Source organism: Balaenoptera musculus, chromosome 16 (assembly GCF_009873245.2).
Source record: "Balaenoptera musculus isolate JJ_BM4_2016_0621 chromosome 16, mBalMus1.pri.v3, whole genome shotgun sequence".
Taxonomy (NCBI): domain Eukaryota; kingdom Metazoa; phylum Chordata; class Mammalia; order Artiodactyla; family Balaenopteridae; genus Balaenoptera; species Balaenoptera musculus.
Genome location: NC_045800.1, coordinates 79,173,691 through 79,293,500, shown reverse-complemented (window position 1 = coordinate 79,293,500; position 119,810 = coordinate 79,173,691). Strand labels below are relative to the sequence as shown.

At 39.0% G+C, this 119,810-nt stretch overlaps 1 protein-coding gene across 1 annotated transcript; it reads right to left on the bottom strand.

Annotated features, from left to right (window-relative positions):
• Positions 1-4,340: 4,340 nt before the first annotated feature.
• Positions 4,341-67,053, bottom strand: ERO1B (endoplasmic reticulum oxidoreductase 1 beta). Its single transcript, XM_036828752.1, is given in 17 exon segments — positions 4,341-6,259; positions 11,038-11,171; positions 12,182-12,268; positions 14,479-14,548; positions 15,370-15,616; positions 15,729-15,821; positions 19,375-19,401; positions 21,339-21,350; positions 28,580-28,626; positions 28,764-28,884; positions 34,945-35,018; positions 40,637-40,719; positions 42,302-42,343; positions 47,049-47,060; positions 47,062-47,133; positions 54,711-54,830; positions 66,728-67,053. Coding segments are annotated over 17 exon segments (1,404 nt in total). The 5' UTR covers positions 66,830-67,053; the 3' UTR covers positions 4,341-6,198.
• Between the last annotated feature and the right edge of the window lie 52,757 nt (positions 67,054-119,810).

Below are 119,810 nucleotides of genomic sequence, written 5' to 3'. Positions count from 1 at the left end.
TATTCTTCCTCTAGGTGCATTCTCGCTATCAACTAGATACAACCTAGTGAGGTTATAGAATTCATAAGTTACGCGATGGCAGGGATATCTGTCTGTTTTGTTCGCTGCTGTATGCCCAGCTCCTAGAGCAGTGAGTGAATACTCAAATCCTGTTTCTTCTGGTAGATATCGCCGGGGCTTTTTAAAGGTGACTTCTTGCACTTGCACTTTTATCCACTGCATATTAATTTTAGAAGATTAATACTCATTTAAGGGCCCCTGCCTGTTTTGTTATGAATCTTTGACAGACATCCAACTTTTGGACAAAGGATCCATAATGGAGTAAAAGAGGAAATAAGGATTATATAGCAAGATAGCTTCTAAGAATGATTTGAGAACTAAGTCTTAAAACAGAAGCACTGAGATGAAATTCTGTCTACACAGGCACCTCACGTTCTGTCTCTTTGCTCTCACCTGTTTGGGCGCTGGCAACTAGAGTACTGAAATGATTAACAACAGATAATAAAAAGTAGATTTTTATCAGGTGAAGTATCAAATTAAAAGAACAGTGACACATTATGTGGTTAAAAGGGCAACCCTCCAGAGAAGACGCTGAGGTGGGCAGAGTTTTTAGCATGATTCATTTGTTAAAGGATTTTTTCTTAAAGCTCCTATGGAACAAACAAGAACAGCTAAAAAAATCATTTTAAAATTTTGAAAGGGGGCAGGGGAGGTAAGAGGGGGCCAATGTACCAGGTATTAAAACATCGGCCCTGAGTAGTTAAAACTGTGGTACAGGTACAGGACTGAACAGATCCATGAAATAGAGAAGCCAGGATCTGAGATGAGATACACGCAGCATCTCAGACTAATGAGGAAAGAAGATGAGCTGCTCGATAAATGGTACTGGAGTCAATGGGTCGTCGTCTGGGAAGAAATCAGCCTGGGTCCTGAACTTGCACTTTATGCCGGGGTACACTCCAAGGGGTCACAATTTAGATCTAAAAAAATAAAGTCATAAAAGTTCTAGAAGAAAATATAGGTGAATTATTGCTGTGGAGTGAAGAGGGCCTTCTTAATTATCACTTAAAGTCCAGAAGCCACTAAAACATTAATACATTAAACTGCATAAAGACAAACCTCCATGGCTAAACCACCATGAGCAAAGTCAAAAGACAGACTGGAGGGCTTCCCTGGTGGCGCAGTGGTTACGAATCTGCCTGCCAATGCAGGGGACACGGGTTCGAGCCCTGGTCTGGGAAGATCCCACATGCCACAGAGCAGCTAGGCCCCTGAGCCACAGTTACTGAGCCTGCGCGTCTGGAGCCTGTGCTCCGCAACAAGAGAAGCCGTGATAGTGAGAGGCCCGCGCACCGCGATGAAGAGTGGCCCCCGCTTGCTGCAACTAGAGAAAGCCCCCACACAGAAACGAAGACCCAGCACAGCCATAAATAAATAAATAAATAAAAATAAATAATTAAAAAAAAAAAGAGACTGGAAAAAAAAAAAGTACAGCTTATTACAGTCAAAGTATGAACATCTCTAATAAATAAAGCACTCCTAGAAATTGATAAGATCAACAGTGCAGTAGAAAGATGGGTAAAAGTTATGAACACAAAAGGAAATATGGCTCTTGAGCATATTAAAGGTAGTCAGCCTTACTCATGGTAAGAAAAATACAAACTAAAATACATTGATACATAATTTTGCACCTTATCAGAATAGCAAAAATCCAGCTTTTTAATAACACCGGTAGGGGCTTCCCTGGTGGCGCAGTGGTTAAGAATCCGCCTGCCGATGCAGGGGACACGGGTTCGAGCCCTGGTCAGGGAAGATCCTACATGCCGCGGAGCAACTAAGCCCATGAGCCACAACTACTGAGCCTGCGCTCTAGAGCCCGTGAGCCACAACTACTGAGCCCACGTGCTACAACTACTGAAGCCCGCGCACCTAGATCCCGTGCTCTGCAACAAGAGAAGCCACCGCAATGAGAACCTCGCGCACCGCAACAAAGAGTAGCCCCCTCTCGCAACTAGAGAAAGCCCGCGTGCAGCAACAAAGACCCAATGCAGCCAAAAAATAAGATAAATAAAATAAGTATATATATGTATATATATATATATATTTTTTTTTTTAGTATATTTTTAAAAAAACAAAAAACACCGGTATTGGTTAAGGCTGTGGAGGAGCAGATACTGCCTTCAACTGAAGGTGGGCGTGTGAATTGGCAGCCGTCCCCTGTGGAGAGCAATATTCTAATATCTTTCAAAATTATGAATGCACATGGTCTTTGACCCAAAAATTCCATTTGGGGGAATTTAGACTACAAGAATGGCATAAATACAATGTCTGGAAACAATCCAAATGCCCATTAATAGGAGATTGGCTAATTAAACGATTGCATAGTCATATAATGGGATACCAAGCAGTTACTAAAAAAAAAAAAAAAAAAAGTGATTAAGCTATCTATTAACATGGGAAGACTGCCAAGAAAAACTAAGTGGGGGGAAAAAAAAGCAAACAGTATGTATATGATGCCACTCTTTGGGTAAAAATGAGAGAAAAAATAAGACCTTTTTTATTTGTTGGTATATGCCTTAAAGATGTATGGACGGAAACATAAGAAACCAAGCGCAGAGGTTACTGATGGTGAGGGCAGGGGAAGGATGCCCAGTACAGAAAGTTGGGCCCAAGAAGGATGACGTTCCATTGTAGAGCTTTGTATATTTTTTGGTTTTTGAACCATATGAATGTCATTACCTTTTCAAAAAATAAAATATATTTAAAAAGCTTTATGACTCAATACCAATCAAAAGATGCTAAAAGTCCCCAGTTTTTAGTTGAATGGTAATAAGCCAATTTATAAACTAACACAAATACACCACCTTCTGAGCCGAGACTCTATAGAGCCAGGCTTTCTAGTTTCAAATTCTAGTCCCACAACCTAGAATTTGTGACTATGGATAAGTTACTTAGCCTCTCTTATCCTCAGTTTTCGTATTTAAAAACAGAGAAGTAATTGTACTTACCTGCTAGGGTTGCTGAGAAGATAAATAATCCATGCAAAGCCCTTCAACAGTGGCTGCCAATGAGTGCAATGATGATTTTAAAAAGAAACAACCACAGACTACTTAGTTTCTCCCTTCGCCACAAATTATAACCAAGTTTTCATCTCGTAAGAGGAAACATTTAAAAGGGGGTTAAAGAAAAAAAAGAACAAGATAGGAAGATGGCAGAAACATTTAATTCACATTTTCTATAATCTGGTGGGTACAACAGCAAATTATTTGGAATTCTGTTCAAAATCAAAGCTGCACCTGTAGATGTTACTTAAAATAGAGTACACATAAATTTGGTGTGTGTCTATGTTGTTTTGTTTTACCAAATAATTTCCATGGTTCCATGCACCCAGTCTGTATTTTGGTGGATAGCTATGGTTTCTGCAGGTACTTCAGTGTGCAAACTGCTGAGAGGTTTACTGTGAACTGTTCCCAAATTTCCAGATGAAGGCAATGCTGACAGAGATCAAAAGAGCTGTCCCTTCTTATATACAGTGGCGCCTAGATAGAGCTGGAAAACATGGCACAGTGTTCCACATACGTACAGAGATCACAAGTATTGAGTAATTCACAATGTTAAAATGTCAAGATAAAACGTTGGATTTATCGGATTTCAAAACTGTAAAAACCATTACTAATATTCTGTCTGATCCTCCTCATAATCTAAGAATCAACACAAGAGAAACATTTAAATTTACCAGTTTTAATATACAGTATTTCTAACTTACATAGATGCCACTTAAGAAAAAAAAAATAAACTCATGCCATTGAAGGAAGGAATATTTTCCTTTTCTGCATTTTCATTACTTTATCAGCTGGTACAATCATTTCTGTCAAGTTATATTATCAAGTGTTGGACTTTTAAATTAGGTGATGAGATAAAGACAAAATGCCAAGAGGTATTATTGCCAGGCAAGCATTTTCACAATGCAGTCGGTACTCAAGTATCACTTGACAACAAAAAGGTATGTGAGTTGGAAAAAAGTTTATATCACAAGGACCATAAAACATCACCAGGCTCACAAAACAAAGATTCCTATCACTTACACATTCATTTAAAAAGCACACACATACACGAAAATGTAGGCTGCCCATCACAATCTAATTTATGGTAAAATAAAGTTAATCAAATAGATTTCAGCTTAAGAATACTTCATTTGTTTATTTTCTTGGTAGTGAAAGATCTGTTAAAACCTTTAAAAGAAATTTTTACCCTAACTAGATCTTTTAATTCCTAGAACTCACTCTAATACACAATTTTAACTAAGCTTGAAACAAATCACAGTAAAGGAAAGAAGCAAGAAATGGAAACGACCAAAGATTTTCTCCAGGAAATAGAGCTTAAATAATAGCCTTTATCTTTAACTGAGGGAACGGTGAAGTAACACTACCAAAAAGATTTTTAAACTTACAGTAATAATAGACAAAGTGCAAAACATTCACATTTTCTTAGACTCTGAAAAACACTAAGAATAATTCTTATTAATTTACCAGCCAGATTACTTAGATATTCACTTTTTAGACAAATTTACCTGAAGGTCCCCCTCTCCCACCAGACAATACTTGCATCCCTAAAAATGAAAAGAAAAAGTGGAGGAGTCTCCAACCAAGTCAGCCTGTTTTATTCAACTTAAAAAAAATACCACCACTATCAACAAGAACATGAAAACTCTAGGTCTATAAAGGTTAGAAACGGGGTAAGAAAATAATTAAATAGTGAGATCTTACTCCCTCAAACCATAGCCCTCCAAGGGACAGCTAAGTATTTTTAAAAGAGGGATAAGCCAACTAAATACAAGTTAAAATATGCCACTAAAAATCATCAATGAACACGTTCAGACTTTGGCAGGATAAGATATGGGTTTAAGAGCACTTATTTACTTCATGAAAGACTGATACCCGCATTACTTCTGCACAGATGCAACCTTCCAAATTAATCACATTATATATACTAACACCTTTTAAAGTAATCAATATTTTAAATATTAAGGATATTTAAATCCCAGGTTTAGAAAATGACAGTTTAGGACTTATGAAGTCATCTGTTGGTACAAGTCACATGAAGTACCATTTATATACAAAGAACTAAGAAAGAAAAGGTGGGGAAAGGGGAAGCTTAGAGAAGGTATGAACTAATTTATCTACTTAAATACCCTACCAAAGAAAATCAGATTGAGAGAAGATTGCATAGACTGTATTCTGAAATAAAATCCTTTAAAAATGCTTACTTTAAAATAGTAAGTTTTGTGTATATAATGTTTTCATTTGGTGTTATAAATCCATATAATTCCATTCAAATTTTATAAGATGGAAACTGTTAAATAAGTATTTATGCAATTTTTTTTTTGGTTTGTTTTCTTAAACAAAAATTTCTAAAATTGGAGCAGGGGCAAAGAAACACGCAATCAATAGAGACTGATTTACGCGTCCTAAGTAAAGAATCCTCTTGAGCCAGTCCACTGCAGGCGCGTGAGATCTGGCTGGGTAGCACAGGGGATATCACTTATTCACCTTTGCCGAAGCAGGTCCTTTAGACCAAAGCAAAGCACGACAACAACAACCTAAAATCTTCAATAAAAACCAATGAAACTGAAGCCTTGGGGATTCTTAAGTAACTACTATAACTATACATTGAAAGGGTCATTGATCACGCTGACACTTCCATATTACAGAAGGTGACACACAGAACTAGGCAAGGCTAAAAATACATTTAAAAATCACTGACAAATTTTTGTCACTGATACCTGCCCTAAGCAACATTTGCTCCCTAGTTCTCCTTTTCCATAACAGACTAGTTAACAGTATTATTCAGATGGAGACATAGTCATTTTAAGTTTGACAGCTGGAAATAAAGAACAGAATAAGCACAAAGCCAATTCTAAACAAATGGAAGAGCAGAATATTCAACAGATGGAAACACGTGGAATTAAATACAGAATTAGTGCAGTTTACATGTTTTAAAAGTATATTTCATTTACAAATATCTCTAATTGATAATCTATTAAGAAGCATAAATATTCAAGTGAACATTTGAATTTTCTCTTTAAGAGTTCAGAATTCTTGAAGTCTGAAGATTAGTCTCCTTCTGCTGAAATGTCCAAGACTAAAAAGGCTTCACACAGTCACTTTATGTCTCTAATTAGACATATAAAAGCCTCTATTACCTACTGTGTTGTAATAAGACTTTGAAATTCTGTAACTCTTTTATACTTGTAGAAAGCCTACAAGAGAGAAAAAAAAAAGCATATTAGCACAGCTAATATGATGTGTACACATTTCAAATTATTGATGCTGTTATATGGGCTACAATTTGAAAGCAAAATCGAAAAAAACATGACGTAAACAACACTGGGCAGTGAAGCTTCCATTTTTAAATGTGTATGCTATAATGATTAAAGACTGACAAAACACAGAGCTGTAGTTCGTTAGTCTTGGTTTAGAAGGGGCAAAGGAAGCCAGTTACTTCGTATTATCAACAGATTCTAGATTAATGATGGGAACAGTGGTATGATAATTCATTGCAATAAAGAATCTCAAATCATTTACATTTGGCCTTATAAATTCATTTTGCACACTACTCTCCAAATCCGCTTCTTTCTTGTTGTTCCCCAAACATGGATTTGTTTTAACCCAAACACTAATTTGTTTTAACACAAAGATACAGATTCTATTTATTCTGTCTATTGATGAATCCCTGTGCCCGCCCCATCCACCCATATTTATAGTGTTCAATAAATTATTATTGAGTGAATAAATGAATGAAATGCTTCTGAGCCCAGACCCAGAAGTAAAACTCTAGAATGGAAATCATAAAAAAAAAATTCTGTAAGCTCAATTATCCTTAGGTACAATTCAGGGTTGATACAATAAAAATCTAATGTTTTTCTTTCTATAGCTTAAGATAATGTAGAATGCAGTACTGAGCCCATTTCTTTAAGAACTTAAGAGCTTTTCTTATATTGAGAGCTTAATGTATGGTAGGCAATGTTCTAAGCTCATCACAGATATAATCTCATTAATTGTTTAAAAAAAATTCCACAAGGTAGATAAAATTAACCCTGATTTTACATTTTAGGAAAACTGAGGCTCAAATAAATCAAGTAATTTTCCCAGGGTTGCTCAGCTAGTAGAGTAGGTGGGTTCTAACCAGATCATCAGATCCCAAGACCATATGTCCTCTCAAAAAAATCTATGTCCTTTATGGTCTCAAAAACATTTTCTTTATATTCTTACAAGTTGTAGGATTAACAGAAAATGAATTCTTACTCTAATCCTCAGAATATTAGAGGACTGAAACAGTGTTTACTTATTACGAAAAAACAATATGATTATTAAACAAAATGTGTAAAATCATATGCTGTACCTCAAAGTACCTGTTTTAAAAAAAAACCTATCAAAATACATAGGAAGATACAGTAGAAACCAAGGTCCATAACTAAAGAAGAGAGAGCTTCGTAAAGAGCAGCGGCTGAAAAAACCAATGAAAAAAGTACGCTCAAAGTCTGATTCAGATACAAAATGGAGAGGGTCAGAAAACTCGAAGGTTATCATACAAACTAACTGTAGGTTACCTTTTACGCGGGGAGTACAAACTCGCCAGCACTATATGGGACCAGAGTCTCTGTGAAGATGCATTCCAGACCTCACAATTTATTACACGAGAGATTTTCCACATTCCCTATTATTATTCTCAGACAGACACAGGAAGGCACAGAGCGTACCTGCATTTACCTACTGCTTTACCAGTACTTTTAGAGGGATACTAAAATATATTTTAATAGCCAACAAACAGGTATATTAATTTGTTCCCTGGAAAATAAGCCATTTGATATAAATGTTGAAACTATCAAAAAATGGCTGTTAGTGTAGGAAAGACATTTGCAGAGTATTCAAGATAACGAAACCACATTTCCCAGCCTTCCTTGGCCAGAACCAAGACGACGCTCACTGTATGTCTCCGCCCACTAGCATCACATGACGAAGCAATGCTGTCCTGGCTGCCCTAACTGAGGCAGACTTGTATTATATAGGTTGTCAGACCAAGAAAACTACCAATTCACTTAACACGAACGAATGCACAAACCCTCCCAAAGTGCAACACGATAATTTTGTGTGTTAGTGCAACCAAAATCATTTACTATTTAAATGGACTGATAATCAGGTGGAAGATACAATGAACAGATCTCATTAACAATTATTAAGAACAACTGTAATATTTTTTAAGGAAAAAGTAAGAAATGTATAGAATACATATGAAGGAAACAGTTAAACTCGACTAAGAAATAAAAGAATGACTAAATTGTGCTATGTCCATGTAATAGAATATTGGCCTATATTAAAAATAGTGCTTATGTATTTAAAAGTTGCTAAAAGAGTAAATCTCAAAAGTTCTCATCACAAGAAGAAAAACTCTGTAACTACGTGTGGTGATGGATGCTACCTGCATCCATGGTGATCATTTTGCAACATATACAAATATTGAGTCATGACGTTGGACACCTGAAACTAATGCAATGCTGTATGTCAATTATACCTCAATAAAAAAGAAAAAAATAACTTATGAAAAAAATTTTAATAATATTGGGAAATGATTACAATGTAATGCCAAGTAAAACAGGATAAGAAAGCATACAAAATGTATGGTTTCAACTCTGTAAATATGTACACACACACACACAGGTACGTAAATTTTTTACGTATAAGTAGTGGGAAAATACACATTAAAAATACGCCAAATGTTGAAATCGTCCTAGGTGGTAGGGATATGAGCGATTTTTAAATTTATTTTCTAAATTACACTTTCACATGTTTTTCCAGATTTTCTATAATGACCATGAATTACTTTAATAATTAGGGGGAAAGAAAGATGAATATTTTAAAAGAGATTTTAAAAGCAGATGGCTGCTATTTGTTTTCCGTGGGGAGGAAAAGGGAGATTAAATTAGGCTGTACCTTGTTTGTGTAACCATCCCACCCTGAGTGTCATTACCCTTAAGAAAAGAAAGGTTTCTCACATCTAGTCTAGCCATAAAAACAATAAGACAATTTTTTAAGTACTGAAAATATTAGGGCACTAAACACCCAATGGTGTTTGTAAATCACCATCCCCACGCCCACCATTGCCATGGACTTCAGGTAGCATCTTGTGATTTAAAAGTGTCACACAGGACCTCTTTTATCTTCATGTTAACTCTGTGAGAAAGGTTTTTACTCCTCTTCATTATACAGAGAAAGGAAACAAGCTGGGAGAAAGGAGTGATGTACCTGAGCTCATGCTGCCAGTAAATGGCAGGGCCAGGATTCCAGAACGCTAGGACCTGATTCTGAGTCCAGTACTCTCTAGAGAGCAATAAAAGGTAATAGCAGGCTCTAGCTAGAGAACTGAGCTGGAAGGGTTGCATTTGTGAATAATTCCTTGTGAGACACAGAGAAATTTTGAGGAAGTTAACATCTGCTTCTTTCTCAATTTAATTTTATTTAGATTTAAATATGTTTTAAGAAGCAGATTCCCAGATATAGAGAACTAGTGGTTACCACTGGGGAGAGGCAACATAGGGGTAGGGGGGTTAAGAGGTACAAACTACTATGTATAAAATAAGCTACAAGGATACATTGTACAACACAGGGGATATAGCCAACATTTTATAATAACTATAAAAGGGGTATAACCTTTAAAAACTGTGAATCAGGGCTTCCCTGGTGGCGCAGTGGTTGAGAATCTGCCTGCCAATGCAGGGGACACTGGTTCGAGCCCTGGTCTGGGAAGATCCCACATGCCGCGGAGCAGCTGGACCCGTGAGCCACAACTACTGAGCCTGCGCATCTGGAGACTGTGCTCCGCAACAAGAGAGGCCGCGACAGTGAGAGGCCCGCGCACCGCGATGAAGAGTGGCCCCCACTTGCCGCAACTAGAGAAAGCCCTCGCGCAGAAACGAAGACCCAATACAGCCAATAAATAAATAAATAAATAAATAAATAAAAACTGTGAATCACTATACTGTACACCTGTAACATATACACCAACCATTCTTCAATTAAAAGTGTTTAAATTGATTAAAATCTTGTTTCATTTAAATTTCAAATAATTTAAATTTAATTCAGCTTCTCCTATTTTATCTTACTACAGGCCTCATAAGTGGGTGGACTGAATTTTTCATGAAATACCAATTACCAGTGGACATTCTATGTCTATCTTGTGTTTGAAATCTCAACCTACATGGTCATCTTTAAATACAGGGGAGCAACAGATGAAATCTTTGCTATTAAGATGGGGAAGGGGCAATTAATTTATTTTTAATTTAACTGCCTCTTTTTAACTTAAAAATGCATGTTAAGAAAACATAAGAATCTCTGTATTACTTTGTTCTTTATTTATTATTATTTTTTAAATTCTTCCTTGATTTGACTTTGCCTTTTTTCCCAGGGCAGTATAGTATTGTTTTCTCTGACTTTCTCTGATTCTTTTCCTTCTCTTCTGTATTCTTCACTTAGTTGGTACTGCATGTATCTCTATAGGCAAATTCAAATTATTTTTGAAACCATCTGTGGTATAAACAAAAAGCAAACTGTATGTATGTACACAGAAAACAACGGGGGAAAAATGAGTGAAAGAAAAATGCCTCCTCAGATTAAGACACAGAGCAGCTGAAAGGTTTAATGTCTTTTTCTTTCCTCACCTTCTGAGCCAAACTCTCCTTACTCCTGCTATTGTACTCGAACAAGTTAAAACCAGCTAAAGAGAATTTTATTAGGAGAATATTTCCCCACAAAATTGAGAAGGCAAACTAGGAAATGCTGGCAATTTGAAACTATTACTTTTTCCTGTAACCTGTAGAGAAACCGGCTTGTGAGTGCAGGTGTGATGCTATATGACAATAATGCCCCCCCCTTTGTCAACAAAACAAAACAAAACGGACTACTTTAGCAAAGAAGATGATCTTTACAGTTTGTTGAAACCAGCAGGGGAATCAAAAGTCTTCACTATGAAAACAGTTCTTACCTTCCAAAAGCATTTAAAAGAGCAACTATTTCCTGTCGAGTGAGTTGGAAGCCTTTAGATGGGCTGTTCTCTGGAAGCTTTTGGATTTCTTTTTCTGAGAATAATATCTTCAGGGCAGTTCCTAAACCCTGAGTCTAAAGAAAATAGTGATAAACTTTCAATTAAATTCATATAATAATAACTGCTATAAAGGTTTAAAGGAATACTCAGTCACTGTGATGAGAAGTCAGGAAATTCATATGAACTGAACTTTTCACCAAAATGTTCAACTATGTAAAATACAGTTTCTACTTCCTCACAGACTATGCATATGATAAATTTATCTAAGCTGTTAAGGAAATCTGAATAGTTTAACACTTTTTGGATACATATCCTACTATTCCAAATTACTAAAATGCCTTTTTTTTTTTTAATGTAGACAATATCACATTAGGATTACAATGTTCAATATGTAACTTTGAAAGCATTCTTTACAGCCCATAGCAATTCAAAACTTAGAAATCAGCATAAGTTTATAGGTATAGTGATACCTACACTTAATAATTTCTCAATTATTAGCAACAGAGAAAAAGAAAAATCTGATTTCATTGTATCCTCCATTAAAAAAATTCTGTCTCTTGACTTTCTATGACTTAATATCATCTTTGTAAAAAGATAAGAGAAAATAATCACACAATCCTTTTTACACTGAAATATTTAGGGAAATGGGCCTGCTGGGCAGAACTTTCCTATTTTGTGACTAGGGGGCCTCCTTCTTTTGATCATTGATACAAATTCAGTGACCAAAATTTGATAATTAAATTTCTTATATAATTATATTTTACCTTTTATATAGGTATATAAAATATCAATACACTCTATTTGTAACCAGCAACTTCAAAAATGAATCTGAGATTGTACCTACAGAAACAGATACAATAAACCTAAGATCATTAACCTACAATAATAGGAAAAACATCCTAATACATACACATATAACACAGAGTCTAATATTAATTGTTTTTATAAATAAAATAGAAAAACCACACTTTGGATCTCTAATTCAATGAACAATGAGGACATTTTAGTAAATAAAAACTTTCAACTTCTCAGTGGAGAAACTTAAGGTTAGTAACAGTTTCAAAACAGAAGACAACACACAAACCTGTAATTTCCCCCATAACCTGCATTTGTCACATCCAACACAGTCCATTATACGGGAGATATTCTTGAAATGTAACCGGAATTCCTCCTAACAAGCAGAAAATATGTTCATTCTAATTAGACATTTAAAATTAAACTGCATTTGTCTGAATTATAATAAAAGTTTTGAAGCTTATTAATGAATGAGTTGTGTTTTTCAACAATGAAGAAGAGAAGTATTTGAATTTGTATAGCACAACATGGCACATAAAACAGCTAACATTAATGACAGTTTATAAAATTCATTCTACATATTAATTCAACAAACTTTTGATTCAGGGGCCACTCCACGCAAAGCACCAACACGTACCCTACAGGGGACACCAAAGTAAATAATACACGGTTTTTACTTTGAAGGAGCTTAACTGCTGCTTCCATTTGATATCTGTGTACAACCAGTGGTAAATACAACTATATTATGTTTCATTTATTTTTGATGCATTGCTTTGTGTGAGTCTAAATCAGAAAGCTGGTCCTAGAACAATAATCAGTGTCCATCTCCCTCCTTAGGACCACACCATGTTTATAGCATATACTCCATCAGCACCAATGATCACAGGGCTATACAAGGGGTCTGTGATCTCACAGTCCCCCACATTTGCTAAGGCAACTTCTCCAGGGATGCTTGCTTACTGGATCCTCGACTTTTGCTGTATTAGCTTCCCACACAGTTAAGATGGGCATCTGTGCATGGGTTTCTGTGACTCTAAGGTGAGTCTCACCTTCTCTGAGGACAAAACTAGCTAAGAGAAAGTTCCCTCATCTTTTTCACAGGGCAAACATAGAAAATAAAAATCATTTTATTGCACCGAGGTAAACAGTTTATTGCAAAGAGCTGGAGTGAGTCACCTGAAAACTTAAAGCGTTTGGAGGAATCAATACCTTGGCCAAAAGAAAGACAACATAAATAGAACACAAAAACTCCTTTGCTCTCCATTCTCATGTAATTCATGTTCTTTGGAGCAGATGGAAAAACGGACTTATATTCTCCTTTCTACACCTTTGAAAAATAGGAAACCAAATTTCCAGCATTTTATAACTTGAAAGCTAGCTGTGAAACCTTACTCTGTTCTCAGTCTTACCTTCCTCATCTATAAAAAGATACGTAATTATAGTTGTCTTGATCAGAAGTATAATATTTGTATAAACACTAAGAAAATAGGAAGCATTACAAAAATGAATTAGCATGATGTTAAATACTGTAATACTAATATACCTCTAAAACAACCATAAAACAAAACAACCTTCCAAAACTAAAATATAGTTGTGGCTAAATTACTTCATTTCAGAAATACCAAGGAACTCTTACTAATGTATTCATTCTTGCAGCATATCCACATCTAAAACATCTCGGGGCCAAATGTGTTTCAGAATTCAGAAGTTTTGAGATTTTAGTAACGTAGTACATAACACTACGTATTATGAAACACCCCACCAGAGTGTATGGCAACACCCTGTAATCAAATACATGATTGTTTTTGCAACAAAATGTAAGAATATTCATACAAAGCAGAATTTTTTAAAAAACACTACAAATATCCTTACACCAGTTCAGGTTAGGTTTTGCTAATAAATTAATTTGTACCAAACATAAGAAAAATGTTCCAGTTTTTGGGGCTTTTTGGATTTCAGAATCGCATATAAAAAATTGTGGAGCTGTGGTAGAAGACTATTTGCCAGTCAATTTCAAATACTTTTATGAACACTGTAAGGGTACAGTGTATTCCTTAATTACTGCAAGCAAATGAAAACCAAGTGCTTGTAACATGAAGTTGCATAATGTTCCTAAAATATAGTCTCCTTCTGACATCACAGGTCAACAGGTAATTTTTGCCTTATATGTTAGTCCATTAGGACAAAAACATACTAGTTTCAAAACTGTAACATTTTGTAAAATAAACATTAGAAAATATACTATTTACTGCCTTCAAAGTGTCTAACAGTGCATGATTTTTTTTAAGACGCATCAAAACAGCAATAAGTAAATGAAAGAAAAGAAAGTAAGAAAACTTTCAAAATGATGCCTTTTGAAAAGACATTTACAAAGGTGTCATTAGAGGTATGACTGAGGATTCACTAAGCAGTTGGGCAAACTAGAAAGGAGAAAAGGAATTGAGAAAGAGCTTTCTGTATCATTTATAGTAAAATCCAATCAGACCAACAAGATGGAGAACTGAGAAAGAAAGTTTAGATGAACAGGATTAAAACACAACCAGTAAACTGTTCCCCACCCGGTCCCCCCAGTCAAGAACTTTTTACCTTTAACGATTTGGCCCCCTTTTTGTCACCTGCAAACATGGATTTCTCGTCAAAGTGCATGGGAAAGGACCTGATGAAATGAAAATATTATAAGCTACAGATGGAAAATTCAAGCTCTGGTAGAATTTTCTATCCCTACAAATATTTAAAATTCAGAATTTACTCATGTGTAAGGTTTGGTAATGTGGGAAGGTGGCAAACAGTTTAAACTATTCAATCAAAGAGTAAAGCAAGATAAAGAGGGCTTTGTAATTTATGAGCGCGTAATGTTTTGAAGAAATTACGTGACAAAAATAACCTAAAAAATTAACTAAAAACAATTTGTGTGAAAAAATGTACAAAACTCTAAACATTTTAAAACATTTTTAAAAACTTAATGCATAAGTTACCTTAGACATTTCTTAACCCAACTCTCCTCTGTGCTCATTTTTAACAATCAGTAAAGTGCAGTTTTATACACCCAGGATGTTTTTTTTAGGGTTATATTGTAGAATGTAAGGCTAATGTCCTCTTAGGTAATCTATCCTTATGCTAGCACATATTACCATCTGAATTTAAGTAGCAACTGGAAGAATACAAAATTGGTAGAAAGAACATTAAAGTAGCATTAAATTTTGGTACTACATAAAATTTAAAGTTATATTTAAAAATACAGCCTATTCTCAAGTGTGAAAGTTTACGCAACAAAGCTTTATAGACGCTTTTCAGTCAACATTTTTAGAAATATTTTCAAAACACTGCCATTCTATGGAACACTTTCCTTCTCAGTTCTAATTCTCCCTTTTCCTAACTAACTTTCAGGAGTCAGTTTTTGTTGTATCATTATTTCAAGAACTACCTCAATCAGCTACAGAGTGGAGAATTTCAGATCACTGACAATTCAATTCTTACTTTGTATCTTGAAAGATATTCAGTAGAAGGGTTTTTGTGTCGGCATCCTCTTTTACATTTCCAGTGTAAAGATCGACAATTGAGCGCTCAAAGTACGGGGCCACCTTTGATAAAGCTCGAAGCTCAATTAAATATAAAAAGTACAGATTCTTTAGCCTTCTTGGGCCTTCTCCCTTGGTTTCCACAGGGTCGAAGCGGCGTTTAAATTCTTTCATATTAGGTCCCCAGGTAGGTTTACCCCAGGTTTCTAAAGAGAAAGAGAAATATATTATACCCTCTTAATAAACAGGATTTTTGCTCTATAGAGAATATGTATTTTTCCCCAACAATTTTTATACTAATAGAAAAAATCTGATTACCTTCCAAAAGATAATTTGCGCATAGATGTAAATTGATACTAGCATGAAGTCCCGATATAAGCTTATAGAAGACTCTTTTCTCCAAACACAAACCTATTCAGAAAAATAGTGAAAAAGAAATCACATCCATTTAGATAACAAAAATACTGAATCAAGAGGATTAGGTACACGGGCTTATTTTTAAAGTTAAGATTCGAGGACATTAAAAACAAATCAAGGACTAATATAAAATAATTAGATTGAGATACTGTCACTAGAAGATAAAATAAGATTCTGACTTCAGAATGGAGTTAACTGAGTATGATAACTTAGTGCAGAGTAAGATATAAATGTCTGGGCTACTGGAGGTCCAAACACTATGGATGCACTTGGAAAAGTCCTCATGTTACCCAGAAGGCAACAGCACAGATTTTTTGTGGTTTAGGCTAAACTAAAGCAGATATAAAGTCACTGCTTTGGTGTAACAATAGCTGTTTCTCCTTTTCCCTTCCCTATAGATGTTCTTTATTTCAACCTACTTGTTAGTGGAGGAAGAAGAGACTGAATTCTATTTCTCTCCTTCCTCCAGATTCTTTAGTGTGTCTTACTAATCCTTTGCCCTGGAATTCCCTAATTCTACTTAACTGTATGTTCCACAGGTAAGGAGCCAAAACTTGGAAAAACCATATCAAGATGGAGTTCAGGAATATGATGGAAATTTATTTTATGTAGCCTTCTTAAGCCATACAGGCTTTTGCTCAAAACAGAGGTCAAGATAATTTCGCCATCCTATCCAACCCCCGCCTCCATTTAAAAATATTTTCTCTTATTATAAGAGTAATACACATTGTGAATGAACTTAATGCTATTAAATAAATTTTGAAATGCTTAAGAGGGTAAATTTTATACTGTGTATATTTTACCACAGTGAAAAAAGAGAAACATTTTTAGAAAATATTCTTTATAGAAAAATTTAAAAATAAATAAAAATGCAAAAAGTTTTAAGAATCCACACTAGATGCAGAACAATTAGCTTTTCCCCTTTCCTACCACCCAACAGAGTTTGTTTTTGTCTTTTTTGCTTTTCGGTTTTTTTACTTTTTTACTCTATGGGGAAAAATGGGCTTCAACAGTGGAAACTAAGAAATAATCTCATTTATATGCTGAAGGATTTTTAAAATGTTAAGAGTATGTATGTGGCTTACTTTGCATCCTTTCAGGATCTTTTAGATCTTCAACTTACTCTCCCTTTATGTTCTACCATAGATGGCTCTGAAGCAAGTAGCTTCTAATAGGAAAAAATAATTATTTTGAGATCTCATTCCCTAATTCAGAATTTTCCCTAGAATATTCTCATCATCATGGATAGAGACCAAAAGGCAGAAATTCAGTTCTACTTTGTGGCTTCTTCATAAAAGTATATGGCCAAATTTGAATGTTTATGGTAACAAGGAATATAAACAATATGAATAACTTTGATAGAACATTAGGTATTAACTTCTCTAGTAAAACTTTTAATCAAATCTGTTATCAAGTACTAAAATGATCAGATTTGAAGTTCACTTTCTCTTCCTTCCAACCTACTTCTCTAAGCAGTGAGATATCTAAAGACAAGAGAAGGGAAAATAGGCAAAGCAAAGCTCATGAAAATTCATATGCCTAAAAATGAGAACATGAAAACTAGGAGGGAATTCTAATTTGCAAAGCCCACAAAGCCCCTTACCTGAAAGGGAATGGGTGGTAAGAGGGAAGGAAGGAGTAGATATGTACTCCTGTAAACTGTGAAAATTCGGTAACTTCAAGCAAAATCTTAATAATAAAAGATGAGCCAAGTGAATGCACCAAGAAGACACACAACACTCTTAGCAGAAAGTGCTGGAGAGGTGCTCCCCGCCTGCGGTCTGCTGCCAGCCCTAATGCCTGGCAAATCCAACTATTCAATTTAGAAAGTGGTTCTCCTCTTCCTCTTTTGGATTCAATTTCATTCAAATTCATTTTCATCAACTGAACTACAGGACACCAATATATAACTTTTTCTCTCAGGAAAGGGCTAGATACACTGTAACACTGTTATCTGGCATTTGTGCATTGCTTAGTGATTTTCAAAGCAGTTTTCACAGGCGTCATCTACACTCACAGTGTAGGTAAGCTGGATGGCCAGTGCCACTCTCGTGCCCCAGATCAGGAAACTCAATCTCAGAAAAGTTGAGCCAGTTGCCTATAAATAGGAGTGCTCGCTGGACCATCTATCAGTATTCAGGGACTCCCATCAATAGGATACTAGGAGAGTGGTTGATATAGTATACCCTAGAATCCGGTACTGCCCATAAATTCCATTCTCATCCTCCATTATCAATACGCAGAGTCTCTGACCACCTCTTTTAACCTAAATACTACTTTTCACAATTTGTGCTCTTAAAATAAAGCTAATTAAACAAAGATGATCATCTCTTCCCACACTGGCCATTTATCAATATAATTCCTAGCAGTATTTGCACATCAAAAATAGTTCATTGGGCTTCCCTGGTGGCGCAGTAGGTAAGAATCTGCCTGCCAATGCGGGGGACACAGGTTCGATCCCTGGTCTGGGAAAATCCCACATGTCACGGAGCAACTAAGCCCACGTGCCACAACTACTGAGCCTGAGCTCTAGAGCCCGCGAGCCGCAACTACTGAGCCTGCGTGCACAACTACTGAAGCCTGCATGCCTAGAGCCCGTGCTCCACAAGAGAAGCCACCGCAATGAGAAGCCCGCGCACCGCAACGAAGAGTAGCCCCTGCTCGCCACAACTAGAGAAAGCCCGTGTGCAGCAACGAAGGCCCAACACAGCCAAAAAAAAAAAAAAAAAACAAAAAAAGTTCATTAAAAAATAAAGAGAAATCACATTCATAAGTTAACACGACTGATTAACAAAGATAAAATGGAATTAAGTGCTTAGTTTAACTCAGTAGAGTTCCTATAAGGTTATGGCTATGAAATATCCATTTTCCAGTGTCATTCAACTTGCTTATCTTTCATTAATATATTTGAACTTTTGGTTTCATAAATTAATAGCAATTTGCTAAATTTTTTAAAAGCATCATATATCCAGTTATTAACCAAAGTTGTTAAAATCCTAGAATGTTTCAGCTTTCCATTAATAACGTTTCATAACTTCAACACTAGAAAATATAAGAATGTGAAGGTATCTGATATATTGGGATCTATATTACTTTATCCTTTAGTTAGACAAGTTTAGACTACATGTGTAAACATGTTTAAAATCTTCTGAATTCAAATTCATCTTCCCTTAATTTCATATATAAAAAAAAGTACTTCCTTCCAAAAAAAATGCCTCTACTTAAAAAAACAGACCTGCATAGTGGTTACTAGAAAAGTAGTTTGGATGAGTATTACATACAGAATGGAAATAAGACTGGGAACCAGTTCTGGAACCCTGATGACCGCATCTGCCCTGTATATGTCCATAACACTGGTTTTTAGTTGACCAATAGCCTCAAAATTTTCAAATAATTTTATCCTCAACTATAATAACCTAAAACATGTTATTTTCTTTCAAACACTGTCAAGATTTAATGAATCCTAAAACTTACAAATATATATTAAATAAATCAATTCATTTTTTGCAAGATGCCAATAAATTTAAAATGCAGACATTAAATTTACCTTCTAGCCACGTGTAGAACGATTCTCCTAAAAAACAAAACAAAAACAATCAAAATTATACACACACACAGAATTGGGTTAAAATGTTTAAATGGTCATTCATAAATAAGAATAAATTTAGTCTATAAAATATTTCTCATGACAGATTAAGGAATATGTCCACTGCTCATGTGTAATGGAAAAACAGGCATATGGTTCTAGAAAATAAAGTCCAAAAGTAACTGAAGTAGTTTTAGGAAGAAGTTCTTACAAATGACATTTTGACTTGTAAAATTTTTGAGAAAACTTCCAGTCAAAATATTATGTAAACCTTATTCACTTGAAGGCTTAAATAGCCATAAGTATGAGGAGAAACAATCTTAAATTTGCTTTTGATGATAACCATAGCATTATTCAAAACTTCCAGGAAAAAAGTGAATTATAATTAATATGAAAATCAAATTAATTCCATTTTTCCCGAGCAATAAACCTAAGTATATTTCCTCAATTATTTAAAACTACTAAGTTTTAAGAGATAATAAAAAAGTTCCCTAATTTTCAAAATAATTCTTCAGAAAAGTTAACGACCAGAATATGAAGGGGCCTTCCTTGTGTACTATGCTAAAAGAACTATTTCTAGCCCAATATTGTTCTGAGTGAAAAGAAAAATGGCAGTCAATAAAGATAAAAACAGTTAACATACTTCCTAATTTACTCATCCTTATTTTATTTTAATTGCAAAAAGCAAAGCATGATGATAAAAACTCAACACATAGGCGAGCTGAGCAAGGAGTCTAGGGGATAAATTAAATGGTGGAGAAGTACTTTGCCTCCTGAGAGTCTTCACCCTTAGTAAAACAACACAAACATCTTCCTAGAGAATCATTCATTCAACATACTCTTACTGAGATGATACTCTTACACAAAACATCATTATCTCACTTGTTCACTCAAAAAGCCCCAAATGCTAACAGGAAAAGTCTAGCTCCTAAGGTCCTCAATAATCTGGCCTCTACTCATCTTTCTAATTTTAAATTACCCCATATATGAAGTCTTTCCTACTCTCCCCTAACATGCCTTGTTTTTCCTTTCTCAACCCCTTGGTCCATGCTGTCATCCAAGTAGCACACACTATCCAATTCTACTGGCTTTTTTTTTTTTTTTTTTTTTTTTTTTTAAATTCTACTGGCTTTAAATCAGTCCATCATTCAAGTCCATCTCAAATGCCACCTCCTCCAGTAAATTTTCCCAGTGAGGCAGGATCTGTTCTACCTCTGAAGAGCTACACCACCTACTGTTGTATTATGTATGTAATACTTCTTTATTATCACTTAAGTACAGTGCTTATCATTCCTACTATACATATTTTTAGCTCCTAGAGGGAAGGCATGTTTTATACATCTTTCTATCCTTTACAATGCCCATCACAGTGCCCTTGACACATAGGGTAACTTTATTTATTTTTTAAAATAAATTTATTTATTTATTTATTTATTTTTGACTGTGTTGGGTCTTGGTTGCTGTGTGCGGGCTTTCTCTAGTTGCAGCGAGCGGAGGCTACTCTTTGTTGCGGTGCACGGGCTTCTCATTGCGGTGGCTTCTCGTTGTGGAGCACGGGATCCAGGCACGCGGGCTTCAGTAGCTGTGCCTTGTGGGCTCTAGAGCACGGGCTCAGTAGTTGTGGTGCGGGCTTGGTTGCTCCACGGCATGTGGGATCTTCGCGGACCAGGGATCGAACCCGTGTCCCCTGCACTGGCAGGCAGATTCTTAACCACTGTGCCACCAGGGAAGTCCTTAACATAGGGTAACTTTAAATTATAAAAAACACTCTTATTTTTTTGGTCACCATTGATTGGTAGCTATTTTCTGAAAAAAAAAAAAAGGATACTTTCTTTTGAATTAAAAACAGGAAAAAATCCAATTTTGATCATTAAAGGCATTTCTTCTACATTTGAATCAAACATAAAATGAGACTTTTAACTTACCATCATCTTCTCCTAAAAGAGAAAATAATAGACAGGATTTTAGAAAATATCTTACACAGTTCAGATTCCAATCCTATTTATTTATGGGATTAAAACTTACTATGTGTTAAACTATTAATTATACCATGAACCTTGCTCAGTGTGTAGTTACCCTGCAAATAAGACTTCTTAATCAGAATATAGGCCAAAGAGTAAAAGATTTTCACACATGTTTTATGCAATAAATAGTATCAGAGAGTAACTAAACAATCATAAAGACCACTAGTTTCAATAATTAACAAATATACAGTCACTCCTTTAGTCATTATGCACACTTCTCTCTGAACATGTGTTTCCAGACTGGAGTACTTTTCTTTTTTAAGTTACTGCTCCTCAGCACATATTCACCTTAATAAAAGCACTTCCCAAACTCTAGTCAGTGCAAGCATCCCCGCAGGGGCTATAGGGCTGCCTAGACGTGGGGAAGAGTCCAGAAGGCTGGGCTTTCAGGCTCCACAGCAGCCCTGTCTTGATTAGCTTTACATGTGGAATACTGACAGAAAATTTCATTTTTGGAAAAAAGATGTTGGAAAGCTAGCTGTGGAAGCCAGGAATAGTGTGGAAGAAACACAGTTAAGAATATTAACCACCAAACCAGCTCTACAACAAATGCTAAAGGAACTTCTCTAAGTGGGAAACACAGAGGAGAAAAGGACCTACAAAAACAAACCCAAAACAATTAAGAAAATGGTACTAGGAACATACATATTGATAATTACCTTAAACGTGAATGGATTAAATGTTCCAACCAAAAGACACAGGCTTGCTGAATGGACACAAAAACGAGACCCATATACATGCTGTCTACAAGAGACCCACTTCAGACCTAGGGACACATACAGACTGAAAGTGAGGGGATAGAAAAAGATATTCCATGCAAATGGAAATCAAAAGAAAGCTGAAGTAGCAATACTCAGATAAAACAGACTTTAAAATAAAGAATGTTACAAGAGACAAGGAAGGACATTACATAATGATCAAGGCATCAATCCAAGAAGAAGATATAACAATTGTAAATATTTGTGCAGCCAACACAGGAGCACCTCAATACATAAGGCAACTGCTAACAGCTATAAAAGAGGAAATGGACAGTAACACAATAATAGTGGGGGACTTTAACACCTCACTTACACCAATGGACAGATCATCCAAACAGAAAATTAATAAGGAAACACAAGCTTTAAATGACACAATAGACCAGATAGATTTAATTGATATTTATAGGACATTCCATCCAAAAACAGCAGATTACACTTTCTTCTCAAGTGCGTATAGAACATTCTCCAGGATAGATCACATCATGGGTCACAAATCAAGCCTCAGTAAATTTAAGAAAATTGAAATCATATCAAGCGTCTTTTCTGACCACAACGCTATGAGATTAGAAATGAATTACAGGGAAAAAAATGTAAAAAACACAAACACATGGAGGCTAAACAATATGTTACTAAATAACCAAGAGATCATTGAAGAAATCAAAGAGGAAATCAAAAACTACCTAGAGACAAACGACAATGAAAACACGATGATCCAAAACCTATGGGATGCAGCAAAAGCAGTTCTAAGAGGGAAGTTTATAGCTATACAAGCCTACCTCAAGAGACAAGAAAAATCTCCAATAAACAATCTAAACTTACACCTAAAGGAACTAGAGAAAGAAGAACAAACAAAACCCTAAGTTAGCAGAAGGAAAGAAATCATAAAGATCAGAGCGGAAATCAATGAAATAGAAAACAAAGAAAACAATAGCAAAGATCAATAAAACTAAAAGCTGGTTCTTTGAGAAGATAAACAAAATTGATAAACCATTAGCCAGACTCAACAAGAAAAAGAGGGAGAGGACTCAAATCAATAAAATTAGAAAAGAAAAAGGAGAAGTTACAACAGACACTGCAGAAATACAAAGCATCCTAAGAGACTACTACAAGCAACTCTATGCCAGTAAAATGGACAACCTGGAAGAAACGGACAAATTCTTAGAAAGGTATAACCTTCCAAGACTGAACCAAGAAGAAACAGAAAATATGAACAGACCCATCACAAGTAATGAAATTGAAACTGTGATTAAGAATCTTCCAACAAACAAAAGCCCAGGACCAGATGGCTTCACAGGTGAATTCTATCAAACATTTAGAGAAGAGCTAACACCCATCCTTCTCAAACACTTCCAAAAATTGCAGAGGAAGGAACACTCCCAAACTCATCCTATGAGGCCACCATCACCCTGATACCAAAACCAGACAAAGATACTACAAAAAAAGAAAATTACAGACCAATATCACTGATGAATATAGATGCAAAAATCCTCAACAAAAATAACAGAATCCAACAACAAATTAAAAGGATCATACACCTTGATCAAGTGGGATTTATCCCAGGGATGCAAGGATTCTTCAATATACACAAATCAATCAATGTGATACACCATATTAACAAACTGAAGAAGAAAAACCATATGATCATCTCAATAGATGCAGAACAAGCTTCTGACAAAATTCAACACCCTTTTATGATAAAAAATCTCCAGAAAGTGAGAATAGAGGGAACCTACCTCAACATAATAAAGGCCATATACAACAAACCCACAGCAAACATCATTCTCAACAGTGAAAACCTGAAAGCATTTCCTCTAAGATCAGGAACGAGACAAGGATGTCCACTCTCACCACTATTATTCAACAAAGTTTTGGAAGTCCTAGCCACAGCTATCAGAGAAGAAACAGAAATAAAAGGAATACAAATTGGAAAAGAAGAAGTAAAACTGTCACTGTGTGCAGATGACATGATACTACACATAGAGAATCCTAAAGATGCCACCAGAAAACTACTAGAGCTAATCAATGAATTTGGTAAAGTTGCACGATACAAAATTAATGCACAGAAATCTCTTGCATTCCTATATGCTAATGATGAAAAATCTGAAAGAGGAATTAAGGAAACACTCCCATTTACCACTGCAACAAAAAGAATACCTAGGAATAAACCTACCTAGGGAGACAAAAGACCTGTATGCAGAAAACTATAAGACACTGATGAAAGAAGTTAAAGATGATACAAACAGATGGAAAGATATACCATGTTCTCGGATTGGAAGAATCAATGTTGTGAAAATGACTATGCTACCCAAAGCAATCTACAGATTCAAGGCAATCCCTATCAAATTACCAACGGCATTTTGTATAGAACCAGAACAAAAAGTCTTAAAATTTGTATGGAGACACAAAAGACCCCGAATAGCCAAAGCAGTCTTGAGGGAAATAAGTGGAGCTGGAGGAATCAGACTCCCTGACTTCAGACTATACTACAAAGCTACAATAATCAAGACAATATGGTACCGGCACAAAAACAGAAATATAGATCAATGGAACAAGATAGAAAGCCCAGAGATAAACCCACACACCTATGGTCAACTAATCTATGACAAAGGAGGCAACGATATACAATGGAGAAAAGACAGTCTCTTCAATAAGTGGTGCTGGGAAAACTGGACAGCTACATGTAAAAGAATGAAATTAGAACACTCCTTAACACCATATACAAAAGTAAACTCAAAATGGATTAGAGACCTAAATGTAAGACCGGACACGATAAAACTCTTAGAGGAGAACACAGGAATAACACTCTTTGACATAAATCACAGCAAGATCTTTTTTGATCCACCTCCTAGAGTAATGGAAATAAAAACAAAAACAAACAAATGGGACCTAATGAAACTTAAAACCTTCTGCACAGCAAAGGAAACCATAAACAAGACAAAAAGACAACCCTCAGAATGGGAGAAAATATTTGCAAACGAATCAACGGACAAAGGATTAATCTCCCAAATATATAAACAGCTCATGCAGCTCAATATTAAAAAAACCAACAACCCAATCCAAAAATGGGCAGAAGACCTAAATAGACATTTCTCCAAAGAAGACATACAGATGGCCAAGAAGCACATTAAAGCTGCTCAACATCACTAATTATTAGAGAAATGCAAATCAAAACTAAAATGAAGTATCACCTCATACCAGTCAGAATGGGCATCATCAAAAAATCTACAAACAACAAATGCTGGAGAGGGTGTGAAGAAAAGGGAACCCTCTTGCACTGTTGGTGGGAATGTAAATTGATACAGCCACTATGGAGAACAGTATGGAGGTTCCTTAAAAAACTAAAAATAGAATCACCATATGACCCAGCAATCTCACTACTGGGCATATACCCAGAGAAAACCGTAATTCAAAAAGACACATGCAGCCCAATGTTCACTGCAGCACTATTTACAATAGCCAGGTCATGGAAGCAACCTAAATGCCCGTCGACAGACGAATGGATAAAGAAGTTGTGGTACATATATACAATGGAATATTACTCAGCCATAAAAAGGAACGAAATTGGGTCATTTGTAAAGACGTGGATGGATCTAGAGACTGTCATACAGAGTGAAGTAAGTCAGAAAGAAAAAAACAAATATCATATATTAACGCATATATGTGGAACCTAGAAAAATGGTACAGATGAACCAGTTTGCAGGGCAGAAAGTGAGACACAGATGTAGAGAAAAAACGTATGGACACCAAGGGGGGAAAGTGGTGGCGGGTGGTGGTGGTGGTGTGCTGAACTGGGAGATTGGGATTGACATGCATACACTGATGTGTATAAAATGGATGACTAATAAGAACCTGCTGTATAAAAAAATAAAATTCAAAAATTCAAAAAAAAATAGTAAACAGCCATTAATCGACAATTGGCAGTTTCAGTGGAGAAAGCATATAAACAGCATTAGCGAGAGCTACTGCATTACTTCCTGGGGTACCCACTTATCACCCAGGACCCCTTCTCTCCCTTACCTAGTCTTTTGTCTCCCTCTTCTACACTTGTTTTTTCTCTGCTCCTCTTTCCTCCCTCTATCCTTTTCTCTATTCACTTTCCTTCCTCTCTTCATCTTTCCTACAGCCTCATGTCTCTAGTTTATCATAACATTGGAAGTGAAGTATTTCTTAGGATTTGATGCTTTTATTCAATGAACAATTATATTTTCTGCTTTAAGAGTAAGTGATCCATATATATGGAATCTAAAAGAAAAAAAAAAGGTCCTGTCCCAGGGGCAGGACAGGAATAGAGACGCAGAAGTAGAGAATGGACTTGAGGCCATGGGGAGGGGGAAGGGTAAGCTGGGACGAAGTGAGAGAGTAGCCTGGACATATATACACTACCAAATGTAAAATAGATAGCTAGTGGGAAGCAGCCGCATAGCACAGGGAGATCAGCTCAGTGCTTTGTGACCACCTAAAGGGGTGGGATAGGGAGGGTGGGAGGGAGACGCAAGAGGGAGGGGATATGGGGAGATATAGTATACGTATAGATGATTCACTTTGTTATACAGTAGAAACTAACACAACATTGTAAAGCAATTATACTCCAATAAAGATGTTAAAAAAAAAGGTCTTCCCTAGTGACGCAGTGGTTAGGAATCCACCTGCCAATGCAGGGGACACGGGTTCGAGCCCTGGTCGGGAAGATCCCACATGCCGCGGAGCAACAAAGCCCGTGCGCCACAACTATTGAGCCTGCGCTCTAGAACCCGCGAGCCACAACTACTGAAGCCTGCACGTCTAGAGCCCGTGCTCCGCAACAAGAGGCCACCACAGTGAGAAGCCCGCACACCGCAACGAACAGTAGCCCCCATTCGCCACAACTAGAGAAAGCCCACGCACAGTAATGATGACCCAGCACAGCCAAAAAAAAGATGTTAAAAAAAAAAAAAAAAGAGTAAGTGATCATAGAAAAGGTCTGAAAGGATACCTTCCAAACTCTGTACTACGGAAAAGAAAAAGTGTGTGGGGGCAGGTAGGGGTGGGGGAAGCGTTCCCTTTTTACTTTATGTAACTTTTGCATTGTTTCAATTTTTATAACATCTTGTATAATAAAAACATTTAAGTTGAAAATGGAAAAGTTATGAGGTAAAAGTAGTAAAAGAGGCAAAGGGTAAGAAGCCATGCACACCTTCTTCACACCCCGATTATCTTGCCCAAGCCGTTTCAGGATGAATTTGGGAGGACTATCGGCCATACTGTGAGTGCACATCTGAGAGCAGCCCACTCATTCAAACTTCCTAAGTCTCTCCGGTTCTGAGAAATGCCTAAAGAGACGGCTCTAGACCAGGAAATTCAAGTTCCTAAATCAATCCTGGTCTAAAGAAAGCATTAGAATGGCACGTCAATCACAGGGCTGCTCCCAGGCTTTGAGTCCTCATTGAGAATCGATTGAGGATATGCCTAATAATTTTATATTGAATAACCTCCAACTATGTACGACAATGCTGTCCCGTAGAACTATAACAACAGCCATGTATGTAATTAAAATTTTTTTCTAATAAAAATTTGTAATGTCTTCTAATATCCACATTTTAAAAAGTAAAAGGTATACATGCACTGCAGTACATCAACAATTTGTTTTGTGATGCAAGGGTTAAAGTAGTTCTACCAAAACAATCAGGTTCTCTTTAACGGCAAAAATATTTTATACTGCTTCAGTTTTTAAATTGAAATGAACTAAAACGACATAAAATGTAAAATTTAGTTTCACACCAGCCACATTTCATGCGCTCAACAGTCTGACGTGGCAAAGTGGCAACCTAACTTTCTGGTACTTCTCTGCCGCCTTCTGAATCGGAGCGCCATGCATCCATCAGCACTTGGGCATCACCTGGGAAGTCCCACCCACGACTTACAGAATCAGAACCTGCATTTAACAAGGCTCCTAGGCGATTTGTATGCGTATTGAAGTCGGAGAAGCACACTATGAGCCACTGGTTCTGAAAGTGGCTGCATACTGGAATCATCTGGAGAGCTTAAAAAAAAACCAACGCCTGGGTCCGAATTCCAAAGACTGTGACAACTGGTATGGGACAGGGCCTGGGCATTCAGATTTTTACCAGTTCCCCAGGAACCTCTAATATATATGGATTGCTCATATATTCTAATTTATTTTGTATATAGCTCCTAGTTTAGGGCCTGGCACATATCAGGCAGTCAATAAATGACAGTAATTATATAAAACGTGGAAATCTTGAGACCTAACTATGAACTAATCTTATACTTTTGATCATTCAAATTAAGCAAAAATATAAAATAGTTGAAAATTTTCTCAACATATAATTACAAAGGTATCTTGTAAACAATTTCTAAAAGCATGAAAATGTACCAAAAACCCACCTCGGCTGGGTGCCAGAGGATTTAAAGGACGATAAACAGATCGAGGCCTGAAAAAGAAAATACAAAACTCAAACATAAAATGGTTTGACATTTTGATGTCATTTTTTCCAAGAGAAACAAGTATTCCCCTTCTTCCACCCTCCCTCTAGTCAATCCTCCTCCTTCCCCTACCCCCTCCAGTTACTTGAAACAGTTTTCTTCGTAGATGCTGTTCCACACTCTCCACGCAGAGGACCCTTTATAGCCAGTGTAACGCTCAGGGTTCAACAAAAGGTCTACATACTGAGCAGCTGGAGATCTCTCATCTGAACAAGAAACAATTCATAAAACCATCCACATTTCACTATTTATCTAAAATTTACCATTACAAAGCAAACAGGACTATCCAAAGGTTAGAGAAATGCTACGCTTTCAAGTCATCTCCAACTTAAATGGTAGAGTGGTTAGCACACTTGTGACTGTCCTTGACCCAGGACTTATAATAACTTGAACTTGAGAGAGGAAAAATAACTGCTCCCTTTCTTTTGGACGCTCAGTGCCCTCTTACGTAATGTAACAGGCTTTACCCTTATTAGAGGCATTAATCATTTCTTAAGTTTTAACCACTAGGACTGAAAAGACCTAACAGAATCATAACCTGTTCTTAATATTTTACATGATTGCCCCCCTAAGTATATATCTACCTAAACACATACTTGAAACATTTATTTTGTTTGCATATATTGTATCTAAAAAAAAAAAAAAAAAAAAAGATTTCCCTGATACTTTCTGCTTGGACTTAGGAAGTAAATGGTGCAGTAATTTTGTGATTCAAATTCGATCATTCATAGAGTTACACAATGTTGTAGTAAAAAAAAAAAAAAGCTACAAATTTATTTTTACCAATGTTAATATATTGGTTAACATATTAATTGGTTAACATATTGGTGAGTAGGCACAACTTCAAGAATTTATTAACACATTTAAAATTAAATAACCATTTTCTGTGTTGAAACTCAAATTAGTATTTACTAGATCTCCACTATTTGGACAACATTTTGATAGAGATCTCTGCGGGATACAAAAGATAAAGAAAAGTGGTCTTAATGGTCACATTCTGGGTAGAAAAGGGAAGCACACGCTTTGCTATCTACAGAAAAATTATAATGACTATGCTTCACAAATCTATGCTAATACCACCTATAAGCTGAAATGCTATGTATGTTGGCATGGATGTATTCTTTTATGTAAATGTTTCCTAATTTTTGGTGTCACGGTATTAAATCAATGGTATATAGACACCTGACTTGAAACAGAGACAAACATGGTCATTAAAATATGGCCCCTCTCGCTTTCATTACCTCTCAGTCAAAAATATTCATTGGCCGTTCAGTGACCATAGGTTGAGATGACCCATAATCTTAAGGGAAAAAAAACCAGCATCCTGATCCATGCCTTTCAAAAACTACCCGATAGGGCTTCCCTGGTGGCGCAGTGGTTGAGAATCTGCCTGCCGATGCAGGGGACACGGGTTCGAGCCCTGGTCTGGGAGGATCCCACATGCCACGGAGCAACTGGGCCCGTGAGCCACAACTACTGAGCCTGTGCGTCTGGAGCCTGTGCTCCGCAACAAAAGAGGCCGCGATAGTGAGAGGCCCGCGCACCGCAATGAAGAGTGGCCCCCGCCTGCCGCAACTAGAGAAAGCCCTCGCACAGAAACGAAGACCCAACACAGCCATAAATAAATAAATAAATAAATTTGAGAAAAATATAAAATAAAATAAACATTTAAAAAAAAAAACAAAAAAAAACTACCCGATACTTTTGTGATGTATAAAGAGTACAAAGATAATCATAACTTATCATTACTAAATGAGTGGTATCTAACTTACAGACAATGAAAAGATGATTTTGAAGAATCCTGGCTCTATTTCCAGCACTAACATTATTACATAGATATTCCACTAAGTAAGTTAAAGCACAGAAAACGTTAACTTACAGATGGATGAACAGAAACTGTCGAAGGACATTTATTGATCAGGACTTAAAACAATAATTTAAAAAATCTTAATTGAAAAATAAAAATTCAAATCATTTAGTTAATAAAATATGGATTTTACAGTAAAATTTTAAGTTTTACAGTTCACTAACTTCTGTTATATATTTTAAATTTCTTTGAGTTGTTCTCAATTAAGTTCACTGGCAAAATTGACTCAGTTATGTATATAAGCTTTAGAAATACTAATTAAATATGTACCCAGACATATACATGTATATACACGTGTATAAAGAACGTGTGTGCACGCACATAAGCCTACACTTACATACAGTCATTTATGAATGTGAAGACTGAATTAGTACCAACCTCTTCGCCCAATTAAACTAAACAACCAACAAAGAAAAAAAAAAAACCCTGGATTCAAATATTCAAGTACATGGATTTAAAATATACTCTAAGGGAGTAGAAAGTCACATGAGTAAAATCAATTATATCAGTTTTTAAAGTACTTAAGTAAACTTACATTCTTAATGTTCTTAGTGTGTATTCCCTTAATTCCCAAATCAAGTTGTTTTAAAAATTTTTATACTTTTTCAAATCATGAAAAAGGTGTTTTGTTAACCTACAGAACGTTATCAGCAAACTATGGCCCACAGGCCAAGTCTGGTCTGCTGTGTACTTTTGTAAAGAAAGTTTTATGGGAACACAAGTCATGTTCATTTGCTTATGTGCCACTTTCACATTATTACGGCAGAGTTGAGTAGTTGCAAGAGAGACCATATGGTTCACAAAGCCTAAAATATTTACTGTCTGCCCATTTACAGAAGAAAAAGTTTGTCAACCCCTGACCTATACTGACAAGAATTTCATGACACCCACAGTGAGGAACGTATGTGGGAGAAAGCATACACAGCCTGAGGTTCCCTATAAACACACACACCCATCCTTAGTCCCAGGGCCACCTGTGACATGATCATAATTAAATTGTTCCCAAACGATAACTTCTTTCCATTTGTACAGCTGTATCATACGTTCAGGTAATGCTCTTGGATCCCTACACTAAGTCCTTCCCTCAAAAAGTTTTCTCTTTTTCCTCCCTCTACAAACCTGCTCCAAAGTTATTCTTTCTTTTTGACCATGCTAACCAACACCTAAGGATTCAAAGAATTTCTACTGAATCAAAATACCTAATTCTGGGAATTCCAACTTGAACCAGTATTTTTTCCTCCTCCTCAAGTACAAAAAAGTACCTTTTTTCCCTAGTTGAATTTTCTTTTCACTGTCCTAATTTAGTGTTAGTGTTACGAGGCCACACTGCATGCTCTACGGTGCCAGGCATCCTTCCCACCTTCTAACCCATATATCTCTTAATACGTAATGGTTGCATAGGACAACTTAGCGTGCAAGCTTTTTGCTTATGGACACAGACAAAAAATATTAGGTTACGGACTCAGGATTGAGTCTACAAGCTTCCATCTCCAACTGCTACCCCAAACTGCTACTAACTCACTATTAAAACATAATTTCCTCAGTCAAGGAGAATCTATAGTTTATAAAGTATCCAAGTAATTCTGATACACAGCCAGATTTAGAAACTTAGTGTTTTAAGCAATATTTTTAATGTATTAATGAACCTGTTTTAAGGGGAAAAATAAAAGTAAAAATCTATCACACTGTTCAGGTTATTTATGAACTAACTACTTCATTGAGCAAATATTTACTGGGCATGAACCATGGCCAGGCAGTGTTCTAGGTACTAGGGATACAGTTGTGAAGAAAAAGACATGGTCCTTGCTCTCAAGTCGCTCACAATCTAGATGAAGACAGACAACACACAGATAAACTAAATAATGTTTCTCACATAGTTCTTAGTACTCTGGGAGCAGGCAGCAGTGCAAAGAGATAGAGCGTGAAAGTGGTTACTCTTTTATGACAGCAGGCTTCTCTGAGGAGGTGACATTTGAGCAGAAACCTGAAGCAAAGGAAGCAGCAAGCCAAGCATAACAACAATATCAAAAAAATTAAAAATAGAGGTAGGGAGAGCAGCTTACCTTAAACCACTGAATTATTTAAAAACCTATTATTTGATCTATGAGGATCATCTTCCTTTCAAATGACAAAACCAAAAACAAAACAGCAGAGAGCAGGGGTGTTTGACTATATTCCAATAAACTGGGGTGAATATTCTTTAGATTTTTTGTTTTAAGCTAATGATTTTATTTTATTTTTAAATATTTATTTATTTATTTAGCTGCGTCGGGTCTTAGTTGCAGCATGCGGGATCTAGTTCCCTGACCAGTGATCGAACCCAGGCCCCCTGCACTGGGAGCACAGAGTCCTAGCCACTGGACCACCAGGGAAGTCCCTAATCTAATGATTTTAGAATACTGAAATAACTAAACAATGACTCCAAAGCTACTCTGATAGTATTTTTTTTAAACTGTAGGTAAAAATCTTTGGGACACACATGAACATTACTACCCAGGAGAATCGTGGTAATCCAACTAGTAGCATGGTTTCACGTGTTTAAGAATTACATAAAATATAAAAACAGGGGCTCCCCTCGTGGCGCAGCAGTTAGTAATCCACCTGCCAGTGCAGGGGACACGGGTTCGAGCCCTGGTCCAGGAAGATCTCACATGCCGCGGAGCAACTAGGCCCGTGCGCCACAACTACTGAGCCTGCGCTCTACAGCCCACGAGCCACAACTACTGAGCCCACGTGCCACAACTACTGAAGCCCGTGCGCCTAGAGCCCATGCTCCGCAACAAGAGAAGCCACCACAGTGAGAAGCCTGCACACCACAACAAAGAGTAGCCCCCGCTCACCACAACTAGAGAAAGCCCGCACGCAGCAACGAAGACCCAATGCAGCCAAAAATTAATTAATTAATTTTAAAAATATAAAAACAACTAGTTATTTTAATATGTAATCCTAAAAATTTTAAAGGATGATTTTACGGAAATTTTTATAGGACACCTCTTCCACTTTTACGATTTAAGAAGCTACTATTGAAAAATTAATTAAGACTATTTATACTGATGACAGGTAATAGAACACCTCAATTTAATCATAGCAAGTAAACTCTACAATTGAGTAGTATTTTTTACTCAATACCTAAAGAGAAATATATATTCACAGAAATGATTTTTTAATCTGAAAACCTGTTAAATAAGCACTATCCAGAATATTTTAATAAAAGAATACATAAGAATTTGGAAAGAAGTGACTATGAGTGTTAAACACTGAAATATAATTAGATTGACAACCAAAAAGCAAATGAAAGAGCAGTCAGCCATGTGAGTGCTTACCCAGGTACAACGGCTTGCTCTGAAAAAACCGCTGCCAATTCTAAATACCATAATAGGGGTATTTATGAATTGCCCATTATCATATCGAAAAAAACTTTGTTCAGATGTCTTAACAATTTCCTTGCTGAAACCATATAAAACACGGTAATAACACTCCCTCTCCCAGCATCTTCTCAATTTACCATACTATTGTAGAAGCGACCTGTAATTTATTCCATTACAGACTGCATTAAAAACACAATTCTACATAAGAATCTTTTAAAAATCTTTAGAAAGCAAACCACGCTAGATGCTTTAAAAATTCAGAAGAACTTCTGCTTCCTGTTTTCAGTTATGCATGGTTGAACCCCAAATTCTTTTCTACCATCACAAAATAACAATACCAAGGTAAAAGGTAGAGAGAGGCCAAATGAATGACTTAAGCCTACTCAACACAATTACTGGGAGTATTCTCCTATAGATAAAAAATTTTGAGTCACGTCAATTATCTTCTGTTAAAAGAAGTGGTAGTTATTACTGAACTACCATTTGTTCCATTTCAGGGGACTCTTGGAGAGAGGGCTGTGGGGAAGTCAAATTAGAGTCCTCCACGATATCGGAAGATGTCTTTATGTTAGTTTGTTGAGACCTCCAACTAACTCGAGTGTGAACATTTCTATAACATGGTCACAGACCTATAACTAAGTGGCTTGAATTAGAGGTCCATAGGAGGTGGGGTGTCACAATGGAAAGAAGACAGGTTTGGGATTCAGTCAGATCTGGGACTGAATCCTGTCTCAGCCTCTTGCTACTGTGCGATCTTGGGCAAGTTACTTTGTCTATTTGAGACTCAGTTTCCCCAGATATAAAATAATACACACCTATTAGGGTAGTTGTAAAGCTAAGAAATAATGTACTTAAGGCACTTAGCACAGGGCCTGGAACATCGGTTCTCAATAAACACCATTATGAATAATAAGATCCACATACAACATCCTGTGTCTTTAAGCTATAACTCTGACTGTAACTTCACTGATTTAAGGGTCTTAAAAGGGTTAAAGTTAAAATAATGTAATTACAATAGTTTCTTTTATTACCATCAAGTTCACAAAAGTGATCCTGTGAATCATCATATCTTGCCCAGTCAATGAAAGCTTCTCTGCTTTGATTACTATGGGAAGGAGGAATAAAAAAGAAAAAGGATTAAATCTGGAGTTGAAAACTTTAACACTGTATTCTAGTGTACTAAAAATAGATAATCTGAGATCACGTCTTTATTAATTAGATGGTGTTACAAATTCAGTTAGCAGTCACATGAAGGAATGATTAAAACAAGTTATACAAAAGACAGATATTTATTTCTGTGAGTGATTTATATTTCTTAACTATATTAAAACTATTTTAGCCCTAGTTCAATGATAACTACTTTGACCAGAAAACTAATTTACAAATATATATAAGATGTAGTTAAACACGAAATTCAGGCTGGTCTTTTTAGTTGACTTAGAAATTGCAGTTAACTATGTATTATTTTTTCCTAAAGTAGGAATTAAGTTTACTTTCATAATTCTTTTAATTTATATTGCTTCTCTACTTATACAACCCAAAATACTAAAAAATGCATTTCTAGGATCTTCCATCCAATGTGCTACTCCCCTAGTAACACCAATGTCACTTTCATCACAGTATATCATTCATTTTACACATTACGTCACATTTAACAAAATCTATGATCAAAATTTCTCTTTTTTTAATAAACTTATTTATTTTATTTATTTTTGGCTGCGTTGGGTCTTCATTGCTGTGCGCAGGCTTTCTCAAGTTGCGGCAAGCAGGGGCTACTCTTCGTTGTGGTGCACGGGCTTCTCATTGTGGTGGTTTCTCTTGTTGCAGAGCACAGGCTCTAGGTGCGTGGGCTTCAGCAGTTGTGCCTTGTGGGCTCAGTAGTTGTGGCTCGCGGGCTCTAGAGCGCAGGCTCAGTAGTTGTGGCGCACGGGCTTAGTTGCTCCGCGGCATGTGGGATCTTCCCAGACCAGGGCTCAAACCCGTGTCCCCTGCATTGGCAGGCAGATGCTTAACCACCGCACCACCAGGGAAGTCCTATGATCAAGATTTCTGACCTGTAGAACTGATAAAGGAACAACTACACTCATTTAAATAAACTTTGACCTATATTCACTTTAACCTATATTCAGACCTTCTCTGTCTTAAATACATGATGGTAGCATATATACCCATCTTTATTCCCTACACTAAAGGAAAAAAAATGAGGCAAAAAAAAAAAAATGATGTACCAAGTATAAATCAGGTATTCATAAATGTGGTACTGTCATAGCCAATAATTTATTTTGTATTTGAGAAGCTGCTGCATAGCATAACGACTGCAGGAAGTATATAAGGCTGGTCGCGCTACAACAACTTTACCAATAAAAATTTCCAATTCAATTTACCATGGGATTTTTTTTCTCCTATGGGAATATATAATTAACTTCATAAAAGTTAATGGATAATTTTATATCATAGGTGACTCACTTGAAATATATGATGCCATAAAACAAGAATGCCTAAGTTCTAGTTAGAGCTAAAATGGTAACTACAGTTATGTTTAATCAGATAAGTCTTCTGCTGAAAATAGTAAAGAACAAAGCAATTTTGATATAAATGCCTATTTTCTTATTAGCAATATGACTAACTTAGAGGAACTTTTAGCACACTTATTTGATGAAGTTTTCTGGATTGTTTCATCTAACCCTTGCCTAAAGCCACGGTAGCAGAAAAGATATGGAATGTTAATCTAATGCTAATAGAGCTGGCCCAGTTTGGTTTATAAACAAGTTATAAGGAACCTTAGAGATCATCTAGTTCAGCTTTTCTAAAAGTCAGTTTGAAGATGGATGCCACGGTACTTACAGAAGAATCTCCTGGGCTTAACCTAGGGCTTTCTTACAGAAGAATCTCCTGGGCTTAACCTAGGGCTTTCTATCAAGACAGTGCTGTGAGTTAACGTAGTCGTCTTTGAAGTGGGAAACAGGGACAGGAAGGGATGGATGGAGGGATTACACTGGGGCATGAGAAAACTCTGGGGAGTGTAGACATAACCATCTTGATTGTGCTGATTTTTGTGAATGTACACCTGGCAAAACATCACATTGCACACTTTGAATAGGCGCAGTGTACTGTGTGTCAATTACACTTCCATAAAGCTGTTTAAAAATGACACTACTGAGGGCTTCCCTGGTGGCGCAGTGGTTGAGAATCTGCCTGCCAATGCAGGGGACACGGGTTCAAGCCCTGGTCTGGGAAGATCCCACATGTCGCGGAGCAACTAGGCCCGTGAGCCACAACTGCTAAGCTTGCGCGTCTGGAGCCTGTGCTCTGCAACAAGAGAGGCCGCAATAGTAAGAGGCCCACGCACCGCGATGAAGAGTGGCCCCCGCTTGCCGCAACTAGAGAAAGCCCTCGCACAGAAACAAAGACCCAACACAGCCAAAAATAAATAAATAAATAAATAAATTTACAATGTCCCCAATTCCTCTACCTTTAAAAAAAAAAAAAAAAAAATTACACTACCGATTGTCGGAGAAGTTGTGGAATGAGGAACTCCTGTACACTACTACTAGCGGCAATGTATTTTGGTACAATCATTTTGGAAAACCATTTGACAGTTCTTAATTCCACTCCTAGGTATATTCTCCACAGAAATGCATACCAAATGTACCAGCAAATATCCACCTAAATATTTTGTGAAATGGCCAAGACATCCAGCATAATATTATTCAACATAATGTTGCATAAAATAAGCCAGATACAAAAGAATACACCTATATTATTCCATGTATATAAATGGGCAAAACTAATCTTTACTAACATAACTCAAAATCATGATTAACTCTGGAAGGTGGTAATGGCTAGGAAAGTACATAATGTGATCTTCTGGGTAGCAAGTATATTGTTCTGGATGGTGGCTAAAAGAGTTGGTTCACTTTGTAAAATTAAATTAGCCTTTATACTTAAGATTTGTATACTTTATTATGTGTGTGTTAAACTTAAACTGAAGTTATTAATTTTTTAAACTTTTAACAACAAAAATCCATAAGCAAAATTAAAAAACAAGCCCTAACAACCCATATAGGCAACAAAGAATTATTATCAGATTATATGAAGAATGCCTACAGAATAATTTAAAAATGCATCCCTTCCCCAACAGAGGAAAAGATAGCAAAGAATATTAACAGGCAATTTACCGCAACATCTTATAACTTAAGGCCCAGTCCCTGGATCACTCCTCTATTTATATTCTCTCCTTGGTAATCTCACTCAGGTTTATGGTTTTTAAATATCACACATTCATTGAATGACTCCCACATTTTATCACCAGCCCAGACCCCTCCCCTGAAATTGAGACTTGTATATCCAACTGCCTGCTGGATATTTCACAGGCAGCTCAAACTTAACAAGTCCAAGGTTGAACTAAAATTTCCCATCAAACTTGCTCCTCCGGTAGGTGTCCCCAGTTCAGTAAATGGCAGCTCCATTTTTTTTTACAACCAAATCTTGTAATCATTCTTAGCTCCTGTCTGTTTTCATACCCTACATCCAATCCTTCAGCAAATACTCTCAGCTCTACCTTCAAAATCTATCCAGAATCTGACCACCTCTCATCATTCCCACTGCTATGACCCCAGCCTAAACTAAACCACCATCACGTCTTACAAGGATTACTACAATAACCACATAAAGCAGGCTTCCACGACATAACGCCTGGCTCCCCAACACACTCTCTCAAAATCCTCCAATGACTTTTCATTCCACTCAGTTTTAAAAGCAATATTCATAATAAGTGTCTTCAAGATGCTACAAGATCTCCACCCCACCCTACTCCTGCCCCATCCCATCCCTAGCATCTTCTGATTTTGTCTTCTATTGCTTTGTCTTTGTTCACTGTACTCCAGCCACACTGGCCTTGTGCTTCCTCAAGCAGTCTAGGCAAGCTCCGGCCTCAGGGCCTTTTACTAACCAATATGCATGCCTGGACTACTGTTCCCCACCCCCTACCTGCCCAGGCAGCCATATTATGACTCAGGCCTTCATGAGCGCTTTGCCTGTTATCACAGGCAAATTGTTGGCCTTCTTGGACCAACAATTTAAAACAGTGCAACCACCTTCACCCCTAGCCCTCTCTTTCCCTCTTCCCTGCATTATTTTTCTGCCTGGCACTCATCATCATTTTATTACTTAGCACTAACTTTACTTGTTTCTTGCACATCTCTGACTAGGATTAAGCTGCAGGAGGGCTGGAATTTGTTTCCCACTTACACCACTATAATCCTAGAATGGCACCTGGCATATTGTAGGCGTTCATTTGTTGAATGAATAAGAAACCGGAATGCCCAATAAACAGAGGAAAAAATGCCCAAACTCACTAATAATCAACAAAACATACTTAAGCAAAAATGAGATACTATTTTGCACTTATCAAACATTACCAATTTTTGGCAAGGATGTGGAGAACAAAGCAAATTCTCAGTGCTGGAGGCCATACATAGCCACACAAGTGTTTTAGAAAGCCATCAGGCAATATGAAGAACAGCTGCAAGAGGGCAAGCCTAGGGTTCAGCAATTTTATTTCCAGTGTATACAAAAAACATTATCAAGGATGCTCAAGGTGGCACCATTTGTAGAAGTAAAAAATTTGAAACAACCTAAATGGCCATCAGTAGGGGAACAGATAAGCAAAATATGGCATATTTATATGATGAAAACCATTTATTGGCTAAAAAAACATAGAGATTTGTCTCATTCTAACATGGATATATCTAGAAATCAAAATGTGCAGTGTAAAAAGAGAGTTGCTGAATGTTAATTATCACATTACATCATCATTACATAAATAGGAAAAATAAAATCATATACACAAACTATATATATATAAATTAAAAACAAAAACATGGACTTGGATACATACCAAATTCAGTTATCTCTAAGGAAAGAGGGAAGAAAACAGGATTGGGGAATAAACATAGGGGATTTCAAATTCATCTTTGGCATTTCTCTTTTCTCATAAACATGGTAGAAAATGTTAACATTTATTCATTTGGAGTAGAGGATATATGGGTGTTTATTATATTATCCTTTCTACTTTTCTATATTAGAATTTTTTGTCAATAAATAAGATACATAAAACTACTAACTTTATTGTCTTTAACAATTATAGTACATAATGACAAATCTTAACAGGGAAATTAAAAAGAATTTCTGTAATATTCCCTTCCCCACTCACAACTGCAGATCTGCTCAGTCATTTTATACTGCATAATCTGAGACCACTTACAAATTATTCATGTTGGCCTTCAAAAGCAGGTTTGTACTTAGAGCAAATGAAGAAAAGTCAGCAGAAAAAAAAATCTATGAACCGTTAACAGTTTATGTTAACAGAAACCTTTATCATTCAAAATGTAACATACAGATTGAATTACTATTTTAAAAAGACTAAGAGATTCAAGTTCCTTTTCCCATAATAATCAGGAAGAATGGACCCATAAACCCTGCTAAATGAGAAATCACCTAAATTTTTCCTTTTTAATAGTCATTACTGATGACTTAGAAATTTAAGAACGAATCAGCTAAGAGGAAGCAAAGCTATCATGAAATTTAGGATAAAGAATAACTTTTTCCTTTCAAAGATTAGTTGAAACTTTAATGTTTAATCAAAATCACAAGGAAAACCAAAGATTTCTAACATAAATAAACAAGGGAATATTTTCTTAATACTACTAAAATGAAATTTACCTTAATGTGCTGTTAATTGCTCCCAGTTTACTAGCTTGTTCACAATCTTCTAATTCTCTGGTATTGTTTGCCACTTTCAAGTACTGAAAAGAAATTCATAATATGTAAGTTTAGTAACAATTATTACCTTTGTCTTTATTTCAGGTTCCTTTGGCAGAAGAGTCAATTTGTCAATGATGATGTATACTAAATATAGATACATCCTATTATCAGAATCCCTAACACATGGAAGAAATGCAAATGAAAATGTGTCACAAATTTCCACCTAATAAATAAGCAAAGACATTAAAAATGTAGCAATTTGCATTGGTATGTTGGTGATGATGTGAACTGAGAAGACCCTCTTGGGAAAGTAATTTAACAATATTTATGTAGAGCTGTAAATATGAATAAACCCTTGAGCCAGCAGTCCCACTGCTGAATCCATATCCAGAGCAACATTTAAAAACAAAAACAAAAACCACTTTAGAAAGTTATTTGGTACTCTCTTGTAATGTTGAGATAGGCATCCCCTTTGGCCCAGCAATCTTACTTCTAAATATAGACCTAGAGAAACTCTTACATATGTGCACAATTCGACGAAAGACAAAGATGCCAGTGCGTCATTGTTTGTGATAGCAAAAACCTGAAAACAATTGAAATGTCCATCAACAGAGGAATGGGTATTCACACAATTATATACAAATATATACAACTGAATATTTTACAGCTATTAAAATTAACAAAATCTACATATATTAGCAGAGACAAAATTTCAAAAGCACAATACTACGTAAAAATATAAAGTAAAAAAAAAAGTTTTTAACTTGAAGAAATACAAAATATTAAAAATTTTTTAAAATTTCGTATAACAGATCTATATATTACTTGTGGATACATGTATAATACAATATAAAAAGAAAAAGTATCACAGAAGGATAGACATCAACTTCAGCAAAGTGGCTAGCTCTAGGGAGGGAGGAAATATAATGGGATTGGGAAGGAGTTCAGAAGGGATTTCAATTGTCTTTATACTATTTATTGTAGATCTGAAACAAAAATAAATAAAAGAGGGAGCGCAAACAAAAGACTGCAAAGGTAGAGAGCACAAGAAAATGGAGAGAGGATGCACAGGGAAGCAGAGAGAGAGGGTAGGATGATCTTTACTACATATGTATGATAGTGAAAAACTAGAAATACACTGTTATTTAAAAACATATGAATGGCCAAGTAGATTATGACATACCCCATAAGAGGAAAAGGATAACCTTTTAATGCCATTGAAAAGTACTATGCTCAAAATACCTTGATAATTGTTTACTCTATACAATATAATCCTGAATATGACTGAAATAGCTGAAAACAGCTGAAACAGAATAGTAAAAATACATGCCTGACAAAATGCCTGTTGATTAGGTAAACTGGCACTGACTACAGTACTTTATAGTTATTCTAGAAGTTCTAAAAACAGAACTAAAGTATTTCAAAAGAAGCTATATAGTTTAATTGTAAAGAATACACTACACCTCATTGCTTGCTACAAAATTAAGGATTTGGGATTCTCAGACAAAAATGTGTCCATTCCCAACTAACCATATCATGGTTCTCTTTAGCAACTACACCAAGCAGTAAGGGGCAAGTTTCACTATGTAAAGCAGAAATATTTAATGAAGAAAAGTGACTCACCTTATTAGAACTCCCAGCTTTAATTCCAACTGGAATTTTACTCTTAAAAGAAGAACAAAAACAAAAATTTAGAAAATGATCCTTATATTTTTTGAGATTTCTTCACGAATTTTTAATGCCACTGTTCTAATTCAAAGGCTATTTTAGTCCATGAGGAGAAAATATACATTCATTCAAATTCTGTTTTCATACTACCTCCTGAGGTGAAAGGTAAAGAACTATCCCAATTTACAGACTTGTAAATCATAGTATAGAAAACTGAAGCAAAGAGTGTCAAAATCAGCTCTAATAACTCTCAATGCAGTAATTAATAGGTTATAATAATTTTTAGGTTTAAAAAAAAACCTAGCGAAATCACTTTTTCCATAAACTCTTTCCACAGAAACTTTTTAAAAATTAAAAATTATTTGAAACATATTATGCTTAATTTAAATTTCTGCTCTAAGTTGACATTTGAAATTTAGATAATTTTGAATTAATACTAGAAAGCAAGAGTAAGTTCTTTGACAGACCTGTGGTTGCCAAGGGGAAGGGGGGGTGGGGGAGGGATGGACTGGGAGTTTGGGGTTAGCAGATGCAAACTAGTATATATAGAATGGATAAACAACAAGGTCCTACTGTACAGCACAGGGAACTATATTCAATATCCTGCGAAAAAACAAAATGGAAAAGAATATGAAAAAGTATATATACGTATAACTGAGTCACTTTGCTGCGCAGCAGAAATTAACAACATTGTAGATCAAGCACACTTCAATAAGATTAAAAATAAAAGGTTCCTTGGCTCATATGATTAACCTAGGGCTTACCAATCTAGGTAATCTAGGGTTTACCAATGTAAGAACTTCACGTAGGTCTTTCTTTTCTGTAAAACCAATAATTAGTTTCAGGCTTAAATAAATCTATGAATTATTACAACTGGTTTATCAAACACAATCTTAAGCAAAAATCATATCTGAAAGAAGGCAATCCCAGGCTGATCCTCTAATCAACCCAGGGAACTGATTTCCAACATTTGAATCTATGGGCTATCAAATTAATTGCAAATTACCCATTAAAACTTTTTCATGTTTCATAGATAAAATTTAGTCAAATATTCAGAATAAATATTTTTCTGTCAGGCTGAAGAATGTAAATAAGAATAATGATAAGAAATTTCCCCCCAATATCATATAGTTAAAACGTTACTTGCTGCCAATATTTTATCATCTCAGTGTTTTCTAGCACCACTAACAGAAGGCAGAAGAGGGAAAACTATAAAACTCAAGTCAAATGTAGCAGTTACAGTTATCAGACCCTGAACTTAAAATATGGAATACTTATTAAAATGCCCTCTCATTACTGTTGTCCTCTAACAAGTATAAAATATGCTAAAACCAAAGTACTAGCAGCTTTTTAAAAGGTTTGATGGTAAATGCAGTAACTTGACTTAAGCAAATCTTAATACAGGCTATTGAGAAATATGGGGATAGGCACCACACATGATCATCATGAATAACATAAAAATCACAAAAAAGAATTATTAAAAGTAATGATAGGGGACTTCCCTAGTGGTCCAGTAGTTGAGAATCCGCCTTGCAATGCAGAGGACGCTGGTTCGATCCCTGGTCAGGGAACTAAGATCCCACATGCCACAGAGCAACTAAGCCTGCACGCCACAGCTACTGAGCCTGCGCTCTAGAGCCCGCAAGTCACAGCTACTGAGTCTGCGTGCCCCAACTAAGACCCGACGCAGCCAATAAATATTTTTTAAAAAGTAATGATAAATGTAAACGTAATAACTAAAATCAAACATGAAATAAACCTTGTTGTTGCCACTAACAATATGAAGCAATCTGCAAATTACAAAATTAAGTGAGCCTCACGATTACATTAGACTTCAAGTTACAGAATGCAAATTGTAACTCTGTATCATGACAAGTTTGGGTTCAATGTGAAACGCCTACTGAATTTTCCCCAGAGAGAGAAATACAAATATCCTCACATTAGTTGAAAGAACCAACATAAAGGGATAGTTTTTATCTCTGGAAAGAAAGGAAAGAGAATGACACTGGGAAGGGGACAGAAATTTTTAAATACATATATTAGATTTCTTATGTTGGGGATTTACATGCAAATAAACACCTTCATTTATTCTTATTAGAAATTTAAGACTACAGAGGATAATCCACTGTAGACAATAAATAACTGATTATTTTAACATAAAAACAACTTAGAAACACATATTGTGCAAAACCAAGTAACTCTCACAACTGAGCAATAAAAAGGCAACTCAATTTAAAAATGGGCAAAGGATTTGAATAGACATTTTTCTGACGAATATATACAAATGGCCAATAAACACCTGAAAAGATGCTTGATATCAGGGAAATGCAAATCAAAACCAAAATGAGATGCCATTTGTAAGCATGGCTACAATAAAAGACAAGACAGTATAAGTGTTGACAAGTATGTAGAGAAACTGGAACCATCATACATACATTGCTAGAGGCAATGTAAAATTGTACAGCACAATGGTAAGAGTTTGGCAGTTCCTCAAGAGTTAAAGTTACTATATGATCTAGCAATTTCACTCCAAAGTATACTTGAGAATTGAAAACATATGTCCACACAAATATTTGTGCCTGGTTATTTATTCATTATTCATAGTAGCCAAAAAGTGGAAACAACCCAAATGTCCATCAACTGATGGATAAACAAGATGAGGTATAGCCATACAATGGAATATTATTCAGCAATAGAATGAAGTACTGATACATGCTACAACATGGATGGACCTTCAAGACATTATGCTAAGCAAAAGAAGCCAGTCGCAAATGATCATATATTGTATGATTTTATTCACATGAAGTGTCCATAATAGGCAAATTCGTAGAGACAGAGAGTGGATTAGTGGTTTCCAGCAGGAGGAAGTAGGAAACAGGGTGACCACTAATGGGCAGGGGTTTCTTTTTGGGGTGATGAAAATGCATTACAACTAGATAGTAGTGATTGTTGCACAATTCTGTAATATACTAAAACTCACTGTGCACTTTAGAATGAGTGAATTTTATGGTATGTGAATTATGTCTCAATAAAGCTGTTATTAAAAAACATAATGATGGTAACGATATATATTGACATAAACATACAATAAATAAAGAAAAAGCTCTCGCAGTAGAATGCCAACTAATAAATGTAGAAGAAATGGAATCAGAAAATCACTATTTGACAACCACCATATAAATAATTAATTCAGGCAAGAATCATCAATGGATGCTAAAACTTATGATGGCAAAAATATGATAAAAGATGGGATATTTTCATAGTCTCAAAAAATTTTCCCACTTTACCATGAAGAAGTATGGCAAACACCACCATAACCACATGATCAAGATGACATCATGTGCCTCCTGATATGGCATTGAGAAGGACACATCACTTCTATGGTGCACCTGCCCAAAGTGCATGACCTTAATCTAATAATTAGGAAAGACCAGGAAAACCCCAAATAAGGGGGATTCTACAAAATAAGTGGTGTATCTTAAGGAAGGGAGGGAGGAAAAAAGGAAGGAAGGGCGGGAGGGAGTTCATTAAAGTCAAGACAACAAAAGACAAAGAAATACTGAGGGACTCTTCCAGGTTAAAAGAAGACTAAAGAGACGTGACATCCAAATGCAAGGCACGATTCTGGATCAGAAAGTTTGTTGCTGCTGCTGCTACTCTGAAAGCACCTTATTAAGTCAACTGGCGATGTGTGCTTAAGGTCTACAGAGTAGACTTTGGTATTGCAGAAATGTTAATTTCCCGATTTTCCTAATTATGCTGTGGTTAATAATCTTGTTTTTAAAGAAACACACACTGGAGTATTTAGGGGTAAAAGATCATCATGTTGGTTACATACCTAAATGGTTCAAAGAATAATAATATTAATATATACATATAGAGGGAATAATAAAACAAACTTGATAAACATTAACATTTGGGGAATCTGGATAAAAAGTATATGGGAATCGTTTGTACTATTCTTGCAACTTTTCTGTACGTCTGAAATAATTTCAAACTAAAAACTGAAAACATTTTATTCTTAAAGGAAAACATAAATAATTTTTTTTTTAATTTTCTGTTAGAAACGATATTGGTTAGATGTTTTTTACCTGTTTTTAAAGGCAAAAAACTAGACTTACTGGTTAGGTAAGAAAAGCAAAAAGTAAAATGGAAATAACTAATTACTGTTGAAGAGGAATATAATTAATTATGCTAGATGTCAAAAAACAAAGTCTAAAATGTAGCATTCCCCTTACTAATAAGTACAGTCCTTTTCCCCCACCCAATGTACAAGAGCAAGGGAAGATCTAACTCCAAGCCTTGAATTTCCCAAGTTTTGCACTCTAATTCCCACTCTAAATTTGAAACTTAAGGTCCAGTAGCATTTTCTTTGCCCATGAAACAAGATGCAGATTCAATAAAGCATGAAATAAGAGCCAACTGCAGATCCAGTCCTAGAACAAGCCTCCATTTTAGAATCAGACTGTATTTCCACATCCAGTCACCAACACCACTGGATAAAAGACTGTCTTCAAACCCATTTTGGTGGCAAGTACAGAATAAATCTTCTGTAATCTGGTTAAAAAGAAGAGAGCTGAGACCATATGAATTGGATGACAAGTCCAAATGCTTTGACATTAGCCTAAAATGCACAGTTCGTGCTTATCTAAAAGTCTAAGAGAAAGCATTCTCTTTCTCAGTTTTTAAAAATTGATTTTACCTCTGGACAAGGCTTCTACATGACAGTCTTTTATTGAACAATGGCCATCTTCTGCCCAGAAAGGACACGGTCGCTTCAGGTTGACCTCGAGAGAAAGAATGAATGAGCGTTAGTCAGTGTGTGTCACAGTCCTGCGGTGCTAAGTATCACTCCGCTGGGCTCCAGGGACCCAGTGGTGAAGGAAAAGCATCCTATCCTGAGGCATCTATATAGCTCAGAAGTTAAAATGACTGAAGTTTTCCAGACATCCCAGGTATAATACTTATTTTTAAAAATAAATGACTGCTATTAGTCCTCTGACACTTCAAAAAGGAATAAAGTCCAAGCACACTGCTCATCTGCAGAGCCTGGAAAGCATTTCGGGACACTCTAATGTCTCCCAGCTCTTACCATTACCTCACTGACTGAGTTCTCCCAGGCACCCACTCACTTAACAGATGTGCCCTGAGCACCCACTATGCATCAGGCAGGCACTGTGTAGGCTCTAGGGGAAAAAGAGGCAGAAAAAGCGCTTTTCCCCTGCAACTTACAGTTTCCTGGAGGGAACAGGAATTATATATTTGCATGCTGATTTAATTACAAATTGTGGCAAGTGCTACAAACGAAAATCCAGAGTTCTGTGATGGAAAATAACAGGCCTGGTGGATGCAGGTCTCTGAGGAGGTAGTGTTTTAGCTGGCGGAAGCGTGTGTGTGGAAAGGTGACAAGGCGCTGACTTAGTTTAGCTGACTTTTAGTGGGGAAGGCGGAGAGTGACAGGGAATGAGGGTAGAGATAGACGAGATCATGCCGGACATTTCACCATGCTACATACTCTGGATTTTCATATTCTAAACCTAACAGGAAGACGGTAATTCAATAGGACATCCACATGCATTGCCCAAGCCAAAAATCAAAGTTTTATTCTTGTTTCCTCCTTTTCATCCCCTGCAAACAATTCATTACTTGCTTCTCACCACCTCTTCTGTTGCCACCTGCCCCTACCCCGACTACTGCAAGTCTCCCTACTCCTACCACCATCTATTCTCTACACAGTAGCCATAATCATCTCTTTGAAACACAACTCAGAGCATACCAATCCCTGCTCAAAACCATCCCGTGGCTTCCTCTCACCTTTAGAGTAAATCCACAGGCACTCCATCACCTGGTCTCCTGCCCACCTGTCTGACCTATCTCCTCCCAAAGTCCTCCAGGCACAATGGCCTTGCTGGGGACACAACAAGCTCCTCCCTGTCTCAGGGCCTTTACGGTGGCTGTTCTCTGTGCCTGTGCTGGTGGCTCCTCCAGGTCTTTTATGGCTCGATCCCCTCACCTCCTCCAGGGCTCTCTCAAATATCACCTCAGCAGAGAGACCTTTCTGACCAGACTCTCTCAAGTAGTGCTCGATACACACCCCACACGCTGTTTTACATGCTTTTATAGCACTTATCACTACTTGAATATTATTTATTGTCTGCACCCCTGACTGTAAGGATGGGGATTTTGTCTGATTCATTATTTTATCCCAGTGCCCAGCACACATAATAGACAACTCAGTAAACACATGCTAGGTGAAGTAATAATAACCACATTACAAGGAAGAGGCAAAAACAGGTATAGACTGGCAACCTGAGGAGAGAGTGGTCAACTGTGCCTATAGGGTCTCAGGAAGGCCTCCTTGGTAACACGTAAAACGGGTATGACTAGAAGTTTCCTAGAGGAAGAGATTTCTAGGCACAGGGATCCGGATGTCTGAAGGCAAAGAAGCTTAAGATCGCCTGGCACGCTTGGGAATTGCAGGTTCCCCTGAGCTCCTGGCTTGTAAATCCACCTCCTCCCTGGTATCTCCACAGGACACACACAGGCACCTCAAACTTATTATCACCTCCCAAACTGTGCTCTACCCTCTAGTAATTCTTGCCATCTCAGTAAACAGCAACTCCATTATTCTAGTTCTTCAGGCCAAAATCATGGCATCATCCTTGACTCTTCTCTTTCTCACCCCACATACAATACCTCTGAAAATCAGCTCAGTTCAAAATCCAATTCAATGGCTGAGAACGCCTTCTGTGGGCTGGTTCCCTAGTTTCCTGCCCCTTCTGTTGTTCCTCAAATACATGAGGCACACCATGGTCTCGGGGCCTTTGCTCTTGCTGTTCCCTCTGCCTAGAATGTTCTTTCTCCAGATATCCACATGGCTTGCTTTCTCATTCCCTTTAGGTCTTCCTCAAATGCCACCTTCTCGGTTTGCTGAAGTTGCTAAACTTTAGGCTACTTTGTTATGTAGCAATAGATAACTAATACACAGTGTTAAGGAGTGGGTTGTGATAGACGCTGCAACAAACTACTCAGGTCACCCTTCAGGAAGGAAAGGCTCTTACCCCAGCCCTGGAAACACTGCAGGCATTCAACTTCAACTAAAGAGAGCCACTTTGTCCAAGGTGGTGCCACCCCTTCCTACAATGCCCTTCATTCAATGACTGGTGTAAGGATAAAAAGGCCTAGACATCCCCCTGAAGTAGGGACAGCTCTGGGGGGTTATCCCATCTTAAGAACTACCCCCCAAAGGGTCACCTGAGGTTTCTCTGAGGCTGCATCACAGCTTTACTTCTCCCTTTGCCCAGTCCTGATGTCCTCCCTTCCTTTTCCTTCCCTATGCTGTTGGTTCCTAATTAAGAGTTGTCCCTAATTAACCTCTTGGACACTAATCACTGTCTCAGAGTCAGCTTCCCAGGGAACTTAACCTGTGACAACTTGTCCGGCTCCAGAAAAAAACTACTTGTATTTTTATTGGGATCACATTAAATTTATATATTAACTTGGGGGAGAATTAACATCTTTATGCTACGAAAGACATCTGTCCATTTGTTCGAGCCTAGTTTTATGTCTTTCAGGAGTGTTTTGAAGCGTTCTTCCTTTAGATTTTGCACATTTCTTGATACATTTATTCCTATATTTTTTATCTTTTTTTGCTAATGTAAATAGGGATTTCTTCTCCATTATATCTTCTAACTTGTTATTGTTTGTATTTATGCAGATATTGATTTTTCAATATTAAATTTATAACCTGCTCTTTTTTTTTTTTTTAATTTATTTATTTTTGGCTGTGTTGGGTCTTCGTTTCTGTGCGAGGGCCTTCTCCAGTTGTAGCAAGCAGGGGCCACTCTTCATCGCGATGCGCGGGCCTCTCACTATCGCGGCCTCTCTTGTTGCGGAGCATAGGCTCCAGATGCGCAGGCTCAGTAGTTGTGGCTCACGGGCCTAGTCGCTCCGCGGCATGTGGGATCTTCCCAGACCAGGGCGCGAACCCGTGTCCCCTGCATTAGCAGGCAGATTCTCAACCACTGCGCCACCAGGGAAGCCCTATAACATGCTATCTTAATGCATTTTTTATTATTTGTGTTCATTTAATAATTTAGAGTTTTCTAGGTCTACTTTGTCATTTATAAATGGAGATAGCTTTATTTATTCTTTTAAAATTTTTATGCCTCTAGTTGTTTTTTCTTGTTTGACTATACTGGCCAATATGGTCCAACAGTAAAGGAGATAGTAGGTATCCCCTCCTCATGGTTCCTGACCTAAGGGAGAATTGCTCTAGTGTTTCCCCAGAAGTAAGGTGCTGGCAGTGCTGATGTTAGGGTTGAAATTATCATGTTAAGGAAGTATCCCTCATTCTTACTTTGTCAACGTTTTAAAAAAATCAGGAATGTGTACTGAATCTTGTTGAAGACCTAAAAGCCTCATCTTTACATTCTTGGAATGAAATCCACTTGGTCATGATATATACATTTTATTTTTGGTAACATGCTCAAAACTTAGGCATCATCTTTGAGTTCACTTTTACCCTCACACCTTACATTCAATTCATCAGAAGAGCTTGCTGTGCTACCTTTCATATATGGCACTAATTCGATCATTTTTCACCTTTTCCAACTCTACTAGCCTATTCCAAATCCATATCATCTTTCAGCTGGACTACTGCAATAGCCTTGGAAGTGCTTTCTCTGTTTCCTGCCTCACACCCATACAGTCTCTTTTGTACAAATTCCTCCAATAGCTTCTTATCACACTTTGGATCCAACAGCCTTACTGTGGTTAAAAAAAAACACAAAAACTACAGGGCCTTATTAAGTCATTGTTTAATTCTCAAATTTTGATTTAAATGCTTAGATGAACGCATAGGGGGTTTTTTGTTTGTTTGTTTGTTTTTGGCCACCCCAAGTGGCTTGCGGGATCTTAGCTCCCCGACCAGGGGAAACCCAGCCCTTGGCAGGGACAGCGTGGAGTCCCAACCACTGGACCACCAGGGAATTCCCTTTTTTTTTTTTTTTTTTTTTAATCTGGCCCCTACCTACCTCTCCAACTCTCCCTCTCATTCACCTTCCTCCAGCTATACTGGTCTTCAAACACTCTGCGCCTTCATACCTGCAGTTCAACTCCCCTTCCCTGGAATGTTCTTTCTCTAGATCTTGTCATGGTTGACTCTTTCACATTAGGTAGGTCTTTGCTCAACTGGCACAGCAAGAATGCCTTCCTTTCCTGACCACCTTCTTTAAAATAGTGCTACCTACCTTCCCCATTCCCATTATCCTCTATCTCCAACTTTATTTTTCCCCATGTAATTTCCTATGATTATAAAGTAAATGCTATTTTATTGTTTACTTGTTTGTCTGTCTCCCTAATCATATAAAAAGTTTCATAAGGTGAGAGGCTTTGTTTTATTCACTATTGTATCCACAGCACCTAGAATACACTCTGTTACAAAGTAATTATTCGATAAATACTTGGCAAATAAAGAAATGTAACGGATAGAAGAGAGAAAATATAAATACAAGCTACAGCAGCCAAGTGACCAGTTGACAAAGGTAGACTGTTACTTCTACCTGTATTTCCTTGCTTGCTGAATCATGTGTGTTTAAAATTAACCCCTTCTCTTAGCTTTCCTCTTCCACCACTAACGTACTCTACGTCAAATTTCCGTTTTTTTGTTTTTTTTTTTAATTCATAGGTTGACAGAACTACAAGAAGAGTAGATAGCACCCACATATCCTAGACTTGAAGCTAACTGGATTAACTAGATCATTGCATTACCCTCCTTTGGGAAAGGGTATGAATATATTCCGGTTACATACACAGTAATTTCATTACGTTGGTTGGAACATTTTTTAAATTGCATGTATGACAATGAATTGTATGTTGGCTAGCCAAGGACCACATTGTTATTTTTGCCTACTCAACTTTCATTTTTCCTCCTTCTGTAACATCCCCTAACTTCCCTTGGAGAAACAATATGCAAATTCAAACAGGACTATTAACCAAATTGTCCTTTGGTCAAGTGGTGGCCTTGACCAATTTAGACCCTCTCTCCCAGAAATCTGACTCTTGTGTAATATTAAAATATGGGAAAATGGTTAATTTGATCCAAAATTTTGGCGGTATCATGAAGAGAATGGCCATTAGTTCCTGCTACAATTTCTGTCTTTTCTGAAATATGCTTCTTCAGCTTATCTTTCAATTTTGTGAGCTGCTCCACACCTTTTCTTAATAAAACTTCTGTTTTGTTTGTAAGCCAACAAAAGTACCCTACCTTAGGATACCTAAACCATTGTTTATTCTTTGGAAAATGTGGATAATGTTGACCTAACAGGCTTTCAGTGTAAAGATTCAATGAGATATTCATTCATTTATTCAAATATTTGAGTGCCTACTATTGACCAGACCTATGGGGATACAGAAACAGAAGATATAATCCCAAAAGGGAGGAGTGAAAGAGTGAGGGCCATGACATAGAGTGGACATGTGATCTGGACGTTCTGTGAAGGGATGGTCTTTGATAGAACGAACACTTCCTTCACTGTATTAGACTGAACCATATGAAACTGGCAACATTCAACCATTCTGACCTCTAAAAGCAACAATTTCAAATGGTTAAGCCTAGAAGTAGAAAGGAAGCAAGACAAAGCAGTTACAAATGCAGACAGACTTATAGACATAGGAGTGGGAATTTGAAGAAGCTATTCGAACCTGTGTTGTTTGTATGTAAAATGTCTAGAATGTTAGACAATAGTTTGCTTAGGTATAGATTTCTTTTTGAAATAAGTTTATGGAAACTGTATTCCTAAAGGATTTTGTATAGAGGAGAAACATTCACTTTTTTGTATATTCTTGTTGCTGATGGGAAAAGGGGATGGGTTCCCAAATCTTTAGGTCTTGACTTTGTTATCTTTCTGCACAACTTACACTATTTGGGAAGTTTTATTTTTTAACCTTCAAAAATATTTAAAGGACTGGGGACTTCCCTGGTGGCGCAGTGGTTAAGAATCCACCTGCCAATGCAGGGGACGTGGATTTGATCCCTGGTCTGGGAAGATCCCACGTGCCGAGGAGCAACTAAGCCCATGCACCACAACTACTGAGCCTGTGCTCTAGAGCCCGTGAGCCACAACTACTGAGCCCGAGTGCCGCAACTAGTGAAGCCCGTGCGCCTAGAGCCCGTGCTCTGCAGAGAGAAGCCACTGCAATAAGAAGCCTGTGCACCGCAACGAAGAGTAGCCCCTGCTTGCAGCAACTAGAGAAAGCCCGCGCACAGCAACGAAGACCCAACGCGGCCAAAAATAAATACATAAATAAATGTATAAAAAAAATTTAAAGGACTAAGATAACCATACAGTAACAGGATAAAAAAGGAAATCATGCTTACTTTTTAAAATAAACTAAAAATGAAAATCAAAGAAATTATAAACCCAACCAAATACTGAGAGCAAGAACACAACAGCAGCTTTTAAACCATTGTTCTTTTGAATTTGTGTTATTGCTACTGCCTTTAAACTACCGTTGGTTATTTTGAAATGGTCTAGAGTGGACTATTGTTGGACTTCAGAACCAATGCTGCAGTCTTACTACGGATGGTGTTCGGCTTCTATCCTCAGGATGCTTTGCCACCTGTCACAGTGAGCTACCCAACAAATGCTGCTGTGGAACCGTGTACCACTCACAACGACAGCACACAACAACGCCATCAGCACAACTCAGAGCCTGGGTAGGTGTGTCTAGATGACAGAACCTAAGTTACAAGGGAGGCTGATAAAATAAGTACTGGGCATTTTCAACTTCTATAGAGGAAGGGGTCTCTGCCTCAAAACCCAAATTGAACAATGAGAAATTCCCCAAACACAGGAAGGGAGTTCAGATTCTTAGGGTTCAAAAAGACTAATAGGTTTTCACTGCAATACTTAATACATTCCAATGATAAAGGGTACACACAGAGTGCTGAGAAGAATAGAAATGGGGCTTCCCTGGTGGCGCAGTGGTTAGGAATCCGCCTGCCAATGCAGGGGGCACGGGTTCGTGCCCCGGTCCGGGAAGATCCCACATGCCGCGGAGCAGCTGGGCCCGTGAGCCACAACTACTGAGCCTGCGCGTCTGGAGCCTGTGCTCCGCAACAGGAGAGGCCGCAACAGTGAGAGGCCCGCGCACCGCGATGAAGAGTGGCCCCCGCTCGCCGCAACTGGAGAAAGCCCTTGCACAGAAACGAAGACCCAACACAGCCAAAAATAAATAAATTAATTAATTAAAAAAAAAAAAAAGAATAGAAATGGGTTTCCAAAAGAGTCGCAAGAGTCGCACCTGTAGAGAGCTATGTAAAAATCTTTAGTACCAATGGAATCTGAAATTATAACCATACCTTGTAATAACGGAAATAGTCTCGTTCTTGCAGCTTTTTTATTTTGGGGAAGATTTTGAAGGTGTTGAAGTTATCGATGCTATCAACATCACACAAGCAGTCATCCAGGACACCGGTGACCTAGGGGGAAACATGTATATAATTGAAAAGATGTAAACTACTGATGTTTCAATCTTAACAAATCTGTACTATTACATAAAAAGACAAATTATGCATTCAACTTAGCTAGTATTTGCTGATTAAGATATATAACATTTAAAGCAGTCACTTTTTTACAATGGTCAATTAAACAAAAAGTAATACAAGGATTAGATATACCCATTCTGAAGAACTAAACATTCTTGTTCAGCGATCAAAAAGAAAGCTATTGAATGCTTTCTCCCTTGACTAAACATATATAAAATCCAAATAGTCATTGGAATGCTAAGGCAACTTCTTCCAAGATTAACCTATAAATCACAGGCTGTAATAATATTGCTGTAGTAACTCTGTCTTTCTTTTAGACTGCCATTTATGGAACACTTACGTGACAGGCATGATGCTAAGACCACTACATATGTTAACTCATTTATTCTTTTTTTTTTTTTCTTTAAACATCTTTATTGAAGTATAATTGCCTTACAATAGTGTGTTAGCTTCTGCTTTATAACAAAGTGAATCAGTTATACATATACAATAGGTTCCCATTTCTCTTCCCTCTTGCATCTCCCTCCCTCCCACCCTCCCCCATTTATTCTTTAAATACCCTAAGAAATGGTATCATTATCCTCATTTTACATGTAAGGAAATTAAGGCTTAGCAAGGTTAAAATAATTTTTCCAAAGTAGACATGAGACTTCAGTCGCAAGTCTATTGCACTTTAAAATCTATACTTTTATCCACTACTCAAAGTATACATTAATCGAAGAAGAGAAATTGATATTTACAAAGTGAGTTCAGAGTCTAAAAATTCCATAAAACATTCTTCAGCTAAATTTAAAACTGGGACTCATTAACATGCACAACTTGGATGAATCTTTATGGAATTAAGCTGAGCGAAAAATCGCCAATCCCAAAAGGTTACATACCATATGATTTCATTCATATAACATTTTTTTAATAACTTTATTTTATTTTATTTTATTTATTTTATTTTTGGCTGCGTTGTGTCTTCGTTGCCACGCACGGGTTTCCTCTAGTTGCGGTGAGTGGGGGCTACTCTTCGTTGCGGTGCGCAGGCTTCTCATTGCGGTGGCTTCTCTTGTCGCTGAGCATGGGCTCTAGGCACGCGGGCTCAGTAGTTGTGGCTCGCGGGCTCTAGAGTGCAGGCTCAGTAGTTGTGGCACACGGGCTTAATTGCTCCGTGGCATGTGGATCTTCCCAGACCAGGGCTCGAATCGATGTCCCCTGCATTGGCAGGAAGATTCTTAACCACTGAGCCATCAGGGAAGCCTGATACAACATTTTTGAAGTGACAAAAGTTTAGAAATGGAGAACAGCTCACTGGTTGCCAGCGCTTAGGGACTGGAGTAGGGGATGGGAGCTTGATGGGGGGAGTAGGGTAGGAAGGAGGTAGGTGTGGTTATAAAAGGGCAACAGAAAGGATCCTTGCAGTGATGAAATTTTTCAGTATCTTGACTGGTGGTGGACACACAAACCTATACATGTGAAAAAAGAGTACAGAACTAATCCATAGGTACACAAATGAAACAAGTAAAACAGATACACATGACTGTATCAATGTCAATGTCCTATTTATAATATTATACTGTATGTTTACAAAATGTTACCGTTGGAAAAAACTAGATAAAGGGTAAATGACATTTTTACGTATTATTTCTCACAACTGCATGGAACCTATAATTACCGCAATTAAAATTAAAATTTAAAAACAAAAATGGGACTCAGCCTGTTAAAGGTTATTCATGTGATCCACAGGAGGAATATATGCAAAGAATGATCAAAAAATGGAAACTTCGCAGTTGTTTCTGTCTCACGCTTTTTCCCTAGGAGTATAAATGTGTCGCCAAACTCCTTACAACATAAAGAGTTAGAGCTATATTATCTTGAGATAAAGAAAAGGAATCATTATCAAGAATTGTGGCTCTGAAGTTCTATTATGCTTTGCTATCCCACTTACTAAGATTCTGTCACTAACTCCACCAAATTTCATTCCATTGCTCTGAGCTTACTGCTTACAAAACTTCAAATTCTAGGCCCCTAAATAATAAAAGGGGGGAAAAGAGGAAACAAAATACACACCAAAAATCTTTCTAGGCTTTAAAAATATTTTACCCACTGACTGCTCATTCTTACAAATTCTTCTTAAATTGTTAACTTTTAGTTAGTAAACCACAGTATTTTTAAATATGTTAATTGTGTAGGGGTTGGAGGAAGGCATACAAAATTACCGTGAACTTATTTCCAACTCTTAAAGGCTACTACTAAGACAAACACTGTATATAACCAAATTTTTAAAAATAGAAATTAGAAAAGAAGAAGAAATAAAAGCCACCCAAGTTGGAGAGGAAGAAGTAAAACTTCCACTATTTGCAGATGATATGATATAATACACAGAAAATCCTAAAGAATTTTAGACTAAACACTGTTAGAACTAATAAACAAGTTCCAGGATACAAAATCAATACACAAAAATCACGTGTAGTGCTTCCATACACTAATAACAAACTATCGGAAAGAGAAATTAAGAAACAATTCATTCACCATTGCAACAAAAAGAATAAAATAACACCTAGGAAAAAATTTAACCAAGAGCTGAAAGTCCTAGAAACTATAATATATTGATGAAAAATATTAAAGACGACACAATAAATGGAAGGCTATTCCATACTCATGGATTAGAAGAATATTGTCAAAATGTCCATAGTACTCTAAGCAGTATAAAGGTTCAATACAATCCCTATCAAAATTCCAGCAGCATTTTTCACAGAAATAGAACAAACAGTCCTAAAAATTTGTGTGGAGTCATAAAAGACCCAGAACAGCCAAAGCAATCTTGAGAAAAAACAAAGCTGGAGGCATCATATGCCCCAATTTCAAACTATATTACAAACCTAGAAAAACAAAAACACACAAATCAACAAAACAGAATAAAAGCCCAGAAAGAAACCCATAAATATATGGTCAATTAATTTATGACAACGGAGCCAATAATACACAATGGGGAAAGGATAGTCTCTTCAATAAACAGTGTTGGGAAAACCAGACATACAGCCACATGCGCAAGAATGAAAAGTGGGCCATTATCTTACAGCATACACAAAAATTAACTCAAGTGGATCAAAGACTTGAACATAAGATCTGACACCATAAAACTCCTAGAAGAAAACACAAGTGTTAAGCTCCTTGACATCAGTCTTAGTGATGATTTTTTGGATTTGACACCAAAAGCAAAGGCAACAAAAGTAAAAACAAACTAGTGGGACTACATCAAACGAAAAAGCTTCTGCACAGCAAAGCAAAACCACTAACAAAATGAAAAGACAACCTATGGAATGGAAGAAAATATTTGCAAATCATATGCAGTAAGGGGTTAATATCCAAAATATATAAAGAACTCACACAACTCAACAGCAAAAAATAATCTGATTAAAATATGAGCAGAGAATCTGAATAGACCTTTTTCCAAAGAAGACATAGGGATGGCCAACAGGTACACAAAAAGGTGCTCAATATCACCAATCATCAGGGAAATGAAAATCAAAACCACCATGAGATATCACGTCACACCTGTCAGCATGGCTATTATTAAAAAAGACAAGAAGTAACAAGTGTTGGCGAGGGTGTGGAGAAAAGAAAACCCTTGGGCACTGTTGGTGGGAATGTAAATTGGTGCAGCCACTGTGGAGAACAGTATGGAGGGCCCAGAAAAAAATTTAAAATAGAACTACCACATGATCCAGCAATTTCACTTCTTGGTATTTAACTGAAGAAAACAAATATACTAACCTGAAAAGATATATGTAGCTCCACGTTCACTGCAGCATTATTTACAATAACCAAGTACTGAAGTGACCCAAGTATTCATTGATGGATGAATAAAGAAAATGTGGTATATATATATATACAATATATCCAGTCATGAAAAAGAATAAAATCTGGCCATTTGCAACATGGATGGAACTTGAGGACATAACGCATACTGAACTAAGTGAGAGAGAGAAAGATAAATACCATACAGTCTCACTTACATGTGGAGTCTAAACAAAACACAACAACAAAAACCAAAAAGAAATCTAAGCGCATGCATACAGAGAACAGATTAGTGCTGTCAGAGGTGCTGGGGTAGGAGGTTCAGTGAAATGTGGGAAGGGGGTTAAAAAGTATAAGCTTTCAGCTATAAAGTCATGGGGATGTAATGTACAGCATGGTGACTACAGTTAATAAGACTGTATTATATATTTGAAACTTCCTAAGAAAGTAAATCTTAAAAGCTTTCATCACAAGAAAAAAATTTCTAATAATGTATGGTGATGGATGTTAACTAGACTTATTCTGGTGATCATTTCACAATATTTAGAGATACCAAATCATTATGTTGTACATCTAACATTGATACAATATTATATGTCAATCATATCTAAATAAAATTTATAAATAAATAGAAATTGAATACCACCAGTATCTTTGAAGTCCCTTTTTAATTATATCCATCTCCCTCCTCTTAGAGGTAAAAATTTTACTTTTGTTTATTTCTTTTCTTTATAATTTCATCACATATGAAGTATCCCTTAACAATGTACTTAGGTTATCCTTTCCTGTTTTTGAACTTTAACATGAACGTCATCTAATGTGTGAATTCTTCCGTGATGTGCTTCTTTTGCTAACATTTTACTTTGGCATTTATCCAAAATGATGAATTTTATAGTAGCTCATTTATTTTCACTGCTGTAAATGTTACATTATCTGAAAATATCACAATTTATTTTTTCTATTGTTGATCTATTATATACAGTAAGCAGAGATGGCCCCCCAAAGATGTCCATGCTCTAATTTCTGAAACCTGTGACTATGTTAAAAGGGACTCAGCAGATGTGATTAAGTCAAGGAATTTAAGATGGTGCGATTACACTGGATTATACAGGTGGAACCAATACAAAGTTCTTTATAAGAGGGAGACAGGAATGTCAGAGTCAGAGGAAGACTGGAAGATTCTACACTGCTGGCTTTGAAGATGGAGGAAGAGGCCACAAGCCAAGGAACACAGCAGCTTCTAGAAGCTTGGAAAAGGCAAGGAACAGTTCTCCCCTAGAGAAAGGGAGAAAGAATGCAGCCTTGTTCACACCTTTAACACACCTTTAAGACCAATTTTCAGACTTCTGGCCATAGAACCATAAGATAATAACTTTGTGTTATCTTAAGCCACCGAGTTTGTAGATTTGTTACAGCAGCAATAGGAAACTAATACAATCCATATTTAGGTTATTTCCAGAATCAGCTAAAGAACAATGTATACAAACATTTTTGTACATATCTCCTGATATATATATGTGTGTAAGACTTCCTCCAGGTTATATGCTTAGGAGTAGAATTACTAGAAGTACATGTTCAGTTTTACCAGGGAATGACAGGCTTATTTCCAAAACAGTTGTACCAGTTTACAACCCTACCAGCAGTGGATGGGAGTTGCTGTTGAATCATATCCTCACCAATATTTTATATTAATCTGTGTTTTCATTTTTGCCAATCTAGTAAGCATGAAAGGGTCTCTGATTTTTTTTTTTGCACTAATGAGGTACAAAGTTCTAATGTTTTATAAAACATTTGTATTTCTTCTTGTGTAAAATGTCTGTTTATATCTTTTGTTCATTTTTCTATTGGGTTGTCTTTTTCATATTGACATGCAGTAAAAATACTGCTTTTTCCCTATTCTATTTTAACCTTCCGGAACTCCAGTCATCATATTAGACCTTCTTACTCTATTATTCACGTCTCTTAAGCTCTCTTAAACATTTACCATCTTGTTATCTTTCTGGGCTTCATTATGAATAACTTATTTGCACTTCTCTTCCATTCATTTATTCATTTATCCAACATATTTATTGAGAGCCTAACATAAGCCCTGCACTGTTCTAATTACTGGGAATGTAATATTAGAAGAAAGAGAATTCTCATAGAAGAGAAAAAAAAATGAATGACCAAAGTATAGAGTCTGTCAGATAGTAATAAAGTGATACGGAGGAAAACCAGAGAATTGAGACAGGTGTTACAGAATCGGGGCTGCTAAATTTTTAAAGAGGGATAATTATAGAAGGTCCAACTGAAATTTCAGCAAAACTTAAAGAGGGGAAGGAGCAAACCATGCTTTTTTTGGGGGGGTGAGGGGGGGCGGGAGAGGAATAAGCATTCCAGGCATTGGGAATACTAAATGCAAAGGCCCTGAGGCAGTAAGCTTGCCCAACAGCTCAGAGAAACAATAAGGAAGACTACATAATAGGTAAAAGGAGAATTAGAGGACCTTTATTAAGATTTTGGCTTTTCTGAGTCTGGTGTTTTCTCACACCAACCAATTCTCCACCTCTCCAACATTAACTGGGTGCCCAATTCAATTCTGATACCACATGGAATTAGAGCAGACCCCAAAGAGTAAGGGTGTAGACACACAGGACTGCCCCAACTTAAGATACCAGCCCCAAGCCACCTGTACTGGCTGACTGGTTATAGAGAGGGGTTCCCACAACTTCCTTCTCAGGTTTGATAATTTGCTAGAATGGCCTAGAGAACTCAGGAAAAGACTTTACTTACTTTTACTGGTTTACCGCAAAGGGTACAACTCAGAAACAGCCAAACGGAAGAGATGCACAAGGCAAGAGAGAACAGCCAAACGGAAGAGATACTGATTGGGGTATGGGTGGAGGGGGCAACGTGCAGAAGTTCCGTGCCTCTGCGCTACCCTCCCAGCAAGCCTATGCGTTCATCAACCTGGGAGCTCATCGAATCTCACTGTTCTAAGAGTTTTTACAGAGCTCAATCTACAGCACCCCTCACCCGAAACTAGAGGTCAGTGGGTAGGGCCGAAAGTTCCAATCCTCTAAGCACTTGGCCTTTCTGCACCAGGCTCATCCTGTAGCTCTCTAGGGGTTCCCACCTAAGTCACCTCATTAGCATAAACTCAGCTACGACTGAAAGGGGCACCCCTATTTCTCAGGAAATTCCAAGGCTTTTAGGAGCTTCGTGCCAGGAATAGGGGACAAAGAGCAAGCATGTTTCTGTATCACACCACACTGAGTGAGGCAGGAAGCCACTGGAAGAGTTTCAAGCAGAGGCTAAAAGGAACACGGAGTACAAGGCGAGGATGAAGGGTTTCTCTTTTGTATTGTACGGTCAGGGAAGGTGACAATTTAGGTAAGTGGACATGGCAGACAAGGTGACACTGTAGCAGAAACCTAAGAAAGTGAGTGAGTGAACCACATGAATACATGAGAAGAGTGCTAGCTAGGCAGAGGAAACTGCTAGTCCAAGAGTCTCAATGCAAGAACACATTTGCCGTGTTTGAGGAACAGCAGGGACGTCAGCTTGGCTGCAGCATAGGTTTAAGGGGGAGCAGACTGTGGGAAGAACAGATTTGAGAGGGAAAAGAAATCAGGAATTTGGTTCCTGATACATCAAGTTTGTGATACCTATTAATTATCCAAGTGGAGAGGCTGAAAAGGTACTTGGATGTATGGATCTAGAGCCGAGAATCCTAGTCTGGAGATTCTGAGAGTCAGTTATATAGATGGTATTTAAAACCAAGAGACTAAATGAGATGACAAAGGTGGACAGACGAAAGAGTACAAGATTTGAACCCTGAGGTTCAACCGATTAGCGGTCAGGGACAGAGGAGGGACAAGCAAAGGATTCTAAGAAAGACTGGCCTGCAGAAAGACAGGAAAGAAATCAGAAAAGTATACTATCCTGGAAACCAAAAAAAGAAAAATAAAAAACCAAAAAACGTATTTCAAGGACAGTGAGTGCTGAGCTGTGAAAAAAATCTGCCGATAGTTTTTAAATCTTAGCTTTCCCAAAACTACTGGCTTTAGCAGCAAAGAAGACATTAGTGACCTTGACAAGAGCAGTTTTGGAGAAGTGGTAGAGCCAAAAGTCAGGCTGGAATGGGCTGAATGATCGGAATAGGAAAGATACAGATAACTCTTTTGAGGAGTTTTTCTATAGAGGGGAATTTTTCTATAGAAAAATTGAGCAGAGTCAGAAGAGATGGGTGGGTCAAGAGAGAAATTTCAAGTAGTAGAATTAACAGCATGTTTTACGATGACAGTAACTGTCCATTAGAGAAGGAAAAATCAATGATCCAGGAGAGAAAGGGAAGATTTGCTCGAGCCATGTCCTTGAATTGGAAAGAAGGAATGGGACTAAAATAAAAGTAGAGGGATTGACCTTTGATAAGAGCACAAAGGGTTCATCCATGGTAATCTACAGGAAGTCAAAATATGTGTGTCAGAGACTAGTAGGTGGACAGATGTGGATTCTTCTGATTACTCCAAGTTTTTTAGTGAAGTATGAAGCTAAAAGTGAGGGTGGAAAAGGAGGTGTTGGAGGGTAAAGTAGAAAGAAAAGGACATAAAATGGTTGTCTGATGCAATAATCATTGTTTTCTGCTGGGTATAATCAGCTATTTAATCCATCCATTGATTTCTTAATTTCATTTCTAGAACTTCTACTTCATTATGTTTTAATCTTTTGGGTAATTCTTTAAAATTTCTTGTTCCTTTTCATACTTTCAAGTCTTTTTATTTAAACACATTAAACACAGTGATTTTAAATTATGTCTGATATTTTCAAAATCTAAGGTCATTACAGGTCTATTTCTATAATCTATATTTCTAATATCTCATTCATGGTGCCTTTGTGTGTTTTGTGATTTTTGACTATTAGCTTATTCTTCCTGACACTTTATCTTCAAGAATTCTTTAGGGCCTGGGTTGAAAATAAATCCATCCAGAGGGAATGGATATTTGCTTTTACCAGTAAACTGGGAGCGTACCAACCTGAGGCTGCTACAAATTAAATTTCCCACTTAAAGCTTTTCCCAGCACAGGTGGCATGAATTTGCCCTGTAGAAGGGCTGGCTCATGGTTACAAATTTTCAAGGCAGTTTTTTTTTTCCCCTTCCCCTAGCAAGTTTCTTCACTTTCCCCTTACTTGTGGTGGGTTTCACTTCTCATTTACCCTTGTTATTGAAGATGTAGCTCTGTGGAGCCCAAGCTTTATGGTGGGGCCTCCTTTTATTTCCCTCTCTTTGGGCAGACACAGGCTTTATTTTTTCACTCCACTCCATGTAGTTGTTAAAGCAGAAGCTCAAGGTGTTCAGAGTTTGGGGGAGGTCCTCAAGGTAATGGGACTGAAGCAGCACTGTTTGAGTCTCAAGGTTCTGGCTTTCCATCTTGGGGGGCGGGGCGGCTTTATGTATTCCTTGATTTCCTGCCACCTCAGAAATGCATTTTAAAAAATTTAAAAATATATCTGACTGAAGTTATTTCTTTACAGGAAGATTAACTTGTTATATCACTTGTATGCACTATGTTTTTAGTTCCTATGTTTTGCCGTACTACAAAGCACATTTACATTTCATTTATAAAACATGGAGTATGTGATGTACAAATGCCTATCATTTCATGTGCTTAAAAATAATTTTATGCTTTTAATGTAAGGAGATAACATTCAATATATTCATCTCCTTAACTAACTTCTTGTGAATAGAAGTACTTTTCAAAAAAATCTAATTCTTCCCTTTATTCTTCACCGTTTTCTTCCAATTTAGTGTATGAAAGAGAAGAGAAAGAACTGGCTTGGTTCCATCTTTTTATTTTCCTGGGTCTCCCCCTGCTCTATTTCTATACCGCAAAGAAGCAAGCTCACTGAGATGCACTGTATAAACCAGAAAGAAGCCTACTGGGGCTCCAGTCTAATCTTTTTCACTTACTTAACAAGTGTGATATTTATCATGTAAGCTCTCTGAACGTCAGCTACCTCAATCGGCCCACAGATACGTCAAATAAAATGAGATAATGTATTTTTAAACATGTTACAGATTAAAGTACTATCTAAAATATGATCCAACACTACATTAGAAAGTACCACTGGAAACAAAAACCATATATATTCATTTTTGAGGACTGCTTGGTACAATGCTACCTTGAATATGCACAAATCTTTAACTATTGAACTATATACATTCATTTGGACATAATGAAATTTAAATTACATATATTCACTTGGATATAATAAAATTTAAAGTACACATGGAATTATAAAGCATTAATACACATAATTAGTGATAGGAACCTAAAACGAAGCTTCTACATCGGTGATAAAGTATACAATTAATATATGCTATATAAAGAGAAAATGAGAAAAATCAAAAATTTAAAAAATAGCTAAATGTAAATTCTACTCAAAAAGAAACGGCCCACTAATAACTAGAAAATAATTTTGCCAAAGACAATTTGGAAAATATACTTTTCCTAAGTCTGGTAGATATGCCCAGATTGCCACTATCTATTTCAGTGTTTCCAAATGGGGTTAAAAGATAGTTACAAGGGTAACTGCATTAGTTACTTGCAAGGCTGGTTTAAAATGCTGATTCCTGGTTCACATCCAGATCCCTTAAGTCAGAACATCTGGTAACGGACCCAGAGAATCTGCACTTTTAATATCTCCCCCTCCCCACCCAAACCAAAAGTCTGCCCCTTTTATTTTTATCAAATCATTCATTTAAAAAATATTCAGGGACTTCCCTGGCGGTCCAGTGGTTAAGACCTCACCTTCCAGTGCAGGGGGTGCGGGTTCAATCCCTGGTCGGGGAGCTAAGATCCCACATGCCTCGCAGCCAAAAAACCAAAACATAAAACAGAAGCACCATTGTAAGAAATTCAATAAAGACTTAAAAAATGGTCCACGTCCAAAAAAAAAAAAAAATCTTTAAAAAAAACTTCAAACAGGAACAGAAACTGAATATTCGGGCATTCCGGGATTCAGAACACCATAACGCTATGAAAAACAGTGTCTGAATAAAAAGTGAGAAAAACATGTTTACACGGTTACCCTCAGTTATCTTCAATTTTACTTAACAATCAGCATTAATTGCTTCAATCGACGTCTCCCCTCATTATCGGGCCACCTGAGACACCTTTTTGTGTTTTTTTGCTTTTAGTAGTTTTGCCACTTTGGAGCAGGTGCAGGCAAGAGAGCACCTGGAAGCAGTCTATTCAAATTCTCCTGTATGAAAAAGAAGCAAACACCTTTCTTAAGGCAAAAGGCTCTGGGAAGCTAACCCTCTGATTTCCAGCATACTGAGAACCCTTCCGTAAGATACGCCTCACAAAGACGACCCCCAAACCCTAATTTACCAGCCAGCACCTCACTGCTGATGGAGCCACAAGGTCAGACACAGACCCCCAGTCTCGTACTTGGGCTCACCTGGCGATGCCACTTAGGAGACAGAGTACAAGCTGGGTAAAAATACGGCGGTCCTGAGCGAGGGAAGATGCGAGGGGCTCTCTATTCCGAAAGTCGAGGAAGTTAAGTCTCGTCCCCCTCGCGATCCACACGGCTGTTGCAGGGCCGCGGGGTCTGTCACCTCCTCTCCATCTGCCCGCCGCCCCCCTGAGCTCGCCGCGGGGAGGGCTTCCCCATTTCTCTGCGTGCTCTCTTCCCATAACAGCCGCGGAGGTTTTCATTCCCGTCCCATCTCCCGCCACACTCTCAGCCGCTTAAACATCAGAAAGATAGAAACGAAAACACCTCCGGGGACCGTCACCATCTTCCTCTTTCTCCTGCCATGACCCCAGGAGTGTCGCCATCCCCGCACGCCGCGAGCGGCTCGCAGGCGTTTCCTGGGCTCAACGATCACGGTTTCAACCCCCCTCCCCGCGCCCCACCCCCGTCTTTTCCGCTCGCCAGAAACCACGCCGGGCTCCGGCCGCGGCCCTCCCGCGCCTCAGCTGCGGCCCGGTCGCCGCCGCTGCCGCCGCCGGCTTTTGGCCGGGGGTCCCCGCGCCGGCATCACTCGGGCTCACCTGGGCCTCGACGACGCTCGGGAGGAAGCTCAGGGTGACCAACAGCTGCACCGCGGCCGCCGCCCCCTGCCCTGCGCCGGCCCGCCGGACCCCCCGGCTCATGCTGACCTCTCCCCTCGCAGCTGCCGGCCGGGCCCCTCGGGGCCGGAGAACGGCGGGCGGCCCGGGCGACGACCCAAGCGGACGACTCCCGGCGGCCAAGAGACTCCAGGGTCAGAGGTCTGCACGCCCGTCCGGAGGCTGGGGACGCTCTGCCTGGCGCCCAGCAGCTGTGAGCGAGGCTGGCGAGCCGAGTGGCCCCGACTTCATCCCCCAGGCGGCCCCGCCCCCGGCCTCCCCTGCGCCCGGCCACGCCCCCTCCGACCGCGAGGCCTTGTGGGAGTTGTGGTCCCACGCGGCCGGGAGGGCGCCTCAGGCCGGAAGGCGGGGCCGGCGGCAGGGGAACCCGGGAACTACAGCTGCGGAGACCGCTCCGCCTCCCCGGGGCCTCGGGCTCCAAGGCGACCAATGACGGGGGACCACGCGGGCCTCCAAAACAAGAGGCGGTGCGGGCCGGTGGGATGGAGCGCCCTACCCCGCAGCCGGCCGCAGGCCGCGCCCCTTCCCTTGGCAGTTGCTCCTGGAAACGGGACGAAGGGGCACCTCCCTGTGTCATCGCTCGTTGACACCGCGCGGCCGCGAGGCTCCAGGATTCGCCCAGGATCTACGCAGATGAGAAACACCGGCTCTTCGACTTTTCAGTGTCGGGCGCTTTCTTTGTCTCACCCACTTTTCTGTAGCCTCACATCTACCGCGGGTGCCTGGATGAGCCACCTGCGACTTGTGGAGATGGCTTCGGCTCCTCCTTCATCTTACACGCCCCAGACGTGGATGTCGTCCTCTGCCTCGTCCAGCTCCCACTCCTATGCTGACAAGTACAAACATGATTATATACATAATTACATACATAATTACAAACACGTTAAAGGATGGGACGTAACCCAAGTTCATAATAAAATCTGGGAATGGGGATGAACACACAGAAAATTTTGGAGTGATAACTGGGTTCAGCTCCCACCTCTAAAACATCCTAGTTTGTTATGTGGCTTTAGACAAGTTACTTAACGTCTCTGAGCCTCAGTTTGTCCGTCTATAAAGTAAACACACTAATACCCACCTGAAACATTGTTCTAGGATTGCATAAGATTATAAACATAAAGTGCTTAGTATGGTGCCTAGAATAAAAGAAATGTTCAATAAATCATAGCTGCTATTAGCTTTATTAATATCCTTGATTTCTAGTGAACTAGTAATACATCACCTTACATTTATGCAGTGTGTATTAGTTTCCCATCGTTTGTATAACAAATCACCACAGATTTAGTGGCTTAAAACAAATTTATCATCTTACAGTTCTGGAGGTCAGGAGTCCAAATTGGATCAGCAGAGCTACATTCTTTCTAGAGGCTTTCTCTAGGGGACAATATGTTTTCTTGCCTTTTCCAGCTTCTAGAGGCCAGGCATTCCTTAGCTCATGACCTGTGCATCACATTGTCACATTTCACTCCCTCTGCTTCTGTTGTCACATGCCTTCTCTTTCTAAACCTAACTCCACCGCCTCCCTCTTGTAAAGATCCTTGTGATTCCATTGGGCCCACCAGATAATCCAAAATAATCTTCCCAACTCAGAATCCTTAACATAATCACATCTGCAAAGTCCTTTTCGCCACATAGGGTAACATACTTACAGGATCTGGGGATTCGGGCGTGGGCACCTTTGGGGGGCATTAATCAACCTACATATATCTTATGAAGCACTTTCATAGTGCAAAATGAAAATGCAGGGTCCTGGCTCAAAAAATAGTAAGAATTTCAAGACAGCGACAGCAGAGCATTAAGGCCAAGGGCAGTGCCCTTCTGAGCACAGGTCACATGCCCAGAAGCCAGCCCTGCTGTCCTATTCCTTTTCAGCACCTCTTTCTCCTGCCTCCAAACATGTCTAGTTCATCCCTAGCTTAAAAACAAAAAGAATTTTTCCTTGATTCTTCCAACTACTTTTCCATCCCTCCTCTTCTTTTCTTTGCCAAACCTATATTTTCTATCCTCCCGTTTCCTTCTTTCCCTCATATAAACGTACTCTGTCCCCGTCAATCTGCTAAAGATTTGCTCTTATCAAGTCCAGTGGACTTTCCTCAAGAGTCCTTGTCTCTGTTCAGCGTTTGATGTTACTGGTAACACATACATCCTGGGATGATGTTATAAAGAATGCTGGGAAATTTTTGTTGTTGTTAAAAAGAGTGGATTATAAATTTACTTGTTATAAAATCTCAGGTCCTTGAATGGATCTTTACTCTTGGGTCCTCTCTTGGATGCGCAGTTTGAACCTTTCCATCCCTAATGCTATGGTTGGAAGTTCTAACAGAAGTAAAGTGTATGCGCTAATTCCCTTTGGTTGCAACCCACAAAAATCAGCTCTAGCTAAAAAAAAAATCTTTTTTTTAAATAATAGCAGATTTTAAAAGTGTGGAATAGCTTATAGTACTGAGGAAGATTTCACCACTCACATCTCTGGAAATGCAAGTCCATCAGGACAGCATTCAGGGACTCCAAGGAGAGTCTTACCTAGGACACTGCCATTGGACTGATCAATTCCAATCATTTTAGCCTTTGTCCCTCCTATCAAAATTCAGATTTCTTCTAGAGTTTAGCTTCAAGGGAGGGAGCAAGCTCTTTGATTGACAACCCCACAATACTGCACAAAATGACCAAGACGCAATTACACAGATGAACAGTGAGTGTTACTGCCTTCAATCATTAAAAGAAGGGAAAAAGACGCTGGTCAGACAAAAGTGATAGATGTCCCCTTCAGGAAGTCATGGTTTTATTCGAGTACTCCCTTTGCACATACTTTTTTTTAGCATATATTTTTCAGCATATATATACTTTTCAGCATATATTCACACATTCATTAAATTGTCCCAGATGTCCTGAGTGCAGAAAACCAAGAAGCACACCTCTGGACACTGGCAGCCCAGAAATAGCAACAATATGCCTCCTGTAGTTTATGTAATTTTTGATTTACTTAACATCACCTGGATTAGATGAACCTAATTACCTGGAACTAAGGTGTAGAAAAATTGACCACATTGCTCAAATGGAAGAATTTATAGACCTTCCAGATCTATTAATCTGAGAAGGGCCGGCTAGGAAGTCAATCAGTACAACTCCCTCATTGCAAACAATGACAATTTATAATTGATTTGGTTGGGACAGATTATTGGAGAGGGTTAACCTGGAGGAACAATCTTAGTATAGATAGTAATTCCACTAGGGCCAGCTATGACTGTATTTCCCATGATTCTTAATGGAACCAAAATCAGAATCAGCCGTGGATGACCTCAGTGTGCTTCAGCTTTTCGAATGAATAGTGTCAAAATGTGCTTAAGTCAAGATTAATAATAGTCATATTTGAAATGTAGTCACACTGACACCATGCACAAAAACAGATTTATATTTATTGCAGATTCCGTTTTGCTCTCAAATACAAATGATTCCCTCATCTCTCGTCCCTTTGTTTCACCTCCCCTACTTTCCACTCCACATCTCGCTTCTTCTCTGAGTCGATGGCCGAGTTATCTCATCCCTGTAGTCTGGAGTGAGTCATCCAGAGTCTATGGCGGTTCCTATCACCACATTCGTTTAGCACCAACAATCTGCTGCTCTGTATTAGGAGCTAGCTTTTTCTGTGAATACGTGTATTATAGACATCTAGCGTGTAAAGTTGTAGAGGACTAGCTCTTCCTATACTATATTCTCTTTAATAACTATCTCAGTTCCTATGAATGGTAATTGATAAATATTTGTTGATTGACTGGTTAATATTATTTAGGATCTTAATTTATCTTGGAAGACATCTATCTCAGAACCAGTCCTGGGTATGGTGCCCTCCGAACATTTCCTATGGGCAGCTGGGACCTGGCTTCCTTGGGCCGGAACATTTCTGGTGAAGGCAATAAGATGAAACTGGCAGCCTTTCTTTAAGGCAACGGATTACAGTTCTTTAGAGGTGTATTGGGGGATTAGCAAAAAAAACTGAAGGAGTAACACACTTGTCAGAGGACTGGTTGAGACCAATTACTGGAAATTTACTACTTCAAGAGTTCTGTTTTTTTCTCAAGCACTTCTTGATATGTCCATAGCTAACGGTTGAAACAAAGGCTTGAGAATTTTCTTGAGTAGATTACTGTAATGCTTAAGAGATTTTGTGAATTAACCAAATTGCCCTAAGTATTTACATTTCCGAGATATCATCAAATTGTGCTTCTTTGATGTTTTTTTTTTAGCTTGGTTAACTTGTGACTTCTAATGAAGGAGGAAACTGTTGATGAATGGTTCCAAATAAAAGTCAAGGGAATGGGGTGGAAATTTACTAACAACAGTAATTTTCACTCCTGATAGCAAGCTGAATTGTGATTAATGCACCTGCTGAGTAATGACAATCTGGTGTGTTTAAACAACTGTATTTGTAGACAGCACTGGTGTGTTAACACCTGGCCACCGCATTTTTTTAAGTGGATTTCTACCTGTAACTTAGTTATAAAGGGAATTTTTGCTTGATGATAGGATTTCTGAATTTTACTGATGGCATTTCTTCCCCTTTTCTTTTCACAATAGGGATGAAAAGTAATCAAAACAAAAGAAGTTGGCTGGCCTGTGGCTTGTTATTCGTTACCTACCTAAAGTAGTCATTGTTTTTTCTTGAATATTTACTCAGCTGTGACACTCAAGGATTTTCACTTAACAGCATTAAAGCTGATAAACTTAAGTTAGAATTATTTCCATTTCTAAAGGAGTTTACATGGTGATACATGCAGTTTGGATAAAACTTTATTTTATATAACAAACATATTATGGTATTGTGCTAGAAGTTCATATATCATGTGATCAAGGGAAACACCTATTAAATGTAAATAATTGGAAAAACTAGACTCATAATTCTGCCAATTTCATCCTCCTACCTAATTTCTAGAATGCAAAAGACTTCACATAATCACGAAGTTCTTCACTGCTTCCTACACATTGGGACTGTCTGACTTCTATCCACTTTCCTACTCCAGTCCATTCCACAAAGGGTCCAGGGCACACAACAGTGAGGGCTAACACCGAGAAAGAATCTTTGCATGATGTAAAAACGAACATCCCAGGAAGTAGAGAGGGACAAGGTCATGGAGATGGTGACTGCAGACAGGGAAAGGCAGAGAAGGTCATAGATTGCCATTCAATGCCTGTTGGAGGTGTTTCTGTGTCGGCAATGACTGAGTTCTTCCCTCCTGTCAATATGTACCCCCAGCCATTGGGAACGTCAAGAAGTTTAGTTTCTCCAAATTCAGTTGCTCCATATATATATATATATGGAGTTCAGTCAGCTGCTTCATCTTTGTGCTCCTGCTGCTTCTCCAATGGTCACATTCCCAATTCCTCCCCCACTACTGCCCTACTGTCCCCCTTCTCCAACCCCTTCCCCCAGTAGAATCTGGTTTTGATTGTCCAGTATCAGTTGGGAAGAAGCCTGACCACCTGTGCATCATTCTCTCTCACTTGCCAACATCTTGACTCAGATACAGATTTCATTTGGTCTTAGCAGAATCACATACTTGCTTGTTTCCACTTCGTATTATTTCCTTTGTTCTATTTAGGAAATTTTTTTGTTTTTTGTTTTTTCATGAGGTATAGTTGATTTACAATATTGTATTAGTTTCAGGTGTACGACATAGTTATTCTTTTTTTTTTTTTATAGATTATACTCCATTTAAAGTTGTTGTAGGGACTTCCCTGGCGGTCTAGTGGTTAAGACTCTGTGCATCCACTGCAGGGGGAGCAGGTTTGATCCCTGGCTGGGGAGCTAAGATCCCGTATGCCCCACAGTGCAGCCAAAAATAAAAATTAACTAATTTATTTATTAAAAAAAATTAAGTTATTGTAAAATGTTGGCTACGTTCCCTGTGCTGTACAATGTAGTTTGTACAGTGCTGTGTCCTTGTAGCTTATTTATTTTTGATAATCTCTCGTAGATACACATTCTTCAAGGATCTTCTCCTTCTACTGGAGCAGGATGATTTTGCATCTGCGATGTTACATAAAAATCCTGTGCTCTTTTCTGGAAAAAAGATGAGCAGAACACATACTCTGCAAGACACTGTAAGTGCCCCTTACCTAATATCTCGCAGGATTGGAATCCCAGTGGAATTCTTATTGTCTGTGACAATTGTCCATGGTCACCCACAGAAGCAGGATGAACCACCTTACTAAACTGCATTCTTGGGATTCTTCCAGTACCCCAAGAATGAAACAGGTCATTTATGCCTCTCTTTTCTTCCATAATGCCAGGGATTCACTTTCCATTCTGCTAAACAATAAAATCAACTAGCTATTTCTTAGAAAATACTACCTATTTTTACCAGTCTGCAGTTGCCAGCAGATTATAAAACCATCAGAAAACCCGGAGAAAATATCCAGTTATCTCAGAGATTACTTTACAATTACTTGAGAGAATCTTTCCCCCCAGTTTTCAGGTTCTGCTATAAAAAAATGTCTGAAAGGGCTTCCCTGGTGGCGCAGTGGTTGAGAATCTGCCTGCCAATGCAGGGGACACGGGTTCGACACCTCGTCTGGGAAGATCCCACATGCCGCGGAGCAACTGGGCCCGTGAGCCACAACTACTGAGACTGCGCGTCTGGAGCCTGTGCTCCACAACAAGAGAGGCCGTGATAGTGAGAGGCCCGCACACCGCGATGAAGAGTGGCCCTCACTTGCCGCAACTAGAGAAAGCCCTCGCACAGAAACGAAGACCCAACACAGCCATAAATAAAAATAAAAATAAAAAATAAAAAATGTCTGATGCTCCTAGTCTGTGGTGCTTTTTTCAGACATCCCTGGATTTATCATACAACTAAATTAGAGTGATTCTTCACTGTACAAAATAATTTACCAAAGAAGTAAATGTCTTCACTGTCGGCATTTTTTTGTTTGTTTGTTTGGCCGAGCCACACTGCATGCGGGATCTTAGCTCCCCAACCAGGAATCTAACCTGTGTCCCCAGCAGTGGAAGCACGGAGTCTTAACCACTGGACCACCAGGGAAGTCCCCACTGTAGTTTTTTAATTGCCATGGGTAACAATTTATCAAAAATGGTTCCAAGTTTTCTAATAACAAATGAACATTTTGGAAATGAGTAGTTGTGCTTATTCAGAAACTTGTGTTTACACCTGAAGGCTTTGTGAAATCATTTTTTAATAGACTTAATTTTTTTAGAATAGTTTTAGGTTTACAGCAAAACTGAGCAGCAAGTAGAGTTCCCTTATTCCCCCGCCCCCTAAAAGCACAGCCCACCCTGCTGTCAACATCACCCACCACAGTGGTACATTTGTTACAATCAATGAACCAACACCGACACATCGTTATTACCCAAAGTCCATAATTTATATTAGGCTTCACTCGGTGTTGCACATTCTGTGAGTTTTGATAAATGTATAATGACATGTATCCATCATTTGGTGGCCCTTAAAATCCCCTATTCTCCACCTATTCATTCCTCTCTCCCCAGTGAAATCAGTTTTTTAGTAAACTTACTATCCTGAGGTTTATGTCAAAAATGGACAAGTCTACTTCAGCTGGAATTAATTCTAACAGGTAGATTAAAACAAAAGTGAAACATCAGAATCATTAACCTGTAATGATTTCACTCTGTCTGCATTATGTGCTTTTAAGAGAAAACAAAATGCATAGGTGTGTCCAGTTATCTTATTAAACATTAATGATTATGAACTCGATCTTCTGACCAAAACGATGACCAGAAGGGTGGTATTTTAAATCTTGCAGTAAAACCAGGTACCCTGAGCTAAGCAGAGACAAGAAAAGTGGCTGCCATGCTGTCAAGGTTAGGGAAGAAAATTAAGATCCAGGATAGCTTTGGGATATCATCCTCCACCCTCACCTGTGAAGCGACTAGTGCTTCAGACAAGAATTAGCTTGGGATCCTTTGCAGCTCAGCCTGTTGCATAAGGTTCTTATGCCACCCGCATTTCCCCATTTTGTATCTATGTAAAAGCATAATTCTGACTTATAATTCTTTGAGTAACAACTGAAAAATCTCTTGCCTGTCCTGAAAAGTTTCATACAATTCATCATTTTAAGTAGAAACTTACGAATGTGTCCTTGCTTGTTAATTTCTATGACACAGAGGAGTGAAGTAGTCAGTTCCCTGGCACTAGAGCTCAGGAAAGTGTCGACACACATTCAGCAGAGGTGTTATAGGGGAGTTTAAGCATCAAATGAATGATTGGACCAGATGATTTTTTTTTTTTAAACCACATGTTCTGATTAGTTTACTTACAGAACTGAGATTCTTTTTTTTTTTTTTATTTATGGCTGTGTTGGGTCTTCGTTTCTGTGCAAGGGCTTTCTCTAGCTGCAGCAAGTGGGGGCCACTCTTCATCGCGGTGCGTGGGCCTCTCATTATTGCGGCCTCTCTTGTTGCGGACCACAGGCTCTAGACGCGCAGGCTCAGTAATTGTGGCTCACCGGCCCAGTTGCTCCGTGGCATGTGGGATCTTCCCAGACCAGGGCTCGAACCCGTGTCCCCTGCACTGGCAGGCAGATTCTCAACCACTGCGCCACCAGGGAAGCCCCGGACCAGATGATTTTTAAGAGTTTTTCAATCTCGACTCTCAGTGATCCCACCTAGAAAACAGAGAGCTCTGTCAAGCCTTTTGTCAACCAACCAACCAACTAACCAACCAACAAAAAGCCTTCTTCTAACATATTTTAAACATTATAGAATGAGCCCTCGGATTTTCAGTATGAGCATCAGTATCAGCAACTCAGTAAATGACCCATTATCCCATGTACCCACATTTAATAGTTTGAACTGGAAAGTAGCTATAAGTTGCAAATTCAGTGAATGGAGCAGTCAGCAGCCACATTTTACTAATTTTTTTAATAGATCTTTATTGGAGTATAATTGATTCACAATACTGTGTTAGTTTCTTTTGTACAACAAAGTGAATCAGCCATATGTATACATATATCCCCTCCCTCTTGAGCCTCCCTCCCTCCCACCCTCCCTATCCCACCCCTCTAGGTGGTCACAAAGCACCGAGCTGATCTCCCTGTGCTATGCAGCTGCTTCCCACTAGCCATGCATTTTACATTCGGTAGTGTACGCATGTCGATACTAGACTACCTATAATAATGCCCAGGAAACAGGAATGTAGGATACTTTCAGGAAAAAAAAAATAACAAGAAAAACCTTATGACTCAAAGATCCAAACTAAAAAAATAGCTGGTGTTTAGATGAAGGAGGCTAATTATTGTGGGGTTATCTCAATAGAGCTGATTATTAAGGAAACACTTTAAAACATCTACATAGCCGTGTCAGGAAGAACTATTTGGGAGAAAGGACACCAGACTGTCTTGGAATATTAGCATACCATTTCTCTCAATGTTCACAGCAACAGCATTAGCAACATTCGGACTTTTCAGATTTTAAAGATAATCTTGTCATCCCAAAGTGAGTATGTCACCCATCACTATCATTATATATGAGTATGATAACCAAAAATTTTGTTTCATTTGCAAAAAGCATACAGAAACCAAAGGATAGGCATATATCTCCTACCACCACATGTACCCGGCCTGCATCTACCTTTCCTCATTGCCCACCCTCCCCTTACACACTAGCCCTATTCCTTTGGCCAATTTAAGAGCGTTGCCCTAACAGTTCTCTCCTCTGTTTCCGGCGTGTCAACTTGCCACCCTGCAGCCTTCCTCCATCAGTATATAAAAACCTGTTGTAATTACGCCCAGCCTTTAAGAACACTTTCTTGACCCTATTTCTGACACACCTTTCTTTTTACAGAATGCTTCATGACATAGTTCTCTATATTCACTTGTGTCCAATTCTGCTCATTCTATTTTCTCATTGATCCACACCCATTAAGTTTTTGTCCTCACTACTCCACCAAAACTGCCCTTATCAGAGCTCACCACAGACCTCTAGATTGCTGTATCCAGAGGTCACATCTCAGTTCTCACATACGTGACTTAAAGCAGTACCGCTGATCGCTCTCCCCTTGAAACACATTCTTCACTTGGCTTCCAGAATACCACAGCCCTGGTTTTCCTCCCTCTGTCTCCTTTGCTGGTTCTTCCTCATCCCCACAACCTCTAAACATGCTCTTTTTTTTTATTATTTATTTTCACCCCCTTGGAGATTTCCTCGTCACTTTACATGCCATCAAATGACAGTGACTCCCAAATTTCTGTCTCCAGCTCGGATCTCTGCATTCAGCTCCAGACTCATGTCCACCTGCCGACTTGACACATTCACTTTGGTGTCTGACAAGCATCCCTGCCCTGGGATGCTCCTCTTGCCATCGTCCCCATCTCAGTAAATGGCAACTCCCTTCTTCCCGTTATTCAGGCCAAAATCCTTGGCGTTTTATTGTCTTTTTCTCTCTCACTCCAATCTGATCAAATAGCAAATCCTGCTGGCTCTCTCTTCAAAATACATCCAGAATCTGATCACTTGTCACCATTTCCACTACACCACCCAAGTTCAAGTCACTATCATTTCTCATGTGGATTACTGTAACAGCCTCCTAATTGTTCTTACTTCTTTCCTTGCCCTGCTTTAATTTTTTCCTCAACAAAACAACTGTAGCACTCATGTTAAAGCATACACCAATCATGTCATTCCTCAGCCTTCAATGACTCCCTTTTCACTTCTCATAAAAGCCCAAGTTTTCACAGTGACCTATGAGGCCCTATGTAATCTGCCTGCATTATTTCTTTAACCTCATCTCCACTTACTTTCTCCTTGGCTCATTCATCTTCAGCCATATTTGCCTCCTTGCTGTTCTTCAGACATAGTGAGCAAGCTTCCACCAAGGGCCTTTGCAACTGTTGGTCTCTGCCTGGCATACTCTCCTCCAAATATCTATGTAACTCACTCCTTCACCTTCTCCAGATCTGCACTCAAAATTCAACTTCTTGGTGAGCTTTCCATATCTAGAATTGTAATCCCCCTTTCCCTGGTACTTCCTCTCTTTCCTCTGTTTTATTTTCTCCTTAGCACTATTTGAAAATACTAGTTTACTTATCTTGCTTATTTCTTTCCTTTTCAGCTGGAGTGTAAGCTCCATGCGGGTGGGAATATTTATTTGATTCGTCCTCTGCACCCCTAGTAGTCACTCAATAAATATTTGTTGAATGAATGAATAACACTGTAGACTTTATGTCAAGTACTTTCTAATCCATGCTGAATAAACGTTGTACAATCCTCAGTTACAAAAGTAACCTTGTGAGCAGTAAGGATAATACAATTGCCCTGGCTGAGGATAAGACCATAGTTTCTGGTTAGCATAATTAAAACAATGTATCAGAGACAAATGGTGAAAGTAACCCATGAATGATTTTTCTGGTGCTCCAGGTACCAGGAAAGTACTGAGGGAAAAGTATTCTATACTATTGCTGGTTCAGATTCAAGAAGTAAAAGGTAAAATCACAGCATAAGTATAATTAACCCAAAGTGTATTGTTTGTTAACCAATAAATGATTAGAGACTCCCTACTATACTTCTTCAGGTTCTCTCAGAATTGGGACTCATCTGGTGGGCATACAAATGGACTGAGGCAGAAAAGGAACAGTTGCAAAGGTCAAATTGACCCATGAAGCACAGTAAGTTTTGCCAAAACTACTTACCCTGCTGATGGCTCTTAGAAAGCCCAGAGCTGATCAAAAAGCAAATGTTTCTAGTTTTCATCTTTCTTTTCAGCCTTTAGCAAACAGAAAAACATTCCCTATAGCTGTACTGATCTATTGCAAATTTACAACTTAGTGAAAAATTAATAGAAATCCGCCCGGACTAGTTTAAGCAGAAAGGAGCAATGTGCTATAAGGATGCAGGAGTGACTCGGGGGCCACAGGAGCAAGAAAGAAGCCAGGCTGTGTTACCGAACACAAGTTCATGCGTTTGATGCACAGTTGAGGCCAAATGATACCGAAATGACAGAGTTTGGAGCAGAGAAATGTTTATTGCAGGGCCATGCAAGGAGAACAGGTGGCTCATGCCTCCAAAACTCCGAACTCCCCAAAGGGTTTCAGCAAAGCATTTTTAAAGGCAAAGATGAGGGAGGGGCATGGTTGGTTGCTGCAAACTTCTTGGTGTTGGAATCCTTTGTTCTTGCAACTGTCCATGTAGGTTAGGTCAGGATGTTCATGTAAACCTCCAACAGGATAAATGTTACTCTCTGTTCTGCAACATTTTATCTCTATATGAATGGAAATGTGTTACACCCTTAAAGGTCAGAGCCTTGAGAATGGGCTATTCTGTATATTTCAGGCTATAGGCAACATTCTCAACTCAAAGCAAAAGCAATAGAATGCACATGTTAAAGTAAAAGAAACAGGTCTAATATGGAGTCATATTTGTTCTTCCCTATTACAGCTGTAGGAATAAACTGGAATTAGGGGCTCAAACTCCTCAGCAATCTCAGCGTATCTCATCTCTGCCGTTTCTGGGTGTCAACTTTTCCTTTTCACTGCATAGCAGCTTTCTCTGCTAATCTGTCCACATAAGCAGAACATGGCAGCCATTTTCTCTAAGATTTACTTCTCTTCCTTTCTAGAACAAGAATATAATCTCTTGGTCCCAATTCCGAATTCTCAGAAACTGCTTGAGCCGGGTACCCCCCGACAGAAGCACCAGATTTGTATAAGCATGTATGCTATTTGAACTGTATAGATGAAAGTGGGCCATTGCAAGAATACCTAGGAGTGGGTGCAGATTGATTGAAGCAACCTAGCAGATATCTACTATACTTAGGTGTCTTGGAAATTCATGATAAAGTGTTATATTTACCATACTAACTTTTCTCTTACCCCTCAGTTAAGGTTCAGTCTGATTTCTCAAAGGTAGTAAGTATTTTATGGTAAGATTGGGGCAACCATTTTTACTTTGAGCACTTTGAGTCAAGGATTGTGCTTGGCTTGTTCACTGCTGAATCCCCATTCATCGTATCAAGCCTGGGATAAGGACTCTGTTAATGTCAGCTGTTACTGTTAACAATAAGGACTCAACAAAACTCATTGGATACCGCTGACATGGAGGGGGAAAAAAGAGTTATAAGCGAGAGGACGGCATAGTTCCTCAATAAAAGCCTTAAAGGGCACAGATATTTTCGTTTCTCTGACCTTGTTATAGAACCAAAACGTGTTGTAGTGGTAGCAACTGACAATACCCAGGAGGATTTGACATTACTGGGACCACTGCAACAGAATGAATAAATAGCTAAAGAGGATCTGTATTACATAAGCCCTGGTATATTTCAATGATCCTAAATAGACTTGTCAACTACCAGTCTCTTGTGTCCGTCAAGTCAGTCTCTCCAGAGATGGCTAGGGTGTCAATCTCTCTAAATTCTTTCAAGCTGTGTTTGCAGTCTGGGATAGGATTTTCCTTTTCATTCTTGTATGCATGCTTATCACAATAAACAGACATCTGAAACAAAAGATCAAATATCATTAGCGATTACCCTTGCCTTAATTTCCCTCTCACGTTTGGCTCATCAACAGAAACAGTAACATGGGAATTCCCTGGCGGTCCAGTGGTTAGGACTCAGCGCTTTCACTGCTGTGGCCCGCGTGGCCCAGATTTGATCCCTGGTCAGGGAACTAAGATCCTGCAAGCCCTGTGGAGTGGCAAAAAATAAATAAATAAAATAAAGTAACAAAAACAACCTACTGTTGTTTTACTTGATGGAAGACAGCAGCTCCTACCAGAAATGAGCACTGTAAATGTTGCTGTAACCTCACCACTCCATCTTTCTCTCAGAACTGCTTCTTTTTGGCTCATAAAGAGGCTTAGCAGAAATTAGGTTATCATCAGTGGAGGTACTTTTGCCTTGCTCCACTGTGAGATTTTGAGACTGGCTGGGACCTGGGACACTTTGCTGCAGTGCTTGCACCTGGACAAACATCTCCTCAAGCAACAAAATACAAAGAAACTATAAGGGACTAAAAATAACTGCTTGCCTGTAAAGTGGGGCAAATTATCGACAAGAAGATACAAAAGGACCAGAAACCCAACTGCCACTTCTGAGGAGCTGGGAGCAAAAGCAGGGAACAGTGCACGTCCCCTGCACACAGCACCACCAAAGGGGTGGGCAAACTACCTAAGCCACCCCTCAGGCCCAACCCCTGGACACACCTCTACCCTCACCCCATATAAGGAACATATTAGGCTCACTCCCCTTGGGGAGTGAGCAAGGGAACCTGTTACTTGTTTTTACTCCCCCCTTGCTGCAGCAGGGGCCCCAGTAAAGCCTTGCCTGAATTTCTTGTCTGGCCTCTTACTAATTTCTATTGATTAAGGAGGCCAAGAACCCTGATTGATATCAATTTTGCTTTGAGATTTTTCTATCAGGGTACCCTATTCCGAACAGCTACTTTCAGGGCCTTGATTAACCTTTCCTCAGGGCTTCATCGCCCTGTGAGTCCAATTCTCTTCTCCAGAGGAAAGGGAAAGTAGCCTCTCTTAATCCAAGGTTGGAGAGCTCTGATATAATCAAAACAAAACAAGGTCTTATCCTGTGAGGAAGAGGAAACAGTTCTATGTTTTATACTGTGAAGAAGTTATTTCAACTAATAGACTAGGAACCAAGGAAAATAAAGATATTAAAAGGCCTAGTGAGTTGAAAGCTGATTGATGAGCAGAAAACAAAGGAAAACATGTGTTTTCCTGAGGGCAACTGTAAATAACATTACTATGATTATTAGGCTAAACCTGTGGCCCTTGGCATAAAGAAGCGGTCTAATCTAAGGCTCCCATGTAGCCAACACCCTCGAATCAGACTAAAGTGATCTCCTGCTGGTAGTATTGTCTGCTCCTCGTAGAAGCAAACTCAAACCCTCTCTTGGAGGAAAAAAACCCCTCCAGATTAGGCACTCTGGATTCCCACAGGTTAACTTCAGTCAAATGTGAACTCACAATTCTGAAAAAAATCACCAAGCATACAGGAATCACCTGTTCAGTAAAAGTCAGCAGAAACAGTAAATAACAGATTTAGGCCTCTGAGGATTCCAACTCCAGGCATACCCCAGATATTGTGAGTTCGGTTCCAGACACCACAATAAAGTGAGTATCGCAATAAAGCAAGTCACACAAATTTTTTGGTTTCCCAGTGCATATAAAAGTTATGTTTACACTATACTGTAGCCCATTAAGTGTGCAATAGCATTATATCTAAAAAACAACAATATATATCTTAATTAAATAGTACTTTATTGCTAAAAAAATGCTAACCATCATCTGAGGTTTCAGCAAGTCATAGTAGTAGCATCAAAGATCACTGATCAGGGACTTCCCTGGTGGCGCGGTGGTTAAGAATCCACCTGCCAATGCAGGGGACACGGGTTCAAGCCCTGGTCCTGGAGGATCCCGCATGCCGCAGAGCAACTAAGCCCATGCGCCACAACTACTGAGCCTGCGCTCTAGAGCCCACAAGCCACAGCTACTGAAGCCTGCATGCCTAGAGCCCATGCTCTGCAACAAGAGAAGCCACCACAATAAGAAGCCCGTGCATTGTGACGAAGAGTAGCCCCCGCTCACTGCAACTAGAGAAAGCCCGCACGCAGCAACAAAGACCCGATGCAGCCAAAAATAAATTAATTAAAAAAAAAATCACAGATCACCATAACAAACAGAATAATAGTGGAAAAGTTTGAAGTATTGCAAAATTTACCAAAATGTGACACAGAAACACAAAGTGAGCAAATGCTGTTGGAAAAAATGACACTGATAGACTTGCTGGATGCAGGGTTGCCACAAACCTTCAATTTGTAAAAAAAGCAATATCTGCAAAGTACAATAAAATGAGGTATACCTGTATGGGAATTATCAGATTCTGAGTTTAAAATAACTGTGTAAGACATGGTTAAAGTATGATCACATTGAAAGAAGGCCAAATTTTAAAAGTGAAGAAATAGCAAGGGAGTATTAAAGTAGATGTAAAAAAAGAATAAGAAACAACATTGAAAAATGAAAAATATAATCATGGATATTTCAATCTACATTTCAAGATAGATTAAGAAGTTAACTAGACACAGGTGAGAGAATTAGTTAACTGGAAAATATTTCTGAAAAAATTACCCAGATTTCAGCATAGAAACTAGAAGATGGAGAAACCCAAAGATGACAAAGAAATAAGAGACATGAAATCTAGAATGAGGAGGTACAACAGACACTGAATCAAAATCCCTAGAGGAGAGAAAAGAGAAAATGAAAGAAAGGCAGTATTCAAGAAGGTAATGGGAAACAATTTTCTAGAAATGATAAAAGTCATTTATTTACAAATTTAAGAACCACAGTGAATCTCAAGCAGGATGAATAAAAAGAAATCCACATGTAGGGAAATTGCAGAATAGAAAGTCAAAGAAAAAATCTCTAAAGCAACCATGAAGAAAAGGCAGATCACTTCTGAAGGAAAGACAATTAAATATACTGCAGACTTCTCAAAGCAACAATGTTAAGAGGGATGACAATAAACAACTTCAAAGTCTGAGAGAAAAATAAGTGCCAACTAAGAATTATGTACCATCAAACTTATCTTTCAAAAATGAGGGCAAAATAAAACATTTTCATATTAACTAAAGCCAGAGAGATTATCTGTAACAGATACTAAAACAACAACAACAAAAAAATCCATAGACCATATACTTTCAAAAAAAAGAAGAAGACTTCCAAAAATGAAAGTCTGAAATATAAAACTGGTTTATGAGGAACCCTCCTACACTGTTGGTGGGAATGTAAATTTGTGCCACCACTATGGTGAACAGTATGGAGGTTCCTTAGAAACCTAAAAATAGAACTACCATATGACCCAGCAATCCCACTCCCGGGCATATACCTGGAGAAAACCATAATTAAAAAAGATACATGCACCCCAATGTTCATTGCAGCACTATTTACAAGAGCCAAGACATGGAAGCAACCTAAATGTCCATCAACAGAGGAATTAATAAGGAAGATGTGGTACAAATAGACAATGGAATATTACTCAGCCATAAAAAAGAACAAAATCATGCCATTTGCAGCAACATGGATGGACCTGGAGATTGTCATACTGAGTGAGTAAGTCAGACACAGAAAGACAAATATCATATGATATCACTTATATGTGGATAAGCGATTAAAAAATGGGTAAAAGTGAACTTATTTACAAAACAGAAGTAGAGTCACGGATGTAGAAAACAAACTTATGGTTACCAGGGGAAAAGGGGGGGAGGGATAAATTGGGAGAGTGGAATTGACATATATGCACTACTATATATAAAATAGATAACTAATAAGAACCTGCTGTATAGCACAGGGAACTCTACTCAATACTCTGTAATGGCCTATAAGGGAAAAGAATCTTAAAAAAAAGAAAAAAGTGGATATATGTATACATATAACTGATTCACTTAACTGTACACCTGAAATTAACACAATATTGTAAATCAACTATACTCCATAAAAGTTAAAAAAAAATGGTTGATGAGTAAAGAAATCAATACAAATTAATATAAATACATTCTGTACATTAAATACAAATTAATATAAATACATTCTGTACATTAAAAAAACCAATACCATTAATGTCTAATCAGGAGTTTTAAAAGATAGTAATAGCAAGTAAATTGGAAATGGGTGATCAGTACTCTATTTCTTTTTTTTTTTTTTTAAGCTTTTTAAAAAAATTAATTAGTGAATATTTTTGGCTGCGTTGGGTCTTTGTTGCCACGCGCAGGCTTTCTCTAGTAGTGGTGAGCAGGGGCTACTCTTCGTTGCAGTGCGTGGGCTTCTCATTGCAGTGGCTTCTCTTGTTGCAAAGCATGGACTTCAGTAGTTGTGGCGCGCGGGCTCTAGAGCGCAGGCTCAGTAGTTGTGGCACACCGGCTTAGTTGCTCCGTGACATTTGGGATCTTCCCGGACCAGGGATTGAACCCCTGTCCCCTGCACTGGCAGGTGGATTCTTAACCACTGTGCCACCAGGGAAGTCCAGTACTCTATTTTTTGATCAATGTAGTGATTACATAGTAAAATTACTTTGTGAAAATCAAGGTATACTTTTATGTCATTTGCACTTTTGGGGATGTATGTTATAGTTCAGTAAACATACACACATATATATATGAAATATATAAATATATTTATATATGAAATATATAAATAAATATATATAAATATATATATATATTTAAGAAAGAAAAATGTCGGAATTCCCTGGTGGTCCAGTGGTTAGGACTCCGTGCTTTCACTGCCCAGGGCCCAGGTTCAATCCCTGGTGTGGGAACTAAGATCCCACAAGCCACGTGGGGCTGCCAAAAAAAAAAAGAGAAATGTCTACATTGGGCCAATTTAAAAGCAAATTCTACCGAATTTGAAAGGAATATATCATTTCAAACTTACAAAACCTCCTCTGGAAATAGTCTCCAATTCATTCTGTTCGACTAGTATAAGCTTAAAAGTGAAACCAGATAAAGACAGCTTAGGAAAGGAAAATGACAGGCAGTGTTACTCATGAATAAGATGTCAAAAACATCAAACCAAATATTAACAAACTGAATCCAGCAGCATACAAAGAAGATGACAAAGTTGACTATATACCAGGAATATGAGTGGAATAACAGTAAACAATCAATTAATACAATTCAACAGATCAGAAGAGGAAAATCTATATAATCATCAAAGGATGCAGGAAAATATGAAACTCAATAACTATAATTAAGGGGAAAAAACTCTTAGCAAATTAATAATAGGAAAGGAACATCCTTTATTCAGTAAAGTTTCAGATATCAAGACATACCTCATACCTTTATTTAAAGTCATTTAAATAAACTTTAAAATGGTGATAGTGGCTAAAGAATAGATAAATAGCCCCATGGAGCAGAAGAGAGAGCTTTGAGATAGATTTGTGTGTAGATGGGAACCAAGTATACCATAAAAATAGTACCACAAATCAATGGAGAAAGGACAGATTACTTACTACAGGCTGTTAGAAAAAAAACAATTTACTATATGAAGAAAATTAAATTATTTCTACATGACGCCATACAAAAGGGCTCTGGATGGATTAAATATCTAAATTTGAAAGGCAAAACTATAAAGTGAATAGAAAATGATACAGGAGAACGTCTTTGGAACATCCTTGGAAAAGGAATTATTAAACACAACTTCAAAACAAACTTAACTGATACATTTTATTACAACAAAATTAATGATTTCTGTTCAATGAAGGATACCATCAACAAAGTTGCGGTACATCACAAAACACATTATCCTCAGAGTCCCTATAGAGTGTGAAAAGTAAGAGCAATCTGACAAGATTTGTTACATCTAAATGTAAGCATCACAAATTGTCAGTTTGTTTTTATTTTTCCTGACCACGTGTACTAAGGGTGTAGCCATTCAGTACCACCGTGGTTACATGGTTAGGCCATCATGGGTCCAGTTCATTAGCAACAGCCCAGGAGCCCTGGGATCCTGTTCACTGGAAATTCTATAAAAATATTTCATGATGCCAAGGAACAGCATATACCGTTCTAGCTCAGCCACTCAGTGGAACAAAGATCAGAAACAAAACCTAACAGTCGATCTAGGAATGATGTGTACGATGTAATTCACTTGTGAGTGCCACCATAAGGCTCACAGTAGGTACTCAGACAGTTGTTAATGGCACTTTCTGATCTCCTAAAAAGTATCTTCAAAGGCTGTGGTTCTTGGGTCAGCATTCAAGAGAAACAGGAATAGTATCCCCAGGCCAATGTAATGACGGAAAATGGAATTGATCTCAGTTTGTGAACCTTCTCCATTTAGGTTACTGTTACATGAAATAGCTTTATACAAACTTAATCTAAGGTGGAGGGATACTAAAATTAAAACTGTTGGGAAAGGGGTCTCTCGTGTGCAGTTTCTCAACCCCCGCTCGGCCCCAGTAAGCCTGGAACACTGCCTTCTAAAGAGGTAGAGTCCTTACAGCCTGTGCTGCCTTTGTCACCCTGTGTGGGAACATCTTTCTCTGTTTCAGACTCAATATGTACTCCTTTGTTCTGCTTCAGCATGTGTGTCATACGGCACTTGGCCAACCCCACTGCTCTACTGTCCCGTATGGGAAGGGGATGGGGTCCTTCTGGTACACAGCTCAGGAGCGGGGCATGAGAGCCAACTGCCCTGCATAGGCTGCCAGGGGGCAACCACTGGCCATGGGAGACCGATGCCCTCTACTGAAGCCCACCTTGCTCTGTCTCCTTCATGTGAGTAAAGCGTTGTTCCATCCGGTGCTTTGACTGTATTTTGTTTTCCTTGGCAACTCCCACACCAAGACGCAGTGGGCAGAAGTGTTCAGACTTCTCCTCCTGAAAATAAACCATCCATTTCACTTGCTCAACAAAAACTTAAAACAAACCATCAGGCAAATATACAAATTAGGGACAAATTTGGAATGGTGAATAGTCATCTCCAGACTGTTGGACTAATAACACTGTTACCTAGAAATTCTGAATTATTATTATAATAGCAGTTATTATTTTGTTCTTTGTTGTCAAGTCAGGTAAACATTAGCCCCCTAAATTTGCTATAAATACAGACCAATATGAGATTGTACCAGGTCTCAAGAAATCCCTCACTCCTTTGTCTCCATTCAATAGGGAAACTCAAGGAAGAATCCTTCCATAAGGACTAGGAACTACTTACATAGTTCCAGCCAGAGCACGGAAGCGGGTTCCAGATCTGCAAATCCTAAGACATTGGGATGTGTTTTAGCCACATGTTTCTCAAACTCTCATGAGCATATCAGTCACCAGGCATCTTGTTAAAATGCAGGTTCAGACTCAGGAGGTCAGCAGTGAGCCTAAGATGTTGCATTTCTAACAGGCTCTCAGGGGCTACCGATGCTGGCGGTCCCTGAACTCCACTTTGAGTAGCAAGGTCCCAGTCAATCTTCCAGTTCTTGATTTTACCAGGTGTGCTTTGGAGTGGCCTGAAGGGCTGTGAAGAACCTCAGAGGTTAATCATATGCAGTCTTTTGGAGGAACGAATCTAAAATCTAGCGCACTTGACACTACAGTGTGGGAGTGACTTACATATAATGAACGAGCATAGAATCCACAGCTCAGCGAGCCTTTTCTTTTTACTCACCATTACGTTAGGCATTTTATGGGGAAGGTTTTAGACTCTGAAAATTCAAGACATATGCTTTGGCAGCACTGAGCTAACCGTATTTACTTCTTGAATTTACATCTTATCTAAGTTTCTTAATGGAGAGAATGGTCAACTAAAAGGAGAGAGAAACCTCAGGGGATAAAAATAGATTGTGAAAAAGTCATCAGCACCCTGTGTTCTGGTATCCTTTCGTGTCAAACATGACTTTTTTTTTTCTGTTAAATGGCTATTTTCATCATGGAGCTACATAGGTAATTTATTACAAGACAACAAATGTTCAAAAGTATATATTCTGATGAAAATAATATTATGCTCTACTATATTTGTCATTTTTATAAGATTATCTGTGTTGTAAGAGAGCATTTAAATTGATCTTTCCTTTTTTAAAAAAAATTTTAGAATAATTTTTAATGAGTCATTTATTCCCTTTCTTCCCCAAGGATTTTTTTTTTTTCTTGTTCTACTTCCACGTGTAATCTCACCTTAAAGTACTTCCCATGGCTAAATGCAAAAACTGATGCACCTCTCTCTTCTATTCCCTCTAATCCATGAAGGAAAGAATATCTTAAAAAGACTTTATTCTTCAGTTGAGGGTTCAAGTATAGAGCGATGGTCTTTGATTTTCCTTCCTTTAGAACAATCCGAAAGCTTTTAAGTGAATCAAATGAGTGTTTTAAGTCAGCTAGGGTATTATTATTTATATACATTAAAAAAAATAAAAGATGGGCCATGATTAAAAACTATATATGGCATTTGTATGCACATAGATAAGATCTGGACAGAAAATACAGACAAATGAAAGCAGTTTGATATGCTTGCAAGAATGTAGGTATATTTAACATTTTTAGTTAAATGTATGTTAATATACTACCTTATATGTGAAATAAATTTGTAAAGATATTAAGGTTAGTGATGACACTAAAGGTCTACTGGCTAGAGAGAGAGATTGGATGGGGGCAGGTAGGTAGGTCTGACCAAATCTTTTTATGAAGATTATGATCTTTCAAACCTAGGTAAACTTCTAGGTATCTATATGCCCTTTTCTGTTCTTGAAGTTTTACTACCAGCTCTAGGAAACAGCCCTAAGTTCAGAGTTTCAGAACTTGTGAAGTCTCTGGAAAAGATGTCTTAAAGTGGGAATTTGATGAGACAACTGACTAAAGGGGCCTTAAGGAACACTAATTCTGATAATGCTTAATTTTCATAGGGATGTGATGCACTCGAAAAAAAAAATTTTTTTTTCAGGCAAAGCTGGACGCTTTGGAGGAAGTACAAAGGAGGTTTTTACTCAAAAGGAGCAAAGAATAGCAATGTCACTCACTGGTAGCCTGCTTGGCAGGAAACTAAAGTTGCAGTCCCTTTTTCTACCCCCCGGTAGCTTTTATGACTCTGATCAAGTCATCTATAACCTCCCTTCATATACGCTCACCTGGAAAGTGAGGTCAATAATACCTGCCTACTTTAAGCCTGATAAGACTGCTGCAAGAGTAAAATGAAATAACAAATAAGATTTGTTGGTGCTGACTCCTTGCTATCTCCAGGCACTTTTCCTTTCATTTCAATGAAGCTTCATTGGAGGTTACACCTTCATACTACAAGACAAGGGCTTAGAACTAAAACCATATTTTGGATTACGAGAATTGCAAAAGTAAGAATGGTAAAACTTTCCAAACGACACCAAACTTTAACCCTCATGAAGGCAGGAACAGGGGTCTGTGTTGATCCTAACTAAATGCTCAGCCCCAGGCCAAGAGGCTAATTTAAAAGCAGTCAGTCAGGGGACTTCCCTGGCGGTGCAGTGGTTAAGAATCTGCCTGCCAATGCAGGGGACACAGGTCCGATCCCAGTTTCGGGAAGATCCCACATGCCACAGAGCAACTAAGCCTGCGTGCCACAACTACTGAGCCCACACGACACAACTACTAAAGCCCGCGCGCCTAGAGCCCGTGCTCCGCAACAAGAGAAACCACCACAATGAGAAGCCCGTGCACCACAACGAAGAGTAGCCCCCGCTCGCCACAACTAGAGAAAGCCCGCGCACTGCAACGAAGACCCAACGCAGCCAAAAATAAATTTAAAAAAAAAAAAAAAAGGAGTCAGTCAAATGGCCATGAAGATTGGCCCTCGTGATTATCTGTTTGGAGAAGCCAACTGAGAAAGTTGCCCATATGTAGGGTCTGAGTACAGTAATGTTCTACCTGATATGGAAGGCAGCCAAAGAGAGAGGAATTTGGGAAATGTATACTAACGCTCTCTACTTGCTTGCTTAAGCAGTATTCTATGTTTGACTTTGAACCCTACACATTGTATAACTGTAGATATGAGCAGTGCGGTTAGAGATTATACAAAATAGCAACGTATTACTTGGTGTATTATATGGAGTTAAGGAAATCACTGGCTCTTCAAGCCTTATTAGGAAGGTAGTAGATTGTAGTTTGGTACAAGTTAGAGTGTTTGCTGGATGGATTGTTGTTCGTGATTCATTCAGTTTTGGTTCTAGTAACCATCCTTTTTACCTGGTTATATAGTTGTATAATAAAGGATGGGTTGAATGTGCCTCCTTAGAATGATTTAAATTTTGTCATTTCTGGGTCATTTTGTTAAAAGTCCTGTGTCTCTCTATCTTAGGAACCAGACAAATACACTTAGGATCCTTGGAGCAAACATTTCCTTCACCTGAAAAGAAAGAGGGAAAATAGGGAAGAGGAAAGAGAAAGACTACATTTTATAATTTGAGCGAAATCTGATCCTGGCGTTGGTTGTACTGAGCTGAGCCTGGCCAGAGAGCCTGGGAACTGAGGAATCCCTGCTTTCTTGAGGGCAGGTTTAGAAATAGCCAGGACTTTTTATTTTATTTATTTATTTATTATTTATTTATTTATTTTGGGGGGCTGTGTTGGGTCTTTGTTGCTGCACGCGGGCTTTCTCTAGTTGCGGTGAGCAGGGGCTACTCTTTGCTGCGGTGCGCAGGCTTCTCATTGCGGTGGCTTCTCTTGTTGTGGAGCACAGGCTCTAGGTGTACAGGCTTCAGTAGTTGTGGCTCGCAGGCTGAGTAGTTGTGGCTCACGGGCTCTAGAGCGCAGGCTCAGTAGCTGTGGCGCATGGGCTTAGTTGTTCCACGGCATGTGGGATCTTCCCGGACCAGGGCTCGAACCCGTGTCCCCTGCACTGGCAGGCGGATTCTTAACCACTGCGCCACCAGGGAAGTCCCCCAGCCAGGACTTTATAATGGCTTACAACATTATATTCATCCCCAAATTATGGTAACTTAAAATAGGAATACAGTATTAAAAACCTGTTAGTTTGTAGCCTTCTCCTCCATCATCAGTTACTTTTATTTTTCATTAGACTGTATATGAGGTTTAGAAATTTCATATTTGTCTTTTCTGCCTGCATTTTCTTGCTTAGGATTAAATCTTTATCCACATAAGAGTTCTCTATTAAAGATATTGGTTCCATTTTTAAATTATAGTGATTGTACCAGATAAGAACAAATTTGATAATTATATTGGACCAATGTTCTCTCTCTCTCTCTCTCTCTATATATATATATATATTTATTTATTTATGTTAAGTATCTGGTGTTAACTTCTTTACACACTTTAGGAGAATTATTTTTACCTAAGAAGAATGGATCATCATATTAGTGTTAGTTTAAGTTACAATATGACCCGTCAGTCCCTAGCACTATGGAAATATTCTAATGCCTCCTTTTCAAGTAATGTCACATTTAAAACATAATTTAAAAATCGCGGTTCCTTTTTACATGGCATTACTTAAAATCACACACACAGAGTCACACATGCATAGGTGCAATGTAGTTTCTTTAAAAGAGTTAATTATTCATCCTTGATATAGCCAGAAAAGATTCTCTCTAATGGAAATATTGAAGAAAAGAGGATAAAAATTTAATGTTAATCTACTAGAATAATTCTATTTTCACACCCATTTTACAGAGGTGGAAATGGAGGTGGGAGAAACCATCACAGGAGGAGGACCTGGGACAACAGCCAAGCTGATTAGCTGGGAGACTGAAGCAAAGGTAGCCCCATCCCCTGGGCCGTCCCCTGTCCCTCTTCTGGCCTGGGGCATTAAGAGGGGAGGGGATCTGCCTCTAGGTTGGAGGTGTGAGTGTGGGTAATACACCCTGCTTCTCCCTTATTCCCACTAGAATTTGGCAGGATATAAGTCTGTGATGCTCATCTGGATTCCCACTCCCCCTCTCCCGAGAGATGTACAAATAAAGACAACAGATATTCTACAGAGAGTCTCATCTAGGAAGATGAGCCTGTGATCTGAAATGACCAGATATGGGCTTCCCTGGTGGTGCAGTGGTTGAGAATCTGCCTGCCAATGCAGGGGACATGGGTTCGAGCCCTGGTCTGGGAAGATCCCACATGCCGCGGAGCAACTAGGCCCATGAGCCACAACTACTGAGCCTGCGCGTCTGGAGCCTGTGCTCCGCAACAAGAAAGGGCGCGATAGTGAGAGGCCTGCGCACCGCGATGAGGAGTGGCCCCCGCTTGCCACAACTAGAGAAAGCCCTCGCACAGAAACGAAGACCCAACACAGCCAAAAATAAATAAATAAATTAATAAATTAAAAATGACCAGATACCTGGGGCAAGCTGACACTATGGAAGAGAGAAAATAAAGGGACTTACTGACTCGAGAGAACACGAAGGTGGCAGAGCCTACAGGGCAGGGATATTTTGAAAGTATAATTAATGTCTTCAAACATTTAAAAGAAGAGATCATATACATGAAAGTTTATTACATATTTTTAAAATTTTGGAGATGTTAGAAATGAAATATCTAGTTGTTTAAAAATTCCTTGGGGGGCTTCCCTGGTGGCGCAGTGGTTGAGAATCTGCCTGCTAATGCAGGGGACACGGGTTCGAGCCCTGGTCTAGGGAAGATCCCACATGCCACGGAGCGGCTAGGCCCGTGAGCCAAAACTGCTGAGCCTGCGCGTCTGGAGCCTGTGCCCCGCAACGGGAGGGGCCGCGATAGTGAAAGGCCCGCGCACCGCGATGAAGAGCGGTCCCCGCACCGCGATGAAGAGTGGCCCCCACTTGCCGCAACTAGAGAAAGCCCTCGCACGAACCGAAGACCCAACACAGTCAAAAAAATAAAATAAATAGATAAATAAAGTAGCTATAAAAAAAAAAAATTCCTTGGGGCCATCAACAGATGAATGGATTAACCGAATGTAGTATATACATACAATGGAATATTTTTCAGCCTTAAAAAGGAATGAAATTCTGACACACGCTACAACGTGGGTGAACTTTGAGAACATTATGCTAAGTAAAATAAGTCGGACACAAAAAGACAAATACTTTATGACCCCTGTTATATGAGGTACCTAGAATAGGCAATTACATAGAGACAAAGTATAATAGAGATTTCCAGGGGTTGGAGCGGGGGGGAAACGGGGAGTTATCATTTAATGGGTGTGGGGCTTCTGTTTGGGATGATGAAAAGTTCTGGAAATGAATAGTGATAATGGTTAGACAACATTATGGATGTACTTAAAGCCACTGAATTGTGTACTTAAAGCCACTGAATTGTATACTTAAAAATGGTTAAAAGGGTAACTTTTATGTTGTATATATTTTACCACAGTAAAAAAAAAAATCACTTTGGGTAACATAGGTGAATGAGGATAGCAGCTGATGAAGAATTTCAGCCAAAGAGGCACGGTGGATACATTTAAATGTTCTAATATTGACCCACATGTATTTTATATAATGTCATCATTCCTCATCAACTTCTCTAGCAGAGAAATCACTGCAAGTGGCCCAGCCCATTCCCACCCACCCCATAGGCCCCAGCCCGGCTGCACTGGCTGTTCCAGGCACCTGGCCTTGTGCCCTGGCCAACACCTGTGCTCGCCTGCACCTCCCAGTGGGTGCCTTGGAGGAGCTCCCCAGGGAGCTCGCTGCCACCAGCAGCCTCTTGGCAACCATGGCCCAGGCTGTCTCCTTCTAGAGCGTCGGTCTCAGAAGATGAGAGACTGCAGAATCAGTGATTCGATCATTCAAAAAGGCCAGAAAAACCTTCCTCCAGCTTCCAGTAGCCCTAGGTGAAAGCCGTAAAGTCCAGCACTCTCCCTTCTTCCTCCATGGGGCCCTGGCCTCCCCCTTCTTTCCCAGCCAGGCCTTTCCAGGGTAGTTGCACGGGGGCAGTTGGCATCTTTTCTCAGGGTCTCAGGGTTCCACAGCAGAGTAGGAGATTTGCTGTGAGAGTAGTAAGCACAGGGAGCCCATGACCTGGGGCAAAAAAGGGAGGGAGTCAAGGGACCTGCAAAGCAAGGGGAAAGTGCAGGCTGAATGGTGGTCCTCTTGGCTGGTTTTTCTCCCCTCAGCCTCCAAAAGGAGTTGCAGCGTGTTAGCCCAAAGGCACCCAGATTAACGTGTCCACAGAGTCTGACTACCCAATGGAAACCCTACCTGCCACCGATTTTTGTTGGATTCGGGGTCCCTGAGTGAACCTGTTTTCTGAGAAGACTCATCTCAGGTCTGGTAAAATCTAGCAGGTGTAAGTTGCGTGGGGCTTCTGCTGCTGTGAGCTGATGCGGGGCAGGGCTGAAAAGGTCTGAACGTACCTTTCTGTCTCAGCTCAATAAAGCCATCTGTGTAGCACTGGGCTGTGTGCCAGTCCAGGGTCCTGGCCTCACCACCGACATACATGTTCCTGGAGTCTAGTTCTAATCCTGCCGCAACTCCCCGTGTGACCTTGTGTAAGTCATTCGTTAAAGTCAGGCCTTGCTTTCCTTACCTGTCAGTGGTCATCAAGCTGCCTGTGAGATAGATGTTGAATTAATAAAAATGTTTTTGAATGAACTTTTGGATATAGGTGAATTTTGCAAGGCCACTTAATTCAGGAGGCCTCTTTTGATCACTAGGCTTTACTGCCTAGTTTACTACTCAACCCTGAATTGACCTACTATGTCCCAAAACAAGCACCGAAGGATAAATTTTTAGTTTTCTCTGCTTTTGGACAAATCTTTTAATCTGGAGTCCACTATTTCTAGAGACACTTCTTTTCTCCACTGCCCTCTGGTTGTGGGACCAGTTTTGCCTTGTGAATCTTCTCTTATTGCCTGAACCTGTTTTCCTCTTTGAAGAACTCAAACTTAATCATTTAGAAGGCGATTTGCCTAGAAATACCACCACTGATTTCTATAATATTGCATTCCAATGCAACCAGGATTTGCAGCAAAAGCTGCTTTTGTACAAATCACTTCTATTAAGCAATCAGACAAACCCCACATTATTCTGAGAAAATTTGGGGTGGGCTAAATAGACCAGAATACTGTATTTGGAATTAGAGAGACTGTAGTTCAAATCCCAGCACCTACTTTTTTTAAAAGTAGTGTGACTTTGGACAAATCAATTAGCTTCTTGGAGCCTCAGTTTCCTCCAAATTTCCAAAATAATATTTTTCCTATAATAGCAAACAACTATATAGAGCACTAAGTATCAATGTACTTCATCCTCACAACAGCCTCATATACAGGTATTTTATTATCCCCATTTTACAGATGGGTTAAGCTCAGTTATTAAGTCAGTAGTAGAGTCGGAATTTGACCAGGCAGTTGGCTCCAGACTCATGCTCTTAACCATAGCAGAAGCTTGATTGGCTCAGTCATGTATAGAACACCAACTCCCAACATCCTGGCCGGACTTTCATACTCTAAGCTCCTAGTGATTTGTCATCGAAGAAGCCAAGTACTAACCAGTATATGGGAGGCATGAGGAGTAAGGTAAATATCTAAGAACTTTTATGCTCTTAAATCCCTGGTAGAAGTAACAGCAGTATCCCCCATGATTTTATTCAACTCAGAAGATTGACTTGTGACTTCTGGGAAAGGATGGGGCCTCTGCTTGTTCTAAAAATGTTGAGAGAGTTGAGAATTGCCTTTGAACTCCATCTTCGGGGAGGGAGCTGGCCTCGTCCATAGAGACACCTACTGCGCAAAGAGCAGAGGTGAGAATTCCTGCTGCTGCCAGCTCTAGGTTCAACTGAGAAGTGGCCAACTTTTGTCCTCAATATTCCTCAGCTTCCTTTGGCAAATGTTCTATTGTGAACATTTCAGATTGGTGGTCTGTGGCCTCATACAGCCCGCAGAACTAACCTTTTTGGCTTACAAGTGGTTGACCTACAGATTTTTTTTTTTTTTAATGTAATTAGCTGTCAACATTTAGCAATAAGAAGAGTTCAGAGTCGTATCCAAGTTGCTGGCCTATGGAAAAATCTGAAGGTCTGACAACAATCCCACAATCAGCCATCACCTGGAGCTCAGGGGCTGCTGCCGCCATTGGAACACACCTGAACACCACTTTCCACCCCCAGCAGCCCATTTCACTAATGTTCATACCTCCCGGACTCCTAATAGCCACCAAAGTGGCCATCCCTATTCTAGCCTCTTAGGGCTTTTCCCTGACGTCAGCCCCTTTCACCAGATGCCTAGCACTTTTCTGGTTGAAGTCAGTTCAGGTCATTTACTCAATTAGGGGCTATTTCCAGGTTAAAAACAAACAAACAAAAACTTAGCCTTGCTAAAATGCAAACATCTGGTCATTTTTAAGTCTTTTGTCATTTACAGACAGTTCTGGGTGTACTCTGATGATTTTGCAAATATGTTCCTATAAAAGGGTTTCATCTTCAAGAAATTCATGGAAAAGACTCTGACAAGTACAGGTTTCTGGTAACTGACTGTACTGCTGAACTGAATGAATAAGCATTTTCAGAACTCTAATGAAAAACTGATGAACTCATAAAAGTGCTAACAAAAGATCAAGATGAAAAAAAAATTAATTACATGGGACTGAGTGAACTGATGAGGATGAGTATAATTTTTGTGACTTTCTGTCTGAATTAAAAAAAAAAAAAATCCCACAAGGACTCAGAGGCAAAGAATATACAAATCAATTTTCACTGCAAAGTAAAGGAGCTGTTACAGTGGAGGATTACTGGACTGAATGTCAATATTATGACATAGTATGAGTGTGTTTCATGTTTGGTAATTGCAATCATTGTTGCTTTTGTTGTGGTCATCCATGTACAATGCTTGGTGTCAGTCTATTTATGTCTTGTAAAAATAAAATACAGTGTGTGTGTGTGTGAATAAAAAAAAAAAAAAAAAAAAAAAAAAAAAAAAAAAAAATAAAATGCAAACATCTCCTTAGAAGCCATTAAGGGAATGGTGTTAATAATGAGGATTTCAGACATGCAGAAAATCCATTTTATCAAATGGCCTTTTGTCAGGACTTGCTTGATGATAAATCATTTTCAGAGCATAAAATATATACATTTTAAGACAGGTTTTTTTTTTTTAAGTTTTCATTTCACAAATGAAGTGCCAGAATTATATAGATAATTAGCTCCAAATGTCACACCTGCAGAAAGCTGTAATGGTGATCAATGTAATAGCTAACTTAGGAAGGGACTATTACTTGAAAACTCTTGAAACAGAATATGCATAAGTGAATAAGACAACCCTTCATAGAGAGAATTTTCTTCATGATAATTCTTTTTTTTTAATGTGATTTTTTTTTTGGTTGGTGTCTTTTTATTTATTTGTTTGTTTGTTTGTTTGTTTATTGGCTGTGCCCCGTGGCATGTGGGATCTTCGCTCCCCGGTCAGGGACCGAACCCATGCCCCCTGCAGTGGAAGCGTGGAGTCAGGAAGTGCCTTCATGATAATTCTTTATGAAAAGTTTTTCAATCCTCCACATTGGGATATGTGGTCTGAGATTTTTTTTTTTATGTTTTGATACTTTCTCAGAGTATATCCTACTCTGGATTATTTTTAGATATACATCACAACTCATTATTCTTGGCAATAGTTAAACCATACTAAATCAAGATCTCTGGAAAATCTAGAACTATAGCCCCATCTATAAGGAAAGTCCATTTAGATATAAGTGGACATGAACAAAGATAGCAGTATCATCGAAGCCAGAATTGAGTGTAATCAGTAATTACAGATTTATGTTATATTTAGCATCTCTTAGGGCATGTACTGTACCATATAAGTATTCATCATTTCTCTACTGGGAATGAGAAAGCATTGCTGACAAGCAGGTGTGCTATCCAGAAAGAACAAGAAGAATACCTGGTAGTTTGAAGTCTTACATGTGCAATCCTCGTCCTTGCTGTACCACACTGACACAATTAAAATTACTTTCTGTCTTTTTAAATATTTATATAGCAACTCATGGTCTTTGTTTACCTTTAATTTTCACATAATACTTTAATCGCAGTACATCAGAAAGAAAGAAGGCAGCCATGCACTTATTATATGTTATAGGAGCCCCAAAGCTCTCTGCCACGGCAACATCACTAGGCTCTGACAGTCTCTGAAGTCACAGCCGTTGGAGACACATGGTGCTGTCTACACCCTCTCTATGTTGGTATCATCTCAATTCATAATACAAGTCTGCAAGTCTACCTGGGTTGTAATCTGTCACCTCTAATTTTATGCCATCTCATATAAGCAATCAAAAATTGTGGCTTCTTTACTTCATATTACTCCATCATCCACTTTGTTAACTGCTGCTAATATTTTCTACTCTGTTTAGACCGGTAGTCTCCAAACTTTTTTTTTGCAATAGCTTTATTGAGATATAACTTACATATCATCTACTTCACCCATTTAAAGTGTACAATTCAATGGCTTTAGCATATTTGCAAAACTGTGAAACCATCACCACAATAAATTTTAGAATATTTCCATTGCCCCCCAAAGAAACTGTATACTTATTGGCTTTCATCCTGCATTTCCCTCCACCCCACTCAGCCCCTGGCAATCACTAACCTGCTTTCTGTCTCTGTAGCTTTGCCTCTTCTGGACATTTTATATAAATGGAATCTTTCCCTTAGCATATTTTCAAGGTTCATCCACGTTGTAGTATGTATCAGTAATTCACTATTTCTTACTGCCAAGTAATATTTTATGGCTATACCACACTTAGGAATCTAGAGGGCAGAGCCGTCTTGCCTTCCCGCTTGTAACCTTCACGAGCGAGCATCCTATATTAATAAATCTACTTCTTGCTTAAAAATAAAGAATCTAAAGATACCAAGTATTTCAGTGATGTGAAGCAATGAGAAATCTTCTGTATTCCTGACAGGGGAGTAAATTGTTACCACCACTATGAAGAGCAATGGGCAATACGATCATAGTTAAAGAAATGGTTACCTCAGGACACAGCAGTTATACTCTTAGGTACGTATTCTGTAGAAATGCTTGCAGAGGTACACAAAAGACACATACACATACATTCACCTATGTAACTGCAAAATACTGTAATCTTTCAATGGAATAACCATATCCATTTAATGGAATATTCCATACTGAACTGTAGCCATGGATGAAATTTTAGACATAATTTTAAACAAAAAAGCAACTTTCCAGAACATATTCAATATAAAATCGTATATGTACTTTTAAAATTTTTAAACAATACTGATACCTACTTTTATTTCTCTAAAAGCATTTACTTATTTTAAATTTATTTATTTATTTATTTATTTTTGGCTGTGTGGGGTCCTTGTTGCTGTGCACGGGCTTTCTCTAGTTGCAGTGAGTGGGGGCTACTCTTCGTTGCGGTGCGCGGGCTTCTCATGGTGGTGGCTTCTCTTGTTGCGGAGCACGGGCTCTAGGTGCGCGGGCTTCAGTAGTTGTGGCACATGGGCTCAGTAGTTGTGGCTTGTGGGCTCTAGAGCACAGGCTCAGTAGTTGTGGTGCACGGGCTTAGCTGCTCTGCCGCATGTGGGATTTTCCCGGACCAGGGCTCGAACCCGTGTCCCCTGCATTGGCAGGTGGATTCTTAACCACTGCGCCACCAGGGAAGCCCCCTCATTTACTTATTTTCAAAACTAACCCCTTCCTCCCACCTCAGCTAGGGTTCTTTGACGTCTACAAGCAATAGAAAACAACTCGAAATTCAAAACAAAAGGATGTATTGCAATCATACTGAACAATCCATGCAGTCAAAGAAAATGTTGAACCATAAAACCTTGAAATGCAATCAAGGCAGCACTGAAGTCGTCAGCAGAAGGAACTTCCCTGTGGGCCCTGCCATTGTGTGACTCTGCTTCTGACACCTTAAGTCCTTTGTGGGTTTTCTCCCTCATATTAAAATTCCTGAAAGGGTATGTCATTGACCCGACCTAGTCTCACTGCCCTTGCAGTGGGCGTGCGTAGTCCAGCATGTTCCCTTCTATTACTGGCTGTGCAGCCAAGCGGAAGGCGTCTCTCAGATCTCCGACTGCAGGGCCCTGATACTGTGCTCTGAAGGCCATCCGTAGGTTAGCACAGAGCCCACACACCTCCATCTCCTTCCCATCTTCCCTCTTCTTTAATCAGCTCTGCATCCAAGTCTGACCACGTTCCCAGCCTCTCCAGCCCCCCTCCTCATTTTCTCTGATAAGCATTTCCCCAATAAATTTCTTGCACATTTAACTCCATCTTGCCATCTAATCTTGAAGAAACTGGATTAACATATCAAGTACCACGTAGAGTAGGTGAAGACAGATCTCCAAATGATGGGTGCTAGGCAGAAAAAACACTTCTCTTCCAGCACCACCATATTCCACGGCCCTTCTGCCGGTGTAGGGGGAGAGTGGTTTTCATGCACCTTTGCCATTAGAAATAGTAATTAAGGAAGAGCCCAGAGTGAACCTCAGTGAACCTCTCTTCACGGCCTCCACTGTATCAGAGTATATCTATTTGGATGCTTTGGGGGGAAAACAAATAACAGAAACTCCATTTAAAATTGAATCAAAACCGCTCAACATTGCTGATTATTAGAGAAATACAAATCAAAACTACAGTGAGGTATCACCTCACACTGGTCACAAAGGCCATCATTAAAAAGTCTACAAATAACAAATGCTGGAGAGGGTGTGGAGAAAAGGGAACCCTCCTATACTGTTGGTGGAAATGTAAGTTGGTGCAGCCACTGTGGAAAACAGTATGGATGTTCCTCAGAAAACTAAAAATAGAGTTACCATATGACCCAGCAATCCCACTCCTGGGTACATATCCAGACAAAACTATAATTCAGAAAGATACATGCACCCCTATGTTCACAGCAGCACTATTCACAATAGCTGAGACATGGAAACAACCTAAATGTCCATCGACAGATGAATGGATAAAGAAGATGTGGTACATATGTACAATGGAATACTACTCAGCCATAAAAAAGAATGAAATAATGCCATTTGCAGCAACATGGATGGACCTAGAGACTATCCTACTAAGTGAAGTAAGTCAGAAAGAGAAAGACAAATACCATATGGTATCACTTATATATGGAATCTAAAATATGACACAGATGAACCTATCTAGGAAACAGAAACAGAATCAGGGACATAGAGAACAGACTGGTGGCCAAGGGGGAGGGGTTGGGGGAGGGATGGAGCGGGAGGTTGGGATTAGCAGATGTAAGCTTTTATGTACAGAATGGATAAACAACAAGGTCCTACTGTATAGCACAGGGAACTATATTCAATATCATATGATAAACCATAACGGAAAGGAATATTTTTATAAAGGATGTGTATTGGCTTCCCTGGTGGCGCAGTGGTTGAGAATCTGCCTGCCAATGCAGGGGACACGGGTTCGAGCCCTGGTCTGGGAAGATCCCACATGCCGCGGAGCAACTAGGCCCGTGAGCCACAATTATTGAGCCTGCGCGTCTGGAGCCTGTGCTCCTCAACAAGAGAGGCCACGATAATGAGAGGCCCACGCACCGCGATGAAGAGTGGCCCCCACTTGCCGCAACTAGAGAAAGGCCTCGCACAGAAACGAAGACCCAACACAGCCATAAATAAATAAATAAATAAGTAAAAATTAAAAAAAAAAAGAATGTGTGTATATATACGTATATAACTGAATCACTTTGCTGTACAGCAGAAATTAACACATTGTAAATCAACTATACTTCAATAAAAAAATAAAATAAAAAAAAACTGAATCAAAACCAATGAACTTTATTTTCTCAGGAACATGAAGTCAGAAGGTAGATTAGGTTTCAGGCACATTTTGATCAAAGGTCCTGCTTAATTTCTCACATCTTCTCTTGGCTCTGCCCTCCTCCGTGGGTCAGCTTTATCTGTGCTAACAAAAGCAACGCAATGGGGATTGGCTGCTGCCTTTCAGATGCAATATATGCTTTGAATTAGTGGCATATATTATATTTCCCACAGCAGAATGCACAGATACAGGAACCCAAGACTAGAGCTGAGTGATGGATAAGAGGATTCTTCACGACATTACAGCTCATGAACCACTTGCTTTCTTTCCCCGGACTCTTGGCTCTGTAGATCTGAAGGTTTTACTGACATGTTCTCCCTCCCTCCCACCCCATCTCCAAGACATAGTAAGTTTGTTGCTGAAACAGAAGTTGACACTGTCACTTGGCTGTGTTTGGCTTTTTGCACAACCAGGAAAACAGACGAGAAGGGAGGTGTAAGTGTTGGAGGGGATGTGACCTTGACTCTCTCTACAAGGGAAAGAGAGTTTCACTCCTTGTGGACACTCTTTCCCTAGCATCTATTTCTCCTTTCCTCCTTTGCATCAGAACCCCAATTTCCATCCATCCTCCATTTATTCCCCTTATGACTCATGTGATTTCAGAGGTAATAATCCCATTCCCAGCCGCAGAGAGGCGTCCTGTTTAGTCTATTCAAATATGGTGATTCCACTGGCCTCACAATAATAGAATCAGAAACCTAAGTTAGAAGCAATCAACACATGACAACATCAGGCAATTATTATTGGTTCAGGGATAGGTAAGTGACCAAAGCTGGTCCAGTTAGACTTATGGGAAGAGCTTTTATTCTACAACTGGGACGGGGTAAGTGAAGAAGTATCCTGTCTTAAGAGCTACTAGCAGCTGTCTTGTGATTGTGAGGGAAGGTAGTCTGCAGTCTTCTCTGCAATGTTGCTTAAATATTTAATAAAGTTTATTAGATTTGTATTCCTATGTTCATGCAACTCATTTCTAATTTATTTTAAAAGCACACTGCTCAAAGCAGAATTCTGTTTTTCCAAATTACTCAAAAGAAAGTTAGAAATTTTTTTGTTACTTAACATTTCAATACTAATTGAACACCTGCTTTAATATTATTTCTTTTTCCATGAGTAATCAAATTTCAGTCATCATGAAACAATTTTTTTTATCAGATTTAGGATCTTTTAAAAATATTTTGGTTATTCTTTCTCATGTGTTCTACTGCATTTTACAGTCCAAAATGATTTTTTTGTCCCGTTACTTCATTCTTGATCACTTCCTGTTGCAAAAGAGAATCCACAGATAATGATGCTGGGAGAGGCAGGACAGATAGAAAAGCAAGTCCAAATTCAGAATGCATCTGTCCCAGTGAAGGAAAAGTTGCTGCCCTTTCTGAGAAGAAAGAGTCCAAAGTTGCCGGCCTACCACTAGGTAGCTAGCTGGCCGTCTCAGATCAGGCTGCCAGATTGGGAGCTCATTGTGAATTATGGTGGCCCGCAAATTAAACAGATTAGGCACTGCACAGTGGCAGCTTTGGTGATTGAAAGTCCATATTACTGAACTTTCACATAACTTGAAGTCCTGCCACTGAGAATGATGCATTCATGATTATACTGGGCTGGCAAGGAAAACAGGTTGCCTTGTCTCCTTAATTAAAAACTTCCTCTGCAATGGGATATAAGTAATTTTCTTGGCCTTTCAGTGACACAGCGAGGGCATGAATGAGAGTAGCATTCATATGGCTCAAAGCCAGTATTCCCATCGTCCCACGTCTTGGTATTGCTTCACCTACGTCAGGGTTTCTCACCCTTGGCACGGTAGTCATTTTGGGCCAGATGATTCTTTGTTGTGAGGGGCTGTCCTGCTCACCGTAGATGGTTAGCAGCATCTCTGGCCTCTACCCACTAGAAGCCTGGAGGACCCTCCCCGTTGTGACAATCAAAGATGTCTGTAGACAACTGCCAAACTGTCTAAGAACCACTGCTCCATCATGCCAAAGGATTTCTTATCTATTTATAGAATTTAACACGGGCACCATTAGGTCCAAGCTTGCAGTAGCAAACCCAGAAAACTGTTGAAATGTAACCAGCTAATAGGGTGAACATACTGAAGGCAGACGGCAGTGATTATACCAATAGCAATACATTTATCTGGATTTGAAATTATGATCCTCTTCATCAAATACCTTCAAATTCAAACTCCACAAACATTCCACCAATTTTTAAGAAATAAAGTAGTGAATTCTTACGACTTCTTTCTTCCTTCTTCCTATTCTGCACCATTCCTATCCTCATCATACCAAGGTTATACTGAGGTTGAAACTGGATTATATGGCAAGCAAGCAGCTATCACTACTCCAGTTGCTGCTGCTGCTGTCACTCACTAGTGTTCTTTTCACTTTACAGGTTACTGTTTAATTCTCCCAACAACCCCACGGGGTTAGGACTGAGACACCAAGAAGTTTAGCAAGTTGCCCCCAATCCATCAGAAATCAGTGGCAATGCAGTCAGTGGGGGATCACTTGCTTTTTCTAGTAAGGAAGGCAACTCTTTGGCTAACAAAGTGGGGTGGGGTGAGAGGGGAGATGTTGTCTTTCTCCTGAGCCCTCCACATGGATGAGCAGGGAGGGAGAGTGTTTGTGTACAGGCAGACATTCGTGTAATTTTTTTCCTGAATTCTTTAATTTGATTATTTTATTTCTGGAGACCTGTGTATGCTTTTTTGTTTGTTTGTTTTATTTTTAAGTGACTTTTTTTTTTTTTTTTTTTTTTTGGGCTTTTGGGGAGCTAGGGACATAGATTGGGGGAGAAATGGGCAGGGTGGAGAGGGCAATTTCTTTCTTTTTTTTTTTTAAAATTTATTTATTTATTTATGGCTGTGTTGGGTCTTCGTCTCTGCGCGAGGGCTTCCTCCAGCTGCGGCAAATGGGGGCCACTCCTCATCGCGGTGCGCGGGCCTCTCACTGTCGCGGCCTCTCCCGTTGCGGAGCACAGGCTCCAGACGCGCAAGCTCAGTAATTGTGGCTCACGGGCCCAGTTGCTCCACGGCACGTGGGATCCTCCCAGACCAGGGCTCGAACCCGTGTCCCCTGCACTGGCAGGCAGACTCCCAACCACTGCGCCACCAGGGAAGCCCTTTTAAGTGACTTTTAAGAAAAGTTTTTATTTTATATTGGAATATAGTTGATTAACAATGTTGTGTTAGTTTCAGGCGTACAGCAAAGTGATTCAGTTATATATATACATGTATCTATTCTTTTTCAAATTCTTTTCCCATTTAGGTTATTACAGAATATTGAGCAGAGTTCCCTGTGCTATACAATAGGTCCTTGTTGGTTACCTATTTTAAAGACAAATGTCATATGATATCGCTTCTATGCGGAATCTGAAATAAAAATACAAATGAACCTATTTACGAAACAGAAACAGACTCACAGACTTAGAGAACGAACTTCTGGTTACGGGGCGGGGGATGGAGGGGAGAGGGGAGGGATAGATTGAAGTTTGGGATTGGCATGTACACACTGCTCTATTTAAAACAGATAACCAAGAGCCCTATATTCTCTTTATTCTGATCCTGACTAATAAAAATCATGGGTTAAGTCTGAAAGTGCAAATCTTTAATTAGCAGCTATTAATGAAATTTTTTGAAGTTAAAATGATCATCGATCCAGGTACTGTTAGAAGACAAAATTCTGAGCAGTGCTGCAATTTAAAAGATTGTTACATAGACAAAGGCTGGGAATTATCTTTAAGACTTGATGATGGTAAGATTATAAATCCTAATCCACAGTGAAGCAAAGTACTGGATATGGAAGAGGGTCTAAGACATGAAAGAGATTAAGGGTGAGGGAAAGGCCTGCAGTAGGGTGATTTCATTGGCCACGGCAGTACCCTGTGGCACTGGATGGGGCCAAGAGAGTCAACCATATATGCTCCACCTTTCCAAAGGGATAGTGTGAAAATATGCACAGATCAGTATATTTGAAATATATTCAAATCTAATTTCCAACCTACTAAAGCATACTTCAATTCATGGCAGATCATTTCGGTTTATTCTGGAGATATCTCCCCTTCTCCTCCTTCAACATTTGCTGTTCCCTTCTCTCCATCCTACACTGATTCTTTACCTCCTCTAGGTAGCCAACCTTACTACCACAGGCCAAAGAAATCTCTCTCTTTGACCCAGTGTCAACTGTGGTCCATAGCATTTATTTCATTAGCTCCTCTGTATGACTAGCCTTTTGTGTGTGTGTTTGTAACATAGCCTACCCAGGGACTTCCACGGTGGTCCAGTAGCTAAGACTCTGCACTCCCAATGCAGGGGGCCCGGGTTCGATCCCTGGTCAGGGAATTAGATCCCGCATGCTGCAGCTAAAAAGATCCCACGTGCTGCAACCAAAGATCCCACAACTAAAACCCAGCACAGACAAAAAATATTTTAAAAAAATAGCCTATCCAGACTGTAACATCCTTGAAGAGAGAATTCCTTACTCATGTAATAGTTCTCTGATTATTTACCACAGTACCTATACACAGTTGCCAATAAGCATTTGTTGATTGAATCATTGATGTTGTTTGAATTTCCTTTTGATCTCAAAGGATATCCCAAATGACCATCCTAGAATTGGTGCCTCTTGTAGAAAGGTAAAATTATAAACCCTAAATATTTTGATTTAGCTCTTACTAAATTGGATGCCATAGGCAAAAAAAAAAAAAAAAAAATCAGTATCAAATTTCCTTGAGAGCACAAGATCAATGACGCAAGCACTGTTGAGAAAGCAACACTGAACTTGTCATTATCCTTGGACGGAGAAAAATGAGAAGCCTGAAAAACATTTACTTATCAGTCACCATAAAGACACAAAGAGAAAAGAGAATTAGCCAAGTGGGGTAAAGTGCTGAACGTAATCTGAATTTTTAAATTTTAGCATTATGAAGTTGTTTCTAGCTAATTTTTTTCTGTGAAAGGCAAAACATTGTCCTGTAATCATCTATTTTTCAGTGTAAAATTTTTGCCCTCTCTTATGGAATTTAAGCCTTGAGTGAAGGGTTACAAGTTTTTGTAAGATACTATATTTATGATGTTTTTATTATTGGGAAATATAATTTTTAAATTCATTTGTTGTAGAAATTTAATTTACTCACCCAAACTTTAATGTATACACCATCACTATGATGATTAGTTTTCCATCTATGACCTTATACCTTTGTTCTATAACTTCACCAGTATATATTTAGCATAAATTTACTTTTTAGGTAGAAAGCACTAAGACAGTTTGTCTTAACATTCTTTCTCAGGCCCGTTTCAGAAAAATACATTTTATGAATTTTAACTGTAAAATGTGAATCTTGTTTTTCCAGTATCTTGAATATTTCTTTTAGGTGGCTTAATATGGCATTTCCTGAAAAGGCAGTAAGATGGAAAGTGATCTTTCACTAACAAGAGATTTATAGCTTCTTATAAAAAGGACATCAGAGAAACAAAATGTCTAAATGAATATCCTACATGTCAGTACCAATGCATAGAATCCTGTCAGCTAGAAGTTTTCTCTGAAGCACTATTTCAAATGGCTAAGGATGTTTTTTAACAACAGAGGCTTCAGAGCTCCTTGTTAGGTTACTGTAGTGTTAAGTGATTGTGTGAATTAAGTTGCACTTAGTATTTGCATTTCCATGACACTAGCAAATGTATTGCCATTCTACCATGACTGCCTTTTGGTTGACTTGTCATTTTAATGATGAGGAAAGAGTTGATGAATAGTTCTATTCAAATAGTAACCAGAAGAGAACAGAGGTGGCTATACCAATATAAAAGATAGAATTTAGATCAAAAACTGTCACAAGAGACAAAGAAGGACATTATATAATGACAAAAGGGTCAATTCACCAAAAAGATATAACAATTATAAAATCTATGTACCAAACAGCAGAGCTCCTCAATATATGAAGCAAACACTGACAGAATTGAAAGGAGAAATAGACAGTTCTACAATAATAGTCAGAGACTTCAATAATTTCGACAATGAATAGAACAACTAGACAGAAGGTCCATAAGAAAATAGAACACTTAAACGGACATATATAAAACACGCTACCCAACAAGGGCAGAATACACATTCTTCTCAAGTGGCGTGGAATATTTCCAGGATAAACCATATATTAGGCTACAAGTCTTAAAAAATGATTGAAATCACACAAAGTACATCTTCTGACTAAATGGAATGAAACTAGAAATCGACAGCAGAAGGAAACAGGAAAATTCACAAATATGTGCAAATTAAACAACACACTCTTAACCAATGGATCAAAGAAGAAATCACAAAGAAAACTGGAAAACATCTTGAGACAAATAAAAATTAAACACATTAACGACAGAACTTATGTGATGCACTGAAAGTGGTGCTAAGAGGAAAACTTAGAGCTGTAGATGCTTATATTAAAAAAGAAGAGCGATCTCAAATCAACAACCTAATTTTACACCTTAAGCAACTAGAAAAGGAACAAACTAACCCAAAGCTAGCAGAGGGAAGGAAACAATAAAGATTACAGCTGAGGTAAATAGAGAACAGAAAAACAATAAAGAAAATTAACAAAACCAAGATTTGGTTTTTTGAAAGGATCAACAAAATTAACAAATCCCTGGGGATACCCAAGTGCTAAGCCACACTGCCCTCATGACAGCACCTGTTAGGGACTGAACATTTATGTTCTGCCTGAACTCATATGTTAAAATCCTAACCCCCAGTGTGATGGCATTAGGAGGCATGGCCTTTGGGGTGATTAGGTCATGATGAATGGGATTCGTGTCCTTATAAGAAAAGACATGCAAGCTTGTTCTCTCTGGATAGAACCAGAAGATGGTTGTCTGCAAACCAGGATTTGGGTCCTCACCAGACCTCAGATCTGCCAGCACCTTGATCTTGAACTTCCCAGCCTCCAGAACCGTGAATAATAAATGTTTGCAGTTTAAAGCCACCCAGTCTGAGGTTATTTGTTATGGTAGCCTGAACTAAGACAGCACCCAAATCCTGATTAATCCCTGCTTCTACTAATTTCACCTCAGAAACCAGTCCAGAACTGCTTCTCTTAGACCTGCCTCAGACTCCTTGAGAGGGACCTTCCGAAAGATGCTTTCCTCCACCCTCTTGGTCAGCAGCCTTTGGTTCCTGCGAAATATCTTCTCTCACGGTATTGAGTCAATAAATCTGATTTTAACAGACAACAGGCTTGTTCCTGGTGGTCTTTGGAATTTGAGGCTTTAACACTCTGAGAAAGTTCCTGACTGACTGGCTCCTGAAGGGGTGAACTGCGTCTCTGAAGCCTGTTCTGCCACCTTCTAATCATGGGTGCACAGCCAAGACAAAACCTCCCAGGTGCCGCGTTCTCACAGCGTTCACTGTTTGGCTTAGAAGTCTCTCACATGACAATTCTGCTTTAATCAGTTCTTGGCAAAAGAGCCAATTGGTAGTGGGTAAAAAGTGCACTGATAAGTAGTCTTAGTATTAGAAAACAGTTTTTTTGAGGGCCAAGCATTTTCTGTGTGTGTGCTAAACACTGTGGTAAATGTCTGACAAGGACTGAAACATTCAGAACTAGAATAACCCTTTAGGGACTTCCCTGGCAGTCCAGTGGTTAAGACTCCATGTTCCCAATGCAGGGGTTGCAGGTTCCATCCCTGGTCGGGGAACTAAGATCCCACATGCTGCGCGGCCAAAGAAGAGGGAAAAAAAGGATAACCTTTTAAGGCAGATACGGTTATTACCACCCCACCATTTCCTAAATTATGAAACAGGGTCAGAGAACAAGTAGTAGCAAAAGAACCAAGATCGGAGGCAGCTTGAATTCACAGCCAGGCTTAAGCAATAAGCACACAGACGTGGCTTTAGTTTCAGCTCTGCTGTAACCTTGCCACAATGAGGGATAAATCCATTCATCTCTAAGGTCAGGCTCTTCATCCACAAATTAGAGATGTTCTAGGACCTACACCTTTCACACTATTCCTGTGAACTCCATGCTTGTACATTCAACTGCCTACTTGACTTTTTATCAAGAACTATAAGGGTCTGAAATTTTACCCTACCTGCAAACTAAGAAGCTAGCCTGCCAGTTTCATGGTTGTTGTCAGAAAACACAGCATATTTAGGTCAAAACAACAGAGGACTTTATTACTCATGGCACAGCAAGTGGCGTGAGATTCATGTTCACGTCTGTCGGTTCCCCTCATTCCTCAGGTGCCACGGGTGGATGCTGGGCACACAATAGGTTTGCATCACATTTGAGGAGCCCTGAGCATAGGGACCCCAACTCTTTTATAATGGACGATAAGCCTGGCTGACCTTTCCCTAAATGGAGACATTGTCTTTATTATACTGGACAGTAAGCAAACCTCCCCTCTGCTTTGGAAAGAGGCACTCCTATATTTCAAGGATGTTCACTACATAAATACCTTTGAACAGACAGTCTGGAACAAGGGCTTTCAGTGCCTCTGCTCACATGATGTGCAGCAATGAAGAGATCCACAGAAAATTGTCTCCCAACAATATCCACTCCTTATTTCTATACTCTCTTGGCTTCTGGGGAATCTTTTCGTAAGTGAGACACTTTGGTGACTCTGACCAGTAGAGGCTGGGACCAAATCCATTCACTTCATCTCATACAGCATTTATAGCTACGATCGACAGAACCCAAGCAGTGGGATGAGACCAACCCATAATACTGACCTCAACCACGCCCCCCAGGGTCCTGGACTCAACCAGCTGAACAAATCTCAGAAACCATCGTTGTCATTAAGGGTCTCTACTGACCTTTCCATGTGGTGCAAGGCATTCCCTTGGGTGCAGCAGTATGTAATAATGATTGCACAGTCTCTGCCTTGGCCCACAATTCTGACACCCATTAGAACCCTGGCCCACAAGTTGAGGCTGACCTGACGACCTCCTTGGGTCAAATTGCTGATCAGTTCTTTAAGGTCAGGACAAATTTTGTAGCACCTTTTGTAACTGGATGACTCCCATTGTAGGGAAGACTGTCTGCAACGTGAGTATAAATAATGAGGCAGTTATCCCTCTGGAAGGTTCCCCTGAGTAACCAAGAATAGCCTCATTTGGGGGAGATGTCTGCAGTCATCTTAGGGCTACATGACCTCCTGGTGGTGTTTCCTTAAACTCTTGAGGGTCTCTTAGGCCCACCCCTCTAAAGTACAAGTCCATGTGGTTTTGGAAAGGAGGTAAATTAATGCTTGGCTTCTACACAAGAAGTGTGGCCCCAGAAGGTCACATGGATCCAACAGAAAGAAAATGTTGTTGACAATTGTTGGAAACCCCCTAGTGTGACCCAAATCAGTGGAAGGGCACAGGTTGAGTGCCTCCCAAGTGATTTCCTGGCAGGCTGGTAAGCCCTAGAGTTCTTAGTTCAGCTTGGATTATGAGTCTAGTCCTTGCTTTGCTGCAAGCCCAGTTTGCTCATTTTGTCCACGCCACCAACTAGCAGCATTTGTGCCCCTCGTGGAATGACTGAGCAATGTCTACAGGAATGGGGGTGGGGAAGATGTTCATAGGTGTTGACAGCTGGTTTGTGTGGGAGGTGCAGGAGTTGGGGGCATTCCCTGCTGTTTCCGGTGGCCTCCTCTGTCAGGTTAAGAGGATGGCAATCAGATCATGGTCAGAGCTATCATCTGGCCATGGGGATGGCAGACTCAGCAGTCAGTTCAATTTAAGGGACTTGCCAGAATTTAGGAGAACCTCACCGGGGCATTTTCATTTGTGAGGAAGGTCTCAGGGGCTGTTCTGAAAGACAAAGATTATTAATGCCTCTCCCTTCCCCATACCTCACCCCCACCCCTGCCCCCCAGCCCTGTACCTGGGTGTTTCCATTTCTCCATCAACCACAAAATCAGTGAGTAGCTATAACTTCACCTTTTCTAATCATCCTCTACTCTACCCAGACCTTTTGTCTTGAATGGCCACATGCAAAATGGAAAAAGGCATCTTTTAAAAACTTCCAGAGATCTATTATGCTCCCCAACCTTGGCCCACGTGGGCCATTGCAGAGGGACTCTGCGAACAGTGATCTCCCTCAAGTGGTCCTTATCTTCAGAAAGGCGGAACTATGGTGGACCCCAAAACCAAGAAAGCAAGAATGAATGGGCCATCAGAATAATGCAGCATCAATCCATTTTCATCCTTGGTTTGAATCCTCAAGGTTCAATTTCCCAACAGAATTTTCATTTTGGCCTAGTCTGGCTCACTTGCCCACCCCTGAGCAAGAAAAACTCAGCTGGCAGTTCTGCTAAGACCGTCTGGAATTGAGGAGGGTAGTATCTCAGAGGAAGAGGGAAGGATACTGATCAGGCAAACCCAACACATGTCCATTATAGGAGGTTATATTTTTTTGTCATGGTTCCCTATTAGCACCTTTTTGACTGTTAAGGAAAAATCACTCATGACACTTGGTAAAGACGCTAAAGAAGACTTCATTCTTGGGGGGAGGGGCGCTGCTACAATGGGGTTTTGTAGTACAGGAGAGAGATCTGACTCAACTCCAAATACAACAAGGACAAGTGGAGATTTAGAGCCAAAGAGCAGGCTGAAACATCAGGGGAAGGGTGGGGGCATTCTGGCTAAATCAAATGGACAGGATTATTGCTGAAGGCAGGCCAGGGGGATAAAATACCAAGGGTGGGAGATAAGGAATTTGATCAGATATCAAGGGTAGGGGATTTTCTGACAAATCGACTCAATAGGATTCTTGCTAAAACTGGACTGAATGGGCAGAGCCACTGGACTAAAGAACAGAGCCCAAGATCAGGGCCTCGTCAGAAAGAGGACTCGGAGGAGTTTGACTCAACTTTGGTCAAGCAGACAGTCTTCGTCGTGGCCCATCCTATTTTTTGCAGTCACACATTTCCCTAATTCTTTGATCAAACACACAGTGAGTGAGAAGCATTAAAACAACAACAACAATAAGAAGAACAGCAAATGTAAGCACAGGGGCAGTGCAAGAATTTACCTCATCAGATTTGATTCCATGATTGAGTTGCTACCATCACTTGACTTAATTATTGAAATAAGATGTAATGTAGTGGGGCTTCCCTGGTGGCGCAGTGGTTAAGAATCCACCTGCCAATGCAGGGGACACGGGTTCAAGCCCTGGTCTGGGAAGATCCCACATGCCACGGAGCAACTGGGCCCGTGAGCCACAACTACTGAGCCTGAGCGTCTGGAGCCTCTGCTCCGCAACAAGAGAGGCCGCGATAGTGAGAGGCCCGCGCACCGCGATGAAGAGTGGCCCCCACTCGCCGCAACTGGAGAAAGCCCTCACACAGAAACGAAGACCCAACACAGCCAAAAATAAAAATAATAAATAAATAATAAATAAAAAATTTAAAAAAAAAGATGTAATGTAGTAACTCATAACATTTTTTTTGAGTAGAAAAATGTGTGGTCTTTCTAGACCCGCACTGTACAAATACTACAGTCAGTAGCCCCACGTGGCTATTGACCCCTTGCAATGTGGCTAGTTCACACTGAGACATGCTGTAAATGTAAAATACACACTGGCTTTCAAAGACGTCGTATGACCAAAAGGCAGACGGTACGGCAACTCCAAGACTGCAAACACTGGGCGTAATGTACAACTGATGGGAGCAGGACTGAACAGAGGAGAGGCCACCTTGTTAGCCTTGACATCAGAAAGACCATGGGGAGAAGTCTACTTATACTCCTGGGGTGTGTGGGCAGAGACCAGTCAGGATGACTTGTTTTGTGATTCTGTATATGGACAAAACAATTCACTGTGGATGACATCCGCGTGCTTCACATTTTCAAAGGAAAATGATCGACATGTGTACAGACCACAGTCATACATGAATCACGTTTGAAATGCATTCCGACCTACCCCAATCCAGCAAAGTGTATCCTTGCACAGCTTAGCATTTCTATTTTGTTATTCGGCTGCTCCCATTCTTGAAATCCCAACACAGATCCCACCCCCTTGCCTGAGGACTGTGAACTAACTACCTCACTATCAAAGGCCAAAGTGATTTATTCAGAACAACCTAAGTTTGAGCGGATACAGTGCCAGGCGCTGTTCTGGGTGCTGGTGACACAGCAGTAAACAAAACAGGCAAAAATCTTGCTCTCATGGAGCCCATATATCAGTGGCCTCGCTCCTCTGAATTTTTATGTTTATTCTTTCTTCCATTTATCAGACTGCTCTTTTTTTTTAGTTATCTTTCCATATATGTACGTATATATGTATTACGGTATCAAGGGGAAAATCCTTTCCTTATCAATATTAATAAAGTTATTATGGATGTTGTTTAGAATTTCACTTTTATCTTGGAGGCATTTCAGGTGATCCCCTTGGAGGACTGGTTCAACCTTCTGAGGCAGGAACTTTCCTAATGAGGGCAGTAGTGTGAAAGGTGAAAAAACTGGCATTCTTATATTAAGAAAAAGGATCACAATGCCTTAAACACAGATATGCTGTTCAGCTATCAAAAAGTCTACAAGGTTGTCAAATGTGTGTGGCCAACTAATGGAACCTGTCAGCTCAGAGGCTGTCGTCCTGAAGAACAAGGGGAAATTCCTCTAGTTAATGACTCTCCTTGATGGAGGCTTGACAATGGCCTTGACCCATTTACTGTAATGTGTGAGTAATTGTACAAGTTAAGAAAATTGCACTGGGCATTTACATTTCCATGATACCATCAAGGAAACTGTTGTTCTATTAAAATTTTGTAGTTCCTGATTTAGGAATAAGGTAATGAGCAATTCTGTATCAGTGTCAAAGTAATGGGATAAAAATGTAATGAACAGTTTATTTGTACTTCTGAATTGTGATTAATGACAGTTGGACACTGGCAACTGTTTTTATTTTTATGGCATAATAGAGATATTAGAAGGTGGGTAAAAGGCTTTGGAGGAGGCAGAAGATTTATTTACTGATGACATCTTGACTTAGGTATAAATTGCAATTTGTGCTTGGTGATAAGATTGCTGATATTTACTGATTCCTTTCATTGGCATGTCAACAGGATTAAAAAGTAACTAGAATAAGTCCATTGTTTTTCTTAAATGTTTATGGAGCTATAAAACTCTCAAGTTTTCTTTACAAGACAGGATTAGGTACTTGGGGATAAAGTTAGAATGATTCATATTGCTCAAAGAGGTTACAAAGTGACAAATGTCAGTTAGAGGAAAGCTCATTTTTATAACCAACAGATTGACTGGACTAATGAGCGTTGTGTCCAGGATGGAAAAATGCAATAAATTCAATGACCTGTAAAGCTTGCTCTATAAGGCTGCCCCTCTGTTCCACAAACTTCTTCTGTACAAGGCATAATAGCATTCAGAAAATCAGTTCACAGAACTGGGCTGTTGACATTGCCTTTTATCTCCCATCCACTCCAGGAGGCACGCCTGCTGTCCTCAGGTCACTGATCACGTTCTTGGAATCTGCTTGTCCCCCGTGCGTGGGAGGGGACCCCTCAGGGACCAATCTTCTTCCACAACATCAGTCTATCTTCCTCCACTCTTATCTCATACTTAACAACTTGGTCACGCCAGATAACGTCACCAGCTTTCAGGAACCAGAAACCACCACCAGATGATAAAATCACTGGCAAACAGAAGGAAGAAATGCCCTGTGTCTTCTTCCACCGTTCAAGGCAGAGCCAGCCCGGTGAGCACGCTCAGGACACTGCAGTCCTTTTACAGAATCAGGCACTTCAACCCTGTAGGTGCTTAGTAGGGCTGCATGGTGCCCAGAGAAGACAGGAAGGGAATGGACAGTAAAAGGGAACAGATGGGCTTCAGCTTCATGGGAACAGAGCCCACATCTATTTTTATTTCTACTTTTATCTCACCCTTATAAACCTACATGATAGCACAGTGCCTAGAACAGAGGAGAGTAAGCTCTCCAAAACTGATAACTACTGCTATTCGTACTACCAAGTACTTTCCACAAAGGCCCCCATGGCACAGCTGCCCCCAGCTCCCTCACTGCTCTGCAGAAGGCCTGTTGTACTTAACACAATGAAGAATCATACTCTTAGATTAAAACACGTTTAACAGGGTCCAGATGACATCAGCCATGCTGTATTGTAGGACATCTGAAGTTACTGTGACTAGTGTTTACTTCTCTTATTAAGAGGATGGCTCCCCGTATACACACTACTGTATGTAAAATAGATAAATAACAAGGACCTACTGTATAGCACAGGGAACTCTACTCAATATTTTGTAAAACCTATAAGGGAAAAGAATCTGAAAAAGAACACATATATGTGTGTGTGTGTATATACATATGTGTATGTATATATATATATATATATACACACACACACATATGTATACATGCACACACACACATATATGTAACTGAATCACTTTGCTGTACACCTGAAACTAACACAACATTGTAAATCAACTATACTTCAATTTAAAAAAAATTAAATTAAAAAAAAAAAAAAGAGGATGGCTCCCCAGATCTCCCTCTTCGACTCTCTGAACCTGCACCTGGAGTCCAGCACCAGTACTCCACTTACAATCATATGAGTTTCTTATTATCACAGAAAAGATCTCACTAGAAACAAAAGTAAACATCACTTATCTCCCTCATTTAAAATGTAACGCATTCTCCCTCTCACACACACACACACACACATTCACAAAATCAAAACGATAGCAAGACCCTTCCCATCTAATTACTCAGCCAGGTCATTCTCTGCGTCTGCTGATGCTCCGTTACCACACTGCTCCTCGCTCTGCCCCCAACCCGGTTCTGTGACTGCAGTGCAACCAGTGACAGCACCTCCTACCCACTCTGGAAGTCTGACGTCAGCACACTCTTCCCCTCTTCCCCGTGCCCCCAGGCGCTGGCAGGATTTCCCCTTGCGATCCGCCCTCTCTTAGCGCTTCCCCACTCTCCTCAAGGGGAAGTGAACCATCACTTCTCATCCAGGGTTGTCATGCACCTTCTCCACTGTAATGGTCAGCCCAGTTAAGAGACTGGGAACTGAAGGACCTGTGTCTGGTTATGGAGAAAACAAACTCTGGGGCTTGGGACACATGACGCCATCACATGGGGGTAGAATTAGAGGTTGAGGAATTGCCCGAGGTCTCACATCTGGTTAGAAGCAGAACAAAGACGTCCAGACATGAGGAATGCTGGAATTGGATAGGATATCAGTAACCGTCCAGCTCAGTATCCTCAGCTATGAAGAGTTAACACGCAGACACATGCTACAAGTGGGATTCTCTGGCTAAATTACTTTGGTTGTTTCTTGATACCCAAACCCAAATGATGATTCCCCTGTGGAATCACCACCACCTCCCTGTGGTTGACCCACTTCAACGCAGCCTCAGTATAAGATGTTACGGGAAACCCGAAAAAACTTTTGGGCCAACCCAATACCTCGACTCCTGCCAAGACAACAGCAAAAGTTCATGATTCCAGGCCTACCTCTCATGCTTTATTTGTTACCTCCTAAATCTGGTAATCCCACCCTCATCTTCTTTCCCCCCAAAATCCACCACCTCCTGGGAACCTTCCAGATGTTTCTCACCTCTACAATCTAGTGGACAACTTACTGAAACCACTGAGTGAATACTGATGTCAACTTTTCACACTGTGTATGCTACATAGCACCCTGTTCTATGTTTTTAACAGGGTGCCTGGTTGCAGAGGCCTCTGAAGGTCCAGTGCCTGTAATAATTTGTAAGTAGCTGGAGGTGGATTTTAACTAGAGTTTATCATGCAAATATCCAAAGCAGTAAGTCACCAGACCAGTGCATGAGACAGGCACACCCCCAGAGGCTTGGATAGCCCTCCCTTCAAAGATACACATTCATGCTAAACAGTCACTCCTTCCCTGAGGCAAAGGATGGCCATCCAAAATCAGACTGTGACCTCAAAAAGCTGCTGCTACACTGTGCAGGCACTGTTAAGGGACCCATTTCCTTGCCTTCACTCAACGCTAAAAACCCTCCTATTCTATACACTAGCTTCCTCTCAAAATTCCAACCAACCAGTAGAGGCAAATGGATAATTTTCTACATGATAACAAAAGTTCAAGGGTATATATTTGGAAACAAATAATTTTGTACTCTGTTGGCTTTGCTATTTTAATAGAATTATTTATAAGAGAGGCATTTAGAAAGGGCTTTTGATTTTCCAATTTAAGTTTGAACTTATCCTAAGTTGGTCATTTATTCTCTCCCCTCTCTCCAGTGAATTTATTTCATGTCCTACTTTCTTTCACATGAGAATAATCTAACCTCAAAGAAATTCCATATGCATGGGAAATTTGATGGCATTTTCTCTTCTCCCATTGTTCATTAATTTTCTATTAATGAACAAATTCCTTGTAATTAGTTTAAATAGTAATATAATTTCAAGAGAACATTCACATGCAAAGCAATGTACTTTGATTTTGTACTCTTAGATTGACAACAAAGCTTTTGAAAAAATAAAGAGAGCATAAGTTAGTGGGCAGTTTTCAAATTCAACCATAATTAAAACTACATAAATCATATAACATGCATGTGGAATATAGAAAGGAAACACCAATTACCCCAAACAGAGTTTGATTTGTTTGCAGAAATGTTAGGGGAATCTTACCTTTTTTGAGACTTATGTCAATGTGGATATATTATCTGGAAAATAAAAATGCAACAAAATTTAAAATCAGGGTTTCTGCTTGATATCTGTGAGCTAGAGAGACGAGGAAGCTTGGGGGTGCGGGAGTGCATGGTGGGTTATATTACCAACCTCTGTACAGTAGAATGTGATCTGTCCGTGGATGAGGCATTCTTGTCACCATTTGTGCTTTCTTTCTTCCCCAATCTAGGAAGTGTGCTAATAAATTGCTAGGATGAAATCCTAAACTCAGGCTTTCCTAAAACAGTATTTGGAAGTCTAACATCATAGGTTACAAGATGAGAGGGGCCCTAAGGAACACAGGGTTTAAAATTACTTGATATTTATGGAGGTGCTTGAAGTTCTTGTACCCAAGCAAGGGTGGGGTTGGGTATGAAGAAACCACCAACATAATTCAGCCGTTAATCTCATTTGTAGTGTGTGTGTGTGTGTGTGTGTGTGTGTGTGTGAATTCGTCATAGCTGAGCTGTTTGTGCTCTCACTCTACTACCAGGCTGTGAAAAAAAAAGTTTCATGGTCAATGTCTCCACCAACATTTGAAATTATGTATAACTAGCTATTAGTAACTAGCTGTGAAAAAAAAAAGTTTCATGGTCAATGTCTCCACCAACATTTGAAATTATGTATAACTAGTTATTAGTAACTAGCTGTGAAAAAAAAAGTTTCATGGTCAATGTCTCCACCAACATTTGAAATTATGAATAACTAGCTATTAGTAACTAGCTGTGAAAAAAAAAGTTTCATGGTCAATGTCTCCACCAACATTTGAAATTATGTATAACTAGCTATTAGTATTAGCTAATTATAATTATTATTAATTAATAACTAATAATAGCTAATTAATTGGTTTCAGTATTTTTATTGTCTCTCTCATGAACTGGTCAAAAATAAAAGTTTTGCTGAGCAAGGATTTTTTTACCTGTTGAAAGAGAAGGGGGAAATGGAAAGCACAAAAGGATTAAATTTTGAAATGCATGAAGTCTGATTCTACACTCTATTGGGCAGAGTCTAGTGGAGCTTGGTAACTTAGGTACCTGCCTACTGTTGTGAGAGCAGATGCAGAAGTGTCCAGAGTGAGGATGATGAAGATGTTATTTCTGGAAGCGAAAACATTTGTTCAACCTGAATTTGCTGTAATTCAAAATG